A 121896-nucleotide genomic window follows, 5' to 3' on the forward strand; every position below is an offset into this window, starting at 1 on the left:
TATCCTGTGAGGTCTCACAGTTATCCACATGGTGGATATAACTGTCGTCTAGCTCCAGTTTGATAATGGCCTGGGCTCTGTCATCATTCTTTTGCCAAGTAGTTGCAAGGTCCGCGTCCCGAGGTTTCTTCTCTTTGCCATTTGTGATGGCCCAGAGACCCTTTTTCATCAAGATGAGCTTGATGCGGGTTTGCCAGGTGTGAAACCCGACTCCTTTGAATCGAGCATTTGGAGAGTCTTTTCCCATGTTGAGGTTTCAAGATCAGCAGCAAATCAACACCAGAATTCTGAGATTTTATCAGTAGAAGAGCAGAATACAGTGTGTCAAGAGACACAGTTAGTGACAGTGTGAAAACACACTATGTCAGTGTTGATGTTGAGCTTGATTCTTCTTGTTCGGGATCGTTCGGTCGTTCTTCAATCTTCTCAGGTCCTTCCCCTCCTTGTTTAGATGCTGGGTCAATGGATTAGAGTGACAAAGGATTGGGTTGAGTGTCAGGAGAAAGAAAAACTGAGGAAAAACAAGCTTGAGAAATTTTGGCTATGGTGGAATTAGGGTTTTTGAGACAGGGGCCTGGTTTTTCTCAGATTGCAGGAGCTATACTTGATCATTTTCAAAAATTTTTACATGCCTAGGAAGCTGACTTCATGGGCTATCAAAGCCCTATGAAAATCGTCAAAATCGTGGACTATATGACGCGTGCAGGCAGCTCGAACAGATTCGGCGCAGTTCAAGACAGCGATGACAAATTTGTGCAATGCCAGGGTCAGGGCATAGCAATGTGATCAATTTTCGTGCCAGGATGAAGCGCCTTGAGTAGAAGAACAACTCCCTAGAAGGAATCAAGAACTGAAATGGCCTGCTTGAGAAGTTATTGAAGCTCCGAGTGAGGTAGGTCCTGTCTGGCTATGGCAGACACAGAGCAAAGATTGAGAATTTTCACAATGCTGAGCTTCAGATGGTCAAATGTCCTAGATTGATGTGATACAGGGAAGCTTCGTGAGTTGGGAAATACTTTCCAAAAGGAAGCTCCAAGAGATTTGACCTGTGGAGTGAGATATAAGCAGCTCAATCTAACAGGGTGCTGCTGGCTATGGCTGCCATGGAAGCTTCAGTGAGAGTAGAGTTGGGAGATGAAGTCATGAGCTGACACTGAGCTAGATTGAGGTTGAGAGGAATCAAGAGAGACTGGAGAAGCAATGCCATGCCCAACTGGGCTCTGATACCATGTGAGAAATGCGGGATCTAGAGCATGGCAAAGGCAGAAGCTATGGAGGATGGAAGGAGAAGTGTGGACTCATGATGGAAAAGACACTGTTTGTTACACAAGTGAATTAGGTTCCAAGATTGAGACTTGGACTCATAAACACAATCTTGTGTATGTGGACAATGACATTGACACTTCACTGAAAAGAAAAGAGTACTATCATTGCATTAAGAAAAGGAAGCAAGTACAATGCTTTATAGGAAAGTAGGAAACTGCAGTAGGCACCATTGTGCATATGGGATAAGTTAGCCTGCATATCCTTGACCCTGAAGCTCCATACAAAGAGGCTGTTTAGTGAGTGTGATTGCTGAATCTCAACATGATAATGGCAGTGGGATTGCCAAAGTTAAGGACTTTTTGAAGAAGAAGTTTGAGATGAAGGATTTGAGTGAGCTATGGTACTTTCTTGGTATTGAGGTGATTAGATGCGATGATGGTATATGACTATCCCAAAGGCGGTATGGCTTGGATATGTTATCCAAGTATGGTATGATAGCATGTAAGCCTCTTTCATTACCATTGGAGCAAAATGTGAAGTTGAGTGCTGATGTTAGGGATGAGATAGAAGACCTTACTATGTTTAGGAGGATAGTAGAAAGTTTTATTTACATGATTATCACAAGATCACACTTGAGCTATTCTATTGGCCTTATCACAATCAGTTTATACAGATACCTAGAAAGCCTCATTTGGATGTAATTAGATGCATATTGAGGTATGTGAAGTCTACTTTACATTATGGACTTTTTTATGAGGCAGGTGAGGATATACATGTGTTTGGATACATAGATGTAGATTGGGTTGGTAGTATGTCAGACAGAATATCTACAAGCAGATTCATGTTTTCCCTTAGTAGTGCAACAATTACATGGAGTAGCAAAAAGTAACTTACAATTGCTTTATCAAGTATAGAGACTGAGTATAGAGGTGCTGCTATGGTAGCATGTGAGGTGGTATGGCTGCAAAAGTTATTGGGTGATTTGGGTGTGTAGGAAAATGGTCTAGTTGTCATTCACTGTGACAACATGAGTAGCATACAACTAGCTCTAGGAACCCAGTGTTCCATGGTAGGATAAAAAACATTGAGGTGTACTACCACTTTTGTGAGAGAGAAGGTACTTACAGGAGAGATTGACTTGGTGTATGTTAGCACACAGGATCCTCACAAAGGCATTGGATATAGAGAAGCTTCGAAAGTTTCAAAGCTTACTTGGAGTTACAGAGATACATTTGAGCTTGAGAGGGAGTGTTGAGATGGCAAGCTCAACACATGCGGACATTGATGATGGATGACTTAGCTAGATGGATCTGCACGTCTACACTTAGCACACTAGTAGTCATTATGATCCTCACATGGCCAGTAACTTATCACTTATTATATTAAGTTTGTTGCACCTACCTACAACTAGTATAGTTATAACACTAGTCAGTTATGTATTGTTTGACTTAGTAGGCCACTTTCCTTTATGTTGTATCTTATCTATACTTTGTGTACATTGTATTGTTGTATTGTGTGTGGAAAAAGAAGAAGAAACCAGCAAGAGAAAATTTTGGCCTCCATCTCTCTTCTTGTGCTCTTGAGTAAGCTTCCTCTTGTGTGTATGATGTGTGTTTGGCATAGTAACTGGAGTAAATATCCCCATCATGAAATTCTTGACATGTCTCACAACCAAATACATGCAAATGAGCATAGAATGGAGGTTCTCTAGTCCATATCTCCTCTGCAACAGGACAATCAATAGCAGTGTAAGGAGACTAGTTAATAAAGTGTATGGTACTAGTAATTGCCTTAGTCCAAAAGTGGCGTGGTAAGCCTACATGGCTAAGCGTACCACGAACTCTCTCCTGAATTGTCATATTCAAGCATTCAACAATACCACAAACTATCTCCTAAATCGTCCTATTGTAAACCTGCATAGCTAAGTATACCACAAACTCTCTCTTGAATAATTTGGTTTATGTGTTTGATATACCATGCTAGGGAGGTTGAAAATGCATGGATCTAGAGCATGGCTATGGTGGTTGGAACACAAAGACAATGTTCATGATGACATAAATTAGAGAAAGACCAAATGTTACTCAAGTGAATTAGGTTCCAAGATGGAAGCTTGGACTCATAAACACAATCTTGAGTATGGCAGTGACTATGATTGAAAGGACAAAGTACAATAGTATTCCATCATTGAATGATAAGAATGTACATCACTTTATAGGCTCATGATGGTTCCCTTTTTCTTCACTACGCTTATGGGATTCAGGCATCCTCTCTAGTAAACTATTTGAGTCTTGCCCTATTGCTCCATGCAAAGAGGCTATCACATGGGTGTGATTGCATAACTCTCAATAGGGGAGGGTGTGTAGGGGTGGTCAATTGACACTCAATACACCACTCATCGCAAAACTACTCAAAGGATTTTGAGACATACTCACCCCCATTATTAGATCTTAGATATTTTAGCCTTTACCCAAACACTAGTTCTCAATAAGAGCAAGCTAATTCTAAAATATAGACAAGAGATCTCCTATTGCAGTATAATTGGATTTGTTTGTTTGGGTAATGACATGGCATTGGAGATAGTTGGTATTGGTGATGTCCAGCTATGTTTTGATTCAGGTAACATGTTCACTCTTCATGATGTATGTCATGCACTAGCTCTCACAAAGAGCCTTATCTCAGCTGGCAACTTGGATGATGCAGGTTATGTTGTGTCTTTTAGTGATTCCTCATGGAAGATTGCCCATGGGAAACTTGTTGTTATACATGGTACTAAGGCTAGTACCCACCATTATCCTTTGCTAGTTGTGGCTACAATTCCACATGTATCTCCTTGGCATCATCACCTTGGACACATATTTTTGAGAGAAATAAAAATGCTTATCAATTTGCAGTATCTTTCACCCCTAGACTATAAGCGATTTGAGTCTTATGATCATTGCTTATATGGCAGATAGAGACATAGTATGTATAAGAAGGCTAGCATGAAGCCAATGGGTGAGCCTCTGGCTCTTGTTCATTCGGATGTATGTGGTCTCGTGCCCTGTCAGTCGCTAGTAGATGGTGCAAAGTACTTTGTCACATTCATTAATGATTACTCATATAAGGTTTAGGCTTACCCTATATTAAGTAGAAAACAGTAAAACCACTCTCTATGAGGGGTCACATGGAAGGAATCCCTTGTATCAATCAACCAACAATGAGTATATCTTGACAAAGCATCAGTCAGCTGTGAAGCATCTAAGGAAGAAGTTTCCAAGATAAGACCATAGATACATTGTGTTACACCACATTAATCTCATCAATCTTGATACTAGACTTGCTAGGCACAATGCTACGATCATCATTCTTTTCTTGTACTTTACCCTTTCCCTTTTCCCTGCACTCGTCTTTGCGCATTTTATGGCACTATGACCAAATATGACTTGCTTTCCTACAATAATGACAAGTAAGACCAAACTTATGACCACAAGACTTACTGTGAGACTTCCATATGTCCTAGACTGAGACTTGTTAGAGTCTCTACCATGGCCATTGCCATCTTGTCAACCTCTCACAGTCAATGCATGTGACATATGGGAAGCATCCGGATTCTTTCACTTCACATGTTCTATCAAGAGGGCACTCTCAACATCCTGCAATTTCAATCTATCCTTAGCACACAAAGAGAAAGTGTCCCACTACTCAGGTAGAGTACCAAATAGAAAGGATGCAAACTATCCTTGAACTCAATATCCTACGAAGCTAAATGACTGATAATGGAGTGAAACTCATTTAAGTGTGCAAACATAGAAGTCCTTTCCTTCATGTGAAGGTCCATCAATTGTTTCAACTATTATATTTGAGATGCAAGACTCTGCTTGTTATAAAGATTCTTAATCTATGTCCAAAGCTCATACGCAGGCTACGCAGTTTGATTTTCTCAGTTATAACTTATAGTGAATCTACATAGAGAGTGATAAAATGATGGTGGACTTGTACAACTCATCCAATTCATCCAAATCCTTAGCCACAATGTTTTGGAGTGTGGCACCCCCATTTTTGAGTGGTCTACTAACCTGCAATCTCTACACAAAAACCTACCATATCTAGGTCTTCCAATAGCTATTTAGTTCCATCCAGTTTCTCAATATTGAAGATAGCACTATTGCGAGAGCCACTAGCCATTATGAGACCAAGCAAGTACAACAAAGGGTAAGATGGACTATTGTAATACCCTACAAATCAGCCCCAAAACCACTATTAAATCAAGTGGGAGACAAGATATACTACCAAAGTAATAAGTTGTCCACGAGCAGTAAGCAAAATACTATCAAGTCCAGGTGATTGTTCTCAAATAGAATGCATAGAATTGAAATGACAAGTTGCTGTAATAAATTGTAGCAATATGCCAACAACCAATTCTAAGCAACCAAGAAGGAAGAAGCCAAGAACAACCGGCACTAAAGATTATTACAACTGCTGTGTGTCAAAAATCATACATGCAATAGGTATAGATATCATGTATAGGGTAGGTCTCAAAGGGTAAATGAAGAGAACTGCCAGATGCATAACCCACTAAGCAAAAGCTCAATACATAACCCAAAACCGTACAAATAACATTGACAACACCCTAATAGACATAAGTATCAAGTCCAAGTCAAGAGATCAAATCAGCCCACGATAGGGTAACTACATCCAATAAATATCAAAAGAGTATGTACATGTCACGATGATTCCCACTATCTCACTATGATAAGATCAGGCTTCAACTACATAAACCAAATGCTATGTAGCACATCCAAGTGCTAATGTGGCTCAATACACAAGGCTAAGTAGCTCCCATTGAAGCAAAATTTGAATGCTAAATGAGCAAGCAAAGCTCAAAACATCATATGAATGACATTCAAGTATCCAAGACCCATAGAGCATACATCCAGAAGCATCGAACCTAAGTAGTCTACAAGATCCATAGAACATACATTTGGAAGCATTGAACCTAAGTAGTCTACAAGACTCTGACTATAGTGTCCAAGTAGCATCCAAGGACAGGAAATGACAACCAATGTCAAAGCATCCAAGTTCCAATCTTAGCTTAGGAGCATGTCATAAACATATCCATAGTCATACATGACAATCAAAGTATCGATACATCCAATATGTGGTACCTGAGTAGCTTCAAAGCATAATGAGCATAATCTTTACAAACTAATTGCTCGTTATCCACTATGAACAATAGTGAAATATTTACTAAAATTGAGCCAATGCAAGCTCAATCGAAGCCCAAAAGCATTCCAAGTTATATGTACAAGCATCCCCAAGTGTCAATCGGGCATCAATACCAAGCCCTAGAAGCACCAAATGACAAGAGGTATATTCTTTTTCCATATAAATTACATTTGGACCTATTATTATAGTAATGAAATCTCAAAGAAAACTGAGCCAAATATGTGCTCAAATCTATCCAAAATCATAGCCATACCATTTGGGCACCAAAATAGCATCAAACATACATTATGAAATTTACTATTTGCTGTCTAAACCATAAATATTATGTTCTATGTGAAACAAAGCATAGAAAACTACATAGGATCGACCCTGTGAGTGCCCAAATTTGTAGATCTCATCATGCTCTTTGTTTCTAGCTATAGAATGCCTAAATCTAATAATGTATGCAAAAGTTATGACCATACGACAATACTATCAAGCTCCCATAGCTATCCACGACTTCTACACATCATGCTTTATATCCACTCAAAATGAATAAAATGGCTACTCCTCAACTTAATAAGCAATCAATAAGGTTTAGTTAAGCCTTGAAAAGCTCCTCAACAAGCATGGAGCAAGCTGGAATAAGCTGGAAGAGGATAAGACTCAATGCATATCTCAAGAGAAAGAAACAATGGCTACTATGAAACCTTGTGTTGAAGCTTTGAATCTAAGCTAAACCAAAGGATAAAGAAGCTTCTCCAATGTTTGGCTCTGATACTAGTTGAAGGGATGAGCTTGGAGTGAACGCACACGAGTGGAAGCAAGAGCTCTGGTGGAAGAAGCAAGAATGAGAGAGAGAGAATATGTGGGAACTCCAACAGTCACAATGTGTGACTGGCCTTCCCTTTATTCAAATGTCACTGAAAGAATAAAGAATGAAGTGACAATGATGGGTGCCCACCACGTGTAGTGTATAGGTGTGCGGATACTATCAATGTAGTAATACACAAGATGTTAGGCGCATAGATGCCTTTACCCCCCCAGCAAAGCTAGTGCCATGGAAACTCACCTCCATGTAGGTGAAAATACTAAGAAGGTCCAAGAAACTACAAATTTATTAAAATGATAAATGATGCTATCCACATCAACCCTTTTTAATTTTATAGGTCCCTCCAATTCTCAAGTTTAACATTAGTAAAATACCCTAGAAATTTCCTACATTACAAGACACCGTGGCCCCAAGAAGCTTTGTCCTCAAAGCTTGAAAGATGGGAAAGAATATAAAAGATAGAACTTGGAAACCATAGATCTCATGTGCTAAGGAAGATCCCATAGGTGATAAGTATAAGAGAAATGATGATAGCGAGTTTCCTGCATGCTGTCATGGAAAAAGTACAGCAACCCTTGATAGACAACTCCAAATTGAGCAAATGAAGTGGCATATCAAAGTATACACTGAGGGGTATAATCTCCAACCATGAAACCATGATTTTGATTGACATTAAGAAAATTTATTTAATAATTTCACCTTTAATATAGTGATTTGTATTGCACAAGAAACCCAATCTTCTTCAACCTTCTTCCCATATGAACATGTAGAAACCATGAAGACAAAATAGCACAAAATCTTGGATGTGAAATGCCTTACTAATGCTGATTTTTCTTAGAAGGAAGCCTCCAAGATCAAAGGGAATCCCATCATAATGGTCATCCAAAATAGGACAATTTTCATCAATCGTATGTTCTTTACCACCCAGATCAAATGAGTATAAATAACCATCTCCATAATCACCCAAATCAAAAGGAAATAAAATGCAATCATTATCATTATATACATCCATATCATACACATCCCAATCACAGTGCCCATGATAAAATGATTGGAATGATTCATCCAAAGAATTATGAAGCTCTTCTCTATATAAGCCTTGATTGATTATAATGCATACTATCCATAGGTTCATGACGAGGCTACTCAAAGTCATCACTACACTCATCTTCAACATATCCTCCTTCAACTTCAAAAGATCTATGTGGCTATTGATCTTCCTATCCATCTTGTACTTCATGATCCACTATGTCATCCTCTCCTACTTGAGAAGAGTCTTGGTCACAAGCTCTTCATCATCCACTTCATTCTCTTCCACTTTGCCATCCTCTTGTTCATCTTCCTCAACCACATCTTCTTGTTTTTCCTCATCTTCATTACCCACATTAGTAAGCAAAGTGCTCACCATTGCATTGGTTTGTGCCACATAAGCATGCTATCTAAGTTCATTAGAATGTGCCATATAAACATGCTTCTCAAGCTCATTATAATGTGACTCAAAGAAATTAGCATGATCACCATTGAGATACAACTATCCATAGTAGCAAACATAATTATCATCTTGACGCTTGTCAAAAGTAAATGAACTCTCATAGGAATCCATAGTAACTATGTTGTTGCTTAAAGAGACCCTCATAAGCATAATCATTATCATGCTATCCATAATAACCATGTGGTTTCCCAATTTTTAGAGAAGGTGCATAGCATGTACGCTTCCCATAACCATAACAATCATAGATGTAATCATTAGGTTGCTATCCAAATGAACAAGAAGCACAAGAGAATCCATCATAAGAATGCCCAAAAGATATGGCTTCATATGATTGTTGTTGATCATAATAGTGTTGCTAATAATCATGGGTAGGAAGCTCATTGAAAATTGGATTAGAAACATGAGGGCCTAATATTTGAGTTGATTTGTCATCAAATGAGGTAACCAAACCTAATATTTGAGTGGACTTGTTATCAAATGAGGTAACCAAAGCAATCAATTTATCAATATTTAACTACATCTCCAATAGAGCCACTAAGTAATACAGTACAAAGTACCCTAGTGCCATATAAGGATACAAAAACAGTCCAAGAAGCAGGACCAAAGGTCCAGGAGACAGAAGACATGGATATACCTATAGTGGTAGAGGAAGTAAAGAATGTAGATCTTTCTTAATGAAAGAGAAAAAACTAAAATGGATATTGTCCCATTTCCTAGTCGACTGGAGAACCCAATGGAGTCCATAAAAGAGTGTGATTTAGTGAAGAACCTGGATACATTCTTACAATTGCTAATGATATCTCCCAATTGCCAGTGGAATCCATAAAAGAGTATGACTTGGTGAAGAACTTGGATAAATTCTGACAACTGCTAATGCTGCCTATTTACTATAACAGCTTTATCAAAAGCATAAAGAATTCAAGGAAGGAGAAATTGTTCTAGCGTAGAATTTATGCTTCAACAAGTTTCTTGGCAAACTCAAACAATGCTAGATGGGCCCCTACGAGGTACTCATAGTCAACCCTAACAACTCTGCCTAAGTATAAGCTATCGATGTCTCTAATGATCCCTTCCTAATTAATGACTACTATTGCCTAAAGAAGTATTTCCCTCTAGGGATCTTGACAATCATAGCAGCCAATCTATTTTTCCATTAGCTATTGCTTAATGCTGGTGTCAATCCTATTTCTATTACCTATCATTTCCCTTTTGTTATGATGGTGCCATTTGTTTGTCTCCTTATCTCTAGCACTTGCCATTGTTCCCTTGTCTTTTCCTTCAATCTTATAAAATAGCACATATGGATTTGATAAATGATGCTAATGACATAAGGATTTTTTTTTTTAAAGCAAAGAACTTTGGTCCCTGGTATGCCACCCTACTCCTTGAGAAAAGGTGAAAACACCCTCAATGAGTAGGACCAAAGAAAAAATGATGAAAAATAAATAAATTAAAAAATTAAAAAAATTATGGGAGAAAATGAAGAAATATATTGCCACGTTAGTCCCTGCTCTAAACAAAGGTGGCGATACCCTTGGGTGAAAGCTAGCTACAGAAAAGGTAGAGACACCCTACCATCTAGACCTACAAAAAAATTGACTGACATTTCTCAAATGCAGCTCTAAAGCCATCTCCCTTGATATACTTTATCCTACAAATCCTTTGTATATTCAAATCCCTGCTCTACTTCCTTCTACAGCCTAATTATCTCACAGTTCCAACACCTCTAAACCTTACAGAAGAGTACAGATTCTTTGATATATTACTAGCAAGTTTGTGCTTAATTTGCTACTTTCTTAGGTACGCCTCTTCCTCATCAATCAATCTCTGATGCTATCAACAATAGAGTGGCATGAGCTTTTATCCTAACCAAATGGGGATATAAGGAAGGATTTCCATGTGTATCTATCAACAAAGTGTGGGATGGAGGGTGGGGCGGGTGACTAATCTTTATCCGTCAACTCAAATAAAAAGTGAGATTTGTGAAATGGAGTGTTGTATACACAAGTTGGGCCTTTAAGTTCACCAAGCACTAATTTAATTTATGCATGGCATTATAAGGCTCCCTGGCATTTTTTTTCTCGCATTGTATGTCAACACATGGCGGAATACATGATTTCACCATTAATTGTACACAAGGTATATAACATTTGCACAAGTAGCTAGGAGGATTTAATCAATTAGTATTAGGAATCAGGTTGCCCTCCTATATCTCTCAATGGAGTATGAGACAGAAGAGGGGCTAAGTATGACTAGTCTTCTCTTCAATCAACTAAGAGGTAAGGCTCGAGGGATGTTATGACAGATGGAGACAAATACAATCTCGTTTCCCTATACACACATAAGATGGGTCTTTGTACCAATGACATGACACATCACTATCTACACTATAAGGCTCCCTAACCTTCCTTCTTACATCAATGCTAGTAGGGTTGGGTTATACTATTGCACCATCAACTACCCACATTGGCATCCTTCCTCTAAACCCGCATGTTGTCATTTTTTCAATCAAGTGTGTGACAAGGATTCTATTTATTCTTCCTTCAGTGGTGTAAGCATTTGGAATGAGTGTGTGTTCTACCATTTCAAATCGAGTGATTGGCAATTGAAGTGATATGCGCTTCTCGAAAAACAATGCGATAGTCTCCAACAACAACACTACCTCATTGGAGGTTGCTCGTGCTTCCTTCATGATCGATGTGCACTATGGTGAGTTGTGGCACCTCCCCAAAGTCTTCTCTGACTCAACAATCATCAAACAACTAATTTTTAAATGGGCCAAGTATTTCAAACCCTATCCTTAGTGTTTGTTTGCATGTGATTGTTGTTTTAAGAGGGATGTGTAGGTAGGACTATTCACATGTCTATAGAGTCTTGTTCATCTTGGTTATTTGCTCACATAAGGTCTTAAGTGTGGAGACATGTATGTGCATGTTTGTGCATTTTTTCATGGAAAAATATTCTATGCATTTTCACATGATGTTGTTTCTTTTTCATGTCTTGTGAGGTCCCTTCCCTGCTTGCCTATCGCATTACCTCTTGCAATCAAGGTCTTTCTGTGGGGATATTTGGTTTTGTCTCATTCCATGTGAATGCACTCTTGTCTCATTGGAATCAGGAATGGCATGTTAATCCCTTTGGACTGAGATTGGCATTTTACCTTTTTATGACACCTTGTTTTGAGCTGTAGATTATCTTGTATTAATTTACATTACATTTTATGTAGTTCTAATATATTTCGATATGAACATACTCTTATCTCACATGAATTGGGTTTTGACCTTATCGCACTATCCATCCCTTTGGATCCGCCATTTTTTCTTTTTATTGTCCCTTGTTCCAAGCTTTGGTTCATTTTTTATTCCAACCTAAATGTTTCATGAGTTCTTCTTGGTATTTTCATAGCTTTCCATATCAACACATCGTTTATTACAATAAGGCAATTTTGACATTATAGCTGTGTTCAGTTTTCAAACAAAATACTTTTCCTTTTTATTGCCCACCATTTCAATTGATGGATTGTCCCTTATTTATTTAGAGCCTTATTTTCACATTTTTCTTTTATTATTTTCTATGCAAGCATGCCTTTCTAGCACCAAAACCAATTTTTGATCCCACCCTCTTGTTTGTCCCTTAAAACCAGACATTTTTCCTTTTTCTTGCTCATTGTTCTGCTTTCTAAATTTACAATTACTATTTTTTGAAGGTTTTCGAATGTTTTTCTCATAAATTTCACTAATCTTCCATGTGAACCCTCCTTTTTGTCATCAAAATTGGATTACAACACCCTCTTCGGCCCTTTGAACTATCCATTTCCATTTTATAGTGTTGAAATCCAACTCTAAATTTTTCAATTTTAATTTTTGTACTACTTTGGATTTTCATTAGTGTGTTCTTGTGGGAACACTTTTCTTTTCCTATCCAATATCCCCCTCACCAACCTAGCCAACCTCCTTTGTTGTTTGACCGAACTCTATACGTGCCACCCATGCAATTTTGCCACCTATCACCAAAAAAAAAAAAAAACAACTTCACCCCATGCTTTTAATGGAATGGGACCCAATGGGAATGGCACTCGGTTTGTTTTTCTACTTTTTAAAAAATGTATAAAATTTTATTATTTTAAAAAATTAAATAGAAAAAACCATTCCCAACTGTTGAACCATTCCTTCCTCCCTTGTTCTCTCTCTCTCTCCTTTCTTTCATCTTTCTTTCTCTCTCCTGGTTGTAAAATATTACACGACGCAGCAAACAGAATCTGAGAAAGAGATAGAGAGTACACAACAGATAAGAGGAGAATCAGTAAATTCTTTAACTTCAAACAACTGATACAAAGATGGCTCTGTCCACCCGTGCACTTCCACTGTGTGAAGCTTAGATGGCGATCTAGACAGAAGATAGGTGAAGAGCTTAAGGCTAGCTGGAACAACAACTCTGACTGGGTGAAAGATGAGTGAGAGATGGCTGTGAAGGGGTTTAGCTTTTATAGCCCGCGAAGGTCGTTAGGTTGGCCTGCTGACCGCCGACCTACCATATGAGCCTCCACTAGTCGTCCAGGGAATATTCCCTTTACCATCGAGCCGGGGGCGCTGCCCCCGAACCCCCGCTAGGGGGGCCGCTTCCGCGGCCCCCAGACCCCACAATAGGGGCCCCTTTTAACTCCCTTACACCGCAACTCGATGCAATGCGCCTCGAGTTGCTACCAACTTAACCACTCCGTCTAACCCAAAGATTAGACCCACAACAGTCACCTTTTTGCCATCCGGTCACATAGACCTCATCTGATAAACAAGTCAGGACTCAACCAATGTCCAGGCTCACATTTGGCTTCTCCTCATAATGGGGGCCTTACAACTTTGAGCACCATGGATCATTGGTAGCACCTAATGAGGGTGGGGCATTGATCATATCTAACACCCCCCCTCAATGTCCACCCATAGGTGAACTATCTCCTTGGCCCAATGCCGAGTCTCTGAAGATGAACTTGAAGCAGATCCTTCGTAAGTGCTTTGGTGAAGATATCTGCTCCATTCTCCTCTTTCGGACAGTAGACCAATTCCATATCCCATCCTCCATCAAATCACGCACATAGTGATATTGGATCTCTATATGTTTGGTGCGTGCATGAAACACTGGATTTTTGGCAATGGTGATGCAACTCTGATTGTCACATCTCAGCACAGTTGGTTCTTCATCCTGCACTCCCATATGCCATAGAATCCTTCTCAACCATACGGCCTCACATGCAGCAAAACAAGCTGCCTTGTACTCTGCTTCGGTAGAAGACAATGCCACTGTTGGTTGCTTCTTACTAATCCAAGAGAAATTTCCTGAACCCAAAGAGAAACAATAACCAGAAACTGACTTCCTGGAATCAATGTCTCCTGCCCAATCTGAGTCATAGTTCCCCACAAGAGAAGTTCTGAAACTGTATGTGATACCATACTCAAGAGTTTTCTTCAAGTATCTGAGCACCCGCATCCCAGCCTTCCAATGACTCTCATGAGGTTTGTTTGAGAACCTGCTCAAAACACCAACAGCAAAACTGATATCTGGTCTGGTGTTACACAAGTAGATCTGACCAACCTCCTATACCTTCCAACATCTGCTAGTGTTGATGTATCCTCTACGGATAACTTTGCATTCACCTCCATAGGTGTATCTATCTCCTTGCACTCAGTCATGCCAAATGCCTTCAACATCTCCCATGCATACTTCTTCTGAGAGATGAAGATCTTTCCTGGCTCTTGCCACTTCAATCCCCAAACAATAGTGCAACAAGCCCAAGTCTGTCATTTCAAACTCAGAACTCAAAGCCTTTCGAGTTTGGTTGATCATATCTTCATAGTCACCTGTAATAAGAAGGTCGTCCACATATAGGACAATCACTAGAGACTTTTTACCATCCCTATAAACATACAAGTTAGCATCTGAGGCACATCTTTTGAAGTTTAGGTTTAAAAAGAACCTATCTATCTGCTGGTACCATGCTCTGGGGGCTTGTTTCAGCCCATACAATGCCTTCTTCAGTTTACACACTTTGTTCTCAGAATGGGGGGCCTCAAACCTTGGTGGGGCTGAGCCAGGTACACCTCCTCCTTGAGGTCACTATTTAAGAACGCTAACTTAACATCCATTTGGTACACTGGCCACTTCTTGTGGGCAGCCACTGCAAGTACCGTGCGAATAGTGGTCATTCTGGCAGTTGGGGCAAATGACTCTTGAAAATCAAACCCTTCAACTTATGAAAATCCTTGGGCAACCAGTCTAGCTTTGTTCTAAAGTACCATCAACCTTGTACTTTACCTTCCAGATCCACTTGGTGCCAGTAACCTTCCGCTTGGCTGGTCAATCCACTAGCTCCCAAGTGTCATTCTTCATTATGCTGTCATACTCCGCCTGCATAGCAGCCTTCCATGATGGATCTGCAAGTGCTTCTTCTAAGTCAGTTGGCTCCTTTACTTCTCTCATAATCTCAACCATCAAGGCCATATTGACTATGTGAGTAGAAGCCCTCCTTTGCTCCTCTATTCTCTGAGACCTCCTTGGTCCGTCTGCCTTTTCCTCAACAGATGCAGGCATAGGATTATCGTGGTCATAGAGCTACTTCACCCAGCGTGGCAATGGCTTTTCCGGTGGGGTGATGTCAGGTTGGTGAACTTTTTCCTCATCATCTGAAGATGATGCTTCCTCCTCCTTAAGGATAGGGATAGCTCTCGGGACAGGTTCATAGTGGACTACTTCTTCGCTTGATGATAAAGTGGAAGAACTTGCCTTCTCCTCCTCCACTGTATGCGGCTCCTCCTTCAACACCACATCACGGATCGCGATGATCTTCTTTGCCTCTTGGTCATATAATTGTAAGCCTTCTGCTCATCACTATAACCCAAGAAGATACATTTTTTGCTTTTTGGTTGTAACTTGTTTCTCTTCTCATCTGGAACATGTGCATAACATTCACATCCAAAAATTCTGAAATGAGAGACAGATGGTTTCTTACCAGTGTAAGCCTCATGAGGTGTTTTTCCCTTGAGAGCCTTTGTATAGCTCCGATTTAGAAGTAGACTGCAGTATTAACAGGTTCAGCCCAAAAATGGTTAGGCAATCCCTTGCCCTTTAGCATGCATATTGCCATCTCCACAATGGTGCGATTCTTGCGTTCCACAACACCGTTCTGCTGAGGTGTGTGAGGCGTCATCAATTGACGCTTGATCCCTTTGCTCTTGCAGAAGCATTCAAACTCCTTTGAGTTGAACTCACCACCACCATCTGTTCTAGATTTCTTCACACTTTTCCCTGTTTCATTCTCAACAAGTATTAGCCATTCTTTAAACTTACCAAAATCTTGAGCCTTATCACAAAGGAAGTACACCCACATCTTCCTACTGTAGTCGTCGACAATCAACATAAAATAAGAAGATCCCCCCAAGGCCTGTGTAGGCATCTTACCACACAAGTCAGCACGCACCAACTCTAGAGGACCCTGTGCTCTATTCTTGCTTTCTTGTGGAAATGCATTTCTCTGTTGCTTGCCCATCATACAAGCTTCACATGGTTCCTTCAATTCAGTTATTGTAGGTAGGTGAGCAACATACCTTACTTTTGCATCTCCTTCAATACTGCAAATCCGATGTGTCCAAACCTTTCATGCCAGAGCTTACTTGTGCCCACTCCAGCGGTGGCTGTAAGAGCAATTAGCTCATATAGGTTGTTCCTTCTTTCTCCTTTGCTAACAATTGTGCCAGCACTATCAATAATTTCTTCACCTGTCTTCTTGAACCTCACTTCATGACCAAGATCAGTTATGGCAAACTGATAAGAGATTTCTCCTGATTTCGAGAACATACAACACATTTGAAAGCTTTTTGACTTCACCATTTGCAGCAACAAAAGAAATAGTACATGTGCCCGCAGCAAGGCATTTAGCATCATTTCCAACCGTCATAGTGATGGATTCTTGTAGATGCTACATAGAACTGTATAGACCTTTCTTGTTGGTCATGTGACGGGAGGCCCCACTATCCAATACCCATGAGTCAATGGTAGATTCTTCTTGCGCCGAGGAGCACACTTCCTCAATGGTCTCCATGAATAATTTCAACTCTGCTTCAGCCGTATTGGTTGTCTCTTTCCCTTTACTTTTAAGGGTACCATTCTTTTCATCTGCCTTCTTGACACGACAATCTGCAATTGCATGTCCTTTCTTCTTGCAGTAGAAGCACTCTCCTTGAAACTTCTTCTTGCCGCCCTTCTTCTTTTTGTCACCATCATTTTTGGTGGACGAGACACCTTTGCCTTTTGCATTGGCAGAGAATGCAGCATCTCCATTGTTGCTTCCTTCTCGAGCTTTCAGCCTCAACTCCTCCTCCCTTCATAATGCACAAAACTCCTCAAAAGTCAAAGCTTGAGGTCTCACCTGAGTATTAAGGGCAGTTACTAGTCCATCAAACTTTTGTGGACAAATCCGAAGACACCTCCGAGCTAGCTCTTCGCTAGTCTTTTGTATCCCAGCGCTAGCCATCTCGTTGCACAGATTCTTAATCCGAGAGATGAATGCTTCAACGGTCTCTCCTTCAGCAAACTTCCCCGCTGCTAGTTGATTCTCTAAGTTTTAAATCCTTGTTTGGTTTCGTGTTTCATATTGACTCCTTAGTACATTTCAAGCCTCTGACACTTTGGTTGTATGTTGAGTCAGAGTCAAAACACTGTCAGAATAGCTTGTAACTAAGGCACACAATGCATCTGCATTCCTTCGTTTCCAAGCTCATAGAAGATCTGCATTCGTAGGAATCATCACACTAGGATTTGATGGGTCGGGGGTAGGCTGTGGTTCTGCGTCAGTCCCCAGCACAGTCTCCAGAAGCTCATAAGAATCAAGGATAGTTGTAATTTTGAACTTCCACAAGGTGTAGTTTGTACCATCTAACTTGCCTTCGCTGAAGGTTGGTGGATGAATCCTCAGTGTTTAAATAGCCCTGGTACAGCAACACCACCTCCTGCACCGCTTCCGGAAGTCGACATAGTTTCTCTTTGCTGTTGAAGCCTTTGCCTCTTGCACGCTCTCCGATCTCTAGAGCCCCTTGGGCTTTGATACCATGTAAAATATTACACGGCGCAGCGAACAGAATCTGAGAAAGAGATAGAGAGTACACAACAGATAAGAGGAGAATCAGTAAATTCTTTAACTTCAAACAACTGATACAAAGTTGGCTCTGTCCACCCATGCGCTTCCACTGTATGAAGCTTAGATGGCGATCTAAACAAAAGATAGGTGAAGAGCTTAAGGCTAGCTGGAACAACAACTCTGACTGGGTGAAAGATGAGTGAGAGATGGCTGCAAAGGGGTTTAGCTTTTATAGCCCGCAAAGGTCGTTAGGTTGGCCTGCTGACCGACCTACCATATGAGCCTCCACTAGTCGGCCAGGGAATATTCCCTTTACCATTGGGTCGGGGGCGCTGCCCCCGGACCCCACAATAGGGGCCCCTTTTAACTCCCTTACATCGCAACTCAATGCAATGCGCCTCGAGTTGCTACCAGCTTAACCACTCTGTCTAACCCAAAGATTAGACCCACAACAGTCACCTTTTTGCCATCCGGTCACATAGACCTCATCTGATATACAAGTCAGGACTCAACCAATGTCCAAGCTCACATTTGGCTTCTCCTCATAATGGGGGCCTTATAACTTTGAGCACCATGGATCATTGGTAGCACCTAATGAGGGTGGGGCATTGATCATATCTAACACTGGTGCCCCTACATGTGATGCACATGCACTCATCACGCACTCAACATGGCACAGAAAGGTAACACGATATGTGAGATCAAGGTATACTCGCAATCAAAGAAGCGGTACAACATAGGCACATCCTAGGACTACACCCTCATGAAGCCGCACATAGGAGGGTTCACCACTGGGTATAGGGAATCACATGTAGAGTGAAAACAAGGCAGGGCTTTGAGTCACTACTACTCCCTGTATAGGTGTTTCTGGTGATAACTCCATGGTATAGCTACAAAGCCCTTACACTCACCCGCGCCTACTACTGGATTGTTGTCCTCATCAATCTAAGGGTAGCGCTTATTTTGACTTATCCGAGATCTTAACATAGCTTTTTCTAACAAGCTGGCCAATGTCTATCGGTCTATGACCACGGGGTCTTAACACAGTCTATACTATCAGACTGATCAGTGTTTGCTGCACTAGGACTTGGGGGTCTTAACACGGCCTTTTCTAGCAAGCTAGTCAGTGTCTGCCCATTTAGACTTGTTAGGGCTCTGTTGGATTTATTGGTGTTGGGATTTACCATGCGAATCCACCCTCGACTCAAATACATTTGAGGAGTGGAGGTGTTCTAGGCCTATGATTGAGAACCGCTTGTTTTGGAGAAGCTCAAGGGGCATTGGAAGGAGTAGTGGGGTTCTCCTTGAGCCAAAGGGCGAAGGCGTCTTTGCCACACTCACGAGCCTCCGCTTCTGAAATCCAAGTGGCTTCCCTAAGGGGACTCCCGCACCACTTGGTGAGGTACTCAAGGTATCCTCTTTGTTCGTGATGTTGGAGGAATGCTTCTACTTCAAAGGGACCGTTGGAATGGAGCATTGGTACGTGCGGTCCCCATTGGTTGTCGAGATAGAACATGCGCAGAAGACAAGTGTGAAAAGCAATATGGACACATACACTGTCTAGCAGGTCGAGTTTGTTGGTGACTTCATTTAGCACTTGAGTGATTCGGTAGGGTCCATAGTAGCAGTGATTGAACTTGGGAGTCATGTTCTTGGGAAGTGACATATTCTTAGAGTTGACTAGGACCATGTTGCCTTTGGTGAATAGTACAGCCTTCCTCTTTTTGTTGGCTTGCTCAGTCATGGTGATTTTGTTTTGTTCTAGGATTTGCTTAGCCGCCGCATTTCGATCTCTCCATTTCTTCAAGAACTCCTTTGCATCTCGATCTTTAACTTTGGCCGCTCCTGATGCTAAGGGCAGTGGGGTGATGACTTCTTTTCTTGTGGCCAAATCAAAGGGCGTGTAACCTATGGCCGAGTGGATGGAGCTATTGTAGTGGAATCCCAAGACATCAAGGTGCAAGGCCCAATCCTTTTGATCCACTCGGGCATAGCTTCTGAGGTAATCTTCAATGCCTTGGTTGACTCGTTCTGTTTGTCCATCTGTTTCAGGGTGGAAGGATGAGGAGAATCTCAACTGTGTTTCTAGGGTCTTGAAGAGTTTCTTCCACATGTCACTCATGAATCTTCCATCTCTATCTGATACTATAGACAAGGGTAAGCCATGTAGTTTGAACACATGTGTGAAGAAGAGGTGGGCTACCTCCTTATCGTTTAGTGGTAGTTTGGCAGGGATGAAGTGGGCTTGCTTGGAAAAATAGTCCACCACTACAAAGATGATTGTGTACCCATGGGATTCAGGAAGCTCCACGATGAAATCCATACTGATGACATCCCATGGGCGGTTTGGTACGGGGAATGGTTGAAGTAATCCTACTGGCTTTGAGTGTGGTGCTTTTACAAGTTGGCAAGTGGGGCATGTTTTGATGTAGTCAATGACTTCCTCCTTCATGTTGGGCCAAAAGAATTGCTTCCTAAGAGCCTCCAAGGTTTTGCTTTGTCCTTTGTATCCTCCAAGTTTGCCATCATGTATTTCATGGAGAATGAGTTTCTTCAGCTCCACATTGTTGGGGATATACAATCTCTTTCCTACAAATAGGATACCCTCCTCGAGGGTGTACATTCCGTGTGGTTTTGTCAACTTCGACATCTTGGATAATTTTGAAAATCTCGTGGTCCTGTTCCAAGGCCTCCTTGACTAACTCCATAAAGTTGCTACTGACCACACTGATGGCTTTCAAGTCAACTTTATGGCTCAAGGCATCTGCTATCTTGTTGGTGGAGCTGGGCTTGTGTTTAATCTCCAGGTCAAATTATGCTAGGAAGTCTAGCCAGCGAGCTTGCTTTGTCGATAGCTTGGGTTGTGATTGGAAGTATTTGAGGGAGATATTGTATGTGAAGACTACTATGTGCTTGTCTTGAACATAGTGCTTCCACTTTTTGAGGCAGTGGATGACTGCAAGCATTTCTTTCTCATGTGTACTCCATCTTGTTTCAGCATCTGTAAACTTCTTGGACTCATAAGCTATGGGGTGCTGGTTGGCTCTTATCTCTCCACATCTCATGGCTTCTGCTAAGTTGGTTGGCTCTTGTCTCTCCACGTCTCTTCTAGCCCATTCTTGCATCCCAAACAAAAATCCATGTAATTTGGTGTCAGTATCCATGTTTCATAGTTGCAGCATAATCTGCCTATATTTGCTAACATATTCCCTCATCTTCCCTTGTGTTTACTTGAGGTTCCTCCATTGGTCTCTCACTTTGAATTTCTCCATCTTTGGAATGAAGTAGTCTTTGAGTTCTTCCTAGAGTTCTTCCCATGAAAAGATGGTGTGGCCCTACTCTTGCTCCAGCAGGTACCAACTGGCAGCGTCCTCCTTCAAGTAAATGGCTGCCACTTCTGCCTTCCTATCTTCGGTTATCCGGGCATACTTCAAGTATCTATCCACCTCTAGAATCCATCTCTTCAGGACCAACCCGTCTCTCTTTCCTTTCTACTTGGTGGGTTGGGGCATCTTGAATTTTCCATAGTCGTCTTTTGAACTATCACTATCTTCCTCTTCCCTTCAGTTGTGCTTCTTATCCTTCTTCTTATTTCCTGCTTCTACTACCTTCTCCTTTTCTTTCCTTGTATCTTGCACCCTCCTAAACGTCTCCTCTCTACCCATTCTATCCATCTCCTCTTGCATTTTGTGTCTTTTCTCCTCTTCTTGCTGCTGTAACACCCAATATCTATAGCCCTGCTCCACCTCTAGTTTCCTCCTTCCTTTCCTCTTCCTCTTCCTTCATCTGCATGTTCCTCCAAATTGACTCCAGCATGCCTAACATGCCCTCCAACTATCTTTCTAATCTGACTACCTTCTTTTCTAAGGCTACTCTCCATTCTTGCCCTCTACTCTTCTTCCTCTCCTCCATTGTTGGGAGTGTGACATTCTCCCTATCGTCCTCCATGTTGTTGGTAGTGTAGTCAATGCGGGGAGGCCGCGTTGTGGTTGGTGGTGTTGTCAGTGCGGGGAAGCCGTGTCTCACCTTTGGTGGTGGTGTTCATGCCACGGGGAAGCCGTGTCACGTCTTCAGATGGTGGGTGGTGTCGGGGTCGCCAGGGATCAGGATATCACACCAAGGCTGATGTGACAGGGGCGTCGTGACGGGGGTCGATGTGACGAGGGTTGACGCGACACGGGGCGTCACAACGTGGGTCATTACAACTCATTCTCTTCGGGGCACTAGATCTTCTCTCTTGCTTCTGTGAGCACTCCTTCACTCTGAGCAAGAGTTGCTCTAATACCAAGTGTGATACACATGTACTCATTGCGCACTCAACACGGCACAAAAAGGTAACAAGATATGTGAGATCAAGGTATACTCTTATATTATTCAATCAAAGAAGCGGTACAACATAGGCACATCCCAAGACTACAACCTCGTGACACCGCACATAAGAGGGTTCACCATTGGGTATAGGGAATCACATGTAGAGTGGAAACAAGGCAGGGCTTTGAGTCACTACTGCTCCCTATATAGGTGTTTCTGGTGATAATGCCATGGTATAGCTACAAAGCCCTTACACTACCCTAACCCTCTCCCTCTCCCCCCATCTCCTTCCCTCCCCCCTTCTCCCTCTTCTTCCCCTTCTCCTACTCCTTCCTCTCCTCCCTCCCACCCCACTCCTCCTGTGCCTACTCCTCCTTGATGCCCCTCGGCCCCTTTGCCTTCTCCTCCTTGGCTGCCCACCTTGTCACTAGTGCCCCCCTAACAAATCTACCCTTAGCTCTTATGTCGTTTTCTCCAATCGGCCGATGTTGCTACAACCAGCATCACCACATCCCCATTGCACCAAGGTTGCCTGCCAGCTCAACATCAGAGTGCCAGTGTTGTGCGTCACTATAGCAGTGATGTCGCCCCCGTAGCCCCCCCTCCCAATCACCTCCTCTCCCTTCCTCCTCCTCCATAATTCGTCCCCTTCTCCTTTCCCTCCCACTCCCTCCTCCTCCACCACCATTCAACCCCTTCACCACTCCACACCTACCCCCAACCTCCACTAGGCCTTCCCACCAGACCTACCCACCCAACCTCCCCCCAAACCTACCCCCACCTAAGCCCCTCTTCGCACCCACCCTACCCCAACACAAACAACCTCCCGTATATCCCCCCCCCCCCCCCCCCATTGACCCCCATTCTTCCCCACACCTCAACTAGCATAAACAGCAAGCATAACAAAAAAAACAAAACTGCAATGCAGCAAATTCCTCCTCCACCATGTTCGGGTGTACTGTTCATGTGCGGGTTGTTGCCCCTTTCTATGTCCGCGACTATTCATGCGTGTGACGAGTTGTGTGACAGCTCTAGATTCTTGTGAGTTGATGTTTGGATGTTGATTTCCTTTGCTACTCATTTCCATCATTTCATGGTTGCTGATTTACCAGCGAGACATGCATGTAGTCTTGACCGTGCCACGGACACATGTGTAAATACACATCCAAGTCACAAATAAAACCCCCAAAAAAACCAAAAATACAAATCAAAACACAACCCACACCATAAACTAGCGTGCGCATGCACACACAAAATTTGAACCCAAACAAAAAAAATCCCATACCACAAAACCTTTGAAAAAATGGCCATAAAACCTTCATATATACCAAATCAAAGACCCCACGAAGTGTGGACACTGGGAGGAGTGGGCATCAAGTGATGGCGATGGGAAAAGCCAACAACGAAAGGAGTGGGAGGAGCCAACAATGGGCATTAGGTAGTGATGGTGATGGGAGCAACAGGAGTGGGCAGCAATAAGAGAAGATGGTAACAAGAGCAAGAGGAGCCAGCACCAAGCATCGAGTGATTGGGAGGAGTGGGAGATATAGGTGGAGATTTGATGATGCAATTGCACACAGGGGAGACCCAAGCACATGCAATAGAGGTGCAAGTACCCATCAAGTGTGCCACCTACAAAGAGAGAGAGAGAGAGAGAGAGAGAGAGAGTGTGTGTGTGTGTGTGTGTGTGAGAGGTGAGGTGAGGTTTTGCCTTTTTTTTAAATATCTTCTCAACTCTCCTAACAACTCTATGGCGACATGTTTTGCCCTTCTTTGTCATTCTAATTAACTCAATAATTTTTCATCATGTCACATAGCCTAGGGTTATCATACTTGCACATGTGGTAAAAATTGATTGCAAGGTCAACATTGAAATTCGAGGGACATGATATGCTCATTTTTGGATCTATATTTACATTATCTTAAGCCCTTAGGAATTCCCAATCACGTGTCTCCAAAAACAAATCCATCGCTCATGAGAGACACTGAAGGAGAGAACTTAGGCCCAATAACTTTAACTTCATGTCCCCATAAATTTTAATACCCCATCATCTTAGGGTCAATAGTAAAAACCCCTCAACCTATCCCAAAGCTCCAAATCTTAATCCCATCAATCCCTAATGACACCCTTTCCCCTTTACTCAACAAATCAATGACCTTACCCTAATTCTCCAACTTATCACCTCAAATTGTGAAACCCCCTAAAAAACCTAAGCACACACATACCAAACCTTAAACACCCATCAAACCCTAATGTGCATTTTAAAAACTCAAAACTTCCACTTTTGGGGAGAGAGAGAGAGAGAGAGAGAGCTTTGATATCCTAGGCTTAAAAGTCTTATATTAGGTCCCCTTAAGTCCAAATATCCCATAATCCAAATACTATTCCAAAACCCTTAGAATAGTCCCCCCTTAAACCTTACACCCCAAATAATTCCCTACCCCCAGCTCCCCACAAACCACCATCCCCATGTTGAGTGAAACCCTTAATACCCCTAAGCCCATGCCCCCAAAACTTGTAGCCCCCAACAAACCTTGAACCAAAATCCACAAACCTTGCCCATTGCCCTTTGGAAACCTTGATCTCCCTTCCCTAGTTCTTACTTGATAGTCCTAACACCATACCCCTCATTCCCTTTATCCATTGTTAAAAACCTAATCCCCCACTATTTCCCTTTGAAATCATCACCCACGTGTTAAGTCCATGGCCTACAAAGGGCTCCACCTACTTCCATGTGCTTCTTCTTTTACTTCTCTTGGGCTACTTATAATGGGTCTTGTTTCATTGAGTTGAGTCTATGAACGACCTCCTCAATAACCTTTTGTCGCATGAGTCTCAACTCAAGCTCATCAACATCTAAGTTAATATATCCTTGCCTAGAAATGATGGAATGAGTGTTCATTAAAAATAAAGGCTACTCATGGCACTAGAATTAAGAAATTTATGCATGGATTATGCATGATAAAGTGTTGAATCATTTAGGGAAAAAGCTTGCAATGTAAAGAAAAGGCTAGAGATAGTTATTTTGACATGTGACTAGCATGTACCCCTTTGTGACTACACTCTAGGAAGGATAAGCTGCTATGGATTATATCTTCTTTGTGAAGTATTTAAGGACATTGCTTTGGTTTGTTGAATAGGTGATTTTCAAATAAAGCTTATTGTTTTGGAAAAGAGATAGTCTTCCTAGCTAAAATAAGTTAGTTGACTCTTATGGGATATTTAAGTGATTATTTGGATTGATTTTATGGAAATAGGAATGTTTTCCTAGCTATTGATGTGATAATCTAATAATCTTGGTTGTGTATTAGTACAAAACCTCTTGTGCCCTCATGGGTAGATCGCTAGTTATGCATTAAACCTCCTTGAAGGTTAGTGGCGACTGAGAGCCCTTCATGAAGGGGATATTTTGACCATGCTAGAGGTTGACCAACCCCAAATGCAAGAGACCTCACAATAGGAAGGATGTTAAGCTAGGAGTCAACAAGGATACCAAGGGGGGCTTTGGCTGTAAATCCCTTGGGTATGTCTAGCCTAACACCTATGATCCCATGATGGACTTTTTGGAAGGCCCTAATGCTAAAAAATGATAGATTGGTGGATCGTGTGCCACAAGATTTGGATAGATTCCTAGATTAAGGACGACATGAGAGGGTGGCATTACACCTTGGAGAATGTGCATGATAAATACAATGTTTTGCGATTACTTTCAAAGAATTGTTTGACATTATCTTTGTGTTTGTGACAATAAATTACATGAAGAAACTAGTTTTTAATGGCTAATGAAGGAAGTATCTTTGCATGTCAGGCATAAATGTGTTAGGTTAATTAAATTACTAATATACACAATTGAGGAAAGTAGAAAAATGGACCTTCGATACAGGTCCATCCTACGAATCGTTGGTCTTGGTGAGCTGAGAGTTTTCCTTTAAGGTGTTAGGATTAGGGAAAGGCAAAATGCTTGATTGCCTAGTGTATCATCTTAGATCCCGATCAATGTTATTTTAGGAGACCGAATTCAAGACAATATCCTATGGCTAAAGGGGTTAACACGCATTGCTACTCCTTGTTTCTCACTCACTATGAATCAAGCATGGCATTGATCTACTTTGTTTCAAGTTGACTTGCGAATACAATGGCTCGAAGACCAACTCTAAATAAGCTATTAAGTGACCTTAGCATCAAATTAGAAACCCCAATTCAATTAATCCTTGTGAGCTATAGCCGAAACCTTCCATTGTGAAGTGGACTCAAGTAAACCCCCATATTATTCTAAGGAGTACTATGCGATGTCACTCAAGAGGATTAGGCCACCAAAATCGTGCAGTTGAGGGATCCTCAATTGAGCATGTTACACGTGGTATTAGAGAAATATATTGTTAGTTGAGGACTAAACAACATTGCATATGTCTGCCTAATGAATTGTTTTACAAATTCAAGAAAAAAGAAAGCTAAAGACACCCTAAAGGAATGTTTTAAATACTATGATGTTGGTTTCCCTGAAGTACATTTGCAACCATAAACATTGATCTCCAAGAAAATCAATTTCTCTTGAAGTAAATCAAGTTACCTAAATTCACATAAAGACGATCCAATGTCGATATTAATGTTGAAACTTGAATCAAAATCCTTGAAGGTTATTTTGGTGCAATAAAAATAAGCACAACTAACAAGGCTATGTTTGCAAAGCTCAAGCTGATAGGTTAGGCACGCTGATGGTGGAAGGAGTGGTGCCAAGTCAATGCTACCACCCAAACCCTTGTAAGTTGGGAAGATATCAAGAAGGCTATGCAACAAAGATACCCAATGCCTTCCTATTCTACTGATTCGAGAAAATCACAAAAAAATATTTGTCTAACACTTTTTTGATTTTTTGTACATTTGGAGGTTTGAAATAAAGAAGAGGGTGGAAATAACCTCTTGGGAAATCCAAGAAATCACTTGATGGAAATATTTCATAGACCAATTTACCAAGGGGGGGTGAAGAGTAAAGATCAATGGAGGAAGGTGAAGGGAAAATGTGTAATGTGAAAAGAAAAGACATGAAATGGATTTGGAGCCATCCAAAGGGCATGTGAGGCTCATAATGTCATGGCTTTGGAGCCTTATGATAATTCAAACAAATGGGACCCTTTTTGGAAGCATTAGTGGAAGAAAAATCAGGCACATGATTTTGTAATATTTTTTAAAAATACTTTCACTCCAATAATTAAAAAAATTCAACATAAAAGTTGTAGTGCATGAGCTGAAGTTTTGGCTGGTATTTTTTAATAATTTTTTGGAGCTACGAGTTGGGAGATATGGACAAAATGGTGGATGCCAACTTTTTCCAACTGTGGTGGAGACCACCTCCTAATTTTATTCACACGCACACTTAACACTTCTATAAAACATCATTCATTAGACTCTTAACCCTTTTCCCCTATCTTCTCCTCTCTCTCAAGCTAATAAACCATTAGAATTCCCCTCCTAAATCACCCTCAAATCATCCTTAATTGTAGTAGTAATGTATGAATTCTCACTACTCTCTCTCCATTATTGCTAGATATGATCTTATTTTATAAAGATTCTCTATATTTTTTTATAGGAGAGCTCTTGGACTCGAGCTATGGGGGAGAGAATGGAGACAACTCACCTATGATGGAACTTGATTAAGTACAAAATTGGTCAACAAAACATCTAGATGGAGCTTCCACATTGGTGGAACCGCCTTAATGCAGCTTTGGTGGTGTTAATTCCTATTCTATCTTAACCTCCTACCTAAACACCCTCAAGGCCTATATAAAGAGGCCTTCTCCTTTGTAATTTACAAGAGAGAGCCAAGAGGCCTTCTTCAGCCCTATTGAGCCTTCCCCATTCTCTCTCACGAGCTTATGCAGTTCATTCCCTTACTATAGCTTATGCATGCTCTACAATGTAATAAGCCCATGCTATTGGTGTCCATATTGTATATATTGGTTATGTCTTGAGGGTTCTCCATCTTTTGTGCCCTCTTAAGTTTTATTGATTCATCTATTTTTTGTAGCTCTCTCTCTCTCTCTCTCTCTCTCTCTCTCTCTCTCTCTCTCTCTCTCTCTCTCTCTCTCTCTCTCTCTCTCTCTCTCTCTCTCTCTCTGTTTTCCTCTCTTCTCCCTCACAAGCTCCTCCCCCTCTTGCATAGCATCCTAGTTCGCTCTTCCATGACTAGGTGGTGCCCTTACCTCATTCACTTTGTGGCAGAAGGGAGTTTGGCATAGTATAGAGGCTACCATACCGAGTTTCCTTCGTCACTGCCATCAAGTTGAACTGTTATTTTCATTGCACTAGATAGGATTAAACCTAAAAGCTTATTATTTCTAGTTCATGACACTTCAAAAGTATGCACCTCTTGTAGATATCACCCAATGAGTGGCAAAATTTTGCCATGGATTGAATCAATGGTTGGACACTCTTCTAGAGTCCATAGGGCTAACTGTTGACTTGCAATACATGCTTATATGAGCCAAAGCTTTGATTGGTCTAATGGATATCAACTTCTTAAAGTTAACTACTTCTTAGTAAATACCAAAGAAGACTATGATGACTCAAAGAACCAAGAAAAGAAGTGTTATGAATGCAATGAGATAGGGCACATCCAAGAAAGATGCCTTGATCTCGCTGATACTTTTTTGCAATGAGATATAACATATCCAAGTCGATTACCTTGAATTGGATTAGGAAGAGAAAGAACCAATAGCTAAATGAAATCCTGCAAGCTTAGCATTTGGGTTCCCTCGAGAATCAAATAATGATTTTACCTAAAGCCCATTGAAATATTTGAAGATGATTAGAAGTCCTAGAAAGCTCTCCATGAGATGTAATAAGTCATATACTTGTAACTATTTCCTATTATTGCAATAACAATTGAATTATAATACATTGTATATGTTAGGGGTAAAGGCACATGTGCCTTCGTCATCCATGTATTCATTACACTTATAATACATGCATACCTACATATTGCAAGTGGCGGGCACCCATCACTATCACTTCATTCTTTATTCTTTCAATGACTAATGAATAACGAACGGTCAGTTACACATTATGACTATTGGAATTCCCACATCTTCTCTCTCTCTCTCTCTCTCTCTCTCTCTCTCTCTCTCTCTCTCTCTCTCTCTCTGTTTTCCTCTCTTCTCCCTCACAAGCTCCTCCCCCTCTTGCATAGCATCCTAGTTCGCTCTTCCATGACTAGGTGGTGCCCTTACCTCATTCACTTTGTGGCAGAAGGGAGTTTGGCATAGTATAGAGGCTACCATACCGAGTTTCCTTCGTCACTACCATCAAGTTGAACTGTTATTTTCATTGCACTAGATAGGATTAAACCTAAAAGCTTATTATTTCTAGTTCATGACACTTCAAAAGTATGCACCTCTTGTAGATATCACCCAATGAGTGGCAAAATTTTGCCATGGATTGAATCAATGGTTGGACACTCTTCTAGAGTCCATAGGGCTAACTGTTGACTTGCAATACATGCTTATATGAGCCAAAGCTTTGATTGGTCTAATGGATATCAACTTCTTAAAGTTAACTACTTCTTAGTAAATACCAAAGAAGACTATGATGACTCAAAGAACCAAGAAAAGAAGTGTTATGAATGCAATGAGATAGGGCACATCCAAGAAAGATGCCTTGATCTCGCTGATACTTTTTTGCAATGAGATATAACATATCCAAGTCGATTACCTTGAATTGGATTAGGAAGAGAAAGAACCAATAGCTAAATGAAATCCTGCAAGCTTAGCATTTGGGTTCCCTCGAGAATCAAATAATGATTTTACCTAAAGCCCATTGAAATATTTGAAGATGATTAGAAGTCCTAGAAAGCTCTCCATGAGATGTAATAAGTCATATACTTGTAACTATTTCCTATTATTGCAATAACAATTGAATTATAATACATTGTATATGTTAGGGGTAAAGGCACATGTGCCTTCGTCATCCATGTATTCATTACACTTATAATACATGCATACCTACATATTGCAAGTGGCGGGCACCCATCACTATCACTTCATTCTTTATTCTTTCAATGACTAATGAATAACGAACGGTCAGTTACACATTATGACTATTGGAATTCCCACATCTTCTCTCTCTCTCTCTCTCTCTCTCTCTCTCTCTCTCTCTCTCTCTCTCTCTCTCTCTCTCTCTCTCTCTCTCTCTCTCTCTCTCTCTCTCTCTCTCTCTCTCTCTCTCTCTCTCTCTCTCTCTCTCTCTCTCTCCTCCATAGCTTGCACCCCTCTAACCATTGCTTGCTCATGCTTTGAATTGTGCTTTTTCCTTCAGCTGGTATTAAAGCTTTTGATGCTAGGAAGGATATTCCACGGTGGATTCCATGAGGAACTATTTATTTGCTGAGGCTCATATACAAGGAGGATTCCTCATGCAAGAAGTTGACGGGGATGCCTGTCCTTTTCGAGCGTCAAATTAATTTAATGTGCACGTGGATGATTCCGTAAAATACATATTAAATTGATGGGTGTTTACAAGTTTAGAGTGTGCACTTAAATTAAACTAAGATTAGGTTAGAGTTCCAACCTAATTAATTATTTTGTAGTTGAAGACTGCTAGGTATTCAATTTTGTTGGGTTTTATTATTTTCTAACAATTGTGAATGCTTCAATTGATGTGTAGAGGAGGCGACGATGGCGTTGGGTAGCACCGAGCGATGACGTGAATCCAAATGCCTAAAAGAATTACTATTTTTAATGGGCGCATGCCTTATCACTAAAGACGTGGCACCAGTATTTATTCAAGCACGCTTATTTATTAAAGCACTTGACAAAAATTTTATTATCTTGTGTTTACTGTAGCATAGAGGAGCGGAAAAATGGAGCAGAGCAGTGGGAAAATGGAAAAAGGAGATAACCGAAAGGGCACAGAACAAAGGAAGGAAAAGGCGCCCTGGATGGAAGTCAGACCTTGAAATTTTTGAATGACGACCTCTCCAGAAGGCCTCAATGTCGCCTCGAGAAAAGAAAAGTGTAAAAGCGCACCATTAATTGTGAAAGCACTCCCGAATCCTTGTAAAAGAGTACTAGACTCACTCCTGTGCAAATTGTATGCACTAGTTGGGAATGGGATAAATTAGAATGGTGGGAAAAAGGAAAAGAGGGCCTAAGCTAATGGCCGGCCATGCAAAAGTGGGGATAACCACCCAAAAAGTAAGGCATGTATATAAAGTTCAAAAGTGAATGAGAATATCATTCTTGTGTGTGGCCAAAGCTTCTTCTTCTTCTTCTCTTGTTTCTTGCCTTCTTGCTTGTGCTTGAGTGAAGGATTGAGGGAGTGTGAGGGAGTGAGAGAGTGAGTGTGTGAGAGTGAGGGATCGTGGAGAAGAAGCTCCCCATCTTCTCTCTTCATCTTCTCTTCTTCTCTTCTCTTCTCTTTTCTCGTGTGGCTATGGAGGATGGAGCTTGACGAAGAGGGCTTGAGGTTGCTTGAGCTTGCCGCAAGGATCGTGGAGCTACCGGAGTGCAAGCGAGAGGAGGGAACTTAATCGAGTATCAAGGTAAGCTCACTACACCCGTAAGGTAGGCATTGCATGTCGGCTATGTGAGAGGTAGCCATGGCCACTCGGCTTGAAACGCTTGATCAATAAGCGGTCCGTAGGTCTTGGGGTAGAGCTCAGTAGCTCCCCTTCATTTTGGTTCCATTGCCAGGACCGACAAAATCGAGCCTCGAGCATCACGCACATCGAATCGAGCATAGAAGTAGGGTTTGCAGCCCGAACCGGTGCTCGAGATAGTTAGGAGATTTAGGAGGTTTTAATCCTTGGAGCAAGTAAGTATTTTGATTTGTTATTGAATATTAGAGTAGGACCATCTATCTCCATCTCTGTTTTTTATTTTTGTTGCATTAGGTTAAGATTAGGATAGGAAAAAGAAGGAAAACAGAAAGGGTTCTGCTGTTGCTAGAAATAGGGAAATAGGGGCACAAATTCAAATTTCTGGTTGGAAGAGTGTGAGGGATTAGCTGATGCCAGGAGGCATATTCCACGGTGGATTCCGTGAGGTTTTACGATGGATTCCGTAAACTTAGATGACCGGGGCTCATACACAAAGAGAATTCTTTGTGCGAGAAGTTGATGGGAACGCCTCTGTCCTTTTCAGGTGTTTCATTAATTTAGTGTGTACATGGGTGATTCCATAGCGGGTGATTCCGCAAAATGCATATTAAATTAATAAACGTTTATGAGTTTAGAGTGTGCACTCATAATAAATTAAGGTTAGGATTTATTTCTAACCAGTTGATTTATTTATGTAGCTGAAGACTGCTAGGTATTCACTTTTGTCGGTTTAATTGTATTATTTTACTAACGATTGTGAATGCTTCAGTTGATGTGTAGAGATAGCAGCAGTGGCGAAGGAAAGCATTGGAGTCTAGTGAGTATTCGACCTTTGGATTATATTTTGATAGGCGCCACGCCTATATTTTGTTATGTCTATTGAGACATCGATTATTGATTATTATTTTGTATGCGCCTATGCGCACGGATATGTTATTTCTATTTTGGACATTGAGATTGGGCGTGCCAGACTCTATGGGCACCGTCCATTAGCTTTATTTCCTATTTTTGTAGAAAGCAAACTCAAAAGCTAAAAGCTTGTCATATTTTTGTAAATTGGGCTATTGTTGAGCATGAAGATTGAAATATACATAAAATACATGCTTTGTGAAGCGCTCACACAAGGCATGGGGGGAGATTGAACCCAATTGGTCTCTTGCTTCTTGTCGTTCATGCTTTTACATTGTTTTTTATGCAAAAAGGTAGAGTTCATTGTTCTTGGGGACCTTCCGGGATTCACTACGTGAGCATACTGCGACCGATCTGCGCACCAGTGGTATCAAAGCGGAGCTGAGATCAAGAGCTTTCAATCGCTACCCATCTCGGGTGAAGGCGGAGCTCCAGGAACGATTGGGCTCTACATTCAATCTCGTCGCGAACCGTCGATACAAGCAGACTTCTGGCGATCAAGAACCCCTGTTTCTACTCTCAGATCGCGAAGGACCAGGCTGTACAGGCGGAGGACCACGCATCCATCTCCTTCATCAAGTTGTCAAGAAACAGTGAGCAAACTCCATAATCCATCTTTTTCAAAGCTTAATTGTTAAGCTTATAAGCTTAAAAAGAAGCTTATTGCTTCAAATCTTCAATTGTGAGGTCTTTGAGGACCTCCGATTTTTCTGCGTGGCGGAAAAAACGGCCCTCCCCCTACGTACTGCGCCGTTTTTTCCCTTCTTTCATAGCTTAAGCTATTAAGCTTAAGCCATTAAGCTTTCAACAAGTCACACAGGGCAAGAAAGTCACCAAACTCCGGGTCCTGCGCACCAGAAGTCAAGTTCTGCAAGTCAACTGGAATCAAGTCCTGCAAGTTCATCAAGTCGGCCTAAGTTCTGTAAGTCTGCAAGTCGGCTAAGTCTGCAACTCTACAAGTCAGACTAGTCAACTGGAGTCAGAACTGACTAGTGCTCAAAACTCCTAGAAGGCTTGTTCCTACGCAAAAACTCTGAACTGGAAAGTTGTTCGTGGCAAAGTATTCTACCTATCTACAGGTTCGCTGAAGTATTTTCAGCAAACGAAGAAGGAAATATTGCAGATTTTCTGAAAATTGAGGAAGAAATACCCAAAAAAATACATAGCCTTGTAACCCCGAATTTGAGCTACGCTCATCCCGCTAACCTGATTTTGAGTAAGAAAGGTTTATTGAGTTTTACAGGATGATGACTCCACATATGGATGATCCTATGGCTGAAGACGACTTACCTGAGCCTACCATGGAACAAAAGATGGATCTAATCATGCTGCAATTGGAAGAAGAACGAAGGGCTAGGCAAGCATTGCAAGCGCAATTGACAAAATTACAAAGAGCATCCACCGACAAAGAAGAACCATAAGCTGAAGATTTGATTCGACGTACCATCGACGCCACTCTTGAAGCACAAACCATTCGCAAGGAATCCAAGATAAGTAAACGAAGTTTCAAATTTCGCACTTTCAATGGCATACGAGAAGGAAAGACTGTTTTATCATTCATTAGCCAGTTTGATGACTATTTCCAAGAGGAAACCTATCCAAAAAAAGATAAAATCAAGTGTGTTACTAATCATCTGATAGACAAAGCATCACTTTGGTAGACTGTAGTACGCAAGAGCATAGAATGTCCTGCTACTTGGGAAGATTTCAAGAAGAAGTTCATGCAGAATTTCCTTCCACCGCAATTTCATGAGAAGGCTATCAAGCAATGGGATTTACTTCAACAATAGGATCGTGAGCCTATTCCACAGTATACAGAGCGTTTTTGGAATGCACTCCTACAGCTACGCATGCTTGAAGACGTACCAGAGACGACACATAAGCGAAAGTATATGTCTGGACTTCTTGGACATTACTACGCTGAAGTGAACATGTTCAAGCCTGCTACCCTTGAAGACGCCATCTCCCTAGCTCACGACACTGAAGATAAGATACGCGGAAGGGACAGACGACCATAGCAATTCCAAGGCAATGGTAATTATGGATCTAAACAATTCAATTCCAATTTTAGAAGGTTTAATCCAGGTCGTTTCTCATCACCATCTTTCCGCAAGAATTGGGCTAAACCACCTGCATTACCATCCAATGTCAATCCAAATCCTAAGCCTATTCCACAAGCCAATCCAAATGTACCCAGACTTCCAGCCATTGCAAATAATGTAACCAAAGCCAAGCCAATAGTATGCTATAAATGTCACCAGCCAGGGCATCTCGCAGCAAATTGTCATTCAAAGAAGCCACCAGCACATATCAATTATCTTGGAGCCATGGACGAAGACGAGCATGAGGATATGCCTGATTTCACTGAAGATGAGGATGATCCTACTACTACTTCCGACACTTTACCAGGTATGCCTACTCCACATTCATTATTGACTATGAAATGTTTAGTGCATGGAAAGGAAAGAACTATCTTGCATGATGACGGTAGTACTCATGACTTTATTTCAGCAAAATTGGTAAAGGAATTGAAATTACAGACTGTACCTACGCATTATCGCATAAAAGCTGCATTTTTAGGCACTAGGTACAATGGCACACAAGAAGTACAAGATTTAGAGATTCAAATTGGTTCATACATTGAAAGAAGAAATTTCTTAGTTGTCCCACTATAGTCAAGCGACATTATTTTAGGAATGCCTTAGAGACACCAGCATAACCCAGATATAGATTATTCCACACACACAATGAATATTAATTTTCAAGGAAAATCTATTACATTATATGGTATGCATGTATCTAATGTCTTTCCACTGCTTTCGCATACTCAAGCAAAACGTGCATTACGCAAGAGTACTAAATCATATCTCATTTGGGTGAATGAATTGCAAGCAAAGGAAAATCATATGCACCCTAGGCATAAGGAATTTCTTGCATATTTTAAGGACTGTTTTGCAGAAGACCTACCACCAGGTTTACCACCTTCACGACCAGAAGACCATAAGATTGATTTAATCCCTGGCACACAACCACCTTGCAAAGCACCATATAGGCACAATCAAATAGAGCAAAAAGAAATCCAAAGTCAAGTTGAAGAATTACTAAATAGAGGCTTAATTCGACCTAGCAGTTCTCCATTCGGTGCACCTGTACTCTTAGTCAAGAAAAAGAATAATACATATCATATGTGTATTGACTACCGAGCTTTAAATAAGATCACTGTAAAGAATAGGTATCCTATACCTAGAGTTGATGACCTTATGGACAAACTGCAAGGATCTTCTATATTTAGTAAAATTGACCTTAAGTCTGGATATCATCAGGTGAGGCTAGATAAATCTGACATATTTAAGACTGCATTCAGAACACAATTTGGCCATTACGAATTCTTAGTCATGCCATTCGGATTGACTAATGCACCTGCCACTTTCAGTAGAATGATGAACCGTATCTTTCTGAAATATCAGTACTGTGTGATTGTTTTCTTTGATGATATTTTGGTGTTTAGTCAAAGTGAAAAAGAGCATTATGAGCATTTATCATTAGTTTTTCAATTACTGAAAGAAAATCAATTGTTTGCAAATCCTGAAAAGAGTGAATTCTTTAAGACAGAAATTGAGTATTTAGGTCATATTGTATCAAAAGAAGGAATTAAAGTTGATCCTAAGAAAATTGATGCAATATTGCATTGGCATGTTCCTAAAAACGTGCATGAGTTACGCTCATTCCTTGGTCTTGCTAGTTTCTATAGGAAGTTTGTACGCAATTTTTCATTACTTGCTTTACCATTAACCAAACTTCTTAAGAAAGGAATTGTTTATCAATGGACTGAAACTCAGCAGAAATCCTTTGACTTACTGAAACGTGCATTAACCAATGCCCCTGTTCTACAATTGCCTGACTTTAATAGACCATTCTTTTTAGTTGTGACCGATGCTAGCGGATTAGGAATAGGAGCCGTACTAATGCAAGACAATCATCCAATAGCATATTCTAGTTCTAAGCTGAAACCCTCTGAGCTGAAATATTCCACTTATGACAAAGAACTATTAGCAGTTGTACAAGCATTAAAACAGTGGAAACACTACTTAATGGGTTCAGAATTCATGATAAAGACCAGCAAAGCATTAGACATTTACTTAGCCAACCCCAAATCTCTGACCGTCATATCAAATGGGCTTCCTTCATTCAAAGTTTTCATCCTATCATTCAATACCAACCTGAAAAAGAAAATGTAGTTGCTGATGCATTGAGTAGAAGACCTGCAATTCATAATATTTCTGTCATATCTTTTGATTCTTTGATTGCTATGAAAGATACATATCACCAGGATATTATTTTTCATTCTGATTGGCAAAAATTAATTCAAAATAATTTCATTCCCGTTGATTCATTGTCATATAATGATGGATTTATGTTTTATGAAAAGAGACTGTGTGTTACTATTCCATTCCGATCTTTTGTTTTGAATGAAATTCATTGTCCCCCATATCAAGGTCATAGAGGTATCATATCTACATTACGCATGTTAACTGAAGATTTTTATTGGCTGCATATGGATGCAGATGTATCTAATTTCGTTTCTGAATGTTTGATTTGTCAAAGAATAAAGAGACATCATGGTAAACAGTATGGATTACTAATGTCTTTGTCTATTCCATCTAAACCTTGGGAACATATTTCTATGGATTTCATTACTGGTTTACCAAATACTAAATCTAACCATGACATGATTTGGACAATTGTAGATAGATTTAGTAAGCAAGCATATTTTATTCCATGTAAGAAAACTTTAACAGCATCACAAGCAGCACAGTTATTTTTGAAAACTGTTTTTACTAACCATGGATTGCCCAAAGTTATCATTTAAGATCGTGATTCTAGATTTTATAACAATTTTTGGATTACACTCTTTGCAAATCTAGGCACAAAGATTGATTTCTCATCTACATTTCATCCAGAAACAAATGGACAAACAGAAGCCACAAATAGCACCATTCTAGATCTTTTACGTGCATATACTATCTCCAAACCTCAGACATGGGATACTCATTTGCATTTATTATAGTTTGCATACAACAATACACCGCACACATCTACAAAGAAAGCACCTTTTGAAGTCATTTATGGATATAGATTATCTACACCTGTTGCATCTTTGTCTAATAGAATTCAGAGTGATGATAATATTGCTAGTATGCATAACAGTATTTTTGATGAGGTTAAGGATATGATTGCTAAAGCCCAACAATCATATACCAAACAAGCCAACAAGAAAAGACAAGCCATGAATTTCAAAGTTGATGATTATGTTTGGCTTAGAATAGAAAAGCATAGGCTGCAAAGTGTAGATAGACATCCAGTTGTCAAATTAGCTCCTAGATTTTATGGACCATTTAGAATCATTCATAAGATTAATGATAATGCATTCAAGTTAGAATTACCATCTCACTGGAAAATTCACAATACATTTCACATTAGTTTATTGAGACCATTTAGAGGCCAATTACCTATCCACCCTGTTTATGAAAACCCACCTTTATTAGAGGAAGAGACTGAAATACTTGAACCAGAAGCCATCATAGACACTGACTACATGACCACTAGAACTGGCCGAAGGTATTCTAGATACCTAGTAAAATTTAAGAACCATCCTGTAGAGGAAGCACAATGGATGCATGCTAGAGACTTAAATGCTTTCCCCACTCTGTTAGCTCCACATTGAGCTAATAGCAATTGAGGTCAATTGCTATCCCACCCCGGGGGTATGATGCCAGGAGGCATATTCCACGGTGGATTCCGTGAGGTTTTACGGTGGATTCCGTAAACTTAGATGACCGGGGCTCATACACAAAGAGGATTCTTTGTGCGAGAAGTTGATGGGGACGCTTGTCCTTTTCGGGCGTTTCATTAATTTAGTGTGTACATGGGTGATTCCATAGCGGGTGATTCCGCAAAATGCATATTAAATTAATAAACGTTTATGAGTTTAGAGTGCGCACTCGTAATAAATTAAGGTTAGGATTTATTTCTAACCAGTTGATTTATTTATGTAGCTGAAGACTACTAGGTATTCACTTTTGTCGGTTTAATTATATTATTTTACTAACGATTGTGAATGCTTCAATTGATGTGTAGAGATAGCAGCAGTGGCGAAGGAAAGCATTGGAGTCTAGTGAGTATTCGACCTTTGGATTATATTTTGATAGGCGCCACGCCTATATTTTGTTATGTCTATTGAGACATCGATTATTGATTATTATTTTGTATGCGCCTATGCGCACGGATATGTTATTTCTATTTTGGACATTGAGATTGGGTGTGCCAGACTCTATGGGCACCGTCCATTAGCTTTATTTCCTATTTTTGTAGAAAGCAAACTCAAAAGCTAAAAGCTTGTCATATTTTTGTAAATTGGGCTATTATTGAGCATGAAGATTGAAATATACATAAAATACATGCTTTGTGAAGCGCTCACACAAGGCATGGGGGGAGATTGAACCCAATTGGTCTCTTGCTTCTTGTCGTTCATGCTTTTACATTGTTTTTTGTGCAAAAAGGTAGAGTTCATTGTTCTTGGGGACCTTCCGGGATTCACTACGTGAGCATACTACAACCGATCTGCGCACCATTAGCTTCTGAGGTTACATCAGGCTGGGGTGGGGCAATAAGAGGCCCAACGAACCAAGAAAGACCACACTTGACATTCTGCTTTGTGAGAGAGAGTGAGCTTGAGAGCTGCAGGGAGATCCTTTGGAGTACCGTTCGATTTGAGCACCATAGTGATTCCAGGTATATCTGGCATTTCCTTAGAGTGTTTTGCACCTATCTAGAAGGCACTGGATGATTCCATGGAGTAGGCATTGAGCTTGAGTCATCGCGTGCAACCCGCGGGCTATCGTTTGTGCAATCGGACCAAGTTGTATGGGTCTGATTCTCAGAATCGGACCACCCGATTTCTGGAGTCGAACCATCCGACTACGAGAATCGAACTGTCCGACTATGAGTATTGGACCACCCATCCGATCCGATTCCAGTATAGCTGGACCCAGTGCCAAAATCAGACCACGTGTCCTAGTCTTAAAATCGAACCAACTGCAAGGATCAGACAACTTTTCCTAGTGTGAGAACCAGACCATTGGTCCTAGCACCACAATCGAACCACTAGTCCTATCGTAGGAGTCGGACCCCCCTATTCGACTAGGGAAATTGGACCAAAGTAGAAATCAGACCACCCTGTCCAATTTTCACAATCGGACCACCTTGTCCGAGTCTCAAAATCAGACCAACCCGTCCGATTCCAGAATCAGACGTTCGATTTTGAGAGTTAGACCACTTCACCAGAACTTAAAATAGAGGGTTTTTGAACCTGCATGACAGTCCTGGCCACCTTGTTCACATCTCTGACCCCCCTGGAAACCCAATTTAGCCCTTAGAAGCCAAAGACTGGACAAGATAACCAAGGATTCACCCCAAACAACTAGACACTGAGTGGACCGAATTTAGAACTTGACTTGATTTTCGGTAACCAACCAACCAACCCTGAAGCAGAATAAAGAACGCAACATGGACTTTTAGTAAGATCTTAGATCAGCCAGAACCTGCGCTTAGAGCCATATCAGGCTACGAACGTGAGGGGAAGAGTGGAGCTTGCATTGAGCATTTCCTGCATCCGCATCTCACTTTTGATTTTATCACCAAATGTACACTACAAGAAAAGAAAAAGCATGTTTTCACACTGAGCACTAGAAAGCACGAAGCACAACTTGTGAATAAGATTGACAACTACTTTCAATAACAAGGAACTCATCATAAGATATAATAACATCAAGGAACCCACTATTAGGAGAAGATCCCAATACATAGTTGGGTGCCTGAGAGCCCCATCAGTAGGACCTTAAGAGGACACAAAGATCCAGAAGGTGACAACATAGAGAATCGGACGCTGCCATAGCTACTCAAATTGATTGACAACCTTGTGGAGCTGGAAGTGGGAGCAATGTCAGGATCACGAGGCGGACAAGGAGAGGACCAACTGGACTTGGGAGAATTCCCAATCTTAGTGCAAGAGTTAGTCAATGAGTATGACTTGTTGACTAGGATGGTAATTCAGGGCAGACCAGTAGAGGAAATGGTAGCAAGCCTAGAAGAGGAAAGAAAGGCGATTAGAAAGACACTAGAGAGCATAATTGCATATAACCACGAGCATAAGGCTAGGAAACTCCAACAAGATGTAGACATGTACGAGGCCCGCTAGCCTTGGCTGGTGCGGCCAAAGCAGGGCCAAATGCAAAGAGAGAACAAGTAGCAGAGGATGACTTATCGTTGAGTGAACTAGTAGCCAAGCGGCTCATGGACAATACGTCCGCTGAGCAGAGCGCAATAGCCTTAGCCACCGCCTTACTCTCGGGATTAGGGGTCACGTAAGGGGCAAAGGGGCAATCTAGAATCCCTATTGTAGCAAAGCAGCTAGACAAGTATGAACCTAGCAATGACCCATATAGCTTTGTGGAGTAATTTGAACAAGTTTGCAAAGCAAACGGTCTCACGGACCTTGCACAACGCTCTCAAGCTTTCGGTCTGTGCTTAGGTGATAAGGGGAGAATTTGGTACGCTAGTCTAGATGTAACTGAGCGATGAACTTTGCCCGTCGTAAGGACCTCTTTATCAAGAGATTCTCTGAGGCAAGGTACTCTAACAATCTCACAGTTCGGTTGATAAATGTCAGTCAAAGGGAAAAGAAAGACACAAGGGACTATGTCACTCATGTGCATAGCCTCTTCAAAAGAATCCCTGCAAATGAGCGACCTAACGATAAGGCTGTGTCTACCGTATTTATAAATGGAATTCGAAGTGAGGAGCTCTACAAGGCTTTGGCTAGTAACTCCACTCTACATCGAGACGTGTTAGCTAAAGTCTTTGAAGAGGCAATAAGGGTGGACGATCAGCTTAGGGAGCAAAGCATGAGGAACACTAATCGGGACAGTACAAGTCAGAGAGCTCCAGAGCAGTCAACAATTTCAGGAGAGAGAGAGTACTCTAGTATACAGGATAAGGGAAAGAGTGTTGACCAAGGCCAAGAGCTGGCTGAGGTGAGAATGGAGCTTGCACGATTGCAAGACCAAATGAGGAAACCTGTGCGGTCGCATGTGCAGTGTATACACTGTGGCGGTAACCACCTCCCAGCCGAGTGCCAAGATCCTAGATCTAGTTCGTGCTCGAACTACGGTAGGTTCAGACATGACGCATTACATTGCAGACTGCCAAGGAGATTCCCATATGCGCAGCAATACAACCCTCCATACTTAGGCAATATGCCACCTAACCTCTTTGGCAGGGGAGCCCAGTTGGCGCTTCCAGCACCAAATGATGCAAGACCGGCCATTCTTAGACTAGAGATGAACCCAACAAGCATACCCAGACCACCAAGGCCCTATGTAACCCATCCACTGAGTGACGCTCCTGTTCACTATGTCGAAGAACCTAGTGAAGAGGAGACCTACGTGAACCCATACATATCTTATGATAAGAAAGGCAATCCAATCTTGATGGACTACCGATCAATACCAGTGATGGCGCTAGGTAGAGGAAGAGGCAGAGGCTTTGGAGGACCAAGCCAAGATTCAATCTCATGCTAGACTTGCGGTCATACAGACCATATTTCATCACGTTGCCTGAAAAGGGAACAGGCAAACAAGGACAAAGCTGACCTTCAATGCACCGATTGTAGAATCACACACCTATTTCCTGACTATCCTAGATGGAAGCCATCAACTAGTTCTACCAACGTGCCCTCAATACCCTTGGGTATGTTCGGTGTGGAGACCTTTGACAGTGAGGATATACCCATCCCACTACATGTCATGATGCGAGCACAGACAAAACAGGCAAGTATCTCATTGCCTGGGCCAAGTAACCTGGATGTAGCCTCATTAGGAAAGAAAAGCTGAAGGAGAAGGAGAAAGAGAACAGATGCAAAGATTACCCTTAAGACTTAGGAAGCTACAATGCTAGTGATAGGAAAGAGGGTCACTGATGTAGAGGCAGAGACCTCAGCTCCTAAGACAGTAGAATTAGGGAGTGCCAAGGTAGGGGAATACCCCCACCCCAAATGGCAACTCAAGGCTATAGCCAAAGTCAAGGAGTGGGTCAAGGACGCCCAAGAACACCTTAAGGATGTAGAGTCCATACTGAAATACCAAATTGAAGACCTCTCTAGTGTGAGTACACCCGTTTCACAGTCGTGACCTCAATCGAGGAACACACCCACACATGAGATGCCACAGAGGCAAGACCAGGAAGAAGTATGTCAGCAAGCTAACCAAGACATATGGCCAAAGAGTGCTGACCAAGGAGGAAGAAAACCACCCAGCAACCTCCTCACCACTTTAGTAACCACGCTAGTAACCTTGAGCCTAGGAGATATGCTTCAGCAGCACCCTTCCTTATGGCAAGAATTAAAGCATTGGGTGGAGGGAAAAGAGGAGCACACTACCGCTAACTTGCAAGAGCAAGATGCAGTCACGCAGATTCCAAGCCTAACGCTACACTCAGTTCCAAGGTCACTGCATGCCAATGATTTCTAAGAAGGCACTCAGATGCATGCAGTCTTATCTATCTTAGCATTGGGGGATGTAACACGAAAAGGAATCGTAATACAAGCCTAGGGAAATCCACCCATGGAAACGGCTAGGTTCAATGTCACATTGGCCAACGGAATGAAGGTCAGACCATTCAGGGTCCTAAAGAACTGGCCAGTGAAGGTCGCAGGGGTGCAGTTTTCTGTGAGCTTCATTGTCATGAAGGGAGTGGACTACGACATACTGCTAGGCCGACCCTGGATGAGGAATGCTTGAGTTATTGAAGATTGGGGTAACAATCTCATCTTCTTGGGGAATAGAATAGAAGCAGTAAGGTTGAGATGGATACCTGGAAGACTACCCCAGTCGACCTTGATGCTATCTCAACCATGCTAAATGGTGATGCATAGGCAAGCAAACCTTATGGGTCATTGACCAAGTACATCCCTTGCCTTGAGGACGAGCGGGATTGGATGCACGTCTTGGTAACCATTGACCTACCGTTCTCAAATGAGGAAGAGCTATATAGGCAAGCTGCTAAATCCCCAAGCATGCAAGCAAGGGAGCCCATCGTGCCACTCTGCATGATGGCAGGAAGCTCACATAACCTAGGGAAACCGATCTCGTTCCGTATCCCCACCAACAAGCTCTAGCTTTAGGAAATCATAGAGTACCTGACCGATAAACTGAAGGGCAACATGGCTGCCAATCTAAAACCCCTAAGTGATCTTTTGGCTAAGCGTGAGTGGAAATGGACCAAAATTCACAATCTGAACCTATTATACAATTGGGCTTTAGTCACTGACGAAAAGGAGATTGGAGAGGAAAGCCAAGGGGATGATGAGCAGTTAAAGAGGCAAGACTCTAATGATGAGGAGTACGAGGACTGCCGGTCTATTGGAGACGAGAGTGAAGAAGAATTAGACACGATAGAATATGACACTGAAGGGAGAACGATCGAACAGATCAAGGCAGACTCTAGGCCTAGAAGAGAAAGGGCAGGCTGGAATGAAAGAGGAGTCATGCGGATGGAGTGCGATAGATCCTGGTTGGAGCACATAGGAGCCATGGATTATGAGCAGGCAAGAGTGGCGCAACTATTGGTAGTTCCAATGCTCAAGACAGATACACCTACTGAATTACGATCCCCTAGCGAAAATCCTTCCTCATGCGAGGGATGTGAGTTTAACTCGGAGTCAGAAGTCAGTACGGAGAGTGATCCCGAAATACCCCAACCCTCTAAGGTCAGATGCACCAAAGGGGACTTGCCAGTCCACCTAAGGCGCAAATGGCTAAAGGAGGAGGCCTAGAAGCGAACTAAGGACTCAGAAGCAGGCGCTTCACAAAGTTTAAGAAGGGTGATAGAGTGGTGATTCTGCTAGAAGCAAAGAGACAAGGGCAAACTAGTGAGCCAATTGAGGGACCTGCCAAGGTCAAGGAAGTCAACTTGGCAGGGGAAGGCGAGAAGCCTTGCTGACGACTTGACCAAGGATGAGGAGGCTAAACTTGTTGCTCTCCTACGAGAGTATGTCGACGTGTTTGCCTAGTCCTTAGAGGAACTTAAAGGAGTTGATCCTAGGGTTGTGACCCATAATATCCCAATGGTTCTAGATGCAGTGCCAACAAAGCAATGACCTTACCCTATGAATCCCAAACACGCCTATGTAGTGAAGAAGGAAATCGATAAGCTCTTGAAGGCAGGATTTATATATGAGATTGAACACATGGATTGGGTATCACCTATAGTGATCGCTATGAAAAAGAATGGTAAAATTCAAGTGTGCGTGAATTACAAGAAAGTTAATGCCATTACGAAGAGGGACAACTACCCCTTATCGTATACCGAGCACATGCTGGAGAGGGTAGCAGACAAAGAATCCTACAGCTTCCTGGATGGCTTCTCTAGCTATAATCAAGTGCAAGTGCACCCTGACGACAGGCACAAGATTGCCTTCGCCACAGAGTGGGGTGTATTCACCTACATCATTATGCCCTTTGGACTAATGAATGCGCATGCGACCTTTCAACGAATTAATGTGCACCATCTTTAAGGATATGCTTAGACGCGAGCTAGAGGTGTTCATAGACGACTTATGCATACACTCTAGTTGGGCCGAACACTTAGAAAAGTTGAGAGCTGTCTTTGAACGGTGTCGGTTATACAACCTCTTGTTGAACCCCTTAAAGTGCCAGTTCTGGGTGAAGCACGAATGTATCCTAGGGCACGTAGTGTCAAGGAATGGCATTGCCACTGACTTCTCAAACGTCACGGTCATTGTCGACCTACCACCACCCATTAACTATAAGGGTGTTCAGTGTTTCTTAGGCCATACGGGATACTATCGACGCTTTGTACTAAATTACGCACTAATTACTAGACCATTGTACAAGCTGTTGATCATATTCGAGTGGACTAAGGAATGCCAGCGTGCATATGAAGAGTTGAAGAAGGCTCTCACCACTGCACCAATCTTATGAGCCCTAGACTGGAGCATAACATTTCATGTACACATAGATGCCTCTAAGTTTGCTATTGGAGCTGTTCTATGCCAACCTGGTGAGCATAACCTAGATTACCCCATGAGTTTTGCCAGCAGGCATCTCACTGAAACGGAGATGAACTATTCCACTACAGAAAGGGAAGGGTTAGCCATGGTGTTTGCTGTAAAGAAATTTAGGCATTATCTATTGGCCACTCCCTTTGTCTTTTTCGTTGACCATCAAGCCTTGCTTTATCTTGTGAACAAGCCATGCGCTACATGGCGCAGAGCTAGATGGTTACTTCTCTTGTTGGAATTCGATTTCTCTGTGGTTGTACGTAAGGAAAAGCAGCACTACATGGTTGATCACATGCCCCGCATACCCACAGGAGAAGCTGCTGGACAATGCATACCTGACGACCTACTGGACGCTCATCTCTTTGGCTTGTCTAGCGAAAGAGACTTGTTTAGAGCCGATCTGACACCATATTGGGCCGATGATGTAGTTCAAGTGCTAGAGAACGGTCTACCTGAGAGACCTATTGAGAAAGCCAAGCTAAGGAGACTTATCTTAAAGATCCAGCCATACCAACTAATCGCCGACCAACTCTATATGCTAGGATAAGACAGTTTGTTGCGTAGATGTGTGTCTGAGCACGAGATGCACGATGTATTGAGAGAAGCGCATGGTGGAATAGCTAGAGGACACTTTAGTGGGGATACAACAGTCCGTAAGTTGCTACAATCCCAACTATGGTGGCCCATCCTATTCTTGATGTTGCTAAATTTGTAAAACATTGCGATGAGTGCCAGAGGACTAAGGTGCTTGTACTCAAGGATAAGATGGAGTTGACCCCCGTAATAGCACGATAGCCCTTCGAAAAATGGGGCATTGACTTCATTGGACCTATCAGTCCTGTGGCACAATACTCCCAGGCACGCTACATCATTGTGGCAACTAATTACCTGACGAAGTGGGCAGAGGCAAAAGCCACTAGGAAGAACGATGCTAGAACCACTGCAAAGTTCTTGTGGGAGCAGGTCCTTTCACGTTTTGGTTGTCCAATTGAACTAGTAAGTGATCAGGGCATGCACTTCATTAATGAAGTGATATCCCACCTGCTCTCGACCTTCCTAATCATTCATAGAAGGTCCTCGCCCTACTACCCTCAAGCAAATGGCCAAGCAGAATCCACGAATAAAATCCTAGTCAACGTGCTTATGAAGGTGGTATCCACATCACGAAGTGACTAGGATAACGGCGTTGTGGGCCTATCGTACAGCTTATAAGACGGTTGTAGGACAAACACCCTTTAGGCTGACTTATGGAGCGGAGGCCATTCTACCCTTAGAGTTCTTTGTCCCTAGCTTAAGGATAGCAACCTAGGAGCGTTGGGAGAGAAGAGAGGCTTTGACCAACTACTTAGTGGAGTTAGAGCGTCTCGCGGAGACTCAACTCTTAGCCACCCATGCTCTGATTTGTGAGAAGGCACGAAGAAAGATGTGGTTTGACAAGCATGTCAAACAGCGCAACTTTGATCAGGGGGACCTCATTCTACTATACTCTGTGAAGGGTCACAAACAGAAATTAAATTTCGAGGACTAGGACCTTTCCGAGTACGTACAATTAGTAGAACATGCAATGTTGAATTGGAGATGCTCGAAGGTGAAGAAATAGGCTTTTTCAATGGTAGTCACATGAAAAAATACTATCCTCCTTCCCATCCGTTGCATGAGCCACCTATGCTTGAAGCCACTGTCAACGTCTGCGTGGCCACTATTACCGAACTAACAGATCAAGATGAAGAAGCAGTGGCACCCGCCTACCTACGAATCACAGTCACTGCAGAACGGACGTATTCTTTTTATGCCTTGATCGACAAAGGTGCCGACTATAATATCTTGACGCATGACCATTGGACACACATTGGTCAACCTAAATTACAGTCCACAAACGCTAAACTCAGCCCATTTGGGGGCAACACTTACTCACTCTTAGGAAAATGCAATGTGGCTATCTCTATCGAGTCTGAAAGTATACCAGTCTTCTTTTATGTATTGCCAAACACTAAAGGGGCTGGAAATAAGTCACTACTAGGTCGCACTTTTAAAAAGCAGACGAACTGCAATGTGGACTATAACCTAGATTGCATCCATCTTGCTATAGGTAATGTGTGCATAGTAACTACTTTTAGCAAGGGTTATCTTGATCCTTCTACAATTGCAAAGCTACCAAGAGACCCCTACGACCACGCCTATGACCAAGCCTAGGGAGAAGAGCTGTGATATCTCACCCATGCTCAAACTGCTAGAACCAAGCCCACCAACACCATTCACAAGGCCAGGGATTCCACGCTCATATGGGTGCCAAAACGACAAGGGCCACCTCCTTGTAAACCGCAGAAACGTGCTTCTAAACGCAAAAACTATCAGTCACAGCCTAAGAGGCAGCTCAGACACTATTGACGTAGGTGCACGACCATGCCACGATGGATCCCCAAAGATCTCTTACCAGCACAAGGATACTATGAGGGAAACCCCTGGATATGGGTGCCTAAGAGTGGACATTCAAGAGGCTCAACTCTAAGCAACCTCACTCTAGCTAGAGAGGCTTGCACATACGGAGCCCAGGCTGCAAAGCAAGCTATCGTTGTGATTAATGAATCCCAACACATTTATCGTCCAAAGCTAGATGCCCCAGAATTATCCAAGTCAGAGGAGTTGAGCACCCCCATGCTAGCTCAGATAGAATGCAGCACACCTCCTATGCCACTGGAGCCCCCTGCAGCATCTCAAAGTGCTTCTGAGTGCAAAGTCCCATCTATGATGCCATCAATGGAGTCACCACTGTCCAGCCCAATTGCACCATCACCACCAGCAGGTCTTAGGCCTTCATATGAAAGACGATCTTTCCTTTTAGTGACCAAGAATCTTGCTGAGACCTCGGGAGATGACGTAGTGACATGCATCAAGGTGTTAGATAACACCTTCACCACATTCGCTAGGAGCTATGAGAGGCTTGACCTAGGACTTCTCAATGAACCCCTTGCTTCTGTTGTTCGTGTGTTGCCATGCACTTGGGAAGACTACAAATTTATGACCGTCAAATTCCCCACAATTGCCACCAAATTAATCGCTAATGGAGATATCTCTAAGGAGCAAGCCATTCTCAGAAGACTAATTACCTCATACCGGAAGCCTGCTCGCTCTGCACCTGAATAAGAACTGGAGGAGCTCACGCAGCTTGCCAGCTTTGATTCTTCGTTCTTACAACTATGGTATGCCTTGCAACTCCAATGGGAGAAAAAAGGCTGTCGCATCATGACCAATGCCGAGCAAAGAAGGGCAATCAAAACAATTGAACACGACCCTACTTATGTGGCACCTCTTTCATTTAGGGTTTTGGCCATTACACGCAACACACACTTAGATGACCATGTGTTAGCCCACCCTTGCATTGACCAATTCCTTATGGAAGAGGAACTGCACGTTGCTAGTCACCTCAACTCCGGGGACATCTTTCATGATGTATTGATCTATATCACCCAAGCTTTCATACGACCATGTGAACTTGATCATCATGCCCAGCTTGAATATAACCCTAACCTCTATACTTGGTTGTTGGCCAAGTAACTCGCCCCACAAAGTCCATGTGAATCCTCATTCTTCCCTTTTGTTGATCCTAGGAAGGATTCCTTTAAAACTTAAGGGGGGGGGGGGGGGGAGCAAAGTGAGAGCCAAGTGATGTAGCAAGGTGTAGTAATGGATGAAAATGATCAACTGAAATTAAATAGGAAAGAATGCAAGGAGGAAATGGATGTTGCTTTTGAATTATTTCCAAGTTTCATACCTCTAAAGTAGCACGGCAAATTGTCACATGCACTCTTTCTTGGGTTTTTGTTAGTGATGAGTCAATGCATAACGCTAATATTGGCATGGTAAAATGACAGGCACCTACCATGGCAGGACAAGAAAAGGGGGGTAAACATATCCTAAATTTAGACAATGCTATCCTGGAAGAGCCGACAATGAAGGAGTTTGTGGATAAATGCAACCTCCAAAAGTATCTGGAACACGCTGTAGATTACAGCATGTGTGTTGACTTTTTAAAGAGCTTTGATGAAGACAGGAGCTGTGGCACGGTCACAATAAGGACTGGTGACCAGGAAAGAAGGGTGCAAGTGCCCCTTATGCAGGTATCATTGAGAAAGCCTCCGGGCTTGTGTCCAAGAAGGAGAGACGCCCAAGAAGAGATGTATATACCATGATGGGAGTCAAAAAAGATAACATGCACACAGTGAATGGAATCAGTTTGGCTGATATTCCAAACCCCGCAACAAAGGTGCAAGCTAAAATGGTCCACTCCCTTTTCTCAGGATAGAGATACAATGCTTTAATGAACAGAATCGGGGTGCCATTACTAGAAAGCATCGATGCAGGAGTTCTAGAGGAGGTGGATTGGAACGGTTTTGTGTAGAAAGCTATCAAGAGTTCAGCTGCACTCCTAGCTCCAACTGCACCACCAGCTAGTGGGGAGTCTCCTGCTTCTATTGCACGATCCGCAAGGAAAAAGCCTGCCTCGAAAGCCTCCACAATCAGATATGGCGGTGTCCTGACGGCAATCATCCATGAGGCTATCAAGGATGTTGGTGTAGATGAAGAGCAAGTTGTGCATCAAAGCTCACCTCACCACGAGGAAGAAGGCTCAAGTGAAAGGATAATAAGAAACAAAGGAGAGCCGGAGGTACCACCTACTCAAGCGGCTAAACCACGGGAGCAAAAGAAGAGTGACAAGATCCAGAAGGAGAAGAAAGAAAGACTAAGCAAAGAAACGCGAGTCGAGATGAAGAGGGCTCAAAGAGAGCAAGAAGGGTGGAGGAGGAACGAAGGAAAAAAGAAAAGGAAGAACTCGAAAAAATTAGAGAAGAATCAAAGAGGGCAGAAAAAGAGAGGCAAAGAAGGGCAGAGGAGGAAGTCGAATAACTAAGAATGAAAGAACTTGCTGAGTTGGTAGAGGCCACTCATAGATCTGTCGAAGAAACCCATGGGGGAGGAGAGATCGATTCCTTGAGTCCCCGCCTTAAAGTTGAATCAAGTGGCAGTGTGGAAATGGCCCCAGTAGTTGTAGGCAAGGGCAAGTCCTTGCTACACCCCCTACCTTCCTCCTTTGTGCCAGTACCAACTGACACCATAACCACAACCACCCTGCAACCCACGCCCTCTCTAGAGACGGCCCAATTGATGAACATGATGCAGCTACTTGTCAGTAAAGTGGCTGAAATTGTACCAGAAGCCAGAGCAAAAAGGCCCACTGCCGCAAATGCCGAGTCTAGGTAAGATCCAAAACGACAGAAGCTAAAGGCATCAACCACTACAGCCCCTACTCCCATGCCATCTAGTGCCAACTATGACGCTTATGTCACTGAGCTTCTAGCACAATTGGACAAGGCAAAAGAAGAAAAGAAGATAGCCCTGGTGGAGTTAGAGAAAGAAAAGGAAACTTCGGTAGCCTTAAGGCTGAAAGTTTCAAAGTAAGGAGCCGACCAAAGAAGGGAAGTGAAAACTCTACAAGATCAGCTAGAAGAAAAGACCAAGGAAGCCCAGGACAATGAGAGCTGCCTAAGACAAAGGCTGGAAGATGAAGAGCAAAACCTGGTGGCAGAACAACAAAGCTTGAAGTTACTAGTGCAACAAAATGTTGACTTGCTACTGAGAACTACCGAACTGGAAAGGTACAAACAGATAGAAGATCAAGAGGGCGAGCCAAGTGAGCAACAAGAAGATGCCATAGCTTTTTGGCTATGGTATGAACTTGAAGAACAAGACAGATTAGAGAGGGAAATAGAGTTTCTAGAACAGGAAAGGCTGGGAGTTCCCCCAGCAGAAGCACAAAGGCTGCAGAATGAGGCACAACGACTGCAAGATGCATTCGAGATTACCAAGGGAGACATAGAGGCCCTCATGGCCATGGCCTTCACCCAAAGAAGATTGCACTTCGCAGAGATCCAAAGTCACGAGTAGCTTGTGCAAGAAAAGTCAGAGCTATTTGCTGAGGTAGAAAAAAGACTCAGCATTGCAAATCAGGCAAAAGAAATTGCTGAAGAACAGCTAGCTCGAAAATCTAGGGAAAGGGACCAACTCTGGTTCTTAACGAATGAGCAGCAGGAGGTTGTGACAACCTTGGCAAGTGAGCTGGAGGAGGGAAGAAAGAAGATGGACGAGAGATCCAGTGAGTGGGAAAGAAACAATTTTGAAAGAGTTAGGGATTTAACAGAACGCTTGGCGGTGGATGAGTGCGAGAGAGTGCTTGCAGAGTCCGGGATAGAAGCTGCTGATGTATGTGCCAACACACAAAGGCAAGCCTTCCTCAGCACAGTACTACACGTCACCCAGGCGGAGGGCAATGATTCAATGGAGAAGATAATAAGGAAGCTAAAACTGACCACCCGAGCACTAAAGTATGGCCTTCAAGAATGGGAGCTTCCAACAGGCACAGGAATCACAAAAGAGCAGCAATTTCACTACCTATGCCGTGCCGGCCTCTCCACTGTTGAGCTTAAGGAACTTGGGTTTGAAGGGCATGAGCAACCACCACCACCACCATAAGTGGTTCCATCAGTTGTCGAGCAGAATGTCAAAGAGGGTCCGGACTTTGAGCAGGATGCTGAAGAAGAGCAACAAAGAATGCCCAGTCCGCCTCTACCAGGCCTCCCGCTTGAAGAGTCAGAAGATGCCCATATTCCCGAGCGCATTGTGGCAGCCAGAAGAAGAAGACAAGAACTAGCAGAGGAAGCCCAACGATGTAGAGCACGATCACTACTAAGACAATTCCCTGAAGAGCTTGTGCCACTATGGGGGGATCCCCATCCTATCGATTGGCCTCAGGAATTGGTCATATGGCATCAACAGGAGTTCTAGACAAGGCCATTTGAACTTTCATTTGCTTATCCATGCTCTCTGAACCGCGCTTTGCCTCTAGGTATTCTAGCCAAGATCAAGGATCTGGCTAATGATCTTGCAAACAAGTGGATAGAGGAAAGAAGCCTCATAATAACCAGATGGAGGCAAGAGCCTGAAGACTAATGGCAAGATAAGGTAAACAGGGTTCCCAAAACCATCCAAGACTATGAGGCACAACCGAAGTGGCAGAGGAGGATTTTGACTTTCCTAAGATATATAATGTTAATGCCCGGAGCCCCGAGGAATGCCTAGTCTTTAGGTTAGAGGATCTCTTCCCATTTATCAACCGCTTCCTCGCAAATTTTTCTTCTTGCCCAGATCCAACCTTCTTAACTACCTATAATTATCTTAGGCTTATCAAGTTTCTACTAATGCAGAGACCCACAACAGAGGAAGCCCACCTCCCTCCACTCTTTTTTGACATCAACCTAGGGATAGATAGTAGAGCCATGACTAGACTAATGATGAGGGCAACCCTGCTTCCCTCCTTTTGCCTAGAAATCTTAGAGGATATGAGTGATACCCGCTTCATGAGGTACAATCATCCTTTCTTGTCATCCACACCTCTGAAGGCTCGGGCCGATATTAAAGAATATCTACAAAGTCACGCGTTCCTATCCCAATGCTTGCGACCACCTCATAATCCAGCTGAAGGTGATAGGCATTAGCCAGGACATCTTCCTTGTATGCATTTCTTCAACATAAAAAAATAAAAAAGAAAAGAAAAGAAAAAAGCACGAGGGCTCACTTCACTCACTACACCTAGGGTTTACACCTAGCCCCTCCCCCACTTCACGCTTAGGGCATATCAAGGGCAGGACTTCCAGACCTATCACCCTAAGTTTTGCACTGCACCTCCAACAACACACGAACTGGGTTCTCAAGTGTGGGACATTACCAAGGGCTTACCCAAGGTTAGATCCATCTCCCAATTCCACTACACATGCACTTATACCACACCGTGAGACAGACACACCCCTTAGGAAGTGCACAACTTTCTCTTGCAAGCTATGATCGTGACTCAGTGAATGGCTACCCAGCTAAAGAAGATCATCCATGACATTCACTAATGACCAGGAATTTTTCCCTGAGTTCGACAGGACACCACTACAGCAGCTTCAGGAGCTTTTGCATACTCCGATGGTTGGATGGACCAACATGCTTGATGTAGCCAACCATCTGCCTGTTGATGGCTACCATGACTGAACCAAATCAAGCAGAAGGAAAACTTAGTGATGGACCCACCATTGGCATAGATTTTGGAACCTCATATTCTCCAAATGTATATTCAAAGCCCTAGACCTACGGATTACTTATTGATTAAGTGCTTTTGGATCAGCACGGGATGCACGACTACATGGTCCTTAACAGTCGGCTGGCAATGAAAAGGATTAGAGATGCCCATGCAAAACCTTTATCAGTCGTCGCAGAAGGGGAGCTACAACTGTGTGAGAAATGCCGAGCATCTTCATGAAGTCTAAAGCACGCCGGAATCTCTCTTGGTCATCGTTAATCAAACTCCATCACCTCTATTCACAATAGTACCTTTTGATTGTGGTCATCTACCCACTAGTTCTACTTAGCAACAACCCCAACTACCCCACTACTCCCCACCATAGCACCATGGGACTGGCACTCAGCTAGGAGGGAGGTAATGTTTACCGTAGCACAGAGGAGCGGAAAAATGGAGCAAAGGAGCAGGAAAATGGAAAAAGGAGATAACTGAAAGGGCATAGGACAAAGGAAGAAAAAGGTGCCCCGGATGGAAGTCAAACCCTGAAAATTTTGAATGACGACCTCTCCAGAAGGCCTCAATGTCACCTCAAGAAAAGAAAAGTATAAAAGCGCACCATTAATTGTGAAAGCGCTCCCGAATCCTTGTAAAAGAGTGCCAGGCTCACTTCTGTGCAAATTGTATGCACCAGTTGGGAATGGGATAAGTTAGAACGGTGGGAAATAGGAAAAGAGGGCCTAGGCTAATGGCCGGCCATGTAAAAAGTGGGAATGACCGCCCAAAAAGTAGGGCATGTATATAAAGTTCAAAAGTGAATGAGAAGATCATTCTTGTGTATGGCCAAAGCTTCTTCTTCTTCTTCTCTTGTTTCTTGTCTTCTTGCTTGTGCTTGAGTGAGGGATTGAGGGAGTGTGAGGGAGTGAGGGAGTGAGTGTGTGAGAGTGAGGGATCGTGGAGAAGAAGCTCCCCATCTTCTCTCTTCATCTTCTCTTCTTCTCTTCTATTCTCTTTTCTCGCACGGCTATGAAGGATGGAGCTTGACGGAGAGGGCTTGAAGTTACTTGAGCTTGCCGCAAGGATCGTGGAGCTACCGGAGTGCAAGAGAGAGGAGGGAACTCGATTGAGCATCAAGGTAAGCTCACTACATCCGTAAGGTAGGCATTGCGCATCGGCTATATGAGAGGTAGCCATGGCCGCTCGGCTTGAAACGCTTGATCAATAAGCAGTCCATAGGTCTCAGGGTAGAGCTCCGTAGCTCCCCTTCATCTTGTATGTACATAGGCACTCGATTAAATATTTCATTATTTGATATTTGTATTTGGGCACAACCCCGACTTTTGGATGCCCAAACGCCTTACTCTATAATTGGGCAAACACATACGCAAAAGCAAAAGCATGCTATTTGTAAAGTGGGCTATTTTTAGGCTTGAAGATAAATAAATCTATAAATACATGCCCTGTGAAGCACTCACACAAGGCATGGGAGGAGATTACACCCAATTTGTCTTTTTATCTCATGTCATGCAAATTCCCTTTTGCTTTGTACTTGAAATTATGAAGGTTTGTAGAGTCCTTTATTCTTGGGGACCTTCCGATATTTACTACGCATGCATACAACATCCGATCTGCGCACTAGTGGTATCAGAGCGAAGTTGAGATCAAGAGCTTCCAATTGGTTGCCATCTCGCACGAAGACAAAGCTCCTAGAACTAACGGGCTCTATAAGCTGTCTCATGACGAACTGATAACACAGATGTGTTCCTGGTGGTGAAGAACCCCCTACTGTACCCTCTAATTGTGAAGGACCTCTCACAGCATGCAGAGAACCACTCGAGAAGTCTTTTTATCACAGAGAAAGCAATTGATGTTAATGAGAATTGTTAAGATTTATGCTTAAGCTTAGAGATCTTAAGCTCTAAACTTCTCAAAATAGTAATTCGGCATGAACTCACTAATGTTGATTCTGTCCATGCCGCCATCCTGCGTTGATTCAACGATTTACTAAAGCTTTTTTTTACAAAGCTTTAAGCTATTAAGCTCAATATAAATCTTAAAGTTTAATTATCAATCTCTTACATAGTAGGCATTCATACTGTGGTACTCTTGAACCAGTTATGAAGCTTCAGTAAGCCCCTATTACCACTTGCAACTTGGGTGAATGGATTTACAGCAAGTAGATTGTAACATGTAGTCTATGCGGAAGACTATTTTGCTTAGAAGAAGACTGTTTTCAATTGTCGTACACGAGAAAAGCAAGATTGTAAAAGCAAACACATAAACAAAGCAAGTTCATGGTGATCGTATTCACATGTGACTAGAAGACGAGTGACATATCCTTGATCAAATCCACAATGTCAGATCATAATATGGATGATTTTATGGGTGAAGGTGATTTGCTAGAGCTGACTATGGAATAGAAATTGGATCTAATAATGATGCAGCTTCAAGAAGAACGAAGGGAACGTTAAAATTTGCAAGCACAATTGGTTACACTTCAACAATCCACTGTCAATCAAGATGGAGCGCAACCTGAAGATGTCATTCGAAGTACTATTGATGCGACGCTTCATGCACAGGCTCTTAGGAAAGAGGGCAATATAAGTCGTCAAAGCAATTTTAAATTTCACACTTTTAATGGGGCAACATGATGGCAAAATTGTTATTGCTTTCATTAGTTAGTTTTATGACTATTTTCATGAAGAGCAATATGCTAAAAAAGATAAACTTAAATGTGTCACTAACCATCTAGCAGACAGAGAATCATTATGGTGGAATGTTGTCCGTAAGAGTGTTGATTGTCCCTCTACTTGGAAAGCCTTTCAAAAGAAAATTTTGTAGAATTTCTTTCTGCCTCAATTCCATGAGAAAGCTATCAAATAGTGGGATCTCCTACAACAAAGAGATCGTGAATCCATTTCGCAATACACTGAGCATTTTTTGAGTGCCTTACTTCAACTATGGATACTTGAAAAGAGGCAACCTACAGGCACAAATACATGTTCGGTTTGCTTGGTCACTTCTATGCAAAAGTGAATATATTCAAGCCAAAGACTTTGGAGGATACGATTTCTTTAGCGCATGATGCGGATAATAAAATTCGTGGACGAGAAAAGTGATCGCAACAATTTTCGGTTAATGGTAACTTTGGTACAAAGGTATTTACTTCTAACTTCTGAAGATTCAATCAAAATCACTTTTCTCCTTCTTCTTTTTGTAAACCATGGACTCGACCTCCTACTTTACCATCAAATACAAATTCAAACCCTAAGCCTTCCCTCCAGCCAAAATGGAAACCAAATTACATTACATGGATTGCACACCTTTGATAATTTTCCACTGCTTAGTCACGCACAAACTAAACATACATTGAGAAAAGGTAGTAAATCATATTTAGTATGGGTGAATGAAATTGAAGCTAAGGAAACTCAGATGCATCCTAGGCATGCACAATTTCTTTTACAATTCAAAGATTGTTTTGCCACTAATTTACCACCTGGTTTACTACCTACATATCCTGAAGACCATAAAATAGATTTAATTCCAAGTTCTCAACCACCATGTAAAGCACCTTACAGACACAATTAGATTGAACAAAGGAAATCCAAGCACAAGTTGAGAAACTGTTGAACCGAGGACTCATTAGACCCATTAGTTCTCCTTTTGGTGCACTTGTCCTATTAGTTAAGAAGATAAATAATACCTATTAGATGCGCATTGACTATCGTGGCCTAAACAAAATCAATGTTAAGAATAGATATCCGATCCCTAGGGTAGACGATCTCATGGATAAACTACAAGGGGCCACTATTTTTAGCAAGATAGATCTCAAATCTGAATATCATCAAGTATGCTTGGATACACCTGACATTTTTAAAGACTGCATTTAGAACTCAGTTTGGTCATTATGAATTTCTTGTTATGTCTTTCGGTTTGACCAATGCATCAGCTACATTCAGTTGTATGATGAATCGTATATTTTTGAAGTATCAGAATTGTGTGATTGTTTTCTTTGATGATATATTGGTTTTCAGTAAGGATGAGAATGAGCATTATGAAGATCTATCTTTAGTTTTCAAATTGTTGAAAGAGAATCAATTATATGCTAACCCTAACAATAGTGAAATTTTTCAAACCCAGATTGAATAATTAGGTCACATTGTTTCTTCTGATGGTATTCGCATTGATCCTAAAAAGATAGAGGCAATTTTGAATTGGCCAATCCTTAAAAATGTGCACGAGTTACGTTCTTTCTTTTTATAGAAATTTGGTGAGAAATTTTTCATCGCTTGCATTGCCTTTGACGAGTTTGTTAAAGAAATATTTTGTGTATCGTTGGTCTGACAACCAGCAAAAGTCTTTTGATTTGTTGAAATATGCTTTAACAAATACACTTGTCTTGCAATTACCTAATTTTAATCGACCATTCTTTCTAGTAGTCATTGATATTAGCAAATCAGGAATAGAAGTTGTCCTCATGCAAGATTCATATCACATAGCCTATTCTAGTTGCAAAATTTGACCTTCTGAGTTGAAGTATTCCACCTATGATAAATAATTGTTAGCTATAGTTCAAGCTTTACGCCAATGGAAACACTGTCTGATGGGATCCGAATTTATGATTAAAACTGACTCAAACATCTCCTTAGTCGGCCATAAATTTCTGATCGCCATATTAAATGGACTGCTTTTATTCAAAGTTTTCATCCACTTATCCAATATAAGCCAGGATGAGAAAATGTTGTTGTCGATGCATTGAGTAGAAGACCAAGTATCCATAATATTTCCATTCTATCTTTTGATTCCCTTACTCCTATGAAGAATACGTACGACCATGACCCAAGTTTTCAAGCTTATTGGAACAAATTAGTTGCTAATAACTGGATTCTAATTGATTTTTTATCTTATTCTGATGGATTTATGTTTTATGAGAAAAGATTGTGTGTCACTATTCAATTTAGATCATTTGTGCTGCACGAATTTCATGGTCCTCCATATCAAGGTCATAGAGGTATTATTTCCACTTTAAGAACATTGGTTGAAGATTTTTACTGGTCGCAAATGGAATCTGATGTTTCTAACTTTGTTTCTGATTGTTTAATTTTGCCAAAGAGTCAAGTGACACCATGGTAAGCAATATGGTTTGTTAATGCCTTTACCAATTCCTGACTGTCCATGGGAACATATTTCAATGGAATTTATAACTGATTTGTCTAATACACAAGCTAATCATGATATGATTTGGACTATAGTAGATCAATTTACCAAACAAGCATATTTTCTACCATGCAAAAAACATTAACTGCATCTCAAGCTGCGCAATTGTTTTTGAAGACTGTTTTCACTAATCATGATTTGCCAAAAGTTATTATTTTTTATCGTGATTCTAGATTTTATTATTGCGTAAGCTACTAATAGTACCATTCTAGATCTTTTATGTGCATACACAATTTTAAAACCACAAACATAGGACACATAATTGCATCTACTTCAATTTGCATACAATAATACACCACACATGGGTACTCATAAAGCACCTTTTGAAATCATTTATGGACATAGATTGCCTACACATGTCACATCATTGTCGAATAAAGTTAAAGTTGATGATATTGCCAATACGCATGCTACTATTTTCCCTCAAGTTAAAGACATGATTGCAAAAGCCCAACAATCATATACTAAACAAGCTAATAAGAAAAGACAAGCCATGAGTTTCAATATTGGTGATTATGTTTGGTTATGTATTGAAAAGAGAAGATTGCAAAGTGTTGAGAAATGCCCTGTTGTTAAATTAGCACCTAGGTTTTATGGACCTTTCAAAATAATTCACAAGATCAATGACAATGCATTTAAATTAAAACTACCCAAACATTGGAAGATCCATAATACTTTTCATATCAGTTTGTTACGACCTTTTAGAGGCCAACTACATGTCCACCTTGTCTATGAAAAAACTCATTTGTTAGAAGAAGAAACCAAAATCCTTAAACTTGAAACTATTCTAGACACTGACTTTATGACCACTAGAAATGGCCGTAGATATTCTAGATATTTGGTTAAGTTTAAAAATCATCCTGTTGAAGAGGCCTAATGGATGCATGCCCACGACCTAATTGCTTACCCCTCATTGCTCGCTCCACATTGAGCTAATAGCAATTGAGGGCAATTGCTATCCCACCCCAAGGGTATGATGCCAAGAGGCGTATTCCACGATGGATTCCATGAGGAACTATTTATTTGCCGGGGCTCATACACAATGAGAATTCCTCGTGCGAGATGTTGATGAGGATGCCTGTTCTTTTCAGGTGTCAGATTAATTTAATGTGCACATGTGTGATTCCGTAAAATACATATTAATTTAATGGACATTTATGAGTTTAGAGTGCGCACTCGAATTAAACTAAGGTTAGGACAAAGTTTCAACATATTTAATTATTTTGTAGTTGAAGACTGCTAGGTATTCACTTTTGTTGGGTTTTATTATTTTCTAACAATTGTGAATGCTTTAGTTGATGTGTAGAGCAGGCGGCGATGGCGCTGGGTAGTACCGAGCGTATGAATTCAAGAAAAAAAAAGAGCTAAAGCCGCCCTAAAGGGCTGTTCTAAATACTGTGATCTTGATTGTCATCAAGTACCTTATGCAATTATGACAATGGTCTCCAATAAAAGAATTTCCTATTGAAGTAAATCAAGCCACTTGAATTCATGGGAAGATAATTTGATGTCGAGACTAATGCTGAAACCTGGATTGAAACCCTTGAAGATTATTTTGATGCAACAAGAATAAGTGTAGCTAGCAAGGCTATGATTGCCAAGCTCAAGCTAATAGGTGAGGCATGCTTATGGTGGAAACAATTGTGCCAAGACAACGTTATCACCAAAACCCTTGTGAGCTAGGAAGATATCTAGAAGGCTATATGATAGAGATACTTGCCATCTTCATATCGTACCATTAAGATGAATGAGTTATTTTCCTTGCACCAGCTACTATAATTAAGCATGAAAGCCTATTATTCTCGATTCATGACACTTCAAAAATATGCATCTCCTATGGATATCACCCAACAATCAATCATTGGACCAAGTAAATACTTCCAAAAAATAACTACTTCCTAGTAAATACCAAACAAGACTATGATAACTCAAAGGACAAAGGAAAGAAGTGTCATGAATGTGGTGAGATAGGGCACATCCAATCATTGATGCTTCCTTTGCAATGAGATATAATATATCTAAGCCAATTGCCCTAAATTGGATCAAGAAGAGTAAGAACCAATAGCTAAATGAAGCCATGCAAGCTTAGCCCTCGACTTCCCTTGAGAATTAGATAATGACAAAGACCTAGAGCCCGCTCAAATCTTTGAATATGATTAGAAGTCCTAGAAAGCTCTTCATGAGATGTAATAAGCCATATACTTGTAATGATCTCCTACTGTTGCAATATCAATTGAGTTATGATAAATTGCATAAAATTTGTATTTGATTTCATTGAGTTATCTTAAAGTCGAGTGCTTGCGCATGATTATGATAGCGTAACAGAAGCATGGTGGGTCCGAATCTACAAATTCTATAATACAACTTACCTATAGGACAATGCCCCTAAGTTTATCTCAATATAAAAATATATCGATTTCTTTAAGAGGGAGAGCATGTAATATTCTCCCTCTATCCCATGTGAATGGGGGATAGTGGAAGGAGGAGGGGGGACTAGTAAGGTTTTAAAACTTAATTTAAATAGTAATAATAATGACTTCAAAACTTACCTGATTGTCGTTACTCTCAATCTAGTCATCATTCACCATCATGGCTACCATCCCACTTCGATGTGCTAGCATCCAAATGAGCACTCTATCTTTCTGTTCCCCTCGTAAGCATCACCTAGCCTTAACACCACAAATAATCAACACCTCCTATGCTACTACCCACCCAAAAGGAGCCAATGATCACAAGAAGAGTAGTTGATGAGAGACAAAGGGGAGGGCACCCCCTATTAAGAATATACAAAGCCTTAATGGCAAGGCTTTGGCATTGATTAAATTAATGCTAGGATACTACACACACACACACACACACACACACACAGAAGACAAGATAGGGAGAGAGTTAGAGAATAGAGAGAGGGGGGGAGGTAGAGATAGAGAATAGAGAGGGAAAGAGAGATAGAGTAGAGAGGAAGAGGTAGAGAGAACGAGAGAGAGAAGGAGAGATCGGAATAAACAGAAGAGAAAGGAAGCGTATAGAAGAAGAGGAGGAGGAAGGAAAAACAAGATAGGAAGGAAGAGAGGACAATGTATATTTTATTAGATACCTCAATAGCAAGCTTCAATACTTTGTGGTCCCTTCATCGACTTCTATCAACACACAAAAAAGGAAAAGAAGGGCAAGCCATCAATACAAGATTCAAAGCCCATGCTTTGGTTGAATGAAGTATGGAGGTCTTGGTAAAAGGTAGTACCACTGAATTCAAATATTACCAAGTAAGAGGGTGGTTCCCCGATCACACTTGGATCCCACTATTCCTTCAAGCACAGGAATACGTCAAGTCCACGACTTGCAAAGCACTCCATGCACTTCCCTAGGCTTCTACTTTTACTTCTCTTGGGCTAGTTATAATGGGTCTTGTTTCATTGAGTTAAGACAATGAACAACCTATGATTCTCTCTCAAGACCCTATTGTCTTATGAGTCTTAGCTCAAGTTCATCAACACCTAGGTTAATATATCCTTGCCTAGAAATAATGGGATGAGTGTTTATTGAAATTAAATTTTATTTATGGGAGGGGAATCAAGAAAATTGTGCATAATAAAGTGTTTAATTATTAAAGGAAAAAGATTACAAAGTAAAGAAAAGGCTAGAGATGGTTATTCTAACGTGTGACTAGCATGCATTTCTTTGTGATTGCACTCTAGGAAGAATAAGTTGTTATGGATTGTATCTTCTTTGTGAAGTATTCAAGGACATTGCTTTGGTTTGTTGAATAGGTATGTTTAAGATAAGGCTTATTATTTTGAAAAAGAGATGGTCTTCCTAATTGAAATAAGTTGGTTGACTCTTATGGTATATTCAAGTGATTATTTGGATTGATGTTATGGAAAAATGAATGTTTTTCTAGTAATTAATAATGGGTTAATTGCCTTTGTTTGTGTATTGGTAGAAAAGCTCTTATGCCCTCGTGGATAGTTTTTTGGTTGTGCACTAAACCTCCCCCAAGGTTAGTGGTTGGAGCCCTTCACTAAGGGGATGATTTGATCATGTTGGATACTAGAACTAGCCATAGATGCAAGAGATCTCTCCATAGAGGAGGTCAGGCTACGAGTTAACAAGGGTGCCAAGGGGCAAGGATCGGCCTAATTGCTATGAGCCCAAGATGGACATCCTGGAAGGCTCAGATGCCAAATAAAGGCAAATGGTGAATTGTGTGCCATGAGATTTGGACACGAGTCTCAAATTAAAGGACAAAATGCTAATGTGTTATTGCACCTTGGAGAAGATACAATATACATACAATATTTTGCAACTATTTTCAAATGATTTTTAGATTGTGTTTGTGTTTGTGACAATAAATTACGTGAAGAACCTGTGTTTTGTGACTAATTAAAGAAGTTGTATTTGCATGTCAAACATAAGTGTGTTAGGTTAATTAAATAACTAATGTACACCATCGAAGAAAGTGGGAGGGTGGAAGCCTTGATGGGTCTATCCTATGGATGGGTGGACTCGATGAGCTGAGAGTTTTCCTTGAAGGTGCCAAGATTAGGGAAAGCCGAATGCTTGATTGCCTAGTATATCATCTTTGATCTTGATCAATGCCAGTTTAGGGAATCAGATTTGAGACTATATCCTATGGATAGAGGGGTCAATGTGCATTGATCCCTCTCGATTCTCACTCACTATGAACCAAGTGAAACATTGATCTACTTTGGTTTGACCAGACTTGCAAATGCAATGGCTTAAAGACCGATATCATGACGCTGCACATCCACCACTACAAACATGAGGATAGAGTTTTTCGCCAAGAAATTGAACTCATTAGTCAGCGTCATTAGGGATTTGTTTTTCATCATGTGTGTCTTTTTGTTTGCACGAGCGCATGTTGTCAAGCAAGTACCACCGATGGCACTCCTTTGTCCCAAGATCATATAGGAGATCTCCGCGGACACCTGAAATTGCTCCTCCACCTCGAATTAGACCAAAAAGGCTAGTATTTGATGACGGAGCACACTTAACTGACTCATTGAAGAAATAAGAGTTGAAACAAGAGCGAAGTACCAAGGCAAAAAAGAAAGCCTTTGATATTGGGGACTACCCCACTATTTCGAGAACCCCTAAGTAACAAGAGCTTTTTGCATTTAAGAGATGAAGGCAGTCACCATGTTTGATTGAGAAAGTTCCTTCTATAGAGACTCCAATTGGCAAACCTTTACCCTAATCCCGTAATAAAGAGCCTGTAACCAAGGAAGATAAGATTTATGCAAAAGCAGATAGACATTGTAGCAAGCCTTCAAAGAGTGTTAAAATGTAATGTCTTCATTGTGTAGTGGTGGTCATGACTAAACTCCATGTTGGTGATGATGTATATGTCAAAAGAACCGAGGCAGATGTGGATGAAGAGGTTGAAGGATGTCTTGTGTGTGGAAAATCATGAAAGCTTGATGAGTGTGATAGTTGATTAGGTGGAGTCCATTTGAGATGCATGGATCCTCCAATGAAGGAGGTTCCCGAAGGAGATTGGTACTATTCACAACGTACTGCAGTAAAAGATCAAGCAACTATTCCTGACTTTAGCACTGGTGCTCAACAATTCAGAACTACAAGGGAGCTTTTATTTGCAGGAAAGCTATGGTGGGGCAGCTCGAATAGAAAGACTTTGGAAGGGTGAGGATGGTTGTTACTAGTTCAAGGGCCAATGGTACTTAATTCTAGAGGAAATTGTTGTGGGGATACAACCTCATAACTCGAGATGAGAATTGTTTCGTACCACTCAAGTGAATGATAATGAGGTAGCATCTATACTACGACGATGCTATGTGATGGGCCCAAAAGATGTTCGAAAATCACGCAGGGAGGGTGATGACGTGTTTCTCTGCGAGCTTGAGATTAACTTCTCCTAAGCATCTGTACACGGTTCTTCATGAAGCATTGACAAGTCATTGTCTGGGTTGGAAGAAAGCTTTGCAATATTTGGATGAGAGGTTTTCAAACCCAAAGCCTTCAAGATGTATAGATGCAAGACCGTGCATTCTTTTGATTGATGAGTTAGACCTTCTCTCTCTTCCCTAGCCTGGAGGTTTTTCTGCCATATCCCAGTAGTAGTTGAGCTAGCAACCAGCTAGCTTTGCAAGGCTACCCAGACACTGATTCATGTGAGCAAACCTGATTTGTGTTTCTTCCTGTGAGAATTGTAGCTCGTGTCACGCAGGGTTGTGGATGCTCAAGCAAGAGAAGCTGTCCTTACATAAGGCGTTGAGAAAGCCTTTCCTAGCTCCCCCTGCCTCTCGAGAAAGTAAGCTATGTGGAGCCGTCATCATCCATGCAGTCAAAGAAGAGGCTTAGAGAAGCAGATGGAGGAGTAGTGGTTCAAGAAGCAGGTTGATGATATAGGAGAAGAAACTCTTGTAGGGAATGTGGAAGGAGCTAAGGTAGACACAAATATGGACATTGACAATAGTCGGGCTAATGAATGGGATGACAATGTTCATGACGAAAGTTGGCACATCAGGCTTGGAACATTAGTAGGAATAGAGGAGCTCTAATCATGATGTCTCTAAGAACAATCTGAAGTGATCTATCATCATCAAGACCATTGTTGTCATGGATAAAGTAGACAACACATGAAGGTGGCAAAAATGAATATTCTTAAAGCTTTAAGAAGCTTTAGTCATTTAAAGCTTAAAAGCTTTAAGTTATTAAGCCTATCGTTTTTTTTTCTTGCACGCTTAAAGCTTTTAAAGCTTAGCTTTAAACAAACTAGAGAAAAAAAAGGGCCCTCAACGTGTGGAAGGAAAATCTATATAAGAGGTGGTGTATGAGGAGTTTAGGCCTCGCCCTCCTTGATCTCTTCATCAAGATCACGTATGAGAGGCTCTTGAGTTGAGCCTAATGCTCCTCGCCTCTTCGAAGCTTTGCCAACAAGTTCGAGATATGGGCCATCAAATCAAGCGAGAGAGGCTAGAGGTGGAGCTTGTATCCCTCACCTTCTTCGAAGATTGCCATTGAATTCGGGAGAGAAGTCATGAGGTTGAGCTTTAAGCCCCTCGCCTACATTGAAGTTTCCGCCATCGAGTCACCTATGAAAATTGGCTTGAGTTGAGCATTAAGCTTCTCGCCTACTTTTGAAGATCATCATCAAGTTCCATGAAGTGGCTTTCGAGTCAAGCTATGAGCTCCTTGCCCTCTTCGAAATTCTCATCATCAATTTTACAAGAGTGGCTTGAGTTCGAGCTTGGTGCTTCTCGCCTTCCTCAAAAATATTTCCCTAAAATCTAACATCCCACCTTCTTCTCTTCTCTCTCAGATTGAGAATTCATCCTTGTCTTTCCCATAACTCTTTTGATCTAATCCAAAAGACTTATGAATTTGTAACTTGCCTATATTTTTAATCAAGAATTTATTTTCTCATTCAAAATTCTTATGGATAAGTTTTATTTCGCTTAATTCTCCCATCTCAAAGCATCCCTGCAGTGAGAAACTTCACGAACCCCCGCACAAATTCCATGCAACACCGATGCTAGATAATTTATTAGGTGACCTTAACATAAAATTAAGAATCCAAATTTATCCTTGTGGGCTATGATCAAAACCTTCCATTTTGTGAAGTGGACTCAAGTGAACCTAAGTGATAAACCTTGTGTTATTTTAAGGAGTACTAGGTGGCATCACTTAGGATTATCTCTCGATGAGCCTCTAAAATGGTGGCACAAAGGGCTTCCTAGTTGGGCACATTATATAATTAACAAAGAAGTATCATGTGGTAAAAGTATAACCATAGACGTATTGTAATACGATAATAATGAATTTACACTAGAATTGTTTTAAGCAATCTAATGCTAATAATGGACTAATATTACTACACTACATAATCAATTTGGTAGATTTATACTAAACTAAGTGATTCGACATCCATCCATTTGAATGCACATTGTATGATGTATTGGGCATCAACCCAAATGTTTAGGTGGCAGAGATCAAGAGTACAAGAGCACCTACCTATCTTAGATTGATCAATTAGGGATGTATATCACGATGGGGACATTAGGAGGAGCTTAACTACATTGAAGCAAGCAACAACATGAAGCAGCATTACACAAGTAGTATCACGATGAGACAAACAACTTAGAATACCTACTCATAAATGGAAATAACGAAACAAAAAGCTAACAAAAATAAAAAAGTGTAAAAATAATTAAAAAACTATTTTAACTCAAAAAACTAGAAAAAAGATAAAAAAAAACCCCTCAACTCAAAAAACTAGAAAAAAGATAAATAAAACTCCTTATTAGCTGCATGTGTAAAAATCAAAATTATATATTTCTCTCTAAGCATCACGTGGAATACGTGCCAAATAAGATACTGTCAAGTTTGGTGCTAGCTTCATAGATCTCATAATAAGTGTGAGAGGTTTGGTGCTAGCTTCGCGGGATGAGGAATAATTCTGAATTGTGAGACGGTAGACGGATTGATGTCCATGCGGCGTAATACCTTGTCGAGGCTTTGTCTCAGGTCTCCTAAGCCCTAAACCCCGCTCATCAGCAGTTAATTTCCACCAGGAGGAAGGGACGAGGAGGCCGTGAAGCTCTCAACTCAGTTTGCGTTTGCCATGGCAGACGCAGAAACAATGGACACCCTGGAGCCACCGGCAGCAGGGCACGATCATGATGATGACGGAGACCTTCGCTCCACAGTCATGGCCCGATTCCAGAACTCCGCTGCCCCTGAGCATCGCCACCTGTGTGCTGTCGTCGGCGCCATGGCCCAGGTCATCGGCGAGCAGGGCCTCCCACCGTCGCCGACCGCATACTTCGCCGCCACCATGTCTTCCCTCGAACGCCAGCGCAGCTCAGCCTCCACCCCCGCGGATGATCCTGTCACCACGGCGCTCTGCACCTTTCTTGCTATGCTGCTGCCCAAGACCTCTCCAGCTGTGCTCAGGTCCAAAAGCCGCTCTGGATTGTCATTGCTTGTATCCATCATAGAGGAAAACAAGCTCCCGGCCGGGGCAGTGAAGCCGGCTCTCACCTCCATAAGCACCCTGATTTGTTCTGCTGATAAATCTGAATGGCCCCCCTTGGCCCCTTCGTTCAACGTTCTTTTGAAGCATTGTCTAGATCAGCGGCCCAAGGTGCGTGTGGTTCCAAGAGACTGTACACCTTAATATTGCCAGCCATAAGTTTGCATCATGTGTGTGTGCACAAGCGCACACGTCCATGCATGTGTGTCTAATACACTTCGGGCATACATCTGCTTCACTAGGACAGCTTAATGAGTGCACATTAGGCACAATAACGAATGCTAGACATGATGCAGCCGGAACTATGAAAAGCTGGTGCTTTCAGTCTAGCTTCTCATGCAGCTCCTGGTTTGTAACTCTCACGTTACCTGTTTATGAAATAACTTGAGTCACCCAAACTTCCAAGCATTTGGCACGTTTCTTTGAATGACTGGCGACTGATTACTCTTATGCCAATTGTTAGTAACGTGCTACTGAATGCATTATCGACTATAAGCTCTCAGACTTGGAAATTGCACAAGTCAGTATCTTAGGGATGTGTGCTATGTGCCACATTATAGGCTATTGCTACTCATCCCACTTTTGGATGCTCTAAGTAAAGTGGTGATTGCACCATCTTGCAACTTGTGATGTACTCAACTTGTGGGGGAAGCATAGGCTCAAAATGACGAACAAATTGTCTGGCGGTCGGGCTCTGAGTTCATATTGATGACTTATTTGCAGTTCTATCTTTGCTGTGGTAAACACAATCTGAGATAAATGAACTTGCTTATTTAGTTTGGACATTTTCTGGACAAAGCAGAAGCACTGCATAGGAGCTTGAATATGTCAATGCTTACGAAGATTATATTGGAAGGAAAGCCAATCTGCTGGTTGTTTTCTTTGAACAAAAGCATTCTGAATGCTAATTCTTGCAGCATTATGTGTTGGTAACGCTTCGCAACTGAAGCAGATGGATCATACTGAAACTTTGCTTGGAAAAAAAGACCTGAAGCTAGTGGGCAGAACTCAGACTACTCATTGTTTCAAGATTGGCAAGTGCTATTGTCCAAACATCACATGGTTTGGTAGACAGGCTGCATGACAACTCAATGTGCCTGGAAAGTAATCTTTCAGCTACCAATCTCTAAGGAAATTTGATGGTCGCATGACTCAAAGTTGGTGGTCAATCTGTATAGTATTCCAGTAAACAAGATGCTTGAAAGTAGGAGCTTTTCCTTTTGTATTGTTTGTTAGGAGCATTACCCATTAGTAGAGCCACGGAGTAGCCTTGTCTCATTGTCATTGCTATCGTGCCATCTCATAGAGGACATGAAACATTTTCTTTGACACTCTCCAAAAACTCGATACTTGCTGGACCTATAGTCAGCTCGATTCAGATGCAGTTTCAGAAATGTGTACTTTGCAAAATGTTCTGGTTTTATGGGGGATATGCTAGGCGCCATGGCGAACATGCCAATTTCATTGCATAGACTAGATTTTGGCCTTGCTGACTGTCTGGATATACCAGAAATTAGTGTGTTCTTGTGCCCTTGTCAAAGTCTGACATTTCTCCTATGCATTGCATGTTTTCATCATCTTTGTACTAGGGTGCTTGGGCAAGTGAACAATTTCCCCACGAGAGACACCGTCGAAGTGGCACCTATTGCATAAGCATTCTTCAACATGTAGCATTCCATCTCCACCTCACTCCTCTTCTTCCCCTTTTTGGGCTTGAGAGGGGGTATTGAGAAACCCTTCACCTGCAATTTTGTGTTTAGGGTTTCGCATTTTGCAGTTAGGGTTTCATAGTGGACAGCCCCAAAAAGGAGCTAGGCACCCGCAGTGGGGCGCCACCCTAGACAACCAATGCCCTCCCACCGAGCCCCACCCTAGGCAATCTGTTGTCTATTTATAGGCTGCCTCTGTCACTCATTCTTCACAGCTGATTCATTCAGTCTATCACCTCTTCTCTCCAGCCTCTCCACTACCCTCATGCACCCATTCTTGTGTTTCATTGATATCATGCTTTGAGGATCACCAATCTTATGAATCATAGTTTTGAGTATTTTCTTGTTGTGGTTTACCACCCAACAGCTTGGAAGCCAATATATTCTGCAGATTCAAAATTTTATAAAATCTCATCTCATGGTCAATTTCAAAATATTAGTTCTTTTGGTTTCTGCTTTTCCTTCTTCTAGTTAGGAAATTGTTGCCTGGTCATTTATGAGAATTTGGTTTGTGATTACAGGTTCGGAAGCGAGCTCATGAATGTGTTGCTGAAGTTCTTCATGGATTCCAAGGTTTACCATTGCTAGCCACAGCAAGTGATATTGTTGTGACTCTGTTTGAGAAGTCTTTATTGACAGTCAATCAGAAAAAAGAAGCAAATTCTGGGGATCGTTCTTCAGGGAATTCAGGAAAACCAGGGACTGCAGAAGCTCTTCAGATCCTCTATTTACTTAATGCCATGAAGCTGATATTACCTTTGTTGACTGGAAGATCTATTTCGAAACTGCTATCCAACTTTAGTAAACTTCTTGAGCTTCGACAACCTTTCTTAACCAGGCAGATATTAAACACAATGCAACCACTTTGTGCAAATTCTGCTGCAGATGTTCCCGCTATTGCTCTAAGTGACTTTGTGGGGAAACTTGCTGGAATGATTACTGATGAAAAAAAGGCTGGAGATGAAAGCATGGTTGCAGCTCGTGTGCTAACATCAGGGATGGAAAGACTGCACACCATTGATTCCCAGTCAAGTGCTGCCAAACTTCCATCAGCATTTCAGTGTCTGGCTGGTATTTAAGCTCGCCTTACATCATGTGAAACAATATGCTGTATTTTAGGTTATGATTTCAGACTTGCATCCCCAGGCCTGTGGTATGAGTGAGAAAGTAATGATTATTGGATGCCGTAAATGGTATGTATGAAATTGCATTAAGGTGGTCACTACTGCTTCGTGAGTGCTTTGAAACCTGGCTAAAAACATGATCTCACTGCTTGGTCTTAACATGTAATTTAAAGAAGACTTATTATTTATATGGGTTCACTGTAGGCCACTGGTTGTGACCAGGGCATCTGTTAAGAGTTGGATTTGGTCTTAGTTCTGAGCCGGTTTGAAACTGTCAAGAAAATTCCAATATCTAATGGCTGCACTATTTCTTGTTTCTATTTGTGGAAGGGCCCTGTCATTGTTAAAGCACTTGCATTGCAATATAATGATGCAAAGTGCATTGCTAACTCTACCTCCTCTTTGATCCACATAAATAATCTTGTATGTCACATGATAATACATTTCAGATGCATTTAGATATGCACTTTTTTGCCTTAGCATAATTGCCATCAATAAAAACCTCACAAAAATTCTGATCCTTACTTGTACAAACAAAACATACTTGTGACAAGCCTCTCCATCTCATACCATGAGCTTCCTTTGGCCAAGGTGCCTGCATGTTGTGGATGCTTGCAAGATCTAATCAAACTTAGCTTTTACCATTGTTTTGTTCCTTACAGTCTGGCTGTTTAGTGAATTTGCTCTACACGTATAGCAAAATGAAATGTCATAATGACTATGAGGAGAATACCTTGGGGTTTGCAAAGAAAACACAAAGCTTGTATGAACTCAACTAAAAAAACTGAACTCAAAGAGAAACTCAAAACACAAAGGGTAAAGTGAAGGGATAACTCAATAAATTGAATAGAATAATATATGTCCAAACAGTGAAGAAAACTCAAACCATTCTCTCTCCAGGAGCGTCAGGCTGAGCAGAGGGAGTCAAATCTCGATGGAGATGGCCTCTAGATGATCCCGAAGCAGCATACCACCAAATCTTGGACATTGGAGGATGCCACCGCACCTAGCGGAGAAGAAACTGCAGCTTCAGCAAGTCAGTCTCAGAGATGTGGGCAGCAGCCAATGCAGCCTCTAGAGGAGAAATCATTGGATGATTTGGAAAGTGGGCAACGGCATGAACAAGAGAAACACAGACAGTAGATTATCCTAATGATGTTGTTAGCCAGGTCGGTCAGAACAACAGCAAATCGCAGCTGTTAGGAAGCTGGAAATCCTGGGCAAACAGCTTCAAATGGGTCACAAGCAGCAAGGAGAAGGCAGCCGGGCGGCAGCTGTACTGCAGCAGGTCAGCAAACATAGCTGATTTGGGGGCGGCAGCAGGTTTGGCAGTAGGTGTAGCAGGCCGCAGCAGGTGGAAAGCAAGGGTGAGGGTGCAGCTTATGGATGTGGGGATGTGTAGAGTGGCTGGATAGATCTTATTTATAGACACATGAGTGAACCAACCATCTTGGGTGGTGCTCGAGCAATCTTAGGTAGCGCTTGGACATTTTTGGGACATTTAATTTGGGTGATTGAACACTTTTGGGACGTTTAATATTCGAGTTTGGGGATGCTTTAATGAGTTGAAAAAGGGAATTAAAGCTAGTTAACCTTTTGCAGCTTATCACTCCCTCTCGACCCGAAATATGTTGGTTGCCCAATGGCTTACCAAGGCTATAGAGGTGACTCGTCTTCCCTAAGAGGTCACACCCCAAAGTAGCTAGGGCATTGGTTAATGGGTGCATGTTGGCTGCCCAAGAAGTTAGAATCTACCAAGACTATAGAGGCAAGGGCTATCTTCCCTTGGGAGCCCAAGTTTTTTATTTTTTGTGGGTTTTTCTTTTTCATTTTCTTGGGGGAAGGGAAATATTTTATCCCCATATTTTCTTTAGTGATTAAAAAAAAAAGGAGGGGGGAGGGAAGGTATAGTTAACTCATAGGCCTATCAATAGAAAACCTACCCAACCATTTGCATGGGTGTCTATTATGAGGTATGCAATGAGGAGAGTGGTGGCAATCCAGTAGTGACAATTTGAGCTCAATGGGTATTGCTTGGAATATCCACTCAATGGAGTAAAAGGGTAAAGCATGCGATACGATGTATGGTGTTTCACTTGAAAGGGACTCATAAATACAAGTGCTCCACTTTCAAGTGCATAAAATATAAACACAATGCATATGCAAAGGAAGTATGCAAGTATACACATGATCATGCAACAAGGTCCACTCAAGTGATGCTCTCGTTGGGGTCTTATGTAATCGGTGTCCTTTTACAATGGGGATGAATCATCCATGTGTAAATGCTGTTAGCAGAGTATTTGTCAGCTCATGTGTGAGTCTGAGCTTGATCTGGGCTGGGCATTTTTATTAGGTATTTTAGGTATTTTTCTGGTGTGGCATTTTATGCCAGTGGAGCATTTTATGCACCAGTCGGCCAGCATTAATACTGTCCGACCAGCATTATTGCTCCCCACTTTTTCAGCTTATTTATACTCCGTGGCTCCTCCTCAGTCAGTCACTTCATTTCACCATCTGCAGACTCTGTGGAGAGAGGAGCCAGTGCCAGTGCCCACGCAGCCAGTGACTCACTGTTGTATGCGACTGTCTCGTGTTCAGATATATGGATTCCATTTCCCGTGCATACATCTGAGTTCTCATCTGTATCGTGTTCTTTTCTTTTCTCTTTTTGTCTTGGGTTTCAGCAGTTTATTTCAGCACATGTTTATGCTTCCACCGCTGCTCCACTTCTGACATGGTATCAGTTTTCAGGATTTGTGTTTCTGCTGTGTTTTCTTGCTGATTTCAGGACTGGTTTGTACCCCTGCTGATCAGACGACTGCTGTCGCAGCCAGGCGACCTGTTTTGGGGCTGTTTTCAGCCTGCGTTTTTTGCAATTTTGCCATCGCCTGTTGCCTATGTACCCTCTGCTGCCTGCGTTTTTCATCAGCAGCTGCTGGCGGCAATTTTCTACCTGCTTTTCTCCAGTTTACAGTCTGCGTTTTGCTGATTCAGCGTCTCTCGTGGCTGGGTGATTGTTACTTCAGGCCGTTTTCTCTGTTTTTGGCAGTTTTTTGACTGATTTTTTGACTTTCTGCAGCAGATTTTGTCTTCTATTGATCAGATTTTGGGTTATATTGCATGTGAACTCTCTTTTTTTGTAGTCTGTGCTTGTGTTTTGGCTGTGTTTCCTCCCTAAATTTCATCTCTTCTCTACTTCTCTTCTTATCCTCTCCATATGGCTCCTCCGTGCACTTCCACTGATGATAAGTTACATGGACCTGATTATCTCACATGGAGTGCTGTCATGAAAGCTTGGTTTGTGCAGAAGCGGTTATGGTACATCGTCTGTGGAGCTATTGCTCGACCTCTCCGTCCTTCTTCTCTTCCTGAAGATTTTGATGAGGACAACCATGAGGAAGCGGTGCTCACATGGGACTCGGACGATGCCCGTGCTTACTCGGCGTTGCTTCGGTGTATTTCTAAAGCGGTTTTACCGGCGGTCACCTCCTGTAGGACATCTCCTGAAGTATGGCAGAAGTTGCAGCAGATGTACGAGGCACCTTCCACCATGCGGGCCGTCACACTTTATGGCCAGCTCCAGCAGATGAAGTTTGAGCCGAAAGATACTATTCAGTCTTTTCTTCTTTGTGTTACGCAGGTACAGGACCAGCTTCGGCACATGCAATCTGCTCTTCCCGAGGTGCGTCTTGTCGGGACGGTCCTCTACAAGCTCCCCCCGGAGTTTGATGGAGTGGCCAATGCTTTGCGGGTGCAGACATCATCGACTCCTGTCAGTTTTACACATATGACCTCGATGCTTCTTGAGCATGAGGCATCCTTGAGATTACAGGGGCGGCTTCCGGCACATTATGGAGGTGAGGCTTATGTAGCTTCAGAGAGGGGTAACGGGAAGACGAAGTCGAAGGCCCAGTGTTACCACTGTGGCAAGAAGGGACATTTGCGGAAGGACTGCAAGAAGTTAGCGGCTTCCAGGAAGGAGCAGAAGACGAAGCGGGATGCTGACTCTACCGATGAGTCCTCTCCTTCATCAGACTCCGACTCCGATCCTCCGACCAAGGTGAAGTCCAAGGCGCGGAAGGGATCCTCTTCTTCGGATCGCGGGAAGGGCTTGGTGGCCCCTTCCTTGGCTGCTTTCTAGTAGTGGTGATGAGGTAATCCCTCACGACTCTCTTGTGCCAGAGAGGGAGTGTGAGCGGGTGTTCAGATGGGGCAGCCGCGCCTCATCTATATTTTTATACAGGTGCACAGGTTCCCGAGAGGGACGTCCCTGACGCATCGACTTCAGTCTGGTGGAATCAAATCCTGGAGTTGGGATTGACATCCAGGTTCATGCTGAGCTGGTTATCTGACAGAGAGCGGGAGGCTTTCGTCTGGAGCTCACATGAGGGGACACTTTGGCGGTCTGGCCAAAGGCAGGGACTCCATGGTCACCTATGTTCAGAGGCATTTTTGACAGGCTGGTCTTGTATCCTACTGCGAGACATTGGTGATGGACACAGAGACATGCTATGATCTTCTCTATTTTCAGATGTTTGGTACGATCGACATCGACATCAGGTTCTCTCCGAGACACCTTGGTGGTGGCTTGATCACCCACTGCTTGGGTATCCATGGTTCTACTTGGTGGTTCTATGTTGTATAGTTTTTGATCCCTTTTCATTGTACTATTGTATTGTATCAGATCACTCATGATCTGAGAGAGGGTGTTAGCAAAGTATTTGTCAGCTCATGTGTGAGTCTGAGCTTGATCTGGGCTGGGCATTTTTATTAGGTATTTTAGGTATTTTTCTGGTGTGGCATTTTATGCGAGTGGAGCATTTTATGCACCAATCGGCCAGCATTAATGCTGTCCGACCAGCATTATTGCTCCCCACTTTTTCAGCCTATTTATACTCCGTGGCTCCTCCTCAGTCAGTCACTTCATTTCACCATCTGCAGACTCTGTGGAGAGAGGAGCCAGTGCCAGTGCCCACGCAGCCAGTGACTTACTGTTGTATGCGACTGTCTCGTGTTCAGATATATGGATTCCATTTCCCGTGCATACATTTGAGTTCTCATCTGTATCGTGTTCTTTTCTTTTCTCTTTTTGTCTTGTGTTTCAGCAGTTTATTTCAGCACATGTTTATGCTTCCACCGCTGCTCCACTTCTGACAAATGCAAGGGAAAGTTGATGAAGTAATGCACAAATGACAAACCAAACCTTGAAAGTACGATGAGAAAGAGGTAGTCCTCCTAACAAGTTGAAGTTGAGCCCTTGGAGCTACTTGTGTCAGAAGTGGATGTAGCAATGGAAGCATAAAAGAACGTTGAAATAAATTGTTGAACATAACACAAAAGAGAGAGGAAAGAGAAAACACAAGAACACCACAAAGGAGAACTCAGAGATGTGTTTGAGAAATGGAATCCATATACCAAACATGAGATAGTCGCATATAACAGTGAGTCACTGGATGCATGGGCATTGGCATTGACTCTGTCTCTCCATAGGGCATGCATTGGATTTGCAAGTGATGAATGAATGAGTGTGGAGGAACCTAAATAAACAAGCCAAAAGAATGCTATAAATGACATCACATCGGCCAACTTTTAATGGCGGTTAGCCATTACAAAATGCCAAAATAGTCATCATAATGACCACTAAAAAATGCCTAAATACCTTAGCAATATTAGGCATAGCCTAGACTCTCACGTGCCATGAGTTGACTAGATAGCTAATACTTTCTCTCAAATCATGGGTGATCTAATATAATACAATGATACAAAGATAACGACTCATCATGGTCCATATAACAAAGACTATTAGAATAGGACCATGGATACCCAAGCAATGGATGATCAAGTCGCCACCAAGATGCCTTGGAGAGTGTTAGCAGATATGTCAGTTCATGTGTGAGTCTATGTATGTTAGAGAGGGTTGGGCACATTCTAGATGTTTTAGGTGTCTTGTGTTTGTCATTTTGATGGTGTTTAGGGCATTTATTGATGGTTGGCTGACGAGCATTTGCATCTAGCTGACTTGACATCATTTATGGCTGGAGAGGGAGATGATGCCAGTGCCTTCATAGCCAATGACTCGTGTTGGATGTATAGTGTCTCATATCTTGGTATGTGGATTCCATTTTTCGAGCATCTCTTTGCTTCAGAGTTCTTTGTGTAGTGTTTCTCTTTCCTTTGTCTCTTGTTTTTAGTAGTCTATTACAACAAATTTCCATGCTTCCATCATCGCATCGACTTTTGACAGAGAGAACCTGATGTCAATGTTGATTTTATGAGCTCTTGAAAAATAGAGAAGAATCATAGCACCTCTTTGTGTCTGTCCCATCAATGCCTCGTAGTAGCATATATTATCATCTTATAAAAAATGCCTTTGAGCATATGTGAACATGGTTTCCCCGCCTCTAGCCAATACTGCCTAAGTGCCCCCTTGTGCGCTCGGACTAGGAGCCAATCTCATTCTTTGTCAAGTAATAACCCAGGCCCCAACGTAAACCTAAAAGTCAATCCTAGCTCTAGGATTTTACAGCTTGCTAGACTTGGGTTGATGCATTAGGGAAGTCCTCTTTGGAACCTGTGCACCTATATACTTGTACAGACAAGGCTCACCTGTTCGATCTCACTACCCTCTCACTCTTCCTCTCTAGCATTGGTGACTTGTGAAGGATGATCGCATCACTTGCATTAGAAAGAAGGGGCTACCAAGCCCTTTCCTCAATTTGAAGAAGATGATTCTTTTTGCGTGTTGGCCTTGGCCTGGGTTGGAGGATTCAAGTCAGAGTTGGAGAAGGTGGATGACTTGGCGGAGGAGTTTGTATCTTGTTGTTGCTTCTCCTCCTTTCTTAACGTCACTAATTGTTTGCAATCCTTGTGCAAATGGCCCTTCTTACCACAAGGATAGCACTAGGTGTTTGACTTCTTCTTGTAACCCCTCTGTAAAGCTGTAAAGGCCTCACTGGAGCCACCATATTGGAATGGAAGCAGTCCTTGCAATCGTAAAGATGCCTCATGCTTAAGTAACATTAAGGATGTATGGGTAAAGCTCACTAGCATTGATGACGCTTGGGCCTGCAAAGCGTTGGCCACTCCATGAAATTTTGGAGGGAGCTTGTAGAGCACAATCCCAAGATGAGCCTTTGGAAGAGTGGATTACATGTGTCAAAGTTGATCTTGGATGTGTGTAACACAAAGAAAGAATGATTGAATAGTATCCTTTGGCTCAAGCTTCGTTTACTGGAGTTGTCTATAAAGAGTAATTGCATGTATGGTCGAGGAAGCCTTGTGTAACATTTGGAGCTTTGCCCATATTGCAAAAGAGGTCCTGGCAGGAGGTGACCTTTAGAAGAACTTCTTTAGAGATACAACAAAGAAGAGTAGAATATGCACGGGCATCGTTGTTATGATTTATCCCATGTGAGCACAACTTCTTCATAGTTGTCCTTGTTGAAATCAGCTGGAAGAGGAGTGGGATGCTCAAGATGCTGAAGAGCTCTAGAAACAATGTACCATAATTGCTTTTGCACAAACCATACTTTCATAACAACACTCCATGCTAGCTAATTAGGGCCGTGAAGTTTGTCATTAGTAGAAGCAAGGAGAGTGTCTCGAGAGAATAGAAAAAAAAAAGGAAAGAAGAGGAGAGAGAATATAGCCAAAGCATAGCACAAAGTGCACTGATGGGAGTTCACACACAGTGTAAGACAAGATGATCACAAAATAACAGCTGCAAAAGGAAAAAATCTGATCAAGCACAACAACAAGGGGAAAATTACAGCAATAGAAAACAATAGCAAGTGTAGTAATCTGATGCCATGTTAGAAGTAGAAGCAACAATGGAAGCATGAAAGAATGTTGAAATAAGCTGTTGAACACAAGATAAAAGAGAAAGGAAAGAGAAAACACAAGAACACTGCAAAGGAAACTCAGAGATATATGGGAGAAATGAAATCCATATACCAAACACAAGATAGTTGCGTAGAACAATGAGTCACTGGTTGCATTGGCACCATGAGGATGGAGTCCCCTTAAGGGGAGTTTCTATTTTATGTTGATTGTTGATGATTTTAGCAAGATAATGTGGGCGTATTTCTTGGCATTGAAGTCTAAAGCATTCTCACATTTTAAGGATTGGTTGATCTTTGAAGAGAATATGTGTGGTAGGAAACTCAAGTCCCTACGTTCTAACAAAGACTTGCAATGTGATTGAGATGGCATAGACTATGATGGAGGATTGGTAGACACCTAGTGTCTATGGGTCAAAGTAGTGGCCACTGTAGTCCACATCCTTAATTGATACCCTACCTTGGCCATGGTTGGTATAACCTCTTGTGAGGCTTACTTTGGACAAAAGTTGGATGTCTCTCATTTTAGGGTATTTGGGTGTGATGCCTATGTTAACATCCTGAAGAAGAAGAGGGGCAAGTTTGAGCTGGCTTTCAATAGGTGTTCGTGGGGTACAACTTGCAGTATTAAGGATACAGGCTTTATGATCCCGCTTCTCGGGAGGTGTTCACGAGTTGAGATGTTGGGTTCGTGGAGTTTTCAGGTGCAAAGGGGGATATTGAGCATCCCGTTCTGGGAGATCCAAGTGATAGGTGGGTATCTGTTTTAGTGACTTCGGAGCCTTTGTCTATTGCGGCTTTCGCCCTTAGTGAAGGAGGTGATTGCTTCACCACCAAATTTAACTGTTGAGTTGGCTTTGGTGGATATTCCATACACTTCAGCAAAGGCAAAGCAGTGAAAGGAGTATTGGCTTGCTTTGTGTTGGGCTTGTGATACACTTTGTGATTCAAGGATTAAGGGAGTCCCTGAGGAGGGCCAGCCGTAGGATGCCCTGTTGTGCTGTCAGAGGAACCATGCATATGTCATCGAACTTGTTTGTACTAACTACTATTTGATGACCCGTGACATTTAGGATAGGAAGCCCACCTCCGTGGAGGAGGCTTTGCAGTCACAACATTGGAAGAAGGCTATGGAGTAGGAGTTGGATGCTATTGAGGAGAATGGCACTTGGGATATTGTGTCTAGGCCCATTTGTAGGAAGGTAATTAGGTTAAATGGGTCTTTAAGACCAAATACCATAGTGATAGCACTTTGGATAAGCACAAGGTGTGGCTCGTCACAAAGGGCTTCACATAGCAGCTAGGGGTGGATTTCGATAACACCTTAGTACCTAGAGCTCGGATAGCTATTGTCAGTGCCGTTCTTACCCTCGCTAGCCATAGGAGATGGTCCGTTTATTAGCTTGATGTGAAGTGTCTTTCTTAGTGGTGATTTGAAGGAGGAGATCTATGTTGAGTAGCCTCTTGACTTTTTCTCATTAGATAGATAGGTGTATGTGTCAAAAAAGGCCCTTTATGGCCTCAAACAGGCTCCATGTGCTTGGGATGAGAAGATAGACATGTTTCTCCATGGGAAGTTTCGGCGTTTCTCTTTTGATCTCCAGTTGTATGTCCACACCTCAACTGGAGGGCAGGCATTGTTCGTGCTTTATGTGGATAATCTTATCTAGACAGGTGACCACGGTGCACACCTGGAAGGTCTTGTAGACAAAGAAGGCACTACATGAGGTGTTCGAGATGACGGATATTGGCCATTTCCGTTTCTTTTTAGGTCATGATGTTTGGCAGACTTCGAGGGGGATTTTCATCTCTTGTATGTGCAGGAGCTTTGGCCACATTTGAGATGGAGGGATGTAAGGCCATTTCTACTCTTATGGATCCGAACTGGAAGGCTATGGCCTATGCAGCTTCACTAGTAGCCTAATTGGGTCCTTGATATGGCTTTTTAACCCCCAGTTGATTTATGCTTTCTTGTAGGTTTGTTGGCTAGATTCATAGAGTAAATGAGTGAATCCAAGGTGGTTCATTGGAAGGCTGCTATGAGGATTTTGTGGTTCCTAAGGGGAACCCCAGATCTTGGTATTCATTATCTAGCAGATACTGGGATTTAGATTTGGTTCTTATAGGCTGGATAGATTTAGATTGGGCCGAAGATGTTGACTAACGTAGGTCAACGACAGGATATTACTTTACTTTGGGTGCATGTGTTATCTTGTGGAGTAGTAAGAAGCCGCCCATAGTTGCCCTTTCTTCCACAGAGGTGGAGTATAGAGCGGTGTTTTCTACCACATGTGAGTTAGTGTGTCTTCGGAGGCTACTAGGAGAGCTTGGCTGCCCACAGATGGGTTCTATGACACCTCATTGCAACAATGAGAGTTGCATTGCTTTGGCACGGAACCCTGTGTTTCATGCTAGGTCGAAGCACATTGAGATGCAGCACCATTTCATTCAAGAGAAGATCTTGGATGGGACTATTGATGTGGGTTACTGCAAGACCAAGGATAATTTGGCATATCTACTACGAACGCATTTTCTCAGGTTGTTCTCCAACAACACTCCAGATCCCTTAGTCTTATGCTGTGTCCAAGATTTGAGAGGGCGCTTTAGAGATTAGTCATCCCCTGGATTAGCATTCTCAAGCTTTAGTTGTTATAGTCACTTCTCTTGGGTGGAGTTACACATTTTTCCTGTCAGATTTGGGCACACTCAGCAGTCACAAGATGGAGTCACCATTTCCCGGGCAGGTTGGAGTTAGACAGGCGATTATGACATGTGGCAGTCAGGATATTATCGCTGATTATTTTATTATATATTGAAGCAGTCCGGAGTTTTCTGATCAGGTCGGCCAGTTTGCTGGCCGCCTGCATTATTTTATTGCAGTTTTTCCTCCTATACAGGATCCACAGGCAGCCTGAACAGAGAGACCGGCTCCAGGAGATACTTTGACAGCCCCTTGTATATCTGCCCTTGTCATTTCAGCATTCATTGGCTGCAGATTTCCACGTTTGTCTCTCTCTTTTCTCTCTACCTCTTCTCTCGTGTTCACTGTCTTTCAGTCTTGTCCATATGCTTCTGCATTCACTGCACTCTGACATATTCTTCAACTTGCTGCATTTTGGAGCAATGCTTGACTTCAGCAGTGACTTGTCATTTTGTCTTAGAGATGGACTGCATACATAAAAAGAGATTGTGTGAAGAGTTAATTATCAATCCAGGTTTTTTTTTTTCCTTCCAGTTAACTGCAAATGCTCATTTTTTCTGATAGAAGATCAATCATACAATTAAGCACACATTTCAGTTATATATCTGTGATTCCAGATTTTGAATAAATGTTCTGGGTCCTCAGGTTGGAGGCTGGAGCCATGCTTGTTGACTTCACCATAGTGACTTGTCATTTTGTCTTAGAGATGGACTGCATACATATAAAGCGATTGTGTGAAGAGTTAAATTATTAATCCAGGTTTTTCTTGAAATGGTCCAGTTAACTGCAAACGGTCATTTTTTCTGATAGAAGATCAATCATACAAATAAGCATACATTTCAGTTATCTTTTTCTGATTTCAGATCTTGAGTGAATGTTGTGGGTCCTCAGTAGTATGAATTGAAAGATCTGTAACTTCTGCTGTCTGCAAGCAGAGTTGTGTATGGAACATGTCTTTTTGTGGTCATGTTCATCTGTTGTACCATAATGAGTTTGCAGTAGCTCTATGATACTTTTTGATTTTTTTTGCAGGAGTGCTGGCATTTGAGCAAGAAGAAGCTGTGTATGCAGCAGCGGATTGTCTCAAGAGCCTAATTGAGCACTGTGTTGACACTACCATCATTGAACAAGGGAAGGCTTCTCTGCAGTCAAGAGAAAAGCAAAAGCCCTGGAAGATTGGCCCGACTGTGATTGAGAGAATCTGTGTAACTGTCACCAGCATGCTTGGCTATCAGTACAGCAGTGCTTGGGACGTATCTTTACAAGTTGTGGCTGCTTTGTTTGAGAAATTGGGTTAGATAACTTCTGGCCCACCTACCAGCTAGTACTTGCAAAAGTTGCCTGTGTCTATCCTAGCCAGTTATTATGTTTTCATGTATCAATCAATGACTGTCAATTGTTCTTTACGTAACCAGTCACGGCTGAACGTCCTCAGTTTTTGAGAAGCTGATTGTATACATCTGATTTGTTTCAGGAGAAAGCTCATGTCTGCTGCTGGTGGACTGTATCAAATCTTTAGCTGATTTGGAAGGGCTTTCAGATGAGAACTTGAGTTGTCGTAGACAAGTGAGTTGATTATCAAGCTAATCTCTGGCATTCATAACGTGGAGGTTCTCTTTGCATCCGATCCTGATGCCTGCCTTGATTCTATTTTTGCAGTTACATAAAACCATTGGTGCTGCTGTGGCTGCAATGGGTCCAGAGAAATTTTTAACTTTACTCCCTTTGAACATAGAAAGTGATGACCCATCTGGTGCTAATCTATGGCTTGTTCCGATACTGCGGCAGAATATAGTTGGAGCTAAATTGAAATATTTTGCTGAAAAGCTGCTCCCTCATATCTGCAAGCTGCAAGAAAAGTCTAACAAGGTGAAGTTATTGTCATGTTGCAATGTTTTCATTCCGTAATTGCTTTGGTGTGAAAGTTGTGGGATTAAGGGTGACCGTTCCTCCTTCTTTATAGCTTACTGCAGAAGGACGGCTAACATCAGCCAAGAAAATGGAGTCATATGTGCAGTCTCTTTGGGCGTTGTTTCCAGCATTCTGCAATTTTCCTTCAGACACTGCCCAAAACTTTGGCCTTATTGCAAAACCAGTTGCGGACACATTGTCCAATGAGCCTGAGCTTAGAGGGGTGATTTGCCACGGTTTACAGGTCAATGTTTAAAACAATAGTCACAATTGTGAGAGTTGCTAATACTACAAATAGTTAGCTTGCACCTTCTCAAAGACAGTCTGGTGTTTATTGTTGATATTGGTCTCTTGTGTTTTCTAGACATTAATCAGACAAAACAAGTCCATATGTGGCATTCTTGGGAACTCTACAATAAGGGGGAACGATCCTACTCCAAGTCCATGTGTGAATAAGGCTGCAGAAGATAGAGCAAAGGCACTCTACACAGAAAAGAATGCAAAAGCAAACCTGGCAGCTGTTGCAGCTTTCTCGCGAAATTTTCTTCCTCTTCTGTTCAACATATTCATTGCAGCTTCTCCAGAAAAACGTGGTGACTTACAGGTTTGCATGAGTAGCTTTGGCTGTAAGTCTGCTGTTTTGGGGTCAATCACTTTGCACATATCACAAAGCACTGGCTTTTCAAAATCTTTCTTGCTTCATTTTCTTAGGCCTATAGTCAAATCTTTGCTCATTAGATAAAGGTACTTTTGTCGTCTCCACTTAACAAGAAAAATCATTAGATTGAGTAGCCATTCAACTCATGGGCCCCCATTTGATCAGCCTTCTAATGGAAGCCCTCCTTATATATAGATGTATTACTCAAGTTCCCAGCAGTGCCCTTCTATATAATTTGTGTGTACACAATTTTTACATGTTTGTGTATGACATGGCTTTTTGAGAATCTACCTAGTGATATGTTGAGAATGTAAGCATGCGAACTCTCCTTATACAGGAGGGGATAAGGGTAGCTGAGTGTGAATGGTCCTGAGGGGAAGGGGAAACCCTAACCCTAGCTAGCCGGGGCTATATAAGCATCCCATGGGTCTACATCAATTTGTGAGTGAGAGTGACCCAAATTGTACTTTCATGAGCAACTGAATAAGCAAGACTTGTTCTTGTACTTGTGAGCTCTTCTCTCTCTCTCTCTCTCTCTCACGCACACTTCAATCCTCGCTTCCACTTTGATTTTCCACATGATATTCCAAGGTCAAGTTCATCTCCACTGAGGCATGCTTATGGCCTATAGCTCATTGTAAACATATCCTTTTTCACTTGCTTAGTAATGATGTAAATATTAGAGTTAAATGATAATATCTCCATGATATGCTATTGTCTTATGTTATAATCATTTGCTGAGTAGGTCTTTAACCAAAGATGGAGGAGTATAGGTTTTGTTGTGTAACAACATCCACATAGAATGTGTGTCTCATCATAAACAAGAATCACAGGTAGGTTGTATTGCATTCTAGGAATTGGGAATAAGTATTCATCTATGCTCCAAGCCATGCATGGTTTGCCCACATGCATAGGCCAGAGGAATAGCGCGTGACTTGTTGACTACTACTGGTTTTAAACTAACTATTGACAATTAGGCACATGCTTTATACTTGGGCCAGAATAGTAGGTCACATCTGAGTGTTAGAAGATATGTCAGCTCATGTGTGAGTTTGTGCATGCCAGATTGGGCTGAGCACATGATTGATAGTTTAGGCATTTTATTGTGCATTATTTGTGGCATTTCATGCCAATCGGCTAGTATTTAATGCTGGCCGACCAATTGGTATTCGTGGCATATTTATTGCCTATATATTGTGCTCCTCCTCAATCATTATATTGATCACCCGGAGGTCTTTTTGGAGAGAGGAGCCAATGCCAGTATCTGGGTAGTCTGTGACTCACTATTGTACACAACCGTCTCATGTCTTGGTACATGGATTCCATTTCCCGAGCATTCTTCTGAGTTCTCTTCTTTTGCAGTGTTCTTCTTTTCTCTTTATCTTGTGTTCAGCAGTCTATTTCAGCATTCATATATGCTTCCATTGATGCATCCACTTCTACCATGGTATCAGACTGTAGGATCTATGTTCTTGTTGATGTTTTTCTGCTGATTACAGGTCTGTTTTACCTCTTCAGATCAGGTAATCGCTGCTGCTGATTGATTCCAGCCTGTCTGTCATTTACTGCAGCCTGTGCTTTCCCCACAGGAATCTGTGTTTTCAGCCTGCATCAGCATTTTGCCCTGTTTTCATCAGTTTGCTACATTTTTTACTTCATCCAGCTTGTGTTTTGGTTTTTTAACCTTGGCTGTTGGTTGGACGATTGTGTGTAAAGGTCATTTTTGTTGTTTCAAGCACTTTTGGGCTGTATTTTTCACTTCTTGCAGCAGTCCGTCATCATCTTCTGATCAAATTTTGGTTTTCACTGTGTGTGAACTCTCATTTTGTGCAGTTTTTGCTGTTGGTTTGGTTGTCTTCTCTTCCTATCCACCTTCTATCCTCTATCTTCTCTTCCTATCCTCTCTAGATGGCTTCTCTATGCACTTCTATTGATGATAAGTTACACGGCCTTGGCTATGCAACTTGGAGTGCTATTATGAAAGCCTAGTTCGTGAAGAAGTGGTTATGCTACATTGTTTGTGGAGCTATTTCATGTCCTCAGTGTCCTTTTAGAGTATCAGATGATTTGGATGAGGACAATCATGATGAAGTTGTGCTTACATGGGATACAAATGATGCACGTGTCTATCTTGCTTTTCTCTGATATATTTCTAAAGAAGTTCTATTGACGATTATCTTCTACAGGACATCTCTAGAAATTTGGTTGAAGCTTTAGATGTACGAGGCACCTTCCACCATGCGTGTAGTGGCACTTTATGGATAGCTCCAACAAATGAAGTTCGAGCCTAAGGGCACTATTCAATCATTTTTTCTCCGTGTTACATAGGTTGAGGACCAGCTTTGACAAATGTAGTCTGCTCTTCCAGAGGCACATTTCTTAGATACGGTACTCTACTAGCTTTCTTGGGAGTTTGATGGAGTGGCCAATACTTTGAGTATGCAAATATCCTTGACACTTGTGAGCTTTATCCATATGTCCTCCATGTTGCTGAAGCATGAGGCATCTTTGCATCTATAGGGCAGGCTTCCATCTTATTATATAGGTTTTGGTAAGGCTATTGTAGCTTTAGAGAGGGGTGACTGGAAGAAGAAGTTGAAGGCCTAGTAATATCACTGTAGTAAGAAGGGACACTTGTGGAAGGACTGTAAAGAGTTAGTGGCTTCAAGAAAGAAGAAAGAGAAGAAGTAGGAGGATCTAAACTTTTCTATTGAGTCATCCTCTTCCTCAAACTCCAATTCAAATCCTTCGGCCCAGGTAAAGCCCAAGGTGCGAAAGGGATCCTCGTCTTTAGATTGAGGGAAGGGCTTGGTTGCTTCTTCCTTTGCTGCTTTCTAGTGGAGGTGATACAGTCATTCCTCATGGCTCTGTAGTGCTAGAGGGGGTGTGAGAGGGTGGTGAGATGGGATAGGTGAACCTCATCTATATAGGTATATCAGTGTATAGGTTCTAGAGAGGGACACCCTTGATGCATCAATTGAAGTCTGGTAGATTCAAGTCTTGGAGCTAGGATTGACATCCAGATTCATGATGGCATGGTACTTGACAGAGAGTGAGATTGGCTCCTTATCTAAGCTCACGTGAGGGGATACTTAGGTAGTCTAGCCAAAGGCGGGGAATCCATGGTCACATATATTTAGAGGCATTTTTGATAGGATGGTATTGTATGCTATTGTGTGACATTGTCGACAGACATTGAGAGCTGCTTTTATTTTTCTTTATTTTTAGGAGTTGGTACAATTGACATCGACATCAGGTTCTCTTTGAGGCACCTTGGTGATGGTTTGTGTATCCATTGCTTGGGTATCCTTGGTTTTACTCTGGTGGACATTGTTGTATGTGTTATGGTGGGACATTATCATTGTATATTGTATTGTAGTAGATTACCCATGTGTTGAGAAGCCCTTCACCCTTCACTCGTAGTTTGCGTTTTGCGTTTAGGATTTGTGTTTAGGGTTTGCAACCCCATAAGGGGGCGCCACCCTAGATTGATTGTGTCTATTTATAGGCCACTCTCATTCATTCCTTTCGACTGATTCATTCAGTCCATCACCTTTTCTCCCCAGCCTCTCCACTACCCTAACACACCTTCAGGAGGACATTGTGGTTCGTGGTTTGTGGCTGTCTTCATCATCTTCCTTGTGCTACGGCACCCTTGTTCCCTTGTATCACATTCACTACATGGTTCAGAACTTCATCATTCCATTCATTAGAGTTTCTTCTCTCTTCTATTTTCTTTTCCATGTTTGCTGAGTTCACTCCGTGTTCCTTCTCGCAAACCCTACTATCTCTTTGGTACGTCATCTTTTGACATAGTATCAGAGTTGGATCTGCTCAAATAGCGGCAAAGATCTTCCACTCCAGTGACGGCAAAGACCGGTGGCGGGTTCGGCATCCACTTCTCTTCTTCTTCTGCTGTAGCAAGATATCGTTTTTGCAAGTTTTAGGTGTTTTTAGCTTGCTGCCCATGTCTCTTTCACGGAGGACATTGCAGTCTCAGCTGTCCCTTGCTGTCATCTATAGTTTGGCGCTTGTTTCTAGCCTTCCACCCGCAATTTGCAGGTGTTTACAGCAGAGTGACTGTTGCTGGTTACTCTCCATTCAAAAAACAATCTTGTCTTTGCAATTTTCAGGTATGTTAGCTTGCTGACCACACCCCGCACGCGGTGGACAAGCAGTGCCTGGTTCATCTTGAGCCTCCTCCTTTCCCACCCTCTTCCACTTAGGTTCGAGATGCCACTTTTGGGTGCTTTCTAGCTTCTTCTTCCGAGCCCCAGATATCTTCGTCGGCACGATCGGCGGCACTTCCTTTGTTATCGGATGCTTCATAGTCTGTGAGCCATGAGTGGTTGGATTCCCTTTCTCTCTTAGACTGGGATTCAGAGAGGCATTTTCTTACTTCGCCCTTAGAGGGGATTCTAGTTCTTCTTTGGCTTCAGAGGGGGCTCTTACTTCTACTCCTTCTGATTTAGAGAGGGACCTTATGTGCCATGAGGTTCTTTACATACCACCACCTTTTACTTTCGAGGAGTAGCTCTCCTTTGAGTAGTCATTTCCTCTACTCATACCCAGGATCTAGAGGATGTACCTTGATCGAGGCCCTTGGGTCTTCAGTAGCGACTTGGTAGCTAGGCCTTCATATTCCTTCCAACATGGAGTCACGGAGCTAGTGGCTTCTCTCCCGAGGTTGAGTTTCGGGTTCTATTGCTCATCCTGTCTCTTGACTATCTTCAAAGGTCTCCTTTCAAGTGGTATTCTCAGATTACAGGGTGGATCTTCTTCGTCCCTTGGTTAGCATGGAGCCAACTCTTGAGATTGAGTACGGGCATATCCTTATGGTTCTTGACACCACACAAAGTCCGACATTCCTCTTATGCATTGCACTGTTTTCATCATCTTTGCACTAGGGCACTTGGGCAAGTGAACAATTTCCCCATGAGGGACATTGTCCAAGTGGCACCTGCAGCACGAGCATTGTTCAGTATGTAGCATTTCATCTCCACCTCATTCTTCTCGTTTCCCTTTTTGGGCTTGAGAGGGGGTGTTAAGAAACCCTTCACCCTTCACCCGTAGTTTTCATTTTTGCGTTTTGCGTTTAGGGTTTGCAGCTTCAAAAAGGGGTGCCACCCTAGATTGACTGTGCCTATTAATAGGCCACTCTGTCATTCATTCCTTACAGCTGATTCGTTCAGTCCGTCACCTCTTCTCTCCAGCCTCTCCACTGCCCTCACACCCCTTCAAGAGGATATCGTGGTTCGTGGTTCGTGGCTATCTTCATCATCTTCCTTCTGCTACGACACCCTTGTTCCCTTGTATCACATTCACTCCATGATTCAGAACTTCAGCATTTAATGCTGGCCAACCAGGTGCTATTCATGGCATATTTATTGCCTATATATTGTGCTCCTCCTCAGTCACTATATTCATCACTTGGAGGTCTTGTTGAAGAGAGGAGCAAGTGCTAGTGCTTGTGCAGCCAGTGACTCATTATTATACAAGATTGTCTCATGTCTTGGTTTATGGATTCCATTTCCTGAGCATTTTTCTTAGTTCTCTTCTTTTGCAGTGTTCTTCTTTTCTCTCTGTCTTGTGTTCAGCAGTCTGTTTCAGCATTTGTATGCACTTCCAATGATGCATCCACTTTTGACACCGAGTGCCTTCATAGCTTTGTAGTAGGAGATTGTGATTACTCTGACCAGATTCTTTCTCATAGCTTAGTTTTCTGCTTGTAGAATCTACTTAACTGCTATCTGTTTAGATTTTGATGGATGGGTTTTCTTTTGCTGATCTCAAGTGCTTGCTTGTGAACTGTTATCTATTTCAGGTGACCATTGGAGATTTGGCATCTATATCACAGAGAAAAGTCGTGAAGGATTTCTTTGTTAGTATAATGCAGAAACTCTTGAAAGCTACCAAAGAGGCTGCTGAAATAAGGTCCTCAGGCCCTGAGCCAATGGATCTGAATGGTCCTAAGGAGGAAAGCTCTTCTTCAAAAAGGTTACCTCAAAACCGTTTGATAGGGTGTTTGCTAGTTTGTCACAGTTAAAGTTCTTATAGTTGTACATGTCCCTTTCAGTATTCTAAAAACTTCAATATCTGCCATGGGTTTATGAGGTGCAACCTTTCTGCTCTTTGACTGGGATCTTATGTTCCATGTAAACGCAAAGCTAAAGTTGCTAGTCAAGTTATTGTGATTATGCATTGACTGGGGATCTCACTTTTGATATAAGTGTAAAGCTAAAGTTGCTAGCCAAGCTATTCTTCTTCATGGGGGCAAGTGATTCACAAGAAAACCTAATTATCTTTAACTTTTGCCTTTAAGTTTTTACGTCTTTAAGAAGAATATGAGATCATGTTCTGGGTGTTTTTCCCGCAGGTGTATCTTTATGGACTTGGCCCTTTCTCTGCTGCAAGGCTTGGACGATGAGAGTGTGCACGTACTTTTTACTGCTGTAAAGCCAACTTTACAGGTCTGTCAAGGATTGTGAACCTTTTTGATGCCACAGGCATTTATCTACTATTGTTTTTGGATAGAAACGCCTCTGACTGAGGTTTTAATTTGAAACAGGATGCCGATGGTTCAGTGCAGAAGAAAGGCTACAAAGTTTTAGCAGGCATATGCAAGGTACCCTTTTGCAAACTAAATGCCGTTTTGGTCAGTCTTGTTGAACTCATGCTATTTGCATGATCTAGCCTTGTCTGACCTTGCAAACATTCCAATGTGATGCTTCTTTGTTATTGAAAGGAGCATGTAGGATTTCTTGCTAGAAAAGTGGATGATGTGTTGGAGCTGATCATTTCATCAATGCCTTCATGTCATTTCTCTGCCAAACGACATCGGCTTACTTGCTTACATCATCTTGTCTTTTTTTACTTCAAGGTATCTTTCATGCCATGGGACATTTTTGATTCTAGTTTCTAGGAAATTCTCCTTTCAGCCTTTTTGTTGTACCCTCAAAATAGCTCATTGATATGCCCTTGATGACATTTCATGCAGAACAACATTCAAGAGAAAGACACAATATTGAGCTCTTTCATTGGTGAAATTGTCTTAGCCACCAAAGAGGTTTGTATTTGCATTTCATGTGATAAGCTTATTGCAGTTCAGCAGATTGAAAGAGGGATGTCTTTAGCTGTATTTGAAATTAAATTACCATCGTATCAGCTCTTGGTGGTTTGTTTATGATCTAGACGAATGTCAAAACCCGCAACACAGCTTATGAGACTCTAGTCCAATTGGGACACAGTTTAAAGGAAGCTGATTCAGCTGGGCTGGAGGGAAAACTCATTCAGTTTTTTACAATGGTAAATGAGTCAATTAGATGTAGAATCAATGGTCCTATTGGAATTTAATGTGCACCTGAGCTTGTTCACTTTACTGTAATACAGATTGTTGGATGCTTAGGTGGAACAACACCGCACATGAGAAGTGCTGCAATCACAGGACTTGCCAGGTTGATATATGAATTCCAGGATCTTTGCTGCACAATCCCAGATCTCTTACCATCTGCTCTTCTTTTGCTGCACAGCAAAAGTCGAGAAGTCATTAAGGTAAGTGCCTGGTTTGTTAGAAACAGTTGATTTATCTGGATTTCCCTTTTCTTTCAATCTGGTTGTGTCGAATAGTATTTGTTGAAAAGGATACAGCTCATTGGCGGGTATTCTTTCTCTCTTGTTTCTCTGATTCTCCTAGTAGGGACAAAATGTTCCTTACTCATGTACATCTTACCTCAAGTACTGTTGTTGGTGAAGGCACTTGGGACTGCATTTCAAAACTGTTACAGCTTTCAAGCCCAGTGTCCAGACATACTGACCCAATGACTCAGATCGAAGGGAATTCCTACATATAATATGATTTATCATGTCAATTGTTGTAAATAAGAAAGTTGGGCCTTACATAGGGTTGACTTTGAAAGCTTGCTTTCACATTTCTGTTCCTTCATTTTAGGTGATATAGCTTTTTTGTCAGTATTCTCTAACATAGCATGTGACATGTCAAGTAGTATACAATTTTTGTCTTCGTATTCTCTAATATGACATTGGTCATGTCAAACAGTACGCAATGATAATATGACTGTACTATGTGGTTGTGATAAGTGTTAATATTACTTGCTCTGATTTTTTTACCGGGTTCCAAGGATTTGGCAACGTAGATATGTAACAATTACTCGTTGGAAATATTTCATGGAGAAATAGTGCTTTTGGTGCTAGTCAAGAATGATAAAATTAGGCACCTTCTTACCCCTTAGCTTGCCGGCTTGTAAGTTTTTGCTCAGAAAATGGTAATCCTTGCTTAAAGGAGATGTTAAGTACAAGGCTAAGGAAATAACCACTCTGGCAAGTCTGATTTCAAATCCTTCGAGGAGCCTCTAGATGAAAGAAGGTGCCAGACTCCTGGGTATGTAGGAAGGCCTCTTGCTTGTTGCTTGTGTGGTCTGAAATCTCCAAGAAAATTCTCTTCCTGGGTGCAAAAGTTTCAGACGCTTGTGTAAACTTTATAGTTACTTAACCTTTTTAATGCTACTTGAACCTTTTAAAGAGAGTCTAAGGTGAGTACAAGATTGAATAACTTAACCTCTTGAACTTTATAGTTACTAAAGTTACTTAACCTTTTTAAAGAGAGTCTAAGGTGAGTGCAACCAATCTGGGATTTAATAACTCATACTAGATCTGAGAGTCAAGGTCAAGAGAGAAAATCTTGTTTTGCTGGGTCTTAAACAAGTGATTCTAATAAAATATTTGTCTAATATAAAAGCACTGCTTGCAACAGAGCATTTCAAAAACACCCGGGGAAAGTACCTATCTTTTTGGCAGTTCTTCAAATTGGTAACGACTTTGAATGATAAGATTCAAATTGTCGCCCGGAGGAGACTTATGGCCAATTTTGGTCTCAAAACGTACTCTTTAAGCATTTAGGAAACTTGTAATAGCACGGCAAGTGGGAATGACAAGGACTTTGCTGCTTCATGTGCCAAACTTGAGGCTCATACTTGGCATGCATGGTGTTTTTGCTCCTAATTGCTGAGTGTCTCTTGACATCTGCAAAGCCTGTAGTCAAGAAAGGTTGTATGGGATACACTTGTGACACGCACAGCAATATTGCCTGCAAACAGTACATTTTGGATGTTTGAGTTTTGATCGAAGTGAGGCCTTTGAAGATCAACCGGTTTTTTAAGAGATGGAACACGTTTTGACAAATGTTACCAGCTTGAAGCTTCTAAACTGAGGAATATTTTCATCAACATAGTAAGAACAAATTGAAGAGAGAAGTTTGTTGTGATCATCAGTTGTGGTTGAGCATGAGGTATTCAAGTTGGATGTAATTAGCAGACAGGGTTGACTTCCAATGATAATTTTTTCATCAACATAGTAAGAACAATTTGAAGAGAGAAGTTTGTTGTGATCATCAGTTGTGGTTGAGCATGAGGTATTCAAGTTGGATGTAATTAGCAGACAGGGTTGACTTCCAATGATAATTAACTGCTGAAAGGAAAAATCATTTCTGATAAAATCAAATCGCTGGTCAGATACTTTTTATTTTGGTCTTTGGCAGAAGTGCCTCTTTGAAGAGTAGTAGTATGAGTGTGGTGCTAAAATCTGAAACACTAAAAAAAAGGTGGAAAAATCTGTAATGTGAACTCACTAAAAAAAAGGTGGAAAAATCTGTGATGTTAACTCAAAAGTTGGAGAGCAAAACATATGGCCCAAAATTTTTACTGAGCTGTATATTGAGTGAATTCCCTTACTTGAATCAGCTATCAACATTACTAAAAACAGCCGCTTGAGCTATCTTCTTGACACTCCAGGTTTTCAGCTACATAATTTACTGCCATATCCATTTTCAAGGAAATTTCTGTACAATTATTCTTCCCCAATCAAGGTTGTCTTGGCTTCCTTTTTGCTAGAGAAGTGATCATTCAGATTTTGGTCACCAAACAAATCAGTGCTTAGGTCAAATTCATCCATTTCATGCCGTTGGGTTGTGAGATTTCTTCTAGGGCTGCGTGATTCTGTGCTCCAATGCTTGCTATTGGTGGGTCCCCAATCATCATCACCACACATCAATCTCTGTTTACCCCCCCAATGAGTTCATTGTTACCACCCCTTTACATCTTTGTTACACCCTATCTTACGGTGACTTTGCAAACCAACTGTCCATAGACAGCTATGAACAATCAATCACCACAAGGACACACCTCAATTGTTCAACTATCCCAAGGTGTCTCCTTTGATGTTGTGCATAGTCCTATGCTTGGGGCTTGAATTATCATCACTTGCATCAAGCTATGCCTACCAAGTTAGGGTTTGTATGAGGGAGGAAATTCACTTGATGATTGGTGGGGTCAAACACATTGGCAACCTCTATTATCGTAGATCCTATTTATGTTCATGCAAGATTTGACTCTCCCAAACTTGTAGGCTATATGTGATCTTTCTACCAAAAAGATGTGGTAGCCAAGCAACCATTTTTTGGTCTCAATTTTACCACTATGATCCTTATCCAAGGTAAGTTTGTAAAGGGTTGCCCTTCTCGCTCTTTCCCCAAGATTAACTTGCCATCTTGTAAGACGAAAGGAAGTGTTGATGGGAGCATTGGAGAACAATTCAACAACTTAAAGTAGCATGCTTAGTAGTGAGAGTTTTGCAACCCAAAGGACAACACCTAGTTTTTAGCAGTCTAGTCAGCTCATGTGTGAGTTTGGGCTATGTGTACTATTATTGGGTAATTTAGGCATTTTATAGTGGTCATATGAGTGATTGTTTAGGCATTTATTACTGGCTTATTGGCATTAAATGCTGGCCGACTAGTTGCCATATTTGGCATATTTTGGGCCTATTTATTCAGTGGCTCCTCCTCTCATTTAGTCATCATCATTCTTTAGGTGGTCTTCTTCTTGGAGAGAAGAGCCAATGCCAGTGCCCAGGCAGCTAGTGACTCACAATTGTAAGCGGTATTCTCGTGTTCTTGGTATATGGATTCCATTTTCCGAGCACATCTTTGAGTTCTCTTCCTTTGCAGTGTTCTTTTGTTCTTTTGTTTCCTTTCTCTTCTGTCTTGTGTTCAGCAGTTTATTGCAGCACTTGTCTATGTTTCATTGCTGCACCACTTTTGACATGGTATCAGATTGCAAGATCTCGGTTCTTGTTGTGATTTTTTTGTTGATTATAGATCTTTCTTCCCCCTGTTGATTAGGCCTGCATTTTTCAGACCAACAACTTGTATTTTCAGCTTGCGTTTGGATCTCAGCCTGCAATCGTCAGTTTGCTGCATTCAATGCTCCACCAACCTGCGTTTTTGGTTTTTTGCCGGGCAATTGTTTGTATAGGCCGTTTTTGCTGTTTTTGGCAGTTTTTGATTGGTTTTTCTTCATTTTGCACTTGGTAGCCTTTGTTTTTGATAAGATTTTTGGTTACATTGCATGTGAACTCTCATTTTGTGAAGTCTTTGTTGTTGGTTTGGTTGTATTCCCTCTTCGTATACCCTCTATCTTCTCTTCTTCTCCTCTCCAGATGGCTCCTCTGTGCACTTCTACAGATGAAGTTACATGGACTTGATTATCTTACATGGAGTGTTGTGATGAAAGCTTTGTTTGTGCAAAAGCGGATCTGGTACATTGTATGTGGAGCTATTCCTTAGCCTCAACGTCCTTTTCCTCTTTCCAAAGATTTTGATGAGAACAAGCATGAGGAAGCTATGCTTACATGGGATTTGGATGATATTCGTGTGTATTCTACGTTGCTTTGGTTTATTTCTAAAGAAGTTTTCCCGGTGGTTACCTCCTCTAGGATATCACTAGAGATACGGTTGAAGCTCTAGATGTTGTACGAGACACCTTTCTTCATGCATGTTGTGACCCTTTATGGACAGCTTTAATATATAAAGTTTGAGTCGAAGGACACCATTCAATTATTTTTGCTCTATGTTACACAGGTAAAGGACTAGCTTCGACACATGCAGTCTACCCTTCCAGAGGTACATCTAGTGGAAATAGTACTCTACAAGCTTCCTCGGGAGTTTGATGGAGCACCAAATGCTTTGAGGACACAGATATCCTCTACGCTTGTGAGCTTTACACATATGTCCTTAATGTTGCTTGGGCATGAGATATCTTTGCGTTTACAGGGTAGGCTCTCATCTCATTATAGCGGATCTAGTGAGGCCTTTACAACTTTAGAGAGGGGTGACGGGACGAAGAAGTCAAAGGCCCAGTGTTATCACTACGGTAAGAAGGGTCACTTGCGGAAGGACTGCAAGGAGTTAGCAACCTCATAGAAGAAGAAGCGGGATGCAGCCTCCTCTAACGTGTCATCCTCTTCTTGAGATTCAGACTTCGATCCTTTGGACAAGGAGAAGTTTGTGGTGTGGAAGGGATCCACTTCTTCATACTGCGGGAAGGGCTTGATTACCCCTTTCTCAGTTGCTTTCTAGCCCAAGTGATTTCACAACTCTCTGGTGCCAGAGAGGAAGTGTGAGAGGGTAGTGAGATGGGGCAACCAAGCCTTATCTATATAGGTATACAAGTGCATAGGTTTTCGAGAGGGACGTTCTTGATGCATCGAACAAAGTTTGGTAGGTTCAAATCTTGGAGTTGGGATTGACATCCAGGTTCATAATGAGCTTTTTTCTTTGATAGAGAAGAGGATTGGCTCCTAGTTTTGAGCTCATATGAGGGGACACTTTGGTGGTCTTGGCCAAAGGCGGGGAATCTATGGTCATATATGTTCAGAGGCATTTTTGATAGGATAGTTTTGTATGCTATTGCAAGACATTGTTGACAGACATTGAGATATGTTATGACTTTTTTCTATTTTCAGGAGCTAGTACGATTGACATTGACCTTAGGTTCTCTTTGAGGCACCTTGGTGGTGGCTTGATCACCCACTGCTTGGGTCTCCATGGTTTTACTCTGGTGGTTCTTTGTCGCATGTGATTCTCATTGTATTGTTGTATTGTATCAGTTCACCCATGATTTGAGAGAGGGTGTTAGCAATCTAGTCAGCTCATGTGTGACTCTTGGCTATGCGTGATATTAACTGGGTAATTTAGGCATTTTATAGTGGTCATATGAGTGATTATTTAGGCATTTATTGCTGGCCGACCAGCTACAATATTTGGCATATTTTGTGCCTATTTATTTAGTGGCTCCTCCTCTCATTCAATCATCATCATTCTTTAGGTGGTCTTCCTGGTGGAGAGAGGAGTCAATGCCAGTGCCCAGGCAACTTGTGACTCACTATTGTGCGCGTCATTCTCGTGTTTGTTATATGGATTCCATTTCCTAAGCACATCTCTAAGTTCTCTTCCTTTGCAGTGTTCTTTTGTTCTTTTGTTCTTTTGTTTCCTTTCTCTTCTGTCTTGTGTTCAGCATTTTATTGCAGCACTAGTCAATGCTTCCATTGCTGCACCACTTTTGACACTAGTCTCCTTAGTGTCCTATGAAGTGGCTCTAGCCACTTTGTTAGGATAGTCTTGTCAATTTCTTGCCTATGGCTAGTGAGGCCCCTCATAAGGTGTGTTCTTGAGCAAGTGCAGCCTTCTCCACATTCCAATAAGTGTCCCTCCATATTGTGATAGATCAAGTAGGTTGCATGTTGATGTGACCCATTGGATGTGAAAATGCTTGCCTAATTCAAGAGGTTGTGTGAGAATGAAGGTTTGTCTTGGGACGAGCTGATGTTCCACTTTTTGAGTTCATAATATTACATATGTTACCTAGAATGGTCATATAGGTTTGGCAATGATGTCACACAATGCCTATGCTCCCGTATAGGTTTACCATACATGTGATGGTGTCTATTGCTATGTGGGCCTATGCATAGATTAGATCCCAGACTTCACTCTCCGTAGTTATTCTTCAAAATTATTTCTAGACGGCTATTGTTCAATCGTTGGACCTGTAAAGTCAATGAGTTTCATGTCAATCATCTTTGAGTTTCAGCATGCAGCACCCACAGCAGATTGATGCATTGAAACCTTGAAACTGACTAGATCCACAATTAGACATTCATCACTGCTTTCATAGCGCGTACAGGTTAAATAATTATTATAGTTATTATACATTTTGGATCACACATAGTGGAGACTTTTGTTCTAAGGTGTCTCGTCAATGCTTTCATACTGATTTGGTGTCGAATGATATTACCCGATCTCTCTCTCTCTCTCTCTCTTTCTCTCTCTCTCAAATACTTGAGCAACAAGGATAAACACCAAGTGTATGAAAAAACACTATGATCAACATCAGAACTCAAAAGTTAGAAGTGACTCAGAGTGAATAAGAATGAATGCTGAAAATACACTCTGCAAAGTGAATACAATAAACCTTCAACTTCTGTGTCTCAGAGTGGATTAGGTCAGAGATGAGCTAGAGAGTTTGTTGTACTCTGAATGGATCCTGAATCGCAGCAGGCAGCCGCTGGTGGTAATCAAGTGCTGTAAATGCTAATCAAAGTGTGATTTCTTGAATCTGTTCAGGCAAGGCTGATTAGTGGCAGTGGCAGCAGAGTTGCTTGCACAAGTGGAAACATGCTAGGGCAGCGCTGAAAATGACGAGCAGGCTGCAAACATAGCTGATGGCAGCAGGGTGATTGCACTTGGGAGGGCTTAAGATGCTGGGCAGCAGAAGGCAGCTGCAAACACAGCCTCGGGTTTTGATACTGACGATGGTGATGAATCTCTCCGGGCTGAGCTGGGCGGCAGCTGACAGCAGCAAACACAAATGTAGACAGCTCTGGGCAACAGCTGCCAGGGCAGAGTCTTGGCTGGGGCAGGCTGGATTTGCAGTCCACTAACTGAGATGTCCTCCATGCAAGGTGTCGGTGTCGACAGCAGTGGAATAGGGCAGCAGCTGGTTAGGAGTGTATAGATTTGCAAAACAAGGTTGGACAAGTGGGTAGGCAGCCTTTCTACTTATAGATGTGGATCCAACAAAAGTTTTGGTGTTTGCTTATAGTACAGAGAAACTTTGGAGCATTTTGAGTTTTGGGGCTGTTTACAATGAGCTAATGAAGCTTTAAATTGTAACACCCTTTTCAGCTTGTTATGCTCTCTCTTTTCTAGTATGATTTTTGTATTATTAGTGGGAATTTGGGAAACCTAGCTGAAGGAAAAATCTCACAAATTGTTACATCAATGTAGGAAAATGCAAAGCAACATCATTTCGGATGCTGCTAGGTTCTCTTCACCAGTCAACAGTTTGAACTAGTACAAGAGTGGCCTTGCCAATGCGCCATAGGCCTCGATTGGCACATGCAACCCTTTGACATGAAGCTATGCCAACGGAACACGACTCAAAAGCTGTCCAAGTTGCCCAACTTCCCTATACTCATGTGTAGGATCAAAATGGGGATTCCAAGGCACAACGTATGGAAAGTGGTCGCCATAGGTCCCTATTGGCACAAACAACCTTTATCATGAAGCTGTGCCAAAGGAACATGTGACTTAAAAGCTATCCAAGTGGCCCAACTTTTTCTAAACTCGTGTGTATGATCACAATGGGGATTCCAAGGCTGAACGTATGGAAGGTGGTCATTGTTTTGCATACAATTAGACAGGGCACTTTCGTGGAGAGACAAAGAATGTCCACAAAACACCGTAGAAGCTGCATCTTATGTTCTTGCCGTAGTAATCAGCCAATAAAACAACTAGAGGTCCCAGCATTTGACAATGTCAAATATCTATCCCATGAAAGTAGTATGCACAATCTTGTGCTCGCCAATGGCCTCCATCACCAATCATAGATTTTGTCATTACTCTACCCATAAAGTAGATATATTATCCATGTTGGTGGGTCTCTTACAATTGACAATGGGCTCCCTTTGCTGCTTGCAATTCTCTATTCCAAACGAGTTTGACAATAGGAGATTATTGTTGAGATACCTTGTAGAGAGATTTCAACGCATCAAATTGAATTGTTTGAAAGGAAAGGCACGAGGTTTTTGCTTTTGCACTTTTTCATGTGAAGTCGGAGATCTAAAACCTTGGTGTATTTTTTGCTTCCTTGATCATGGTAGAAGAATTGAATAAGAATGAAAAGTGCATGTCATTTCAGAAATGTGATTCTTTGGAAAATGACTCAAGAAGTGCATATGCAGTGGCCTGGAAACAGGTTGCACGTGTTGAAGAACAGAATAGGCAGGAAATTACATAAAGGTCGCATTAATCTAGAAGAGTTCAGTAGGAAAGCAAGCTGGCTGCTACAGTACAATGGACAATAAGAGGAGGGCTGGGATACATTTTGAGGTTGTGATGTTCTTCATCATGCTCCCATCATTTGTTCTGGTCTTGACAGTCAATCAAAAGGGAGCAGACCAACGTCAATATTTCCTCAACGGCATGCAAATCTTGCCGTAGACATGATGACTTCCATATTGCCTAGCAACCCTTTGCACATTGCCAATCAACTGATCAAAAGATGCTATTTCTTGTCATTGAAATTCAAGTGAAAACCGATACAATAAATGCATCATGTAGCTATTAAAGACATCATGACTCAGAAAAGAGGAATTAAAACGCAATGGCAGCCTGCTTGGAAACTTGAAAATTTGAAAAATTTGAAAAGGTTATCTATGAGCTGATAAACATAGCCAAGGCCAAAGACCCAGCTTCAGGATTGCTGATGCAAACTGATTGCAATTGTGACCCTTTGGTGCATCAACTACACAATGTCTAGAAGTAGAGTGGAAGGGTTCCACACATGTTGAAATCACCCGTCTACAAACCCACTCTACTTAGAAGAGGACTTAATCTGAGATGTTGCTATAAATTGTGCGGATGGGAGACATCATTGGGCACGTAAACTCCAACCAACCATAAGCGCTTGCTGTGATGCATGATTTCAATTATAAGAAATCTCCAAAATATATCGATTTTGACTAAAAAAGAGCGAATCTTCTCTTGAACAATCATCATGACAACAAAATGCCTCATTGTAGTGTCCCTAACATAAAATAACTTGAACCCATGGCAATAAAGAATCTTGCTCGCTTCTTTGTGACTCTTATGCTTAACATCACAAAGCACATCCCATTCATTTTCTTGAAAAACATGCCACATGTCATGCTGTTTGCTACAAGAGCAAACACCACGGACATTCCAAATAGCAATCTTCATTTGCAATGAACAGAACTTAGATCTGAGGCTTATTTCTCCTCAATTTATTCTTAGATGCGAAGGGCTTAATTACTCCATCATCAAGAAATCTGTTTGGGCAGCAAATGCATTTTTCCCATGAGCCTTTGACTTGGAGGTAGTAGGTTTATCCTCATTCTTCGAGATGGAGCATGGATAGCACCGATCCCAGGAAGTAATCATATGGCCTTGTTTGTCAAAGGTGAGATGTGAGTGTGGATCTCGATATCAATTAGCATGAAATTTCAAAATGGCAAGGTGATGAACTAGGTCACCTATTGTTTGCATTCTCCTCATGAGAGGGGTTACCCTTTCTACATACATATGTATGGGATGAACCTTGAGGCTAAGTCAATGTACCATCAGTTTGCTAAAAATCATACTTTTTCACCTTGTCGGTGTGAACATAAATCCAAGTAGGCTTAACTGCAGGCAATGCAACATAGGTTGCTTTTGCCCAAATCCTGTTCAATAGGGCATTCATCGACACCACAACCAGCAATCATCATGTCATCGTCATTGTTTATGCTAGCTTGCACTTCCAACTTTTTAAGGCATTCAGCCATAAAATAACCTAATTTCCCATAGAAAAAACAATGACAGAAAAGTAACCCATTCCAGGAAAAATCACATCGGATGCATTGATGTGCAACCAATTAGACCTCTTGCAAGTAGTGCCACAAAGCATACACAAACCCCCCAATGCTTGGAGGCACCAAAACCTTGCCCATGGCAGCCATGGCACCTTTCAGTAAAGACTAGTAAACAGCTGGACATCCTTCAGCCTCAACCTAGATAGGGCATTCCTCCTTGAGTAAACTGTAGAAATCTGCCATGGGTTGCCATGGCACTACATGAACTGTTTGATTGATGATCAAAAAATAAGGCAGCTTATTTGAGAAGTTCAGGATGTTTAGCTGAGTTCAACATGACTTCGTAAAAGCTGCGGGCCTAGAAATATCTCCTCCACACAATCCTTTTGTAAAGCTTTTGCAACCGTTGTTAAATCCCTGAAAACATGGTAATGATGATGCGATCTAATAATCTGTATTGATGACTTGGCCTATTGATCAATTTGAGTTTGCTGAACTGTGCAACTTCTGTTCCATTATTGTCTGGAATGGTCTCCATAACACAGTAAAATGACATGGTCCTCCGAAATCTTAGGTTAGTTCACAGAGTTGCTGGGGCCAATTATGGCTCACTTGATCTTAGGAAATCTTCTAAATTGTTAGCTTCGGTAAACGTATTGATGAAGTTGATTGAATGCAGTGATGACTTGGCACTGAGTTTTTTGGATTCTAAGAAGTCTCCATTGCCCTGTTATTCTATTTTTGTTCTTTGTTTGGCAAACTATCTGCTAACCTGATGAACTTGTGCAGTCTGTTTTAGGTTTTCTAAAGGTGATAGTTGCACGGCAGCCGGTGGATCACCTTCAGCAACATCTGAAGAGCATTGTAGATGGGTTGTTGCTTTGGTCTGATGATCCCAAAAATCATTTCAGGGCTAAGGTAATGTACATCTGGGAGAAATGTGTAAATTTTATTTAGCCTTGCATGCATCGCTTACGACATGGATAAAGAATAGGATGTACAGTCTCAGATCTATCTTGTCTAGGTCCTTGACATAGCTTCGTGTGTGTACGCTCATGATTCTTGGGTGTGCATGGTGGCGTTTGGCTCATATTGTTGCAAATGATGCCTTGTTTCATGGTTACCCCTTGTTAGCTAGCCCCTAGCATATCAGACCCTTGCTTGGGTATCCAGTTTTCCTGTAAGCTAAAGCAGATACAGACTTGCATGCCAAAATTCTTGTTAGACTGCAGCCTTCTAAAACTCTGAAATAATGGACAGGTGCGAGTAATCTTTGAAATGCTGGTCAGGAGGTGTGGCTTGCAGGCAGTTTCAGCAATTATGCCACAGGAACACATGAAGCTTCTAAATCATATCCGGAAGGTAGTGAGTGCTCGCATCTTCAGCTTAACTAGCTGTGATAATAAAATATGATTTGTCCAATGGTAAAACCTTTTCAGATGAAAGAACGGAAAGAAAAGCAAGATGCTGATGATAGTAAGTCAGTTCGATCTCAAGGCGCTATATCCAGGTGGAAGTTTATTATGATTCTCGGGTTTTTTTTCACTGTTTAAGGATAAATTTATATTCATCAATGTTTCTAGTTGTTTGGAAAGGAATGTATGGCTGGTTGTATATCAGTTTCTCCTTATCGCTTACTCAAGAATGTCTCAGGCAAAGTAAGTGGCACCACACACAATTCTTCTCTGAAGGAGACACTGAAGATGGCAGTGAAGATGCAGCCGATGATGTTGGCACGTTAGTATCAATGGACAGATCAAAGGCCACAACCACCAGGTGAAAACAATTTATCTATCCATTGCTGTACATTATGTAGATTTCCTCTAACACTTGGGATGTTGCAGATCGAAGGGTAAGTCACGGAAAGGGAAGAAGATGCTTCCAGAAGATGAGAATGGTGGTGAAGGTGGCCCATTGGATTTGCTGGATGTACAGCGGACACGATCGGCTTTATCCATTAAGAATTTCAAAAGGAAAGGATATGAAAGTGATGATCTAGAAATGGATGAAGATGGGCGTTTGATTGTACCAGATGATGACATTCCAAAGTCAAAGAACTGGGGTGATTCCAGGAAGGAGCCAGATGATGTGCGCAGCATGAAGAGCAAGAGAAGCCTAGGTTCTCAAGCAGACAGAAAATTGAAGACCAATCCAATTAGTAAGAGGAGAAAAACTAGCACTGGCTGGGCATACACTGGGCAAGAATATGCAAGTTCCAAAGGAAAAGGGCAAGGTGATGTGAAGCGTCAAGGGAAACTAGATCCGTATGCATACTGGCCTCTTGACCCAAAAATGCTTAACAGAAGAGAAGGGAAGAAAGCAGCTGCAAGGAAAGGTCTTGCCAGTGTACTGAATGCCACCAGCAAAATGAAAGGAATGAGTGCCTCAAAAGCTCTTGAGATGAAGTGGGGAACTACGAAGGGGAAGCAAAAGTTGCACAAAGGTGGGAAAAGAAAAAGTAAAGGCAGTGGCAAATAATCAGAAAGACAGGATGAGATTTGCAAAGATTTGGGATGATTATTTCTAACATTGGGATGTCCTGTGGACATTTTGATCGCATTTATGTTGCCTTGCAGTGTTTAAGGATTCCCTTGCAATTCTGCGTTTTGAATGTTGGTTATTTTACCAGCTAGGAAAAGTCTGTGGCCACTTCTTTTCAGAGTTGGAGAATGCCTTCCACAAAGATTGCTAAAGAACTTCCTGCCATTGGATTGCCATTCTGTGTCAAGAAACAGTGACATGCAGCATTCTGCTGGTATAGATTCATGAGTCCAAGTTGGTCCAAATGCGACATGACTGGACCTAAAGTGATGGTAAACAGATTCATAAGTTTCAAGTTGGTTCGAGACAGACAGAGACGGACCTGCTTGGCATTCTGCAAATAAAGAATGTTGCCAGTGTGCTGGTAAGACTCATGGAAATCAGAATTTATGCTAGATGTGTGTGCATCTTGCCATGGCCACATACTTTATAAGGAATGAACTTGTTGACTGATCAGCTCTCCTGATGCATGCAAATATGGCATCATTGACAATTAAGGTTACTTATGTTGACTTGTTGGTGCATATTTTTAAAAGAAGTAACTCAAGCCAGAGCTTGCTTGAGTGTGGTATAGGCACGAAGTTGGAGAGGCTTGTTGTTCTATGCCCCTTTCTCATACCTCATGTTCCAATTCTGTCAACAATCTTCTGCTGAACTGGGTAAATTTCTAATATTTCTTTTGAGCCTTTCTCACCATCTGATGGCTAAAATCGATCATAGTCAGATATATATTTGTTAGAGGGGCATTAGAAGCAATTCTTCTATTGGAGACAAGCAAGCTTCCTTAATATTTTTTTGCAGACAGATAAATTATAACCTAGGTGTTCACACCATTATATATGATCTGAAAATGTTCAATATTTGTCACTAGAAACTCTGTAGTCTCTAGGCAAAGGATATCTGTCAAAGGGAAATCAAAGATGGTGAGTCTGCTAAAAGGAGTTACTGGTCTTCAATGGAGAGCATTGGTTGTGCAGTTTTGTTGAAAATAAGGATGTTGGTATTGACGGTTGGGTTGAACTTGATGAATAGAAATCACTAAAAGTGCTGTAGTCTCCAAGCAAATAGATCTGTGATGGAGTGATCCAAGACGAGTAGCTTGCTGAAAAGAGGCCCTTGTCTTAGATGACCAGCAATGGTGGATAAGATTTGTTGAAGTTAAGGATGTTGTGAGCAGTGGTGGTGTCGATTGGGGTGTTGTGTTCTACAAAGCGACATCTTGATTGGCTATGATCCCTTTGCTTTGCCTTTGCTTGTGCGCTCATGCTCCTCGAAGGTTCTCTTTGTTTTCAGAGCTCTGATAAGAATAACCTCTGATATATTTGATCCTCATACTCCATGTTGCAATAGCCCAAACCCATCTTGAAAAGGCAATGAAATCTCCTGCAACAAAATCTCCCTTTGATCTCCTTATGGATGGTACATCTGAAAATGAAATGCTTCTTAATCTCACCTCTTGGTGGCATAGTGAGCAATGCATCTATCCTTATAGATGTGACATTATCATTCTATCTCAATCTGAAGCTGATGTGATATCTAGTTGTCCAATAGCAGTAAGTTTCCCCTTGGTGAGTTGTACATTGTATGCTTGCTTGACAATGAATCCCTTTGTAGTATAAGAAATGGTGTTGATCCTATGCCCTCCTTGTTTTGAGGTGCTTTGGAAGGTGCACCGATACATGGTGTGTGTCAATCTTGACAATATCTAACTTAACTTGATATCTCTTTGTTTGAGTGACATGTCTGCTTGACAATGAATCCCTTTGTAGTATAAGAAATGGTGTTGATCCTATGCCCTCCTTGTTTTGAGGTGCTTTACATGATGTGTGTCAATCTTGGCAATATCTAACTTAACTTGATATCTCTTTGTTTGAGTGACATGTAGGTATGGGTAACTAGATGGTAACACTAGAAGTGTATTCATTTGTAACCCATGTATCCCAAACCATGGCTCCATCTCTTTGTGCCATCAATGTGCTCCACTCCTACCAATTGTTTGGAGGTAGCCAATGCAATGCCATTTGTGGATATCTGTCTTGGGAGATCTTGTATCCTACAAACGAGTCATTGATTGAAATAAGCCTTCACAACCAATATCATTTGCTCATCTTGTAGTGCACGTACTAAATAGGTGGTATAATAGACATGGGAGTATTAATTAGTAATGGCCTTTCAATACTCTAGTTTTTCTTACAAAGATTTGAAATTCATGGACTCCACTAAGGAGGGGTGAGGTAATTAATGTATCAAATATTCCACCTACCAAAATTCTTGCATCTTGTAATGAAAAGGTGGGTTTAGTGAATGGTGCTCCAAATATACATAGGATTTAGCATACTTAACCACACCCTTCAAGAGAAAATTAATGCCTTGCTTGCATGATCCAAGCCTGTCATACAGAACACCATTACCTTGGTCTAAGGTCCATTGAGGGGGGTTTCTAAAAAATGAGTTTTTCATTTGGAGTTTTTGAGACTACTTTCGGAGTTTCCATGATAAATTCACTTTTCTTGGAGTACTTTGGAGTTTGTTTAGGGTTTGAAAAAATTTGTTATTTATTGTATTGAACTATACCAAGCACTAGTCACATAAAGCAATGATTTACGCTTAAAACGTGGATGATCTAAGATGTCTATGCTAAACAATGGGTATACAAAATATACCGGTATGTTAAAGCAATAAATCTTGCTAGGATGAGAGTGAAAAAATGGTATAATCTAATATAAAATCGCACTAGGTTTTCATTGCTCTTGAGAACAAGCAATGTTTATATATTTTATCATATAAAATTGCAATGAACTATAGTGAGCTTGTTTAACACATGAGACATGATTATTATAGCAAAAAACCATCGAAATAAGATGTTAATTTATATTGCACTTGGAATGGTTAGCACCGCCCAAAACTTTTACGTGTCATTGTCACATAAAATTGCAATGAGTGAAAGTATGCCTTTTTAACATAAAAGAGGGGATTATTATAATAATAGACCACCCATAGAGGAGAAGATCATCCTATAGTTTATCTTCTCGATCTCACTAGTACCTTGAAAGGTTGGACCCCTCAAGTCTTATGTACATCGATGGGTTATCGACTCCGTCACCTCTTTAACCATGTTCTCATCAAATGTAGCTATCATGTTGAAGATACACATATATCCAAGTATTGTGGGTATGGCTATCTTCAATGTATCTAGTTAAGCCATATCAGAACTATTTTTCCTTTCAATAATAGCTTTGAACGGTGACCACTTTGCCTATGCTATCCCACGCTTAGCGTAAACAACCTTGATGTGCATAGTTGGCTTCATCTAGCATGGTGCATATGACCACCATTGCCGTTTTGAGTGTTTTGTACATTGAGAGCTCTTGGAGGATTGTAGGTGCCATCTTGTCCAAAGCAAATACATAGCAACTAGAAAACCGTGATCGTTAGAAGCTGGTCCTTACACATGATAGGCATGGTATTCAACATCTTCAAGAAAGTCCAATTGAAAACAAACTAGGCATGGATGTGTATATAGAGATTAATGTATGTGCAAATATATATTTGTGCTTCATTCTTAATTGGATTAATTAAGGAAGGGTATTTTGTGTGGGTGGATCATCTCCAAGGTTACGCCACGTTTCAACCCGAGAGGGCACTACTCGATTCACGGGGCGAAGGTTGAGTGGTGAAAAGGCCAACCACGGATGTTGTGTCTCACTCCCAGGTCTCTTGGGGTTACTGGAGTTCTGGACACCCCTTGCCTAGTCCGGAATGGAGTTATAGGCCGCCGTGAGCCCAACGTCTAGGGCATTGGAAGATCTTGTTCTAGATATTGGATGGAAATTATCGTGCCATGTGATTTGGATAGGGTACTTCTGTTAGACACAAGGGATACATAATTTCTCTTCTATGGGCGGGAAACAAATATTAACTTGAAGATAAGTTAAGGAACTTGGTTGTTTGTCAAAGAATTACTTTCTCTGTATTTGTGTCTGTGCCATAAATTATGCAAATGAACCCCATTCCTAAAAGGCCAAGTTAAGGAAGATGATTTTGAATGTCACACATAAATGTGAGAGGACGTAATTAGAAAACTAAAACGATCACAGGAAGTGGATAGACAGAACCGCAGACAGAACCTCGACAGGTTTGTCCTATGATAGGGTGGTCCCAGAGACATGGGAGGCTTCTCACAAGGTTTTACCGTCATTCGAAAGAGGTCAATTTACTTTTAAGGAGCCAAAGATTTGCCTATACATTCAACTTTTTATAGTGGACAACTAATGTGATCCAAAAAGTAAAGGAATTAAAGATTGATTTCTTCAAAAACTAAAGGAATAAAAGATAGATTTTTAAAAAAAGAAAAGGAATAAAAGAGACATGTTCAAACACAGATCACAATGTAGTGGACATAAAAAAAATATATTTTGTTGATCAAAATACAATTATTAGTACACAATTAGGAGCACCATTTAAAAAAAATGCATATTTGAAGAAAGTATGGCCCCATGCGAAGATATCTTTCATTAACATCAAGAAGCACTAATTGAAGCAATAATTGCACAATGCAAATAGTTTATGACTACAGAGGTGGCATAACACCAATTCAAATTGTCCCGTGAGCTACAAAAAAGGTTTCCAATTAGATGCCACAAAAAATTGGCTTAACAAAATGTTTCATTATCCAGCAAACTTCAGAGGAGTCTAATCCACAATGGTAGTGGGTTTTATGTGTCTAGATTGTGTAAGCAAAAATTGCACATCCTTGAGATAACTTCATGATTTGCAAAAACGATAGAGGATCCTAGTTAGTTGTTGTCTATATAAAATGAGTGACAATGAAAACTCTAATCAACAATGGTAGTGGGTTTTATACATCTAGGTCGACTAAGCACAACATGTATATCCCTTGAATCAACATATACTGATCCTTATCTAAACCTGACACTTTTGTCTAAACGTAATACAAATGCTTACAAGCAAGGTATGGCTTGTTCTCTCTCTCTCTCTCTCTCTCTCTCTCTCTCTCTCTCTCTCTCTCTAGGCAGGAACACAATGATTTACACTTGATTTGCACCTTGTACATGTGTTTAGTCATCATAAAAAAGGAGACTATGGCATTAGGCTGCATAACCTTTTCCTCCACAAATACTACATTTAAAGACTTAGTTAGAGCAATTTTCTTTTCTACTTCTCTTGATAAACTGTGCCTTCACTTCTTGCTTTGTTCCTAGATTGTTGAGATGCCAAGCTCAACATGTGTGGACATTAATGATGGACCGCCTTGTTAGATGGATCCATATATCTACACAACATGTTGGTGGTCATTATGATCCTTACATGGCCAACCACTGATTTATCACTTATTATATTTGGTTAGTTACACCTACTTACAACTAGCATAGTTGTAACCCCAATCAATTAGTATAATCAGTTATACATTGTTTGACTTAGTAAGCAACTTTTCTTTATGTTAAAGCTTATCTATACTTTGTGTATATGGTATTGTGAGAGGAAGAAAGAAGAAAAACCAACAAGAAATTTTTTTTGCCCCCATCTCTTGTATTCTTGAGTAACCTTCCTCTTGTGTGTATGGTATGTATTTGACGCAATAGCTTAACCAAGTCCTCGTACCATGTGATTCGTGACACAAATGAGGAGTCTTGTCCTAATTCTCCCAAAGTAACATTGATAGTTGGTGTTGAGGGATTGTCCCCATCTTTGACATTGAACCTAGCCATATTAAGAGAAAGGATTTCTTCACGAGACACATTGTTCCTTTGACAATAGGTCAAATAGAAGGCAACATGGGAACACACTGAACTTGTTTGTTAACATCCCAAGTGTGTTCTACATTGTTATTGTAGAAGCAAAACCATTGAGCCAACTTATCTTGGAATTTTTTCTTAGAACAAAAGCAAGGTGCAACCATCCCCAGAGAGTTGTCGTCTATTGAATGTGTGTAGCTCTTTTTATTCACCAACCCAAAACATTACCTTTTGGAATGTAGAGATATTCTGCACAAAGCCCATAAGCTCCTATGCACATCCTCCTTGCTGACTACTATAGGTTGGTTGTCATCACGCTTGCCATCAAACACCTCCTCCACTAAATCAATGGTTATAGTCTCACATCAAGTTATTTCACAATGTCAGCATTTAGACATCCTCTTCCTAGACTCCATAACGTAGCTTGGTTTATGGAAACTACAACCATTTTTGCTCCTTTTTTTGCACTCTTTTCCTATTTCCTTTTAGAACTGCCTGCCACTGCACTTTGGACTACTTGTGCAACACATGTTGGGGATGGAGTACTTTGAGTGAGCACTCATGTTTAACAGGGTGTCTAGGTTTGTTCCATTTTCATGGTACCTTCTTGTAATGAATTCCAATTGATGAGAATATTGAATGTATGAGTTGATTAGGTCTGTCACACATGCATTATACAAAGTTAGTTTTTTCTTCCCATCCTCCCTTGATAGTAGCTTGCCTGACACTCTTTGACAAATTTGTATTCAAGATTTGAGCGCACTCCCAGGGGATTAGACGTGCATATAATTGCCTTTGAGATTTAAGGAGGTAACATATTAAATATTATTTTGCTTATGAAAAAAAGTAAAAAAATTGTATGTGAGTATGGTTTTACCCAATGGTCAACTCTATTGGTCCACCACCTCAACCATTACTCCAAAGCTTTGATGTTTTCAATTGGTAGTTTGGAGGACTGCCACTATTGGCTTATACGATATGCATTGTTCTTTACTTTCTCGTGGGTCTAAGAAAGATGCCATTTTTCTCACAATGCAAGTGATTGTTTGTCAAGTGAGAGGGATTAGCTTCTTGGAATGCTTTAACAAACTTTGCTCCTAATGAAACAAGAGTGATCCCTCTCTTCCCTCCACTACATTGTCAAGCTCCCCATTGAACACTATCTTGATTGCAATTCAATTGGCTCTTGCTTTGTTTGCCATGAAGCCAGTAAAGCCCATTGGGGGTTGACCATTTTCTCTCATTACATTATTCAAGAACTCCCAAAAAAGGATTTGGGTATCAGCATCTTCCTCCTTTATATCACATATGGCGATCACCACATGAGACCCTTCAAGTTGAAATGACAACAAAAGTCTTTGAAGGAAACACGGTATGGATGGCAATCATCATCATACCCTTCAAGCTGAAATAACAACAAAGGTCATCATAAGGAAACATGATCATCACACCTTGGGTCAAACAACAAGGCATTGTAACCCATCTATCAATCCTATGGGTGATGTCAAAGTGCATCCAAGCTTTGAAAAGATCTCTCCCTTCATAGTAACACATTTAATTTACTAAATCAACCCCTGAACCATGACCTTTGGTGGACATTTTGAAGACAAGTCATATTTTTTTTCAAGTGCACCTTGCCCATGGAAATGAGTCTCATGAACAAAAAAAAGAAATAACCATCTCTTTTTTATATCTATAATGTTATCAAAGCCTTTCCCTATAATGAAAGTGTCCTTTTTCCTTTCACTTGTGACAATGCTATTGAGTCTGCATTGCAATCACATAAGAGGAGCTATGGTTTATAACATCCAACAAAACAAAATTATAAAATTTAGTAGTGAGGCACACCTTTGATTTTGGACCACTGGCATTAGCTCCTCCAAAAAATTGTTTAACTCTTGATCTCTCGCCATGTCCTCATCATTTTTGGTGAGTGAGTCTAGTATGAATTGCTTGGCTACAATCATTTGAATCCTCCTTGGTCCACTACGGTGATTTAAATCCAATATGGATTTGACTAGACTTCTAACCTTCTCTATGGTAGGCATTGAAGTACTTGGTTGGACATTGTAATTATGAGTACCCACATGTAACATCAAATGCTCCATGAAAAGATAATTAGGTAGCATACAATATACTTTATAGTCACAAATTTCAATGCAATACACCTTAAAATAGTGACATGTAATGCTTGTTGTCTCCTTACTTGCTGGATAACCCTTGCCTACATCCCTATTCAAATACTCGTGAAAATACAAAACATTTTACTTCTTATTTGTAGCATAATATGAGCAGTTGATTTGTGGCATTAAGAGAAGCCTAAACAAGAATTTATACAAAAAATGCATTTAAGAGGATACTAGTCATATGTGGTTTGGACCAAATGTGACAATTGTAATACTCTTACATCCCATCCATTCTAGACCCAGTGCCAAACATTGGCAACAAAACAAAAAATAGGTCTCTATTGTATTCACATGATAGCGTATTGGTTAAATAAGGTCCTTGACTTGTGTTCATTAGTAAACTCTTTAGCTTTCTACCTCCTAGTGTATCTTAGAAACCAACGAAAGTATTTCCTTTAATTCAGGAGCTTTTTTTGCTGCATTGCATGTTGTAGTTGCCATCTCTAGATTAATGGTTAGAATTTTATTGATGGGCTTCTCGATCGATGAGTTTGAAAGGGAGATGGAGTTTACATTGTCTAAACCTGGAGGATCCGAACTTTCTTTACCAAGAAGTTTCTTCTTATGAAATTTTTTTATTGCATCAACATGAGCATTCCTCTATGAAGAAAGAATTGTGATATTTCAAAGAAGGGGAGGTATTAAGAAGAAAATATTCATCCCCATCCAAGTTAGATTGGGAGTGAATCTTGATTTTCTCATAAGATGTGGAGTTGACCATAGCATATAAGCCTAAAAGCTTAAGATTAGGAGGGAGAAGAGATTGTAAGAAGAAGGGGCTGAGTAGAAATTTTCCATCCTTGAGAGAGGCACAAGTCTCTCAAGGTGTTGAAACCAAACAAATTAGTGGATTGTAGCCTCATCATGAATCAAGAATCAAAGAAAAATAGAAGGATAAGGGTTCTTATACTACACAATAGGGTGTCTATTTGTAAAATATTTAAAAAAATTGAAAAAATTTTACTTAAAGGTTTTTGGTTCAGAAAATGAGAAACGACATGCTAGAATATTCAATGACAAGATGGCAGCCCATCCTAGAGAATGCCATCCTTAATAGAAAATCATGGTAGTCACCAATAGGCTTTACTTGTCCATGTCCACAAAGTTGCATCAATTCTTGATTGTTGAAATAACTATCAATATTATTCTTGTGCATTGAAGTAAAAGATCACAAGAAAATCTACAAAGAAAGGCACATGCACCATTTGGAGGGGTTTAAGGTTTATGGAAGAAAAATCATTCTTCCATCCACTCCGCAAGGGGGGGGGGGGGGGACAAGCTACCCAACTTTACATTTTTTCTAAGTGGAGGGTTGCCACCTTGTCCACACCACGAGCAAAGAGTTCGGGGGGGGGGGGGGGGGTTGGGGTGGGACAAGCTACCCAATTTTACATTTTTTTCTAAGTGGAGGGTTGCCACCTTGTCCACACCACGGGCAAAGAGTTGGGGGAGGGGGGGTTAGCTCCCCTAAGGAAAGAAGAGGCCAATAGGGAGGGGGGTCGTTTGCACCCCCCTCAGTGGGTGTTTGGTGCCCGAGGTCCCCCCCACACATGGGGCCTTGGGCACCCCTTTTGAAATTATTTTATGCAAGGTAAGGGGAGGCCACAAATGTTTAAAAAAAAAAGTAGTGGACGAGGCTCTCCCTGCCCACTCATAAGAAAATAAAAGAAAGGGGGGTGCCCAAGTCGGGGGCAATGGGCATCCCCCTTTTTTTAATTTTTTTCTAAGCAAGGGGATCACCCCCCCCCCCCCCCCCCCCCTTTTATCCCCTCCCCCCCAAACAAATAGTTGGCATACATGTGCGTGAGGGTGGGGCCTGCTACAAACAAAACCCTAAAGGGGGGATCTTGGCCCCCCTTTCCCCCCATTGAGGTGTCATGGTATACACACGCACGGAGGTGGACCTCCTTATATAACAAAGAAGAGACTAATAGAGGGGAGTCCCTTAGCCCCACCCCCCACTTTGCCCAAACTTTAAAAAATAAAAAAGGGGGGTAGCCAGGGTCCCCATGAGCATCTACCTATACAAAAAAGAAGAGGCTAATAAAAGGGGGCCCTTGTGTCCCCCACCAAAAGGGGGATGCCCAAGGTTCCCCTGAGCATATGTAATGCCCACACAACCCTTGGACACCCCCCTTATTTTATTTTATTTTGTAAGGTAAGGGAAAACCCTAAACATTTCTTTTTGAAAATAGTGAGTGAGACCCTACTTGCCCAATCATTTAAAAAAAGCGGCCGGGGGGGGGGAGTAAACACACCCAAGGTGGCCCCCTCCCCTCTTTTTTTTTCTAAAAAGGGGGGACCACCTTCCCTTTTGCTGTGTCATGGGTGTACATGCTTGTGAGGGTGGGGTTTTTGGGGGGGGGGGGGGGAGGGGGCCTTGTTCCCTCTATTCAAAGGGGAGGCTAATAGGAAGGGGGACTTGGCCTCCCTTTTCCCCCGGCCATGAGCATACATGCTCGTGGGGGTGGGGGCCATTTATTAAAAAAAAGAAGAGGGTAATAGAGGGGGGACCCCTTCCTCCCCCCACTCCCCCCCTTTGGGGGTTTGTACCCTCCCTTCCTAAACTTTAAAAAGTAAAAAAAAGGGGAGAGAGAGAGAGAGAGAGAGAGAGAGAGAGAGAGAGAGAGAGAGAGAGAGAGAGAGATTTTAATTTTTAATCCTAATTTTTAAATTAGTGTTAATGTCAATGTTAACATTAGTTTTTAAAATTTATATTATATTTTTTTAATATTAATATTAATGCTAGGTTTTTAAAAATCAAAAGATGTGGAGATGCCCCTATCCAATAAAAAGAGGTTAAAAAGAGAGTGGAAACTCTACTTGGCTTATATACTAGTGTGTAAGCCCATGGGGGTAGGAGGGATCCCGCCCCCTCAACATAAAAGGGGCTTATGAAATGAGGCCTTGCCTCCCCCCGAAAAAGAAAAAAGAAAGGGTTGCCATCTCTTTTCCTTGTTGTTTAGTTTCTAGTCTTAACCATTCTCTCTATGTTTATGCTTTTGTTTATATGTGTGGGGACCTCCCTTGACATGCATCTTATAATTGTATACTGATGCAAATATAAACCCAACACATTGCAAGGCTATATATTAAATGTATGATGGATAAGTTTGAGAGTGTACCTATATAAGTTTGAGAGTGTCATGGGTGCCTTTGCACTCTTTCTTCTCTTCCCCATTCCCATTTGTTGTATTGTGTAGTACAAGGCAACAAATAAAGTGGAATGTTAGGGTTTTATTTTTGGGCTTCTTTCGTCATACTATTTAAGAATATTTTTATGACACATCTCTATGTGCCCTTTTCAAATATTTGTTTGAATATTATTATATGTAACATTTAGAAATTTTCACACCACTTCTCTGTAGATAAATTTTCTTAGGAAATAATCTCACTATAAATTATGATTTGGTCTATTTAGGCCACTTTAAAGTTTGGATCAGCAGGCCTTTTTGTGGGCTATTTTAGTCTCCCATGAGACAACGTGAGGGTGGTGGCCACAAAAGATGCATTTTTGAAGGTATTGAGGCCATTGAGGATACTATAGAGGAGGTGAGCAATTTTTAAAGGTATTGAGGCCATTGAGGGTGGTGGCCACAAAAGGTGTATTTTTAAAGGTATTGAGGCCATTGAGGATACTGTAGAGGAGGTGAGCAATGAAATTTATCCATTGGTATCTACTAAGAGAGTCTCCATCTCTGAGGGAGAATGTACTACAAATATGAGATTCTTGGATTTGCAAGTAGAGGATGTTGAAAATAAGGAGAAAGATTTGGTTGATAAAAATCATGTATATCACCTTGGCAAGCAAGTTTGAGTGTGAATTATATCAAATATTTTAGCTTCTTTTTTTTGTCCATAACAAAGTCTCCATCTCTCCCTTTATATTGGCTTGTCCCATATGAGGCCATATAGCTTGCATCCTCCTCTACTTCACAGTTAATTCCTTCATTTGAACTTCTACATGGAGACCATGGGAAAGTTTCTTGTTTCACTTAGCACTCCATCTAGTGACACTATGTCTATCACACCTCATAACATGGATGAATGGGGGCCATTGTGGAGGGAAGTCAATAGATAGTTTGAAGAAGAGTTGATAGAGGAATGGGTTTACTTAAAGCAAAGGAAGTTTTTGGTATAAGATAATAATAATTGATTGGAGTCATGGATGAAGAGAATAAAGGATGGTGAGTTCCTTCTGTATTTGTTGCTTAAATATTTGTTGTTGATTTCATTATGGGTATTTATCTAATTCTATCTTGTTATGTTGACGCAATGTATTTTGATGATATTGCAATGCATGTCAGGGTTCATTGTCAATTTATAAAAAAGGAAGAAAAGAAGGAAGGGGAGCTTTTATTAGCCCTTGATTCTACCAATGTGTATGTTGAGTTTCATTGTATTGCAGATATTGTATAATTCATATGTGTTTTCAATGTCATTCTACTTTCACCCTTACTCTTCCTAATAAACTCACTTACTCTTATACACCCACCCACTCCCTTAATCTTCCACTCACTCTCTCAAGATTCCACATTCTCTCTCACTCAGACAATATCATTCACTCATAAACTATCATTCACTCACTCATTTACTCTCATTCATACTACATAATCACTTATTCATTCATTCAATCTCATAACTCTTCACTTACTCATTTTCATGTAAAAAATCTCATTCTCTAAATCACTCTTTTTCTCTCATTCTCTTTCATTCACCCACTCACTATGTCATTCACTCTCATACTAAATCATTCTCATTCAATCCATTTTTCAAAAAGCACCTCTCTAAACTCTTTCCTTCTCTACATTCTTCATTTCCAACAATAATACACACGCTCATATACCCATTCACTCATCTACTCAATCACTCTCTCACTTAGTTACTCATTCACTCTCCAAAAATCTCACACTCATTCTCATTCAATGCTTCTTTCTCTATACTCTCTCTTCTTTATTCTCTTATCTTACAACAATCATATATACCATTGTCATTCCCTAATTTTATGTAGTATCTCATTGTGCGATTGTTGTATGTTTGTGAGGTTAATCTGCAATATATAATCATAAGAAATCTTTAACTAGTAATTTATGAGAGCTTCTACCAATAAAGGACACTGTGAAGATAAAACCAATAATTGGCACTATCTTATCTAGAATGTGCTACTCACTCATTCTCATTCAATCTCTTCCTCTCTATATTCTCTCTCCTATCGGGGATAAAGGCACCTATGCCTATGTTGCCATATACTTCACACACTGTGATTGCATGGTAGGTATCCATCAATGTTACTTTATTCTTTATTATCTGAGTGACTATTGAATAAGGGAAAGCTAGGCACACATTGTAAGTGTTACAATTCTCACATATGATGTCTCTCTCTCTCTTGCTCTCTTGCTCCATCTGCCATAGCTCTTGCTTCCACTTGTGTGCTTTCACGTAGGCTCTACCTTTTAATTTTTTTTGGAGTGGGCATTCGAGAAGCTTCTTCATCCTTTGCTTCAACCTAGATTCAAAGCTTTAGCTCAATGTTTCATGGTAGCCATTGTTTCTTCCTCCTAAGATATGCATTGAGTCGTCCCATCTCCTATCTTGTTCGCCTTACCGAGGAGCTTTCTAGGGCTTAATTGAGCCTTGTTGAGTGCTTATTGAGCTCTGAGAAGTAGCTTTTCTATCATTTTTCAGTGGATGCAGAAAATCTTGTAGAAGTTGTAGACAACCATGACAACTTGACAACACTTTTGTATTTTGGCCATAACGTTTGCATAGGATATTGGATTTAGGTGTTCTATAGCTAGAAATGAAGATCATGACAAGAGCTACACATTTGAGTGTAAAATATTACACGGCGCAGCGAACAGAATCTGAGAAAGAGATAGAGAGTACACAACAGATAAGAGGAGAATCAGTAAAATTCTTTAACTCCAAACAACTGATACAAAGATGGCTCTGTCCACCCGTGCGCTTCCACTAAATGAAGCTTAGATGGCGATCTAGACAGAAGATAGGTGAAGAGCTTAAGACTAGCTGGAACAACAACTCTGACTGGGTGAAAGATGAGTGTCAAATGGCTGCGAAGGGGTTTAGCTTTTATAGCCCGCGAAGGTCGTTAGGTCGGCCTGCTGACCGACCTACCATATGAGCCTCCACTAGTTGGCCAGGGAATATTCCCGGACCCCCCAGCCAGGGGCCGCTTCTGCGGCCCCCAGACCCCACAATAGGGGCCCCTTTTAACTCCCTTACCACACAACTCAATGCAATGTGCCTCGAGTTGCTACCAGCTTAACCACTCCATCTAACCCAAAGATTAGACCCACAACAGTCACCTTTTTGCCATCCGGTCACATAGACCTCATCTGATATACAAGTCAGGAACCAATGTCCGGGCTCACATTTGGCTTCTCCTCATAATGGGGGCCTTACAACTTTGAGCACCATGGATCATTGGTAGCACCTAATGAGGGTGGGACATTGATCATATCTAACACCCCCCCTCAATGTCCACCCATAGGTGAACTATCTCCTCGGACCAATGCCGAGTCTCTGAAGATGAACTTGAAGCAAATCCTTCGTAAGTGCTTTGGTGAAGATATCTTCTCCGTTCTCCTCTGTTGGACAGTAGACCAATTCCACTATCCCATCCTCCATCAAATCACGCACATAGTGATACTGGGTCTCTATATGTTTGGTGCGTGCATGAAACACTAGATTTTTGGCAATGGCGATGCAACTCTGATTGTCACATCTCAGCACAATTGGTTCTTCATCCTGCACTCCCATATGCCATAGAATCCTTCTCAACCATACGGCCTCACATGCAGCAAAACAAGCTGCCTTGTACTCTGCTTCGGTAGAAGACAATGCCACTGTTGGTTGCTTCTTACTAATCCAAGAGAAAATTCCTGAACCCAAAGAGAAACAATAACCAGAAATTGACTTCCTGGAATCAATGTCTCCTGCCCAATCTGAGTCACAGTTCCCCACAAGAGAAGTTCCGAAACTGTATGTGATACCATAGTCAAGAGTTTTCTTCAAGTATCTGAGCACCCGCATCCCAGCCTTCCAATGACTCTCATGAGGTTTGTTTGAGAACCTGCTCAAAACACCAACAACAAAACTGATATCTGGTCTGGTGTTACACAAGTAGATCAGACTGCCGACCAACCTCCTATACCTCCCAATGTCTGCTAATGCTGATGTATCCTCGACGGATAACTTTGCATTCACCTCCATAGGTGTAGCTATCTCCTTGCACTCGGTCATGCCAAATGCCTTCAAGATCTCCCATGCATACTTCTTCTGAGAGATGAAGATCTTTCCTGGCTCTTGCTAGACTTCAATCCCCAAACAATAGTGCAGCAAGCCCAAGTCTGTCATTTCAAACTCAGAACTCAAAGCCTTTCGAGTTTGGTTGATCATATCTTCATAGTCACTTGTAATAAGAAGGTCGTCCACATATAGGACAATCACTACAGACTTTTTACCATCCCTGTAAACATACAAGTTAGCATCTGAGGCACATCTTTTGAAGTTTAGGTTTAAAAAGAACCTATCTATCCGCTGGTACCATGCTCTTGGGGCTTGTTTCAGCCCATACAATGCCTTCTTCAGTTTACACACTTTGTTCTCAGAATGGGGGGCCTCAAACCCTGGTGGCTGAGCCACGTACACCTCCTCCTTGAGGTCACCATTTAAGAACGCTGACTTAACATCCATTTGGTACACTGGCCACTTCTTGTGGGCCGCCACTGCAAGTACCGTGCGAATAGTGGTCATTCTGGCAGTTGGGGCAAATGACTCTTGAAAATCAAACCCTTCAACTTGTGAAAATCCTTGGGCAACCAGTCTAGCTTTGTACTTTTCTAAGGTACCATCAGCCTTGTACTTTACCTTCCAGATCCACTTGGTGCCAATAATCTTCCGCTTTGCTGGCCGATCCACTAGCTTCCAAGTGTCATTCTTCATTATGCTGTCATACTCCGCCTGCATAGCAGCCTTCCATGATGGATCTGCAAGTGCTTCTTCTAAGTCAGTTGGCTCCTTTACTTCTCTCATAATCTCAACCATCAAGGCCATGTTGACTATGTGAGCAGAAGCCCTCCTTTGCTCCTCTATTCTCTGAGACCTCCTTGGTCCGTCTGCCTTCTCCTCAACAGATGCAGGCATAGGATTATTGTGGTCATAGAGCTGCTTCACCCAGCGCGGCAATGGCTTTTCCGGTGGGGTGATGTCAGGTTGGTGAACTTTTTCCTCATCATCTGAAGATGATGCTTCCTCCTCCTTAAGGATAGGGATAGCTCTCGGGACAGGTTCATAGTGGACTACTTCTTCACTTGATGATAAAGTGGAAGACCTTGCCTTCTCCTCCTCCACTGTATGCGGCTCCTCCTTGAACACCACATCACGGCTCGCGATGATCTTCTTTGCCTCTTGGTCATATAACTTGTAAGCCTTCTGCTCATCACTATAACCCAAGAAGATACATTTTCTACTTTTTGGTTGTAACTTGTTTCTCTTCTCATCTGGAACATGTGCATAACATTCACATCCAAAAATTCTGAAATGTGAAACAGATGGTTTCTTACCAGTGTAAGCCTCATGAGGTGTTTTTCCCTTGAGAGCCTTTGTATAGCTCCGATTTAGAATGTAGACTGCAGTATTAACAGCTTCAGCCCAAAAATGGTTAGGCAATCCCTTGCCCTTTAGCATGCATCTTGCCATCTCCACGATGGTGCGATTCCTGCGTTCCACAACACCGTTCTGCTGAGGTGTGTGAGGCGTCGTCAATTGACGCTTGATCCCTTTGCTCTTGCAAAAGCCTTCAAACTCCTTTGAGTTGAACTCACCACCACCATCTATTCTAAATTTCTTCACACTTTTCCCTGTTTCATTCTCAACAAGTATTAGCCATTCTTTAAACTTACCAAAAGCTTGAGCCTTATCACGAAGGAAGTACACCCACATCTTCCTACTGTAGTCGTTGACAATCAACAAAAAATAAGAAGATCCCCCCAAGGCCTGTGTAGGCATCTTACCACACAAGTCAGCATGCATCAACTCTAGAGGAGCATGTGCTCTATTCTTGCTTTCTTGTGGAAATGCCTTTCTCTGTTGCTTGCCCATCATACAAGCTTCACATGGTTCCTTCAATTCAGTTATTGTAGGTAGGTGAGCAACCATACCTTGCTTTTGCATCTCCTTCAATACTGCAAATCCGATGTGTCCAAACCTTTCATGCCAAAGCTTACTTGTGCCCACTCCAGCGGTGGCTGTAAGAGCACTTAGCTCATACAGGTTGTTCCTTCTTTCTCCTTTGCCAACAATTGTGCCAGCACTATCAATAATTTCTGCACCTGTCTTCTTGAACCTCACTTCATGACCAAGATCAGTTATGGCAGCAACTGATAAGAGATTTCTCCTGATTTCGGGAACATACAACACATTTGAAAGCTTTTTGACTTCACCATTTGCAGCAACAAAAGAAATAGTACATGTGCCCGCAGCAGGGCATTTAGCATCATTTCCAACCGTCACAGTGATGGATTCTTGTAGAGGCTGC

General features: G+C 41.5%; 1 protein-coding gene across 1 annotated transcript; it reads left to right on the forward strand.

Annotated features, from left to right (window-relative positions):
• Positions 1 to 67582: 67582 nt before the first annotated feature.
• Positions 67583 to 105118, forward strand: LOC148041316 (uncharacterized). The gene is made up of 19 exons (XM_087678901.1): positions 67583 to 68303; positions 70423 to 70972; positions 82597 to 82857; positions 83039 to 83130; positions 83224 to 83433; positions 83528 to 83719; positions 83840 to 84079; positions 89958 to 90130; positions 90510 to 90603; positions 90702 to 90758; positions 90879 to 91013; positions 91131 to 91199; positions 91325 to 91438; positions 91523 to 91684; positions 102644 to 102772; positions 103115 to 103216; positions 103294 to 103364; positions 103508 to 103630; positions 103699 to 105118. The coding sequence occupies exons 1-19, from the start codon at positions 67782 to 67784 to the stop codon at positions 104330 to 104332; spliced, it is 3930 nt and encodes a 1309-aa protein (XP_087535027.1). The 5' UTR covers positions 67583 to 67781; the 3' UTR covers positions 104333 to 105118.
• The last annotated feature ends 16778 nt before the right edge of the window (positions 105119 to 121896 follow it).

Source organism: Lygodium microphyllum, chromosome 1 (genome assembly GCF_053477565.2).
Source record: "Lygodium microphyllum isolate KBCC chromosome 1, Lygodium_microphyllum_v1.1.10, whole genome shotgun sequence".
NCBI lineage: Eukaryota > Viridiplantae > Streptophyta > Polypodiopsida > Schizaeales > Lygodiaceae > Lygodium > Lygodium microphyllum.

Bases quoted from the DNA above. Each gene is read 5' to 3' on its own strand.
- LOC148041316 (XM_087678901.1), top strand. From the start codon at position 67,782: ATGGCAGACGCAGAAACAATGGACACCCTGGAGCCACCGGCAGCAGGG. The intron at 83,720-83,839 runs GTCAATGTTTAA...TGTGTTTTCTAG, and splicing joins TGATTTGCCACGGTTTACAG to ACATTAATCAGACAAAACAA. The intron at 90,131-90,509 runs GTTACCTCAAAA...TTTTTCCCGCAG, and splicing joins GAAAGCTCTTCTTCAAAAAG to GTGTATCTTTATGGACTTGG.